General features: G+C 41.3%; 1 protein-coding gene across 2 annotated transcripts; it reads right to left on the reverse strand.

Moving 5' to 3' along the window:
- Positions 1–41,698: 41,698 nt before the first annotated feature.
- On the reverse strand, positions 41,699–103,318 carry LOC120518941. 2 transcript variants are annotated; one of them, XR_005631338.1, is made up of 5 exons: positions 103,248–103,318; positions 76,211–76,531; positions 45,466–45,729; positions 44,598–44,773; positions 41,699–41,718 (listed from the first exon to the last, which is right to left on the reverse strand). XR_005631338.1 is itself a non-coding variant. In XM_039741974.1 (4 exons), exons 1-4 carry the CDS (start codon positions 103,288–103,290, stop codon positions 44,718–44,720), a joined length of 684 nt encoding a protein of 227 aa, XP_039597908.1. In that variant the 5' UTR covers positions 103,291–103,318; the 3' UTR covers positions 43,839–44,717. The 2 variants fall into 2 exon arrangements, 1 of the variants encoding a protein (XP_039597908.1); XM_039741974.1 differs by lacking the exon at positions 41,699–41,718 and having other exon boundaries at positions 43,839–44,773.
- Between the last annotated feature and the right edge of the window lie 15,846 nt (positions 103,319–119,164).

The raw sequence follows: 119,164 nt of genomic DNA on the forward strand, positions 1-119,164 counted from the left end.
CCTATGGGGACCAACTCGGTTTACGACCAGAGTTTTGGAACAAATTATGGTTGTGAACCAAGGTTCCATTGTATTAGTCGTATATACACCTCTTAGAGGGCCTGAAATGTAATTTGACTATGACCTTGCCAAACTGAAATGGAACCACTTTGTTCTGATCTGTTTTTATTTCAATGGTCAAAGTATCAAACTGAGTCTTGCTGAGTGGAGCGTAGTGCGGCTTGTTGTAGGTGATTGTGGTAATCTTATTCATCTCATCCTCAATATGTACGCATCTCAAGAGAGGGACGTAGCTGTCTCCGACTCTTTGGTGAGAAACAATGTAGACATACAAGGCATGAAACCCCGCTCTGATATCTGCAGGGTAATGAGTTTCATTCACCAGGCCTAGGGTCATGTCCGAATGAGCTCCTAGAATCCTCCCCACCTGGCTCCTGACATGCGGAGTTTCATCCTTCACAGTGCTTATGATGTAGAATCTTCACTCCAGAGCGCTGTAGCGGAATCTCATGGTGTTTTCCGGTATCAGAGCGCCTGATGAACCGACCTCGACAGCTTTGGGTTCTTTCGCCACCACTTCATTCATCTTGGAGGTCACTTTATCGAGGCTAGAATAATAGCCTGTAGGAATAGTATAAAATCTGGTTATTCACGGGGACACCACGATAAAGTCATTATCTGGTTTGTCTAGGGTGTTGCTGGTGTGCAGATACTGAATTTTAGCCAATCCAACTTCCCAGGGGCCCTGTAGTTTGATTGGGGCAGCTAATTTGACAATAAATTCGGCGATGGTATTATTAGGGAAAACATCCCGGGAAGAATTGCTGGGTAGAACAACGTAAAAACTTTTTCTCTCCATTGTGAACAAACCGTAAATGAAATACTATTTTTGATTCTCAGTATTTAACATCTTGCGCGTAGCTTTCAGGGATCCAACAAACTTTTCGGGCCATCCAAGCCATTTCACCAAAATATGCTTTTTTCTATGATATTTTTTTGGCAAAATCTTTTCAATCCTGAAGACTTTCGTACCTCGTATCTTCTGTAACTCTGCGTCGTAAAAGGAACCTATAATGTCTTCGCCGTCATAATCTTTGAGCTTGTAGACAGGCGGATCCCTTGGTACTAGTTCAGAAACGGTAAATTCCTTGTCTGAAAATGTTTATTTGTATCCCTTAGTAAAAGGAATTGGGATTTCAACACTTTCACCGTATTAGCAACTTTGAATTTATATTTTAGGCTTTTTTGGGTTTAGTTAGGCTGTATAAGGTTTTAAAGAATTTCCAAGAATTGGAACTATTCACCTCGGCAGGGGCCATTTTTTTGCCTCAGTGATAGCTCAGATTATAAGATTTCACCAAGTCCTGTAGCCCTTGCAGATAGGACCGAGTATTCCGGGAGCTGAAATAACGCCACATTTTGGTCTTCAGAGTTCGGTTGAATCTCTTCACCACTGAATCCTTTAATTCACTAGCGGTGGTAAAATGTTTCATCCTGTGCTTATTGAGCAGGCTTTGAAATTCCTGATTGAGAAACTCTTTATCGCTATCCATCTGGAGTTTGACAGAAACTCTACCTTCCTCCAAAATTTCTCGAAAAGCCCTCGTTACTTCTTTACCCATTTTGTTTTTCAGAACCCTGACCCAGGCATATTTAGAAAGAATATCTATACAAGTCAGTACATACTTGTAACTTTGGTTATACTCGGCCAGGTTTGTCTTATCCGCCAGATCAATCTGCCATTGCCTGTCTATATTGGAAACATACACCTTATTCCTTTTAAAATGGATTCTGGCCGGTTTATGTATTGTGTAGGTGTATTGCCCCGATAATCACTCGGACACCTCTTGGTCCCCAATATGGTGACACGCTTGCAAAAGAGCTCTTTTCAAGGATTCTTTACCCCCCAAGGACCCCGCGTTCTCAGAGTTATAATATGTTTTTTCCAAGACCTGCTTCATCGACAGTGATAAAACAGACACTGACACAACTTATCAACTTAGAAAACATTTATTTAGGAGTCTGAATTGTTCAGACTGTTGCGGTTTCAGGCTTAGAAACACCCACAAGTTCTATCATATCATCAAATTCCAGGTCATATTTAGTCCAAGGGTTCATATGACCCTCATGATTAAGATTACGCTTACAAAACTCATTTGCCAAACAGCGGCTTACAGAGTAGGAGTATTCATCCATTTCATAAAATTACTGCATTACAGTATCATAAATAGAGTTTTCAAATTCATCCACAGTCTTTTTAACCACTACGTATATTTTGGGAATCGGAAGTAGAATATTATAATACCCCAGAACATTCACTGCCAGTCTTTTCAGCCAATATTTACAGAAAATCTTCAGAATCTTCTGAAAGCGCCCTTGACGGTAGGTGATTTCAGGTTCCAAGAGGCAGGTATGTCTTGTCTGGCTGGGATGATCTATATCACAGCCTTGACATTCTTTTTTCTGGTCGTAGTAGACAATAATGTCCAGCAAAGACATCATCAGTCCTTTAACAAGCTGCAGGGCCATTTTCCAGGTTTTAGGCAGCACACCATCAGGGCAATCCATATCTGTCTCAGAAAGTCCGATCGACATAGGTTCCTGCGGAACGGCTGTCCTGGGGTTAGGTGAGAGGTTTCCATCTGATCACCATTAGACGGGTGAAGACATTGCCGACCCTGGAGACTGAACTCCACTGTCTGTCTCAAGGTCTCTTGACCAGAGAGTGTAATCAGGTCGTACAGTAAAATACTGCGGGTCAGATTCTTGGTGTTCCTGAATGCAATCCATCCAGATCGAGTTATAGAATTGGTAAGATTCAGGCCTTGAAGCCTCAGGCTTTGGAGCCTCAGGCGGGAACCCTGAGGATGTTACGCTGACTTCCGTCATTTTAGAGTCTGTAGCTGCCGATATGCGGGGAGCTTTAAAATCTTCAATGAATTCTGAAAAGGTCTGGTCCTCCATCTGGATCCGGTGACTAACAGGCTGAGTATTTATGGAAAAAGGGAAGAGGCGTGGCGTAGAATAAAGGTGGGTTTTCCCTTTCATCATCTCTTGATTCGAGCTATGTTTCAGACCACTTAGTCCGTTACTTGGCCGTTGCTTCAGCTTGCAGAATTCAGGCCTTGGCGGACAGTTTTCCTTATCGTCATCGCCTGATTCTACCCTTGTTTTGCACAACTTAGTCCGATCCTCGTCCGCTGCTTCAGCTTCAAGAAACTTGGGCATCAAACATCTTTTAACCCTTTTCAAATGATCCTTCAAACAGACATTGCGGAACCGACACTTCACTGGGGCATTGGTCATAGATTCCATTCCTTCTTCACAGAGTCTTTAGAACTGAATGAACTACTTTTTTATACGCCACTTTTAGAAGGGCCCAGGAAGTGGAGGGGCCAACCAACAGGTGCTGCCTGACTGGGGACTGAGGCAGAGGCCTTCATGCCCTGGACATGTCGAGGGGGCAGGCTGGAACGTGTCTGAACATTTTCTTGGGAAAAGGGGGGCCAACTAACAGGTGCTGCCTGACTTAGGGCAGAGGCAGACCCTTCATGCCCCAGGCATGTTGCTTGGGCCAGATGGAACATGTCTGAACATATCCTTGGGAGATAGGGCCAGGAAGTGGGGGGCCGCCCCACAAAACAGATGCTGACAGACCGGGGGCCAAGCAGGTGGATGGGGGCGGGACCGACATCCGTCAAAATGCCTTTGACACTTTCCTCGGGCAAACAGGTGGGTGGGGGTGGGATTAAGGAGGGGGGCAGACATCCATCAAAATGCCCTTGACACTTTCCTTGGGCAAACAGGTGGGTGGGTGGTTGTCAGGGGCGGGGTCATCCTTCCAATCCACCAATCAGAGAAAATGGGGCGGGGCTTAATGCCATCAATCAAACTTGATTGACAGTTTGACAGAAGCCACCTGACATAATACTATTCATGTTTCTGGTATATGCCATTTAGTATGGGATTTGTAAGAGCAATTTTAATGTTTGTGGTGTGCCATGTGTTGGAATGAAAGACACAGCAACCAAATGGATATGCAGATACATACACACAGAGAAAAACTTATCTTTTTTTAAGGTTGACTTATAAATACATACATTTGAGTTAGTGTAAGCAAGCATCTAAAAATGAAAACAAGTTAGGAAATGCATGCATCACATAATGTTCAGGTGCATTTGAGGGCTATGCAGGTGCTGCAAATCTCAGCAAAAAACAGCTCCACCGCCATTTGGAGCCAGTCAACAATAAACTTCAGACCCTTCTCAATCCATTTAAGTGCTGTGAGGGTCAGAGTTTACCCCACTGAGACTAGGCAAAAGGCTGAAAATAAACCTGGACAGGAGTCTAGTACATCACAGGGACCAGGACCACTCTCACACACACACATCATATTCATACAAAATGACAACTTACAATTTGCATTTAACCTAAATTAATTTAAAAAAAATGTACATGATCTCTTTTTTGCTTAATCATGACATTGATTTTCATGAAATGGGACTTGCAAAGCTATTGTTACAATGAATGTTAAGGATTAACAGAAGTGACCATTATGGGTTTTAAGTGAATGTGGCACTCTGATGATATATTATAGGGTGATGAGATTCTCAAAGTCCCAAAATGGGACAGTTGTGTAGCATGTGTGTCCATGCATAAAGCCCATAGTCATTTGTATAATTACCTGGGAGGGATCAGGGCACAGGAAGAAAATACTTTCACAAATAAACCCATATGATTGCACACAGTGCATGAATTGTAAATAATAAATGACAGTACTCTCTGTTTGTGTGTGCTTTTTATTCCCTGAATAACCATAACCATGGACACATGGAATGACTTGCCAAGTATTGTGGTGGACAGTAGGACTTTAGGGACTTTCAAAAATTGACGATGTTATTTTGGAAGAATTAAATGGATAAGACAGGAGAGCTTTGTTGGGCTGAATTTCACCTTGGAGTTTTTTACATGCTGTTGAAAATATATTTTGATGGTACTTCTTTTGGTGAAGCAAGGTTTGCAGCACTGAAAAACTTTTTTAGAAGGGTAATCTTCTAAAACCAGGACATTTTTATATTCTTCAGTTATCTATTGAGCTGCATAGCCTGAGTTTGGGTCTGTCCCTGTCACCTGGACATCTGGCCATCCTAGTAAATTACTGTATATTGGCAGTAAATCTTTACAAATTACATATAATGAAGCTGTGAGGTTTGTTTAGAGTCAGGTTAATACTGAGTAAAAGTTTACTTTGTGTTAATTTTGTGTTTACATGTCACAGGGTACTTCATTATTACTCTTATATACTGTAATTTATTTTTTAACACTAGAATTCCTGGAGCCTACGAAAAAACTTGTAGTCCTGGCCAGCCTTAAATTCCTTTACCCCTCTCCATAAGCGTCTTTTGTTTTGTAAATGTGTTGATCAGCACAAGCAGCAAGCAGCCTGCTGTCCCTTCCCCCAACTTAAAGGAGTTCAGCTCATGGGCAAAATGTTCTCCCAGCTCAAGCCAAGGCTCCTTATCTGTGTGTGATGTGTCTGCAGATGTATAGGGTAAATAATATAGTATATCGTTATTTGGGATAACTTGACAAGAAATTTGTGTATGCTTTTATCACATCCTGCATTGATTATTGCAACTCCTTACTGGCAGGTGCCACTTCTAATCTTACATTACAGCTCCTGTTGATTCAACAGTCTGCTGCAAGAGTCCTTACACTAACCAGAAAAAGTGAGCACATAACGCCCATCATGCTTCACCTTCAATGACTCCCTGTGTCTTACAGGATTGAATATCAAATTCTGTTAATAACCTACAAAGCTTTAAATGACCCTGCACAGGACTACACCAGTGACCTTTTCTATCACTATGCTCTTGTTAGTCCACTAAGGTTCTCTGATTATGGCAATCCTGTTGTGCCCCACACTAAGCTGCATTCTATGAATGACAGGGCCTTTAGCTGTATAGCACCCAGAATTTGGAATGACCGCCCAAACTTGATGAAATCAGTTGACTCAATTCATTCTTTTCAAAAGCAGCTTTAAACTCTGTTCAGGAAGTCTTTTAACTTAACCTGACATTCTACCCCTTCTTTCAGTTTACTTCTCTGCCCAGAAACTCAGTTTAATTTGTGTTATGTTATTTGTTCAGGCTTTTCTTCTAGTATTGAATTTAGTGTTTTACTCTAGTTTATTTTCCTTTATTCCTTGTGATGTTTTGTATATCCTATATTTATCTGTTTTAGTGTTCTATGCATAAAACATTAGTATCCAATGTTGCATATACCCTGTTCTTCTTTCTGAGACTCTGTGAAGGACCTTGATCATGGGGAAGGTCAGTCAGTCATTCTCCAACCTGCTATATACTAACACAGGGTTACGGGGGTCTGCTGGAGCCAATACCAGCCAGCACAGGGTAGGAACAAACTCTGGGCAGGGTGCCAACCAAGACACATACACACCAAGCACAATTTAGGATCACCAATGCACCTAACCTGCATGTCTTTTTTTTTTTTATGGTGGAAGGAAACCAGAGCACCGAGAGGAAACCCACGCAGACACAGGGAGAACATGCAAACTCCACGCAGGGAGGACCCGGGAAGCGAACCCGGGTCTCCTTACTGCAAGGCAACAGCGTTACAACTGTGCCACCGTGCCACACCATGGGGAAGGTGCTATAAATAAAATCTGTTATTGTTATTATTATTGAACATTTTTGAGGAGGATGTTTTTGAGTTATTTAATCTAAAAAACCACTGATAAGACAAAAACAACTAAGAAGTCAATTTTTCTGTATGTTTGTATAAAGCTCCAATGCAGTTGCTTCAAGTGTCAGAATAAAAGTATCTTTGCTCAGTTCTCGCCTGGGTGTCTTTTTATGCAACTCAGAAGCCCAATTGTGACAATATACATTTACTTTAAGTGGGGACTATATACAACTGATAAAAAAACACAAAATAAATATTGTACTTGAGTGAATGGGATAAACAAATGAAACTCATAAAGATCTAATCTATACTAATAAAAGGCAAAGCCCTCACTCACTCACTCACTCACTCACTCACTGACTCATCACTAATTCTGTTAAGCAGGTTTCATTTCGAAATTCTACACGTAACGGTCATAACGATTAGATACGGTCAACAACGTCCGCCATGTTGAACTCTCTTATTTATGGCCCCATCTTCACAAAATTTGGTAGGCGGCTTCCCTGCGCTAACCGAAACCGATGTACATACTTATTTCAATGGTATTACGCCACTGTCGGCTGCCATATTGAACTTTCCAACATCACTAATTCTCCAACTTTCCATGTAGGTAGAAGGCTGACCTCATCTTCACGAAATCTGGTAGGTGGCTTCCCTGCGCTAACCAAAGCCGATGTATGTTCTTATTTCGGTGGTATGACGCTACTGTCCGCCAACATATTGAACTTTCCAACGTCACTAATTCTCCAACTTCCCGTGTAGGTAGAAGGCTGAAATTTGGCAGGCTCATTCCTTACAGCTTACTTACAAAAGTTAAGCAGGTTTCATTTCGAAATTCTACGCGTAACGGTAATAACAGTTGACAACGTTTGCCATGTTGAACTTTTTTATTTATAGCCCCATCTTCACGAAATCTGATAGGTGGCTTCCCTGCGCTAACCAAAACCGATGTACGTACTTATTTCAGTGGTATGATGCCACTGTCTTTGTTACTTATGGGCCCAGCTTCAAGAAATTTGGCACACGGGTTCCCAACGCTAACTGAATCCTACTTACATACATATACGTTCATAGCTTGCAGATCGGTCGCCGTGTGAGGTGGCATTGGGTCCCCCATCCCAACGCCTCCAACATTGTTGGCTGCCTGCCTATATAAGGCCGTCCATCGCTCCAGTCTCTACATTCCCTTCCTTGCTTCGCCACGGGATTCACGTCTCCCTGCTGATAACTACAGCCTTTTTATTTAATCCATGGCTTCTCCGCTGTTTTATTGTTCGTTTATTACGATTATAGTTATTGTTGTAGGTATTTTAGACTTACTTTACATTGTTCAGGTACCCATTTCTTTTATCATTCCAACCGTACCCCCATTAACATGTCTATCGAGGTGATCACCATCAATCAAAGAACTGTCACTTACCGAGTGGTTTCCATGCCCGGAGATGGCACCTATGTTTTCCATTCTCTTTGTTACATATTGCACGGTCATATCAGGCTCACTCTTGATATCTGGAGGAACATTGTGTCTTATGTATTGAATGACTGGGGCAGGTTCAAGGTGTGGACTGATGACGGTACAGGAGATAATTATTCTACACAGAAGCACTATAAGAGTGAAATGCTTAAGCCCTTCACCTATGCATCTGCATGTGAGTTAATGGCTGCCGGTGAATTGTTCGGTTGTCGCTTTCAAGTGTACCGAAAAGGCCAAATATTTTACCCCTTTTAACAACCGCCAATGCCTCTTAAACATCTTAGATTGACAGGTGACGATTTCAGTAGTGGAGACTTTGATGTTTATGAATGTTTAAACTCTCAAAAGATGGATGTGAAGTTATCGATGAAACCGGTTGTATACTTACAACGCTTGACAGATGCTGAATGTCTCTTCAACACAAGTCCTACAAATACTGTTGTAATTGAGACAAACCATGAAACTCAAACCGATTATGACAGCAGCAATCCAAGCTGTGAGATTTGAAACAAGATTACTGTTCACATGGCCAACTGTACTTTGCATGCTCAAGAGTAAGCTCAACGCACAGCTTATTCATATTACAACCGGAGGGCCGAACTCACAATGTGGTATACAAAGAGATCCTTAACAAATAATTATTGGTATATTTTCCCTCAGTTTCAAAAGGTTTAATTTTCTTTTTAATAAAAATTTTAAGGAAGTACTTTGCCGCTGCAAAGCGCGGGTATTTTGCTAGTAATTTAATAATATAGACTCAATCTTTGGTGGCATGGTGGCACACTGGTAGTGCTGCTGCCTCGCAGTAAGGAGACCTGGGTTCGCTTCCCTGCATAGAGTTTTATGTTCTCCCTGTGTCTGTTTGGGTTTCCTCCCACAGTCCAAGGACATGCAGGTTAGGTGCATTGGCGATTCTAAATTGTGCTTGGTGTATGTGTGTGTCCTCTGGTGGGTTGGTGCGCTGCCCAGGTGTTTGGGCGACCTTTGCTAGCTTGGATTTTCTCCAGCAGACCCCTGTGTTAGGATATTTTTAATATTTGACTCATACCTTTATCCAAGGCAACTTACAACATTTCAGATACATTTCTCAACACTGGGAACATTTCTTTTGTTTTACAAACTGAAGCGCAGGTCATACAGTGTCAGTAGTAGGATTCTAACCCACAACCTCAACCGTATGAAGTCCAAAGATTTAAACACTACATCACACTGCCTGCTGCTGATAATGGTAGCCCATGGTTAAAAAAATGTGTACAGAAAAGTGGTTAGTTAAATAGTACTTCTGATTGTTGCATACTGTCAGCACTATAACTGATGCCCATTGTCTTGACAGCATGGTCTTTTCTCTTACGTGCAACTGGAGATGAGGGCACATGAGTAGGGATCGTGAGTGCTGTCAAATGGCACAGCTGGAATGTTGAATGATGTACTGTCATGCAGTGCAGCAGAGGTGTTCAAAGCTGGTCAGTTGTAAGCAAGCAGGTGAACCATCTTGGGTGGAGATCCAGAAGTCTTTTGGCTGTCTTCCTTCACTAAACTGGCACTCCAAACCATTTTCCAGTCTGAATCTCAGTTTTGAGACTCTCCCTTCACTGCCGCTTCACAACACCTCTATGATCTGCCTTGTCCTTTGTCTGTGCATTTTTACCACCAGCTCTGCTTCTCACAGCTCACTTGGAGTCTGTGGCAGCTTGATCTGCCACACCTTTTCCCAGCTCTATGAACCTGATGAACTGTCGGAGTCCGCACACCCAGGCTAATGGACCTTAGTAGATGGAGAAGCAGTGGTGGAGCTCCAAAGAGGACAGTCTCTCAGCTGTGTTCCATACAGTACTGTTGCTGCAAACAACACTGCAGAGTATAGACCTGAGCCTCAATACTCTTCAGTAACTCCTCCTAAAAGATCTGTAGGTCCATTTTAGGTCTCCAAGGCACCCATCATCTGCTAGGTTGTGCTATAGATTTTCTCATCCCACTTCAGACACCAATATAGCATTGACACAGAGTGCACAATGGATGGATTCTTTGTTCTTTACATCACTCTTTGAGGTGGCTGGCTACCTAAAAGAACTGCTTGCCTTTTGCTGCACTAGTTGGAAAAGCATATGTCTCCCAGCACAGTATCAAGGGCATGGAGGAGATTCCAGGAGACAGGCAGTTACTTTAGGAGAGCTGGACAGGGCCATAGAAGGTCCTTAACTCATCAGCACGACTAGTATCTGCTCCTATGGGCAAGGAGGAACAGGATTAGCACTGCCAAAGCCTTACAAAATGGCCACTGGTGTGAATGTCTCTGACTAAACAATCAGAAACAGACTTCATGAGGGCCTGACGACCTCTAGTGGGTCCAGTGCTCACTGCCAGCCTGGCACCGTGGAGCTCGGTTGGCATTTGCCGTAGAATACCAGAATTGGCAGGTCCACCACTGGTACCCTGTGCTTTTCGCAGATGAGAGTAGGTTCAACCTGAGCACATGCGATAGACATGAAAGGGTCTGGAGAAGCCATGGAGAATGTTATGCTGCCTCTAATATCATTCAGCATGACTGGTTTGGTGGTGGGTCAGTGATGGTCTGGGGAGGCATATCCATGCTGTAATTAAATTTCAGCAAAATCAACTAGCCTGCCACATCACTTTTTCACTTTGGTTTTCAAGGTGTCTTTGAACTCAGGCCTCTGTAGGCTGATAATTTTCATGTCCATCAAACAATGTGTCATCCTTTCATTCTTACACACATTACCCAGTCCATATCAGTATAGATATCAAGTATTTTTCCCATTGAGATCTGATGTGTTTTCAAAGTGTTCCTTTAATTTTTTGAGAAGTTTATATATATAAACTATATATACTGTATATATATTGTCACACACGCATAATTAGGGGACAGTCAAATGGTGCATGGAACACCTAGAGAGGGGGAAGCGTCCGTCTGGAGGATGAAAGGCAAAGAAAAGTTAGGTGACGTCAAAATAGGTGCGGATGTAAGGGCCTGCTTCAAGTCACTAAATGCAGCGCCTGTCTTCTCACTCCATACCACAATGTTCGGGCACCTCTTCTTTGTCAAATCAGTCAAGGGTGTTGCTCTCCCTGAGAACCAGGGCACAAACCGGCAGTAGTACCCCGCTAACCCGAGAAAGGCTTGGACCTGCCGCTTGGTTTGCGGACGGGGCCATTTCAAAATGGCATCTACTTTGGAGCACTGTGGCCTCACGGTACCCCGACCCACCAGGTAACCTAAATATCTGGCTTCGCTCAATCCAAAGAAGCTTTTCTTGGGATTAATCCAGAGCCCGGCTTCCCCCAGTGTCTGCAATACTGCTTGGACCTGATGTAGGTGTTCCCTCCATGTGCCGGAATAGATGACCACGTCATCCAGGTAGGCAGCACTGTATGAGTTATGAGGCCAGGGTACTTTGTCCACCAGACACTGGAAGGTTACTGGAGCCCCATATAACCCAAATGGAAGGACACGATATTGCCAGTGTCCGCTAGGGGTGCTAAACACGGTTTTAGCCTTCGCGGAGTCCGCTAAAGGAACCTGCCAGTACCCCTTTGTCATGTCCAATGTGGTCAAATATTGAGCCTGCCCAGGCCTTTCAAGGAGGTCGTCCACTCGTGGCATTGGGCAGGCATCAAATTGGGAGAATTGATTAAGCCGACAGAAGTGATTGCAAAACTTCCAACTCCCGTCAGGCTTAGCGGCCAACACAATGGGGCTGGACCAGGGACTATGACTTTCCTCGATCACACATAGTTCCAGCATGTGTTTGATCTCAAGCTCCACTTCAGCCCTTTTTGCCTCGGGAAGACGATACGGGTGTTTTCAGACAATAACCCCGGGCTCTGTCACAATGTTGTACTCAACCAGTGAGGTCCTTCCGGGGCTTTCACTCACTACTGCCCAGACAGACTAGATAACTGTTTCCAGTTCCCGCCGTTGTCTGGGACTTAAATCCGCACCGAAGTTAAGGCTAGCTGTGTGAGCAAAGAGTGAGTGGGGCTGGCCGGAGGGGGGATCGGGATCCCTGCCCTTCCACGGTTTCAGCAGGTTCACATGATAAACCTGCTCCCTCAGCCGACGATTGGGTTGACTCACCAAATAGTTGACGAGTCCTTTCCTTTCCTTAACTTCGTAGGGGCCTTGCCAATGTGCAAGCAATTTAGAGTGGGAGGTAGGCACTAGGACCATGACACGATCTCCCAGGCGGAACCCCTGGAGAGACGTGCCGCAGTCATAATATCGGGTCTGTGCTACTTGGGCCTCTTCCATGTGACTTTTAAGGAGGGGTCGAATTTTTCCAAATCTATTGCGTAACTGCGCAATATATTCCAGTATGTTCATAGAGGGAAGAGCCTCTTCTTCCCATCCTTCTTTTAGGATGTCTAATATGCCCCGGGGCTGTCGCCCATACAATAATTTAAAAGGGGAGAACCCCGTGGAGGCTTGTGGGACTTCCCGATAGGCAAAAAGGACGAAGGGGAGGAGCTGATCCCAGTTCCTTCCATCCTCACTGACCACCTTACGCAGCATTTGTTTGAGAGTTTGATTAAACCTCTCTATTAAACCGTCAGTTTGAGGATGATACACCGCGGTTTTGAAATGCTTTATTTTCAGTAACTTGGCAGTCTCCTTGAACGTCTCAAAGGTCTTTCAAGACTTCCTTGGGGATACCCATGTGCGCAAAGACCCCTAGTAATTCCTGTGCGATGGCTTTAGAAGTGGCTGAGCGCAATGGAACAGCTTCCAGGTATTTGGTAGCATAATCCACGAGGACTAAAATGTACTTGTGTCCGCGGGCTGAGGGCTCTAGAGGTCCGACTATATCAACCCCAATTCTGTGGAAGAGAATATCAATTAGGGGTATAGGAATGAGAGGAACACAGTCCCTCCTAGGAATTTGGCGCAATTAACACTCCGGGCAGGAAGTGCAAAACTAACGAACCTCCTCATTGATTCCCGGCCAGTAGAAAGGGAGCTTGATCCGCTCTAGGGTTTTCTTGATGCCCAAATGGCCACCTAGGAGGTGGGCGTGTGCTAACTCGCAGACCTGCCGCCGGAAGGTCCACGGAATTAGCAATAGCCTTCTCTCCTGCCCATCATGCATTGCTACACGGTAAAGAAGGTCATTGTCTAACACAAAGTGAGGGCCCTGTGGTATCGACTGGTTAGTGTGCTGGCCATTGACAAGGACCACTGCATTTTTAGCAAACTTCAGGGAGTCGTCATCCCATTGCTCCTTTCTATTATAGCAATAGGATTCCTATTCCTTCTAACCTCTCTCTCTCTCTCTCTCATTTCTCCTAGGGCACGAAGCAGAAAATGGCCGACAGTGGGGTAACTCGCGTTGAAATCGTAGTTGAGGAACTCCAAGCACTTGATGAACAGATTCAGAAACTCCTGTCCCGACGGAAATACCTGAGAAATCTGAAGGCCCGGCTGTTGGATAAACCGTCCTTGCCATCTGGAACCGCGAAACATTAACCCCGCGTTGTGCCGACCTCACCCCCGCGTCTCGTAGGAGCGACGCCGCTGCTGCTGACCTCGGTGGATTTCAGCTATGCAGGCGGGGGTTCAAGGCCAGAGCACCTCCATCGGCACAGGCGAGCATTTTATCTCAGAACCGGTTTGACCCTCTCCGCATCCCCATTTCGCCTTCAGCACCTGGTGATGTATTAGTGGTAGGTGATTCTATCGTTAGAAACCTTAATATCGCATGCCCTAATGCAAAATCGTTTGTTTCTTGTTTTCCCGGTGCTCGTGTCCGAGATGTAATGAAACGTGCGCCACCAGTCTAGAAACACAAGGAGAGGGCAGTTGGATCAATTGTCTTGCATGCCGGCGTAAACGATATAAGGCACCGACAATCAGAAATCCTGAAAGCTGACTTCGCAGCTTTGATTAAAGACAAAGAAGAAAGAGTGTCTGATTTAAAGAGAACATGCCGTAGAGCTGAGCGTCAATGGAGGAAGAGTAAACTTACTATCCACCACGAAATATTAAAAGTCAAAATAACAGAATACAATAACACTGTCCGTCTTGAGAGACGCTGCTATTTCTCCAAGATTATAAATAACAATGCTAGTAATCCCAGAGTCTTATTTTCAACAATTGATCGCCTACTAAACCCAGGTAGCTCAAAGGAATGCCTCCTAAGTGCTTCCAGTGAAACCTGTGAGGCTGTCGCTGTATTTTTCAATCAAAAAATTAATGATATTAGAAATAACATAGTATATCTCCCCAACACTAAGGATCCTCCTAAACCCCAGCATCCTGTTATAAACAAATTAAACTCTTTCACTAGGATAGATTTACCTGATTTAAAGAAAATAATCTCTCAATTAAAACCCTCCACCTACGTCCTTGACCCGATACCAACAAGGTTTTTCAAAGAAGTATCAGGCGTGCTAATTGATAATGTTCTTGACATAGTAAATTCGTCACTAGATACTGGGGTCTTCCCAGACTGTCTTAAGACTGCTGTAGTTAAACCCCTACTTAAGAAACATAATCTCGACCCTCAGCTCTTGAAAATTTTAGACCCATCTCTAACCTGCCTTTCTTAAGTAAAGTTCTGGAGAAGGCAGTCATTATGCAGTTAAATGACCACCTAAATAAACATGCTATTCTTGATAAATTTCAGTCGGGTTTTAGAACAAATCACAGCACAGAAACTGCACTCGTTAAAGTAGTAAATGACTTGCGGGTAAATGCAGACAGAGGCCATTTATCTGTTCTCATCCTCTTAGATCTGAGTGCTGCATTTGACACCATTGATCACAACATTCTTAGAAATCGCCTTAGTCAATGGGTGGGCCTCTCTGGCAGTGTCTTAAATTGGTTTGAATCCTACCTGACAGGGAGAAAATTTTTGTTAGTTGTGGGAATTACAACTCAAGACACATGATATCCAATATGGTGTTCCACAAGGCTCTATCCTGGGTCCGCTGTTATTCTCAATCTACATGCTTCCGTTAGGTCAGATTATCTCAGGGCACAACGTGAGCTACCACAGCTATGCTGATGACACACAGCTGTACTTATCAATAGCACCTGATGACCCTGATTCTATTGATTCACTAACAGAATGTCTGACTAGTATCTCAGAATGGATGAATAGTAATTTTCTCAAGTTAAATAAAGAGAAAACTGAAATTTTAGTGATCAGCAATAATGGATACAATGAGGCTATTAGAAATAAACTGGATACATTAGGATTAAAAGTCAAGACGGAGGTAAAAAGCTTAGGGGTGATTGTTGACTGTAATCTGAATTTTAAATCACATATTAATCAGATCATTAGGACAGCATTTTTCACTTAAGAAACATAAGTAAAGTTAGACCTCTTATATCACTGAAAGATGCTGAGAAATTAGTTTGCGCGTTTTGTTTTCAGTCGACTAGATTACTGTAACGCACTCCTCTCAGGACTACCCAAAAAAGATATAAATCGTTTGCAACTAGTGCAGAATGCAGCTGCTAGAATCCTAACTAGGAAAAGAAAATCAGAACACATTTCTCCAGTTTTAATGTCACTACACTGGTTACCTGTGTCATTCAGGATTGACTTTAAAATTCTGCTTATGGTTTATAAAGCCTTAAATAATCTCCCCCATCTTATATATCGGAATGTCTGACACCTTATATTCCAAATCGTAACCTCAGATCCTCAAATGAGTGTCTCCTTAGAATTCCAAGAACAAAACTTAAAAGAAGTGGTGAGGCGGCCTTCTGCTGCTATGCACCTAAAATCTGGAATAGCCTGCCAATAGGAATTCGCCAGGCTGATACAGTAGAGCACTTTAAAACACTGCTGAAAACACATTACTTTAACATGGCCTTTTTATAACTTCATTTTAATCGTAATTTAACTTAATCCTGATACTCTATATGTTCAATCTCCTCAAAATAACTATTTATGGTGGCTCTAAAATCGGTACTGACCCCTACTCTCTTTTCTGTTTCTTTTTCCGGTTTCTTTGTGGTGGTGGCCTACGCCACCACCACCTACTCAAAGCTTCATGATGCTCCAACAATGATGGACGGATTAAAAGGCAGAAGTCTACGTGACCATCATCATCATCAAGCCCTTCCGTGAGAATCCTAAATCCAAAGAGGACTGTTTCATTTATGTTAGGTAGAATGCCCAGAGGGGACTGGGCGGTCTCATGGTCTGGAATCCCTACAGATTTTATTTTTCTCCAGCCGCCTGGAGTTTTTTGTTTTTCTGTCCCCTGGCCATTGAACCTTACTCTTATTCGATGTTAATGTTGATTTATTTTGTTTTATAATTGTGTCTTTCATTTTTCTATTCTTTAATATGTAAAGCACTTTGAGCTACTGTTTGTATGAAAATGTGCTATATAAATAAATGTTGTTGTTGTTGTTGTTGTTCTAAAAGACGCCGGCATCTCTTTAAATTGAAACCGCAAAAGGGAGAGAGGGTCTGCATTGACCTCAAGGGGTGTGGTTTCCTCCTGTTCCATCTCGGCGCTGGTGGATGACATATCAGCACGCGACGGGAGGACCGCTACGGTTAATTTCTGAACTGATCCTCCGTAACTGATGACACAAGTGGCGGACCTGTACCAGCAGGTTTCTCCGTGTACACAGGTTATACTGGTCTTAAATTTCAGCCACTGCTGCGGTAGCACAAATCGGCAGGCAACAATGGAAATGTTGCTGCCGGAATCGAATGAGGCAGAAGTTTTTTATCCGTTTGCGATCACCAGGCCTGTGTGTGGGACCACCAAGCCAGTTAGTCAGAGCACACCAAAACACATGCATCCCTCCTCATTCCCAAGCATCCCGCGGCTTCGGGGACGTCGGCACAAGCTCTGGGTTGTACGGGGGAGGGGGGAGGACGAGGTTTTGGGACATACTCTGGTTGAGTTCGGCCACGAGACGGTTTAGCTACCCCAGATTGTGAGGCAGTCCTTTGTTTTTCTACAAGCTCTATGAGCTCTGCCATATTTCGAAACTGTTTACCCCAGACCAGCTGGGTGAAGCCACAGGGTAGTGTTGTCAGGAACAGGTAGCAGGCCACCTGCTCTATTAATTGTGAGGGCTTGTTTTCCTGTGGCCTTAGCCACTGCCCTACCTTTGCCCATAAGGACCATGCTTGATGAGGGGTCGGCCGCTCTGGGTCGAACCTCCATATTTTCAGTGTATTCACCTGCCAGTCTGGGGCACCCCTAGGAGGAATTCACAGGGAGGTGGGCACTTTCCTCTGAGAGAGCATAAACAGCCCTCTTTGCCTCCCCCTTCCAGAGCAGCCCAACTCTGTGAGCCCTTCTCGCACACTCCCTGGCCTGCCTAGGTTGCCTAGTGAAGCATGCTGGGCACAGAGCTCGCACCGGGTCACTCCGAAACATGGGACACCCTACCCGCCCGAAAACTCGGCCCCGGTACGCTTCCACCTGGGTGTATTGCAGGTCCTGTCCCCTTCTCTTCTGGGACTTCTCCATCCTGCCGACTACGCCACTGTCACAAATCTCACACAGAGTCATAGAAAGGTTTGTGGCAGTCACCCGTATAATTTGGTTTCCTGGCTGCAAAAGTTGTTTAAATGAATACTGCACTGATGTGCACACAACTGAGTCCAAGACAGAACTGAGGGACTAGGGAAAAGTTGTAGGTTGTTAAAGGGGAAGACAGGAAGTGAGATCATAGGGATCAGGCTCATGGTCTTCAGCCATTGGTTCGAGTCTGGACATGACATCACAGGGGCTGGCAAAGTCTTCTTCCATTGGTTTGGTCCTGGAAGTGATGTCAAGAAAGCCAGGTGGGATCTCCCGTGAATGGTCTACCGGATAGGGAGAAAAAGAGTCAGTGCACTCTGCCACATCCCGGCATGCTTCGGAAACCGCCCTTACACAAGCTCTTTAGCTGCCTTCCATGTGCATGTGTGTTACAATATATACTGCGGTGGGCTGGCGCACTGCCCGGGGTTTGTTTCCTGGCTTGTGCCCTGTGTTGGCTGGGATTGGCTCCAGCAGACCCCCGTGATCCTGTAGTTAGGATATAGCGTGTTGGATAATGGATGGATGGATGGATGGATATATATATATATATACAGTATAAATATATATATATATATATATACTAGAAAAATACCAGCCAGAGCCAGAAGTAGTGTGTTAAAGAAGCAATGAAAAGAAAAGGAAACATTTTGAAAATAACGTAACATGATTGTCAATGTAATTGTTTTGTCACTGTTGTGAGTGATGAGTGTTGTCATATATATATATATATATATATATATATATATACACACACACACACAAACATATATATATATACATATCTATACATATACACATATATACATACACATATATATACACATATATACACATACATATATACATACATACATACACACACATATATACACACAAATACATATATATACATATACATACATATCTACATATATACACACACAGCTATTTCAGATCAGTGCAATACGCTGCTTGTTAAAACGGATAACTCCCTCTTACGCAAGTCTGCGTGGATATTATGAACTATCGTATTTGTTCAAGTTCTATTTAAAATTTTAAATAGAAGGAATTTTTATTTAGTCGACAGAAATATCTTTGGTAGGAATGGTAAAAACAGACAGGAATATTATTCCTGAATAAATCAACTCAAACCTTAAACAACTTATAATATTTTGCTCTCCATAAAAATATATCCTGTCTAAATTATACAAGTTAGAAATAAAGTAAACGTTAAAAGAACAAACATTCAAATTTCTTTACTCTTATGTAATTTTATATAAAAATAAACTTAGATTTTAAATATCCCAAAAGATTTTGCTCTCCATAAAAATATATCCTGTCAAAATTATACAAATTCAAATATGAACATGCTGCATAACAAAACCTGGAAATATAAATAAAATGTGTTCTTTCAGCAATAACAAATCAAATCATTCAGTTGTCTTTGCTCATATGTCATTTTAGAGCTGGATGCCTGGCATCTTTTTTGGCAACAGGTTCGTTTCTGTTTGGTGTGAGGTTCTGTGTTGTGGAGATTCTCAGGATGGATTGCAGGTGCTCATCAGTGAGGCGACTCCTGTGTGCTGTTTTGTTAGTCTTTATCACTGAGAAGAGCTTCTCACACAGATATGTGCTACCAAACATGCACAAGGTTCGAGCCGCATGTAGACGGACTTTTTGTTCTTCAAAGTCACCAAAGCGCCGCGCAAACTCAGTGCGCCAGTTTATCAGCAAAGTGCGATTTGGGAACACCGTAGTGACGACTTGGTTTAACATTACTTGGCAACAGGGTTGCACTGGTGCATTTGTGTCTCCCATAAAAGCAGCTTCACTTGAAATCACTTTGTGATTGTGCACGGGTAAAACGTCCGCTGAAGTGTCAGATTCTTATTTAATTCTTCTGCTTTCTGTATCTTCTGCATTGCATTCAGGTTACCCTGATGTTTTGTCTCATAGTGCCGCCTTAGATTAAATTCTGTAATTACAGCCACATTAGCTCCACAAATGAGACACACGGGTTCAGTAAACATATACTCAGCCTCCCATCGGTTTTTAAAGGCTCTATTTTCAGAATCAACTTTTCTCTTCAGCATCGTGTGAGCTAGCTTCGCAATAACTTGCAGCATCATAAGCTAGACTTGATTAACGCGTAAGTGTTCGCAAGGCAGCTGAAGCGCTGCATTATGGGATCTGTAGTTTATTGTGTTACCAGCGCTTCATATACCCGGCCATTAATAACAATAATACAGTATATAAAATGATCTCGCGGGCGGATATAATTACACCGGCCGGATGTGGCCCGCCCCTTGAGTTTGACACATATGGACTAAATAGAACTTGAAAAGATATATTTTTTCAAATGTGATCGCGCTAATTCAGATAGAGTTGACGCACTACAGCCTGCATGCCTCAATAAGTCATCCTCCCTCGCTCTTACTTTTTACCGCTCATCTAATGAATACACTGAGTATGGCTTTACCAAAACAATCATTGATGGCTAATAAAGTATCCATTATTCGAGTATGTAGATCGGGATATATATATACATATATATATACCCGCGATCGCAGCGAGAAGTAGTGTGTTAAAAAGCTAGAAAAGAAAAGGGAACATTTTAAAAATAACGTAACATGACTGTCAATATACAGTATTTGTTTTGTGAGTGTTACTGAGTGTTGCTGTCATCAAGGATTTGATTATCATTATTTCTTTCAATCAGGTTCGTATTTGTAGGATGTGTTGTGTTCAAGTTACATTCCGTGTTTGTCAATCGCTGTAAAGATGACAGGTTTCATTCATCGATTCGCTTCTTACTGCATCAATAAACAGCTCGTCTTCTTCTTTATCTGAGACCTGACACACTGCATGCACGGGTTTTTTACACTGTCTTCCTTTAGCGGACATTGACTTTTTCCACCGTGTGCTTTGTTTCCGCAGTAGCTGGATTTATGAATATGCTTGTATCAGACGCTTCATATTTTTTGCTGCCTTTTCAATTGTGTAATTCGGTTTTGTTCAGCTTTTGGAACTGTTGCTTTTATCTGTGCACTGCGCCAGTTCACGGAGCCGCCGTGTACATGCATCGGGTTCCCAGCTGTGCTGGTGCCATCTCGCTATGTCCATGGCTGTATTTAATGTTACCTTAGTCCTTTAAAACTCTCGCAGTTTCGCTGAGTTTGTGTCAAACACCACCCTGACCATCTCATCTTCCTCTCCATAAGCACAGTCCTTCACCCGTGAATATTTAGTGGGAGTTTGCTATTGGATTGCCGCTGACGGACGGCCTTATATGGGCAGGCACTAAATTACAAACGCCAGCGCAGCCTGTCTATGAACTTAATTTAAAGTGTAGGTTTACATCGTGCTTTGTTTCCGAAGTAGCAGAACTCATGAATATGGTTGTATATGTCACTCGCTCGCTTCTTATTGTTTCGCTGCCTTCTCAATTATATAATGCATGTCTTCCTGGTTTTCTATGTACTGCGTGATTACGGGAGGCGTGATGATGTCACACGAAACTCTGCCCCACGGCGTTCAAGCTCATCTCCATTACAGTAAATGGAGAAAAACAGCTTCCAGTTATGACCATTACGCGTAGAATTTCGATATAAAACCTGCCCAACTTTTGTAAGGAAGCTGTAAGGAATGAACCTGCCAAATTTCAGCCTTCTACCCACACGGGAAGTTGGAGAATTAGTGATGAGTCAGTGAGTGAGTGAGTGAGTGAGTGAGGGCTTTGCCTTTTATTAGTATAGATATATATATATATATATAAACTGCGGTGGGCTGGTGCCCTGCCTGGGGTTTGTTTCTTGCCTTGCGCCTTGTGTTGGTTGGGATTGGCTCCAGCAGACCCCCGTGACACTGTAATTAGGATATAGCAGGTTGGATAATGGATGGATGGATGGATATATATATATATATATATATATATATATATATATATATATATATATATATATATATATATATATATATTGTGGCATATGGCCGGTCGTTTATCCCGGCCAATACCCCCAGGCCGCTAGATGGAGCCCTCCCTGCAGCATGGAAGTGCCCCGAAAACCAGCAGGGAATCTTGGACAGTGGAGTTTTTATCCATAGCCCTGCTGGATACCATTGGAGCCGCTAGAGGATGCTGCAGGGAGGAACAAAGACTATTTGCCCTACGCCCCAGAAGTACGTCCAAGTCACATGGGCAAGAGGAATGATGTGCTTCCGGGGTGAAGAAAAGGACTTTTTATCTGACCCGGAAGTGATAAGGAATCATGGACTGAAGGATGGGAAACACTTCAAGGTCAGGGACTATAAAGGATTGTGAGAAATCCCCAGAAAGGGAGCTGAGCTGGATGGAAGGGTGGCAACGCGTCTGGGAGTGGTGGAGTGATTATTATTGTGTATTGTGTTAATTTAATGAGTATTGTGGAGAAGAGGGTGTTTGTGCACTGTATTTGTCCGAATAAAGAAGATTATTGGACTTTTGCCTGGTGTCTGACGCCTTGGAAAAGGGTTCAAGGGAGCGATAGTGCCCTTATCTGTCACAATATATATATATATATATATATATACTGCGGTGGGCTGGCGCTCTGCCTGGGGTTTGTTTCCTGCCTTGTGCCTTGTGTTGGCTGGGATTGGCACCAGCAGACCTCCGTGATCCTGTAGTTAGGATATAGCGGGTTGGATAATGGATGGATGTATGGATAATGGATGGATGGATGGATATATATATTGTGAGATATGGCCGGCCGTTCATGTCAGCCAATACCCCCACGCCAGTAGATGGAGCCCTACCCGGCAGCATGGAGGTGCCCTGAATTCCAGCAGGGCGTCATGGGTATTGGAGTTTTCCTTCACAGCCCTGCTGGATACCATGGGGGCCGCAAGGAGACACTGCAGGGAGGCTCAGAGACTTTTATGTGCCCTATAACCTAGAAGTACGTCCTGGCCACAGGGACAGAGGAAATGACGTACTTCCGGGATGAAAAAAGAAGAATTTTGATCGGACCCGGGATCAGAAACACTTCTTGGTTATGGACTATAAAGGACTATGGGAAATCCCAGACAGACGAGATTGAGTCAGGAGGAAAGGTGGCAGCGCGTCTGGGAGTAGGAGGAATTGTAATATTGTGGATTTATTGTATAATTTAAGAGAATTGTGGAGTGGAGGGTGCTTTGCGCACATTATTATTGTAACATAAATAATTATTCGACTTTTATCTGGTGTCTGACGTCTGGTCTGAGGGTTCTAGGGGACGACAGTGCCCCTATCTGTCACAATATACAGTAAGGGATGGGGGAAAGGCAGCTTCTTTAGGGCACTACCTTCGCCAGAATACTAGATGGCAGTTTCCCTGGGTTATAGCGGTGTCCCAGATTCCCACAGGGCCCCATTGGACTTGGATTTCTTTAACTGTTGGGTGCCAGGGTGCTACTAGCGGGGTGCTGCAAGGACTGAGGACCCCTGTGACATGGGATTTCTGCCTCACTTGGAAGTGTTGACAGACCACATTGGTGGATATTTGGAAGCACTTCCAGGGTGGCTAAAAGAAAAGGGACTCTCTCCTTCACATTGAAGAGCCAGAGTTGGGTTGCAGGTGGATGAAGCTTGCAAGGAGGGGTGGAAGAGACAGTGACCAAGAGAAAAGGAAGAAAAGACTGCTTTATTGTGCTGAGACTTGTGCTAAGTGCATACTTGTACGTTGGCCGTGGTGGGAAACGCTTTAGGAAGAGTTACCCGCAAATAAAAGACACTTTTCCTTTTTAAAATGTGTCTGTGTCTGCATGTGCTGGGTGTTTAGGGAGCTGTTTGTGTGTGTACTACATGTATCTTTTTTGAAACTGTTTATATGATATTTGGATTTCTGTCTTCACACATTATACACTCCATGTCAAAATTTTGTTGTTAGTACTAGAACAAGAAAAAGGTTTCTATTTTAGGTATTTGTTCAACATTTCTTGCATTTCTCACATTTCCTGTCATCCTACACTTACCCAGATCATTGTAGATACAGAATACACATGAAATTTATGCATTTCAAATAACGATATAGTATTTACTCTATGCAATTCAAGGACCTCACACACAAATAAAGAAGACTTGCGAGAACTTGCGAGACTTCTCGAGAATTTTTGCTCGAGATGAGCTCCAGCAGAGGCTGCTTGCTGCTTATGCTGATCGACACATTTACAAAACAAAAGATGCTGATGGAGAGGTGCGAAGGGATTTACGTTGGGCCAGGATTATGAGTTTTTTTGTAGGCTTCAGGGATTCTAGTATTAAAAATATACAAAGTCAAAAACATACATACAAAATTTTCAAATTAAAAAATTACAATCAATTTCAGTGGCTTGTCGGCAGTAAAAAAAAACTGAAAAACCAAAACCAAACTAACCAATCACACCAAAGCCAAACTGACTAATCAGATTGTTCATAGGGACTGGACACACACACACACACACATACACAAACACATACACGCACACAAACACCTTACAGCTTTATTATATAGCAGATAAACTAATAGGAGTGCCTGACAGAGTTAAATATGGAATAAACTTCTCTTAAGTCTTTCAGACTGAAGGTGAATGGGGTATTGCCCAAATGAGAAATCAAACTGTTAGGTCATTTACTTTTGTTATATTTTTGATTACTGATTCCATAGAAACTTTGTTAAACCTGGTTTTGAGCATTTTGCTCTGTAGTTGTCACATACCTGCACCCATGATGCCACCAACATTTTTGTTCATTAAGGGGATTTCTGAAAACTTGGTCATCGCTGTCTTGTCATAGTTCTGCCAATTTGTTAATGTTTTTGCTTTTGGCCTTATCTCACCAGAAAATTTAATGGAGGAATGTTTGTTGTTCCGGTGAGTGTTAGAGGAGTGTTGCAGTTCTGCCACAATTGGGTTTAGCAAGTCATCAAGAAATAACTTTTATTTGTAACCATATTTTGCAGTATTTATAGTGACTTCATACTGATCACATATATACAAGAATATGTTAAGAACTACACAATTTGTACTTGTGCTAAGTCATCTATTGCCAGGGTGGAAATCTACTTTTACATTTAGTTGCTTAGCAGACAGTTTAATCCACAGTGATTTACTTAAGATGTCAACATAATTGAGTAACATCAGTCTTGGGACCGTTTGGAGACAAATGTAATAGTACTTCTACATCCTTCTTAATATCTTCCTGCCCTCTGCATCTTGCTCCTTTACACCCACCACCTGCATCTCCTCTCTCACCCCATCCATAAACCTTTTCTTAGGCCATCCTCTTTTCTTCTTGCTTGGCAGTTCTGTCCTTAGCAGGTGGAGTGGTGGCTCTGAGGCTAGGCATCTGCACTAGCAATTGGAAGGTTGCTGGTTCAAATCCCGTAAATGCCAAAAGAGACTCTGCTCTGTTGGGCCCTTGAGCAAAGCCCTTAACCTGCAATTGCTGAGCACTTTCAGTAGTGAGAAAAGTGCTATATAAATGCAAAGAATTATTAGCATCCTTCTCCCAATATACCCAGCATCTCTCCTCTGTACATGTCCAAACCAACGCAATCTCACCTCTCTGACTTTGTGTCCAACCTGTGCAGACTATTGTACTCATTTATAATCCTGTCCATTCTAGTCACACTCAATGCAAATCTTAACATCTTTAACTCTGACACCTCCAGCATTATCTCTTGTTTTTTTGTCAGTGGCACTGTCCCCAACCCATATAATATAGCTGGTCTCCTGTAGACCTTTCCTTTCACTCATGCCAATACAAGTTTGTCACTAATTACTACTGACACTCTTCTCCACCCACTCCACCCTGCCTTCATTCTCTTCTTCACTTCTCTTCCACAATCCCCGTTACTATGTACTGTTGATCCTAGGTATTTAAACTCATCCACCTTCGCCAGCTCTACTTCCTGCATCCTTACCATTCCACTGACATCCCTCTCATTTATGCACATGTATTCTGTTTTGTTCCTACTGACCTTCACTCCTCTCCTCTCCAGAGCATATCTCCACCTCTCCAGGGTCTCCTCAACCTGCTCCCTAATCTCACTACAGATCACAATGTCATCACCAAATATCCTAACCAACAGGGACTCCTGTTTAATCTCATCTGTCACCCTCACAGGTGGTACAGTGGTAGTGCTGCTGCCTTGCAGTAAGGAGATTGTGGGTTCGCTTCCACAGATCTTCCCTGTATGGAGATTGCTTTGAGTAGTGTGAAAAGCACTATATAAATGTAAAGAATTATTATTATTAACCTGTCCATCACAATTGCAAATAAGAAAGGACTTTGAGACAATGTCTGATGTAATCCCACCTCCACGTTAAATGCATCCATCACTTCTACTGCAGACCTCACCACAGTCACACTTCACTTGTACATATCCTGTATAACTCTTACATACTTCTCTGCCACTCCTGGCTTCCTCAAACTATACCACAACTCATCTCAGGGCACCCTGTCATATGCTTTCTCCAGGTTCACAAAGACTCAATGCAACTCCTTCTGGCCTTCTTTATACTTCTTCATCAACACCCTCAGAGCAAACATTGCATCTGTGGTGCTCTTTCCTGGCATGAAACCATACTGCTGCTCACTAATTATCACCTTCTTTCTTAACTGAGCTTCCACTACTCATTCCCATAACTTCATAGTATGGCTCATCAATTTTATCCCTGTGTAGTTACTACTGCTCTGCACATCCCCTTTAATCTTATACAACTCATCATATGAATTTTCTTAAGCCTTTACCACCTCAGTAGTTATAGGCAGGGACCTTCTGGCAAACTGTCGATCAAAATGATTAATGACCTTTAAGCACCGCCCCTGATTACGTCACGCCGGAAGTCCCGCCCCGTAAGCCCCGCCACCACCACGTGACCGGCCCTCGCCCCTCCACGTGACCTAACCCCCCGCTCCTTTATGACACAAGACCGGAAGTCCCGCCCCTTTAGCTCCACACCCCCGGCGGTAGATTGGTGAGGGGCACCCTGTCCCTGCCCAGACTCCGCCTTGAACCCACCCCTGGCACCTGATTGGTTAAGAAAACTGTCAAGGGCATTTTTATGGATGTCTGCCCCCTCCTTGAGCTCTCCTTCCACGGCCTCAGGTTTAATAGGGGCTTGCACCCAGGCTAATGAACCACGTCCTGTACATGTGAAGATGCCAGCCCATGCCTGCCGTCCCTTACACTATATAACATGTTTGGTTACTCATTTTGTAAGGATAATATAATGAAGTTATTTTTAAAAGTAACACCACACTGCTCAAGAGAGACAGATTCCACATGTGTTTTTGCATTTGCTGTGGTCAGTGATTTTGAATTTTTTGCTTAGCTCATTTCTATTAACTATGAGCCTTTTGACAAAGGAAAACTCTGTAAATACACTTGTGGATTTAAACGGAGATTTATAAGAAAGCCCAGGAGGCTATAGTGAAGTGTGCTGGTATAACTAGAGGCCTTTAAAACACCCTTTGGCAAGAGACGAATACATCGGTCATTTTTTCAACTGTTTCCAAAGCACATAGTTCCCCAGTGTCTTAGAAAAATTATTTCTTTTATCTTTGTATAGGATTAAATGAAATATAACTATTCTTCATGCAGACTATTCATGATTATTATAGGTGCCAAATGAGCATGTTTTTAAAAAAAGGATGGCTGAATCCTTAATATTAATATTTCCAAGTTGATTCCCAAGTGCGTGCGTGAGCGCACTCGTGTGTAGTCGCATGAGCATGCTCGTACGTGCGTATGTGACGATGCGCGTTCTACTCCATGCTCCCATCCGCTGTTTGGGAGCGCTTGAACCCAACATCGTCGATAGATATAACCGAGGTGAGCTAGACAGTGAGGCACCAACAAAGCAAGGGGATGGTACAAAGGTGCAAAAGTGCTTTTATTAACATCACTATCAAAACAAAAACAGTTTTTAGTGTTGTGCAGTGCTTCCCAAAACGTCTTCATTAAATAAATAATCCATTAAAACAAAACTAATTACAAAAAAAAACAATCCTTTAAAACCCGAGGTTAAAACCGTTGCTGGAAGCATTCTCAAATCAATAAGCCCAGTGCTCTTCTACGCTAGCGTCTCACCTGCTTCTCTCGATTGGGCTTTGCAACAGGCGAGACACTCTCTCTGCAGCTGCCCTTTCTCTCACACACACAGGTCTGGAGTCCTCCTGATCCTGGCTTCGGTCTGGCACTCATCCCAGGCCTGAGACTTGGACTCCTTGGTTTCCAGGACGCCTACGACAAGGACTTCACCTCCAAGCCTCCCGACTCCCACCGCCACACTGGCCTTACGCGGACAGTCTCTCCTTCTTTGGTCACTCCCGCTCCATGATTGCTCAGTGGGAGCGACTTCTACTTCAACTCCCAGGTGTCGGCCTAACACCCAGGCTTCCATGCAGCTCGTTCCATCTCGTTCGCTCGCTCGCCCACACGCACTCTCTCTCCTGCTTTCTCCAGCCACCTCCGTCTTTCTCTCTTTTCCTTGTTCCGTTTTTTTTCTTTCCCCTTTGTAACCGACTTGCGCTTTTATATATTGAGGGGAGGCCATAGCAGCTGCAGCACATTAGCCACAGGAACAATCACGGATGTGGGCAGTCCCTCACCTATGCACTAGGTGAGAAACGCCCACAACGCAGATCGCCCTGTGGCTTGCTACGGCCACCTCGCCCCCTCACTAAGCCGCCGCAAGTGCGGTGATTATTTATTTAAATTAAAATGGCCTTTGCCGAGCGAGCTGTGGACCCATAACACCACAGCGTATAATATAAGATGCATCATTTTTTTTCTATCTATGTGTACGACGATTAATGTACAAATTCATCAGACTGAAGCAAACAATAGTAGTTTTTCATACTGAAACGGGTCATTTCAAGTAGTTTTTGTCTCAGCGTCTGAAGATTCAAACAGGGACCTCTCCTCTGAGAATATTAAAGAGTGGCTTTAAAGCACAGGTCGGTGGTGCATTAACTCTGACATAATAAAGGTATTCTGAACTAGTTGCAGAAGGGACCCGCTTGTGAAATGCCTACTCTTTCGAAAGGGCCTTTCTCTGTACGGAGCCGCCAGTTTTTAAAAGGTTGAAATAATGAAACATTTTTGCTTTATAAACTCTGTTTATTATCTCTCTAATTAATTTCGCTAAATGTAATTATTTTAATACAGAATAGTAACCCATAATCAGGGTGATTTTAGATGTGTGAGTAATATAATGAAGCTATTTTTAAAAGTAACCCCACACCGCACAAGAGAGACAGAGTCCACCTGTGTTTTAGGATTTGCTGGGATAAATGATTTTAAATTTTTTGCTTAGCTTATTTCTATCACCTAGGAGCCTTTTGACAAAGGAAAACTCTGTAAATACACTTGTGCATTTAAACGGAGATTTATAAGAAAGCACAGGAAGCTATAGTGAGGTGTGCTGGTTTAACTAGAGGCAAGGGATGTAAGAAGTGCTTTTCTGCAACTCCGAAGTTCATTGAACTAAAATCATGTTTTTAAAATCAGCAGCTCTAGCTCATGCTAGTGACCTCATAAATTGGAGCCAACAGCTCAGCACACTTGTATAGCTCACAAAATAGCAGCGTTAATTACTCTTTCTGCTTAAACTAATGATCAAATATTCAGATAATTTGTAATTAAACAATAAAGCATTAGTAAACAAAATACATGTTCAGTTGGCAAGTAAAATGACCGGTTGCTTTAACATGAAAATAAAGCATCTTTAGAAAATAAAGCATCTAAAAGCATCTTTGTAAAGGTCCAATTTTAAAACATTAAAAGAAAAATTGTTTCCAAAAGAGTTCTGCCCATTTTTCCAACAGTTTTCTTGACTGATCTTTGAAATCATCAGTGCCTTTCTGATCACATCCACCCCAAACATAGCATATAACATAATTTCTGTACTCATTTTAAATGATAATAGCCAGTATGAAGTCCCTAAAAGAACTGGAGACATCAGATATCTTCTATCATATATCTTTTCTTGCTGGCCCAAGTCATTCAGGTTCTGCTTACAACGCAAATGTATGATTATTTTTTCTCAAATGGCCAAATCTTTGGCCTGCTAATCATGAAAAAATAAATATATAAATAAATCAGATTTTATTCTCATGACACTTTATTTGCATATTTTATTATACCTACTTAACTTTTATTGACATTTATCTATCTCTATATTTATTTTTCTGTATCAGAATGTAGTTTAAGTTCATTTGTTTTGGGTTCAATAGATGTATTTTTCATATTTTCGATTCTTGTTTTCTTTTTTTCACATCTTCGCGCCCCTAGCGGGGTCAGCCCACAGTTTGAGAGCCACTGTTGTAGGGTTTTATTTGTAAAACTCTGCGGCATTTCAAGCTAAGTTAGATTCCCTTGTTTATTCGGCCGTCCATTTGTGTTCCATTTTTGTTATAAATTGTATTTAGTCTCTCTTTATTTACTAAACATTTTATATAATGATTAGAAAACAGTTATCTTGTTCAGGCTTTAATTTAAAACAGCATTTTCATCAACAGGTTATAACCACTTTGGTACTCAGGGGCGCTTTGTATAATACAAAGTTTTAGAAATTCTGTTAATTCTTGGTAATAGCCTTTTATTTTACATCAGTTATAAGACCCTGAAAATAAGACCGGTTATAGTAGGTTATAGGAGCCTATACACTGCAGGGCTGATGATTAGGCTTTTGACACGTTAGGCCAATCAGGATGGAAAATGTTTTTAGTGAATAGTTACATCATATCTATTATATGCTTTAGCACAAGGATTATAATTTTACTAAAACAGTGAGGGTTATTCTTTCTTTTTGTTAGTCCAGGTGACATAGGACAGCTGTCATTGAAAACTGCTTTTCCCCTGTTTGTGAAAAAGCATCCTTTGTTTTAATAGCATTCAGGGTGAAGGGGATGTAAATTTAAATTGTGATTCCAAGAGTCTGCAATCTTCTTGAATACGAGTCAAAGGACCAGGGTTTGTGCAGTGATCACGGTCAAGGGCAAAGTTAAGCTAGACATTATTATTCCAAAATTAAACATTGATTCACCCCTGTCACAAAGATAAGACAGTAAAAAACAAAAATTTACAAATACTAAGTCACAGAGGAGATTAAAAAACATCTTAAGACCGGATCAACAAGGGATCACCCCCAGCTGTCATCTATGTAGGCAGTTCCACAGGATTGCAAAGAGTTGGGGAAAACATTATTTAACATCTGCTAGTATGAGGCTAATTAACATTAGCCAGTTATTGTTAGAATCTTATCTGGCACTAAAAGTGAGGCTTGTGTGCCTCCTGATTCAGGAAGAACATTAAATATTGGAGTTTAGAATATAAACTAGACTGGTAGTCTTGATGGCAAGGACATTTGTGCCAAAATAAATAAATAAAGTTAATTATGAAGTAAATAACCACATGAAAAAGTGGAGTGATTACAATTTGAAAAACTGCTGTGGTGTATAAAAACATTTGAAATAAATAATAAGCTTTTTTGACATGCGCAGTCTGGAATAGTTTGAATGTGTCTTAAAGAGTTCATTTTTAAATAAAACTTAAAAAGGAAAAATATTAAACCTGAATAAAACACAGAAGTATCATTTAATAATATCAATTAGAGTTAAGTATTATCAAGCACTGGGATCTATTTACAAGTTTTATTTAATTTAGTTATAAACAAAATGATTGGTGGCATTTTACTTTGAAATTAACAATAGTTTGATAGAGCTTTAAGAATTAGAATGCAAGACAAACCTCTCCGACATGCTAACTAAATAGATATAATCTAAGATATTTTAGAATATAGCCCTGGGCGCTACCCCCATGATTCTGACAAACTAAAGGGTCTGAACTTAATTGTCCAACTTTCCTGCGGGTGCTATGGATCTTGTAATGGAGACTGCAAAAGATTCTATAATCTTTACTTTGTAATTGTCCATATGACAGAGATCTAGCGCCTGTGTCCACAGCGTTAACCAGCCATAGGACATGATATTCAAAATTCACCTAGGGTTTTTCAAAAGAGATAGGACGAGTGCGGCGTGTGTTCTGTATTTTCTTTTCTGTATTAACTATTCACAGTGACCATACCCCCGAGACCTTAGGTTTTTTATGCCGAAGTACCTTTCACTGACCTGAATAAGAGACATCATTCAAAATGCTCTTGACACAAAGGAGGCCCAATCAGGCCGATGGACAGCTGAATAAACAAGGGAATCTAACTTAGCTTGAAATGCCGCAGAGTGTTTTACAAATAAAACAGTGGTTCTCAAACTATGGGCTAACCCCGCTAGGGGGCGCGAAGTAACAAAAGGGGACTCGAAGATGTGAAAATATAGAGATAGATAAATGTCAATAAAAGTTAAGTAGGTATAATAAAATATGCAAATAAAGTGTCATGAGAATAAAATCTGATTTATGTATTTATTTTTTCATGATTAGCAGGCCAAATATTTGGCCATTTGAGAAAAAATAATCGTACATTTGTGTTGTAAGCAGAATCTGAATGACTTGGCCCAGCAAGAAAAGATATATGATAGAAGATATCAGATATCTCCAGTTCCTTTAGGGACTTTATACTGGCTATTATCATTTAAAATTGTTTTATCTTGGTAGAGTAATATATATTGCTCTACTTTCCCCTATTGTATTATTAATATGTAGCCTTAGAATGCCTAATCTCACAGACTTACCACTGTATATAACTTATCCCCACTTTCCCTTCTATATCTATAACCTCAGGCAATTAGATGTAGTAAAAAGACAAGCAGGAGTTAAGTTACACATAAAATAATGTATTACTGATAATATTCATAAATAATAACAAAATGCAAAGTACATTTGAATATTGGCAACCATACAACCTGATAAAATGGTGGTGTGTAATTCAGGTGGCACACAGACTTGCAGTTACTTAAAATGTCTCTAGTTAAGGCATCGTTGGTGCTCAGCTTTCAGCCACATGTCTGTTCAAAATGGCTGCTGAGCTGTGCTCTTCATTGTGTTGTTTTCATCATCACAGGTTAGCAAGAGAGATGCTTCTTCATCATATGTGGGTCAGAGAGAGAGATGCTTCTTTATCATATGTGGGTCAGAGAGAGAGAATGTGGTTGAGCAAGTACATTTATAGATGTTCTCTCCAATTCCTAGAACCAATAGGACATCATGGTACTTAAAGGCCTCTGAGACAAGCCAATTCCAAACAGCCATATCTCAGACCAATGGGAGAAATAGTACATTTTAACACCTCAACCCCCCAAGACCATATGTTAAGCTAACCTGGCTTTGTGTGGGGGAAAACTGGTTTAAGACATCCCCCCAAATCCTGTCATAAAATTACAAAGAGACAGTCTAAAAAGGGGGTGGGGGTGGGTTGGCAAACATGAATACCTCTAAATTACATTGGTTTGCCTAAATTATAAATAAAGGCATACAAAACATTTATCAAGTTATATGCAAAATCCCACATCACAACAAAAATGAGTACAGAAATTAAGTTATATGCTATGTTTGGGGAGGATGTGATCAGAAAGGCACTAATGATTTCAAAGATCAGTCAAGAAAACTGTTGGAAAAATGGGCAGAACTCTTTTGGAAACAAGGATTTTTCTTATAATGTTTTAAAATCAGACCTTTACAAAGATGCTTTTAGATGCTTTATCTTCTAAAGATGCTTTATTTTCAAGTTAAAGCAACTGGTTGTTTTACTTGGCTACTGAAAATGTATTTTTGTTCACTAATGCTTTAGTGTTTAATTAAGAATATTACCTGAATATTTGATCATTAGTTTAAGCAGAAAGAGTAATTAGCTCTGCTATTTTGTAAGCTATATAAGCATGCTGAGCTGTTGGCTCCCATTTTTGAGGTCATTAGCATGAGCTAAAGCTGCTGATTTTAAAAATATGATTTTAGTTCGATGAACTTCAGAGGTGCAGAAAAGTGCTTCTTACATCCCTTGCCTCTAGTTAAACCAGCACACCTTACTGTAGCCTCCTGTGCTTTCTTATAAATCTCTGTTTAAATGCACAAGTGTATTTACAGAGTTTTCCTTTGTCAAAAGGCTCCTAGGTGATAGAAATGAGCTAAGCAAAAAATTAGAAATCACTGACCACAGTAAATCCAAAAACACATGTGGAATCTGTCTCTCTTGTGCGGTGTGGGGTTACTTTTAAAAATAACTTCATTACATTACTCACACCTCTAAAATCAAAACTATTCTGTATTAAAATAATTGCATTTAGGGAAATTAATGAAAACACCGTTACAGTAAGCTCTTGGAATCTGTCTCTAACCGATTGTTCAAATGAGAGTTCATAAAGCAAAAATGTTTCAATATCTCAACCTTTTAAAAACAGGTGGCTCCATACAGAGAGAGGCTGTTTCGAAAGAGTAGGCATTTCACAAGTGGGTCCCTTCTGCAAGTAGTTCAGAATACTTTTACTATGTCAGAGTTAATGCACCACCGGCCTGCGCTTTAAAGCCACTCCTGAATATTCTCAGAGGAGAGGCCCCTAGTTAAAGGCGGGACACTTCACTATAGCCTCCTGTGCTTTCAGTGTAAATGCGCAAGTGTATTTACAGAGTTTTCCTTTGTCAAAAGGCTTCTAGTTGATAAATCACTGACCACAGCAAATCCAAAAACACACATGGAATCTGTCTCTCTTGAGCAGTGTGGTGTTACTTTTAAAAATAACTTCATTATATTATCCTTACAAAATGAGTAACCAAACATGTTATATAGTGTAAGGGACGGCAAGCATGGGCTGGCATCTTGACATGTACAGGACGTGGTTCATTAGCCTGGGTGCAAGCCCCTATTAAACCTGAGGCCGTGGAAGGAATAGAGAGCATGAAAACAGAGCTTTTACAGGCAGGAGTGTTAAAAAAATAGACACAATGCGTTTGTAACACAAGACAGCTCCATGTCTTTAAAGGTGATAAATCAAAGTGTAGGTTTGTACATGACCTAACCCCCAAAACATTCCTGAGACTACCAGCCGGCGAGCTTGCCAGGCCTCACCCAACGAGGGGATTAATGCTCGAAATGGGGCGGGCTCAGTTCTTTGCAAGCAAACTCACAGGGGCTGTCAGTTTCCTGGCCTGTGGCCTGCACTGGTGACTCTAGCAGCACTCAGGGGCTCATACAGTTTGTAGACACGTGCCTGCTCCTACGCACAAAGTGGCTGTTAGATCCTGTCCAGCTTGCGGGGCGCTTGCAGAGCCTGACGTTACTTTCTGTGTGTAGAGAGAGAGAGCAGGGGCTGCTGAAAGCTGACTGGGTCTGCCACCTAGTCTTTCTCTCTGGGAAATCTCCTTCATTGCTAAAACTGTTTTTTACTGCAGAGTCTGTCACTGGGAAACCTGATTCAATGTTGCTTGAGGATTTTCTGTGAGACAGAAAAGAATGGACCTGTAAGTGATAAAGCAAAAATTAGATAGATATTTTAATTTCGTGTTCATATTAAAATCATAGATAGAACTGAAGAAGATGCTTCACTTTTTTATACAGCACTTTCAGAAGGACTTTCAGAAGGGAGCACACATCCTCCGGAAAGAGGACTGGGAAGTGTGGTAAGGCCGGCCGTCAGGTGCTTTCAGAAGGGAGCACACATCCTCTGGAGAGAGGACTGGGAAGTGTGGGAAGGCCGGCCATCAGGTGCTGCCTGAAACGGGGTGCGATCGCACTGGCTGGTTCAGACTGTGTCTGAGCTCTGACAGTTTGTCATCTGTCTGTGAGATGGAAAAAGCCTGGAGCTGCAAGTCATAAAGCAAAGATTACATAGACATTTTAATTTCATGTTCATATTAAAATCATAGATAGAACTGAAGAAGATGCTTCACTTTTTTATACAGCACTTTCAGAAGGACTTTCAGAAGGGAGCACACATCCTCCGGAAAGAGGACTGGGAAGTGTGGTAAGGCCGGCCGTCAGGTGCTTTCAGAAGGGAGCACACGTCCTCTGGAGAGAGGACTGGGAAGTGTGGGAAGGCCGGCCATCAGGTGCTGCCTGAAACGGGGTGCGATCGCACTGGCTGGTTCAGACTGTGTCTGAGCTCTGACAGTTTGTCATCTGTCTGTGAGATGGAAAAAGCCTGGAGCTGCAAGTCATAAAGCAAAGATTACATAGACATTTTAATTTCGTGTTCATATTAAAATCATAGATAGAACCAAAGAAGATGCTTTGCTTTTTATATAGCACTATCAGAACTGGCAGGCAAGTGTGGGGGACTGGGAAGTGTGGGGAGGCCAGCCGTCAGGTGCTGCCTGACCCCAGGTGTGGGGCCGAGACAGACCCTTCAGGCCGACAGGGTACGGGTGGGAACGTGCTCGGACTTGTCCAGGGCCAAGGTAGCAACCTGGGATTGTCTGTGCTTGTCGAGGTAAAGGCTGTAACATGCCTGGGCTTGTTTTTCGGGAAAGTGGGACTGGGAAGTGGGTGGGGGTGGTGGTAGGTTCAAGGAAGGTGCAGACATCCATCAAACTGCCCTTGACAGTTTGTTTAATTAAGCATGTGGGTTCAAGGAGGGGGCAGACATCCATCAAACGGCCCTTGACAGTTTCCTTAACCAAGCAGGTGCCGGGGGCAGGTTCAAGGTGGAGTCTGGGCAGGGACAGGGTGCCCTTCACCAATCCACCGCCAGGGGGCAGTCACGTGATGGGGGCGGGACTTACGGTATGATGTCGTCAGAGGGGGGGCTTAAAAATCATTAATCATTTTGATTGACAGTTTGACAGAAGCTCCCTGCCTATAACAACTCACCTCTTTCTTCACCTTATGTCTTATTTCCTTGTACTGTTGTTTACTTTCTGCATTTCTCTGACTATCCCACTTCTTCCTGCCACCCTCTTCCTCTGTATACTCTGCTGTATTTCTCCATTCCACCACCAAGTTTCCTTTTCCTCTCTCTTCTGTCCAGATGTCACGTCAAGCGCCCTTCTTGCTGTTACCTTTACTACTTCGGCTGCTAAAGATTACTAGAGGCATTGTTTTTCAATATTCAATAAAATTATATGTTGACATTATATTCTATTAACTCTGCAATTTTTTTACTTGAAATTAACTTTATATCACCTACCTCATAATATTTTTTTCTTTTGCTCAGTTGTGATCACTATTAACATGAGTGCATTTTTTTCCTTGTAAGGGTACCAAGGGTGTGTTACCTTTATACTTTCTATATATTGTATATTTGAGGGGTCCTTTGCAGGGCTTATTTGTACAGCCAATCAGAAAAAAATATGCTGTGTCAAATCCAGTAGCATTAACCTATAAATAAAGGATGAGTTTAGTTTTAATATAGGTCTTTGCTATTAATATTTCAAAACAGTGTGATCTGGTGGTATAGGGGCTAGTGTTATTGTCTTGAATCTTTGTTGGATTAGTTTGGGGATGGATTTTCTTGACTTCACAGCATATTAATGACTAAACATATTTTCTTTTTTAGGAATAATTACTGATATATTTACAACTTCAATGTTAAAAAAATAATCAAAAGCAGCTGATGGGCGGCACGGTGGCGCAGTTGGTAGTGCTGCTGCCTCGCAGACAGGAGACCCGGGTTCACTTCCTGGGTTCTTCCCGTGTCTGCGTGGGTTTTCTCTAGGTGCTCTGGTTTCCTCTCACAGTCCAAAGACATGCAGGTTAAATGCATTGACGATCCAAAATTATCCCTAGTGTGCGTGCGCCCTGCGGTAGACTGGTGCCCTGCCCAGGGTTTGTTTCCTGCCTTACGCCATGTGTTGGCTGGGATTGGCTCCAGCAGACCTCAATGACCCTGTAGTTAGGATATAGTGGGTTGGATAATGGATGGATGGATAAGCAGCTGTTGCCAATCAATCCACAAATGCAAATGTAAAATGTGCAGTTCCCATGCAGACCATGTGGGGCAGGAATTTTCTACATTACTACTCTGCTCTGTCTAAATTAAAACATCTGTATTATACTTTCTGATAATACTTTAGTTTAGGTACTGCAAAAATGTATAATTTACTCATATATTTTTATGTATGTGATAAGACCTTATAAAACACTTCTTTTGGTCTTCGTAACACTTACAAACCATTAGTAGATGGGTTCTTCATCTCTGTACAGTGTAGCATATTGACATGATGGTAAAAATACTTAATATGAAGGATTCATAGATATTATATTAAATATGTTATACCAAGAGGAATGTTCTCAGTTAAGTCACCTCAGACCAGTCCAAAGTGACATTTGTGTTAGTAACTCACATTGCAGAGATGAATAAGCACTTTATTGATGCTTTATAATGTTATGAAAGCCCAATGAAGTGTATGTTAAGATCTTGTTATATAACAGTAAATCATTAATAGATGCATTTTTGCAGTACCTAAAGTGTTACCATCTTTCTAAACCTTTACCGACCTAAAACTAAAAATATAACTATAATTTTGTATAGTTCTGGTCACTTGATTGCCAAGTACGTGTGCTCAATTTCTCCGTCAATGGCTGTCACAAGACAACATGAAAACAAGTGCATGCAACAGGCAATATCTTTGCAAAATAATACAATAATTGTTGCAAAATAATGTAATACAGTAATCCCTCCTCGATCACAGGGGTTGCGTTCCAGAACCCCCTGCGATAGATGAAAATCCGCGAAGTAGAAACCACGTTCTAAGTCGGTGGGGGGATGGAATAGCCAGCTGCTTGCAGCTTGAGTTTATCAGCATATTTAAATGACAAAAGACGCTGGTGGAGAGCTGTAAACAGTTTTAAGAAGCGATTTAAGGTGGGACAGATCTACATGTTTTTTGTAGGCTTTGGTAATTCTAGTGTTAATCATTCGCTTGGCATGCTTGATTTGCCTTTATTTTTATGCTAAAGTTAGTTTCTAATATATTATTCTATATTTATTGCTAATTGCCTGAATATACTAGTGTTTCTTTCATGCATTACATCAGTGTGACCTTGCTTACAACAAAAGCCTTTTGTTGCCTTTCGCTGATTCATCAATCCAGCTGGTTTCTTTACGTGCCTACCATAGCCATTTTCTATCTGTGGAATTGTTCCTTTAGCTTCTCAGCCTTGAACACAGGTGTTCTCAATCTCCTTATCCTATTCTAAGCTGGTTTCTACATGTCATTTTTGTTCTTTTCCCATACTAGCAATCCTGCTTCAAGCTTGAAAAATAATGCAAAATGACTGATTTTTTAGTTAACTATTTACTTGACCTATCTTATTTGTTTAACATTCTAATTTATGCTTAATCTAATGTTTTAGAAGCTTTTAATTACTTTTTATGGCTTTTTATGTTAATTTTGCTATTTTACGCTAATATAAAAATTTTCCGTTCTACAGCTCAAAAGACACAATACAACTCCTTTTGGCCTTCTCTATACTTCTCCATCAACATCTTCAGAGCAAACGTCGCATCTGTGGTGCTCTTTATTGGCATGAAACCATACTGCTGCTCAATAATCAACACCTCACTTCTTAACCTAACTTCCACTACTCTTTCCCATAATTTCATATTGTGGCTCATCAATTTTATCCCCCTGTAGTTACTACTGCTCTGCACATATCCATTATTCTTAACAATCGATACCAGTACACTTCTCCACTTATCAGGCATCCTCTCACTTTCCAAGATTCTATTAAAAAATTTGGTTAAAAACTCCACTGCCATTTCTCTTAAACACCTCCATGCTTCCACAGGTATGTCATCAGGACCAACGGCCTTTCCATTTTTCATCCAGTTCATAGCTGCAATTGCTGAACGCTTTGAGTAGTGAGAAAAGCACTATATAAATGCAAAGAATTATTTCCTTTTTCTCCTTCCTCTGTCCAGATGTCACACCAAACACCCTTCTTGCTGTCACCCTTACTACATCTGCTGTAGTTTCCCAACTGTCTGGTAACTCTTCACTGCCACCCAGTGCCTGTCTCACCTCCTCCCTAAACTCAACCTTGCAGTCTTCCTTTTTCATCTTCCACCATTTGATCCTTGGCTCTGCCCATACTCTCTTTCTCTTCTTGATCTTGTCGTAAGCGGCTGGGGGCCAGACCCAGCCGGGATGCCTGTACGGCCCGTGAGGTGGCATGTATGTCCTCCGGGCCACGAGGGGGCAACCGCCCTGGATCGAGAGAGGACAACGGGAGAGAAGCAAGGAGGCTCAAGCCCATTGGTGCTCATGGCCACCGCCAGGGGGCGCCCTGAGTCTCAGAGGGCCTGGGAAACATCTACTTCTGCCACACCCGGAAACATGGAGGATGATCCTTCCAGGGATGCCCGGAGTGCTTCCGAGTGCTCTCCTGACACTTCCGCCACACCAGGAAGTGTCGTCAGACGGAGCACATCTGGGTGGGAATAAAAGGGGCCGCCTTCCTACAGTCTGGGAGCTAGAGTCGGGAGTGGGAGCAGGTTGACGCTCCCGTGGAGAGAGGAAAGGCGGCCCACGGACATTTAAAGAGAGGCCCGGATTATGGGTGATTTGTACATTTTGGTGATTAATAAACATGTGTGCTTTATAAAGATGTGGCCTCAGTCTGATGGTGTCCAGGCATGTCTCACAATCTCCAACGTCATCCTACAGACCACCATCCCATAGTGCTTAACTACACCTTCCCCTACCACCACTTTGCAGTCTTCAATCTCCTTCAGATTAACACTTCTGCATAGGATGTAATCCTCCTGTGTGCATCATCCTCCACTCTTGTACGTCATCCTATGTTCCTCCCTTTTCTTAAAATATGTATTCACCACAGCCATGTCCATCCTTTTGGCAAAATCCACTATCCTCTGACCTTCTTCATTCCTCTCCTTGACACCATACCTACCCATCACCTCCTCATTTCCTCTGTTCCCTTCACCAACATGTCCATTGAAATCCGCTCCAATCACCACTTTCTGTTCCTTGGGTACATTGCTCATCACTTCATCCAACTTACTCCAAAAATCTTCCTTCTCCTCCATCGCACACCCAACTTGTGGGGCATATGCACTAACAACATTCATCATCACATCTCCAATTTCCAGCTTCATAATCATTACTCTGTCTGACACTCTTTTCACCTCCAAAACACTCTTCACATACTGTTCTTTTAGAATAACCCCTACCCCATTTCTCCTGCCATCCACACCATGATGGAATAATTTGAATCCACCTCCAATCCACCTGGCCTTACTCCCCTTCCATTTAGTTTCTTGCACACACAATATATCAACCTTCCATCTCTCCATCAAATCTGCTAACTCTCTCCCCTTACCAGTCATACTGACAGCATTCAAAGTTCCTACCCTCAGTTCCACTTTTTTGACCTTCCTCCTCTCCTCCTGCCTCTGGACAAGTCTCCCCCCTCTTCTTCTCCTTCTTTGACCAACAGAAATATGCACTTACATGCATTCAGAGTGGGAAAGCATGATAAAAAATATGAAAGAAGAGAAATAAATACATGATTTCAAAAGATGTAATCAATTTAATAAAATATCAATTAAAAATAGAATGGTCATTCACTTCTGTAAATAAATAAAACAATATTCTATCTCCTTGTAGTCATTCTATCAGTGGTATACATTTTCTCAAATTTTCGGAAGTTACTAAACAGACTACCAAGATGTATTGTATAATCTCTTTTTGAGAAGACTTCATTATTTTAACTTCCTGAGTGAAACAAATATGCTGTAAAGAAAAAAAAATTATACATGCTTTCCAGAAGCTGTTGTCACGCACGTGCACCTTGAGAACAACTTAAAGGTCCTGGTGTTGGTAATTCCTTGCCGATCCACAGGGTGGCATTGTATACTAACTCCTCTTCTCTTCCTCCCTCTGCAGACCAGGGGCCTCATGCATAACGCAGTGTGTAGAATTTGCACTATAACACGACGTAAGCACAAAAGCCGAAATGTGCATACCCACAGAAAAATCCAGATGCAACTTCCACGTTCTTCCGCTCCATAAATCCTGGTCAGCAGGAAAAGTAACGCATGTGCACGCGCATGCTGTCCCGCCTCAATTCCTCCCAGAATTACTCTTTGAATTTGCAAATCAATATAAATAGCTCTTAAGCTCAGCGTTCTGTGAAAAGACAATTGGAAAAGCATGGGGCAAAATATAAGAATTTCAGCAAATACCAAGTGGAGGCAAAGGAAAAACATACTATTTGTTGATTTAAACAGTGGTTTAATCAACAAAAGAAAGTTGATCGAGTGACATAGTGTGTCGGAGAAACTCGAAAGCTCAAGTTCACAAAGTCGCACAGTGCCAAAATAAAAAAGAAGTCATATATCAAAGTCGCCGTGAACAGGTGAGTTGTAGCCCACCATCTGAGCCAGTGGTTCTCAACCTGTGGGACGGGCCCCTAGGGGGGGGGGGCGAAGATGTGAAAAAAAGAAAACAAGAATCAAAAATATGAAAAAAAATCTGTTGAAATCAAAACAAATTAACTTAAACTACATTCTGATACTAGAACAATAAATATAGAGTTAGATAAATGTCGATAAAAGTTAAGTAGGTATAATAAAATGTGCATCTACATTTCAAAAAAATGTTAGGGAGGGCACAATTAAAACTGTTATGAAAACTTGGGTCACAAATACTTAAAGGTTGAGAAACGCCGGTCTGAGCTTATTAGGGTACAGACAAAAAAAATAGGCACACAGTGGGGAAAAAAGCACAAAATATCAACTTTAATCACGTAGTTTATTTTGTCATTAAAGTAGAACATCGTAAACTTCATCTTAAAATCATTTAATTTACTAGTTTCTCAAATCCTATCGTAACTAAAGTAGCACGTTAAATGCTTTGTTTTGTATTTGATCTTCAATGTGCTCTATGTGTGTGAATCACTACATGCTTCCGTTCTGACTCTTTCTCCGACAGGACACAGAATCCATTACATTTGTGATATTACAGCTCTCTGAATAATTAAAATACTGAGATGTATACATGATATGATTTTCATGATGATTGGAATGAAAGCATGTTATTAAACATGGGAACACGATGGCACAGTGATTGTTCATGTCTCACACAAGATGCTGCTGCGCCATGCACGACCTTTGATGAAATAATTTATTGTAGCAGTACTGTCTCTTTCAAACGTACTAACCTCCAATTCCTGTCCTTACTTTTCTTTCCCCAAATACCCAATCGCCACACAATCATCTCTGTAATAGACATTCATAAAGCCATCTGTAAGCTTACAATGACGATTCTTCAAAACTTTTAAGGAACATTGAAATATCTTCATAGTACGTGTTTAATTATTCTATCCGTCTATCCTTCCAGTGTCGCACCAGCCTCAGCAAATATACAGCGCAAGGCAGGAACAATACGTGAACTTGCTAGCGCTGCGGTACCGTGTCCTCACATGTTTAATTGTTAACAATACAGATTATTTAAATGAAGTTAAAGTTTTATCTGTATAATATAATCAACATATTTTGCTGCATTTCATCTTAAAAATGATAACGTCATCATATGTAATTATGCGCATTATAAAGTAGCGCAGGTTGTGCAATATTATAACTGTAGTGCAAGTTTACAATGGGGTAATTGTACTTATAAGTACAAACAGTTGTACAAGGAGCAATTAATTGAGTGCGTTTATAATTCTTGGGATGACGCTGTTTCTGAACCGTGAGGTCCGTACAGGAAAGGCTTTGAAACGTTTTGCTGTGGCTGAGGCAGCATATGCTTGATGCTGTATACCGATAATTCTCTTTCCGATCAGCTGCTGCTGTGATTCTCCACTCAGATACAATGATATAAATACTCCGAGTGGTACGGTGAGAGTAATATGGAAAAAGATGATTCACTGTGGCAACCCTTAAAGGGAGCAGCTAAAAGAAAAAGAAGAAGAAGAAGATGGTGCAGTGACAGTAACAACGCTAAAGCAGTTATGGTATTTGGAATACTATGGCTATTCCCTGGGCCATTATATTGTTACAGGTTAATTACAATCAGATGCATTATACAAATTAACAATATGCGGTTAGTTTCAGTGTATTTATAAAGCAGCGTCGGGAATGTGGTTCTAAGAAATAATGGGTAACCACACAGGAACAGTAGCACTGCTTTGATGCTGGGTGCTGCCAGTCTGCACAACCGAGTGGAGAACTTGCGTACGACAGGGTATGAGGTACTGTGGAAAAGTGCGTGGCTTTATGACAAGTGTAGGTTTTATACATCGGAATTTGAATGTGGAAATGTTCTTATGCAACATTTCTGTGCGTACGCACCGTTTATGTATGAGGCCCCAGATGATTGGCATCCTCACCACCTCTTACGTGACTTCTGGTATCCATCCACTTGGTTTTATTTAACTGGATTTGTTGCTATCTTCGACAGTCTAATCTCAGACTTGCTTCTACAGAGATGTTCTTTTGCTGAAAAGTATTATTTATTTTGTATTTTTACACTATACAAGGTTGCAGTGTCACCCCAAATCTTTAACTTGTTGTTGTCCTCATTTAAATAAAGTTCCATGGTAAGAAATACAGCTTATCCTGGCAGCAGTGGGACAAAGCAAGAAATGCTGCTAAACTGGATGTTAGTCCATGATAGTCTGTGCCCATTCTCACAAGAGCTTTCATACTGAGATAGGCCTGTTTGGAGCAGCCCAAAGCCTTAACGTGTGTATCTTTTAAGATGTGGGAGGAAGTGCAAACACTTTGGAGAATGTGAAAAATACAATGGCATCCTGGCACATGAATACCATGCTGTTGTCATTATTCATGGAAATACAGATTTTATAATGTACAATACAGTCACAATACATTCTGTCTGTCAAAGGATATCCTTTCATTTAATTCCTGTTATGAGGGTTTCTGTCTGTTCAATTTATTATACAGTACTCTCAAGCATTTATAACAATGGATAAGTGGTAACACTTATGTATTTATAATTTGCATATATAAAAATTAGGCAGGTCAAATAAACAAAAAAAAATCTACCTGTATTTTAAATGCACCGAGATACTATTAAATATGAAGGTAACAAGAATATTTCTCATTGGTAACTTTGCAGAGTAACACCTTGATACGCCTTATTTTGACTTTAGGTAGTATTATTAATTAAAGATTGTACAACAGGATAGGCATGACTGTCATCAACATATAAAGAATGGACCCTAGAAGGAAAAAAAGAAAATCTGTTGGTCCTGATGTTAAATAGAAAACACTCATGTTGCAATTTAAAAGCAATAATTATTTTTGGGTGTCATTTGTTTTATATATAATATACTGTATATATACATTTGTCACTGAAGAGTGCTATACTACAATAAACAGGATTGAACTTAATTGATAAAGACACTTAAAATGTGTAGGTACAAATCATGCAAACTTTGATAGATAGATAGATAGATAGATAGATAGATAGATAGATAGATAGATAGATAGATAGATAGATACTTTATTAATCCCAAGGGGAAATTCACAAATATAGGAACAGGCAGTACTGAACAAACTTCAGAAAGGTTTGTGGAGATCAAATCAAAACCAAACCCTACCTATCTTGACTGGAAAAAAGTTATGAAGGATTTTTCTTTTATTTAAACAATCAATTTTTAATAAAATGTTATGTTTAACATATGTTTGAAAAAGTAGGATTTTTTTCTGAAGTCAAAGTAAATGCCTAAAAATATTTTAATCAAATGAGTATTTTGTAGGAGACGTTAATAAATGTGATATACATAATGTTGATAAATTGTAAATTTGTCTTAACAATTAAAATATTTCAAATTGTAATAAAAATATATTTCTTAAAAGGCATAATTATTAATCAAAACAACTGAAATAATGAATTCAATGAAAAACAAACCTTGAAGATTTTCTTGATTGCATTTTAGACTGATATTTCTGGTAATGTTGTTGACTTTATTTACTGCAGTACAAACAGCAGAAGATTTGTTGCCAGGGCTGAGAGAGTGTAAATATTTCAAATATGTTCCAGTAGATGTGGACATAATCTTCCCATTTATTTGTAACTTTAGAGTGTAATCAGTGCCAGAATGAACTGAGCAATTCAGCATGAAGTTGCATCTGAAGTGTTCATCAAAGACTAGAGTAAGATTTCTGACAGGATCTGTACATAGCAGAAAAAAAAAGCGAAGCAAGTTTAACAAATGATATGACTATATTTCTGAGGTTTGGTATTGGCAAAGTGATGGGCTAATTTTTCTATAATCTAGATGCAAACTACCTATGTTTTAGACCAGAGATCTCAAACTCCAGTCCTGGAGGGCCCCGGTAGCAGCAGGTTGTCATTATAACCCTTTTCTTAATTAGTGACCTGTTTTTGCTACTAATTAACTTCTTTTGAATTCATTTTAATTGAATTATTCTTGAAGACTCAGACCCAATAATTGCTTCTTTTTACTTAATTAGCAGCCAAACAATAATGAGATACAAAATGAACCAAAACATGACCAGCAAACTGTGACCATCATACAATATCTGAAAATAAAAAGGGTAAAGGTCTCAAGGATGTTGATTTGCTCAGGTCCCGAAAACATTTTAACAGAGCTCTTAGAAAAGTAAAGTAAAAATCAACACTTTTGAAAATGTCTGCTATTGCACAATGGGAGCAGTAATAAGCCATGGAATTAAAGTATGGTTTAATTAACAAACAAGACTTGGCGTCTAATTAAGCAACTGGTTGAAGTGAAATTGGTTGGAGTTTGAGGCCCTGACTTAGTTGGTCTTCTGCCGGCTCACTCACGTCATATTTCATTTCTGTTTAAGGAAAGAAATGAAGTAATTCAGATGAATGATGAAGACTTTCCGGGTAACTAATCTTAAAAATCAAGTCAATTAAAATTAATTAAAAAAAAAGTTAATTGGTACCAAAAAAAGTCACTAATTAAGAAAGGAGCTAGAATGAAAACCTGCAGCCACTGAGTTTGAGATCCCTGTTTTAAACCAATGTACAATCCTAGACATACACTGCAATGTGTGACTAATATATTATACATTCATTATAATAGAGTTGCAGTAGAAACAATTGAAGAACAAGGGTTGGGTTTGGTTAAAGTGGCACAGTTCATATAAAGAATTGTCAACATCTGAAAAAGTTGCCTGAAAAAAAAATGCCTGAATAATTCCAAGTTTTTTTTTAGTTAAATTTTATAAATACAAAAAGTTAGACAATTTTTTTTTGTCTTTGAAAATGCACAGGGTTACTGCTTTATCATTTCTGTCATAAAGCATTTCAGACCAGCTTTCAAATAATGCATTACTAATATCATCACATATTTCATTTTACAATTAATCTAGTCTTTAATAGCTGGGTTTTAAATTATGCTAGGTGTTGCACTGAACTGAAATGGAACAATTAAGAATTTCAGAGGCCATTATGTGCTCTAGCAAACTTCAAAGACAACTAAAAGGTTAGAAAGAGCATTACAATATACAAAATTTGAATGTAAATTCTACCAGACCCACCTGGTAAATGTACAGATAACGTCCACAGATGAAATTAATTATCCATCCATCCATCCATCCATCCGTCCTCTTCCACTTATCCGGTGTCAGGTCGTGGGAGCAGCAGCTTCAGTAGAGAGGCCCAGACTTCCCTCTCCCCGGCCACTTCTTCCAGCTCTTCCGGGAGAATCCCAAGGCGTTCCCAGGCCAGCCGGGAGACATAGTCCCTCCAGCGTGTCCTGGGTCTTCCCTGGGGCCTCCTCCCGGTTGGACGTGCCTGGAACACCTCACCAGAGAGGCGTCCAGGAGGAATCCTGATCAGATGCCCGAGCCACCTCATCTGACTCCTCTCGATGCGGAGGAGTAGCGGCTCTACTCTGAGCCCCTCCCAAATGACTGAGCTTCTCACCCTATCTTTATAGGAAAGCCCAGACATCCTGCGGTGGAAACTCATTTCAGCCGCTTGTATTCGCGATCTTGTTCTTTCGGTCACTACCCATAGCTCATGACCATAGGTGAGGGTAGGAACGTAGATCGACTGGTAAATTGAGAGCTTTGCCTTATGGCTAAGCTCTTTTTTCACCACGACAGGCCGATACAGAGCCCGCATCACTGCGGATGCCGCACTGATCCGCCTGTCGATCTCACGGTCCATTCTTCCCTCACTCGTGAACAAGACCCCAAGTTACTTGAACTCCTCCACTTGGGGCAGGATCTCTCCCCCAACCCTGAGAGGGCACTCCAACCTTTTCCGGCTGAGGACCATGGTCTCAGATTGGGAGGTGCTGGTTCTCATCACAGATAGATGCTCACACTCGGCTGCGAACCGATCCAGAGAGAGCTGAAGATCACGGCCTGATGAAGCAAACAAGACAACATCATTTGCAAAAAGCAGTGACCCAAACCTGAGCCCACCAAACCGGACCCCTTCAACACCCTGGCTGCGCCTAGAAATTCTGTCCATAAAAGTTATGAACAGAATCGGTGACAAAGGGCAACCCTGGAGGAGTCCAACTCTCACTGGGAACTGGCTTGACTTACTCCCGGCAATGCGAACCAAGCTCTGACACCGGTTCTACAGGGACCGAACAGCTCTTATCCTATACTCCCGGAGCACCCCCCACAGGATTCCCCGAGGGACACGGTCGAATGCCTTTTCCAAGTCCACAAAACACATGTAGACTGGTTGGGCAAACTCCCATGCACCCTCGAGGACTCTGCTAAGGGTGTAGAGCTGGTCCACTGTTCCGCGACCAGGACGAAAACCACACTGTTCCTCCACACTGTTCCTCCTGAATCCGAGGTTCTCCAGAACCCCCGAATAGACTTTTCCAGGGAGGCTGAGGAACGTGATCCCTCTGTAGTTGGAACACATCCTCTTTTTAAACATCCAGAGCCTTTACAACATCCAGAGCCTTGAGGAACTCCGGGCGTATCTCATCCACCCCCGGATGCCCTGCCACCAAGTAGTTTTTTGACCACCTCAGTGATCTCAGTCCCAGAGATGGGAGAACCCACCTCAGAATCCCCAGGCTCTGCATCCTCATTGGAAGGCATGTTAGTGGGATTAAGGAGGTCTTCGAAGTACTCCTCCCACCGACCCACAATGTCCCAAGTCGAGGTCAGCAGCGCACCATCCCCACCATATATGGTGTTGACACTGCACTGCTTCCCCCTCCTGAGACGCCGGACGGTGGACCAGAATCTCTTCAAAGCCGTCCGAAAGTCGTTCTCCATGGCCTCCCCAAACTCCTCCCATGCCCGAGTTTTTGCCACAGCAACCACCGAAGCCGCATTCCGCTTGGCCTGCCGGTACCAGAGACCCACAGGACAAAAAGGTCCTATAGGACTTCTTCTTCAGCTTGACGGCATCCCTCACCGCCGGTGTCCACCAACGGGTTTCGGGGATTGCCGCCACGACAGGCACCGACCACCTTACGGCCACAGCTCTGGTCAGCTGCCTCAACAATAGAGGCACATAACATGGCCCATTCGGACTCAATGTCCCCCACCTCCCTCGGGATGTGGTCGAAGTTCTACCGAAGGTGGGAGTTGAAGCTACTTCTGACAGGGGACTCTGCCAGCCGTTCCCAGCAGACCCTCACAACACGTTTGGGTCTACCAGGCCTGACCGGCATCCTCCCCCACCATCGAAGCCAACTCACCACTAGGTGGTGATCAGTTGACAGCTCCGCCCCTCTCTTCACTCGAGTGTCCAAGACATATGGCCGCAAGTCCGATGACACAACCACAATGTCGATCATTGAACTAAGGCCTAGGGTGTCCTGGTGCCAAGTGCACATATGAACACCCCTATGCTTGAACATGGTGTTCGTTATGGACAATCCGTGACGAGCACAGAAGTCCAATAACAAAACACCGCTCGGTTTCAGATCGGGGGGGCCATTCCTCCCAATCACGCCCTTCCAGGTCTCACTGTCATTGCCCACGTGAGCATTGAAGTCTCCCAGCAGAACGAGGGAGTCCCCAGAAGGTATGCCCTCTAGCACCCCCTCCAGAGACTCCAAAAAGGGTGGATTCTCCAAACTGCTGTTCGGCGCATACGCACAAACAACACCCAGGACCCTTCCCCCCACCCGAAGGCAGAGGGAGGCCACCCTCTCGTCCACCGGGGTAAACCCCAATGCACAGGCTGCAAGTTGGGGGGAAATAAGTATGCCCACACCTGCTTGGCACCTCTCACCGGGGGCAACTCCAGAGTGGTAGAGAGTCCAGCCCCTCTCAAGGAGATTGGTTCCAGAGTCCAAGCTGTGCGTCAAGGTGAGTCCGACTATATCTAGCCGGAACCTCTCGACCTCACGCACTAGCTCAGGCTCCTTCCCCTTCAGAGAGGTGACATTCCACGTCCCAAGAGCCAGTTTCTGTAGCCGAGGATAAGACTGCCAAAGTCCACGCCTTCGGCCACCACCCAACTCACACTGCACCCAACCTCCTTGGCCCCTCCCATAGGTGTTGAGCCCATGGGAAGGAGGACCAACGTTACCTCTTCGGGCTGAGCCCCATGGGTGCAGGCCCGGCCACCAGGCACTCGCCATCGAGCCCCACCTCCAGGCCTTGCTCCAGAGGGGGGCCCCGGTGACCCACATCCGGGCAAGGGAAAATGTCCAAGGTTTTTGCTCATCATTGGAGGTTTGTTGATCCGCTGTTTGTCTCATCCCTCACCTAGGACCAGTTTGCCTTGGGTGGCCCTACCAGGGGCATAAAGCCCCGGACAACATAGCTCATTGGGACACGCAAACCCCTCCACCACGATAAGGTTCTGACGGTTCAAGGAGGGGTGAAATTAATTAATAATTCTTTACCCAGAACTGAATGGAAACCACTCAGGCAGAGTTGGGTAGTGCAGCCAAAAATTATACTCAAGTAAGAGTAGCGTTACTTCAAAATAACATTACTCAAGTAGAAGTAAAAAGTAGTCATCCAAAAAATTACTCAAGTAAGAGTAAAAAAGTACTTGGTGAAAAGACTACTCAAGTACTGAGTAACTGTTTGATCATAATAAATTATTTATTTTTTAGAAATGTTATAATAAGTCAGACAAAAATATAAAATAATGTGCAAATTCTATTTCCAAATAATAAAATAAAAAATGAGTTAAAATAAATAACATCTTTACAAAATAAATATGCACAAATAACACAAAGTTCCAAATCTCAGTTTTTCACAACAAAGCTTTTGAAGCCAATACCTACAGTAGGTAACATGTATGTTTGAACAGTGCAAACTACTTACAGTGACAAGATATACTGCATACCAGGGTATATCGGAAAGGTAGTGCAGGTAGATTACATTTCATTATAAAAAATTTTTTTTTAAATGTTAGTCTATCAAATATCCTCCCTATGGCATTTGCCACTTGATTGACATACAGGGCGGCCAGTCTGAAATCTCTTTTCTTCTAACACACTGGTCATCCCACACGCATGATCAAACGCGCAAGCTACTGCAAAACTATGGCTATCTAAGTGATCTAGTTAGCCTTCCAATTTATATCGACTAAAGAAGGGATTTAAAAAAGAAATTGTTGGTTATGGGCTGAATGTGGAATTGGAATAGGATATTTTTCTCTCACAATGTCACAATCGAAGTGCATTTGTCTGATCTGTCAATCTGTCACTGCTATTCTAAAGAAAGAAAATGTGGAAAGGGACTATCGAACTGTTCATAAAAACTACAAAACTGACTTCCTTCCAAAAAGCGATCTGAGAAAGAGAAAGGAGAAGGAACTAAAATCGCAGTTAATAGGACAGCTGTCATTTTTCACTATGCTGAATTTGAAAGCAAAGGCAGATACAACGAAGCATCGTTCCAGGTGAGTGATTCGATCATTAAGCATAAGAAGTCCTTCCAAGATGGAGAGATGATAAAAGATGCCTTCGTTGAGGCAGATGGCTAGGGAGAAATTCCTGCTTAGATTTTAAGTCCCCTGGCCAGAGAAAAAGGAGTTTCTCCTTGTCATTAAACATGTAGAATACAAACAACTTAACGATCAATGGCCGCTAGACTTGGCATTTTTTTTCCGATCTGACAAACATGTTGAATGAGCTTAATTTACAGCTGCAAGGAAAAGAGAAACCCATGGTCAATATGATAAGCTCAGTTAATGCTTTCAAACGAAAAATGCAACATCTGTCCTCAAAGCTGCAGCGCCTTGATTTGGGGAACATCCAAAACTTCGCGTCAGTGCTGGAGACGCAATGGAAGGCGTGTGCACAACTTGACAGCATTCCCCACACAGAGCAGATTGAAAATTGTCTGTCAAACTTTATCTAATGGAAAAAAGTAACGATTCGAGTAATGCCCAATGTAGTGGAGTAAGAGTAGCGTTTCTTCTTTACAAATGTACTCAAGTAAATGTAAAAAGTATGGTGCAGTAAAACTACTCTTAGAAGTACATTTTGTTTTAAAAGTTACTCAAGCATATGTAACGGAGTAAATGTAACTCATTACTACCCACCTCTGCACTCAGGTACAATACAATACAATTTATTTTTGTATAGTCCAAAATCACACAAGGAGTGTCGCAATGGGCTTTAACAGGCCCTGCCTGTCCTGGAGACCTCAGCCATCAAGCTGCCTCCCTCTATTGGCCATTCCACAGCTGAGTCAGTGCTGGGCCAGCCAATCCAATGAAAGAACCCCTCTACCTGATGGTTCCTGTGATCCTCCATCAGGGATGACTTTACCTTAGGCAGGCAAAACAACTTGGCTGGTGGGCAGTGGCATCAAGTGCCACATTTGAGTACCGAGAAGAGAAACAGAATAGGTGAGGGTTAGTAACAAATTATAACTATCATGTTACTTATACAGTATTTTAGTGCTAATGACTAACAACAGAGATGCAGTATGTACAGTTAATCAGCAGCTGTACTCAGGATATTCTAAACTGAAGTAGTGATCCTTCAGCTGGGATTTAAAAGCTGAGACTGAAGGGGCACCTCTTATAGTAGCAGGCAGACCATTCCACAGTTTAGGGGGCCCAGTAACTAAAAGCTCGACCTTCCACTGTTATTTTATTAATCCTTGGAATCCTAAGCAGACTGGCATCTTGAGATCTTAATGTGCGCTCTGGTTTGTAAGTCATTTTCTTGTTCTTGTAATAATTCTTGCAGCAGCATTTTGGATTAACTGGAGGCTGTATAAAGAACAGTTTGAACATCCAGTGAACACCGCATTGCATTAGTCAATCCTACTAGAAATAAATGCATGAATTAATTTCACAGAATCCTGTTTATTTAGAAAGCACCTTAATTTCCTAACATTTTTAAGATGGAAGAAATATGATTTGGACAACTTTGTAATATGTGCTTTAAATGACATGATATAGTCAAAGAGAACTCCGAGATTTTGGGCTGATTCAGTGAAATTAATGGGGATTCCAACTGAGTTAAATGATGACAAAATATTGTTGTGATCAATGTCATTCCATCCAACAATTAACATCTCTGTTTTATCTGTGTTTAAAGGCAAGTAGTTCTCATCCATCCACTCCTTTAATTTACTAACACAACTAATTAAAGACAACATCGGAGAAACTTCATTTGATCTAAATGAAAGGTATAACTGGGTGTCATCTGCATACGAGTGAAAATTAACATTATGTTTTCTAATGATAGATCCCAGTGGAAGCATGTAAAGTGAAAATAGTAAAGGTACCAGTACTGAGCCCTGCGGGACACCATATTGAACTTCTGTGTATAATGATGGAGTACTGTCAGCACATTTCTGTGCATATTGGAATGAATTTGATAAATAAGAACTAAACCAAGCGAACACAGTGCCTGTAAGCCCAACATCATTTTCTAGCCTGTGCAGTAAAATAGAATAACCAATGGTATCAAATGCTGCACTAAAGTCTAACAACATAATGTAATGTTCTTCAGCTGTCATAAAGGAGCTGTCAGGAATGTAGTTAAAGATTTTGGGTGGGAAAAGTGGAAAGGAGCAAAATTATCCTCATAAGACTAGGAGTTTCACAATTACTAAGAAGAAACAGTATGTGAAAATATCTTCATGGACACCAGCATCTCCAAGGTCATAACACCGGGTGCCCAGGGTCCATAAGTGGGAGGCTAGATGTGTGGCTAGTAGGATAAAATGTAAATCTAAAGTTCTGTAAGAGGGCCTTGAACCATCACTCTTGTTGGCATGTCAGTCATTCCTCAATTTAATGAATTGATACAACATTTTTGTCTTATTCATGTATCCCTTTATTCATTCTTTTTACCAGAATTTTTCATTACATGTCTTACGATGAAAAGATAACAACTCTGACAACACAAATTTTTGTAACAGAGAATCATTATGTTATATGTACAAATTGGTAAACTCTTAAATTTCATATGTAATCAAACCTGTTCATGTGCTTTAAACAACCTTTCTTTTAGAAGGATGTTCACTAAGGATTTCATTTCATTCATTGCGGTTGTAACTGTACATACTGCATCTCTCTTGTTAGTCATTAACAATTAAACATAAATAATTTGATAGTTATAATTTGTTACTAACCCTTACCTTTTCTGTTTCTGTTCTCAGTACTAAAATGTGGCACTTGGTGCCACTGCCCACCAGCCAAGTTGTTTTACCTGCCTAAGGTAAAGTCATTCCTGATGGAGGATCACAGGAACCATCAGGTAGAGGGGTCCTTTCATTGGATTGGCTGGCCCAGCACTGACTCAGCTGTGGAATGGCCAATACAGGGAGGCAGCTTGATGGCTGAGGTCTCCAGGACTGAACAAATCCAAATAATATCTCTCTATTATAAAAAAAAAAACTTGGAAGAAGAGAAGACGTGAATTTCTCAGACAGACTATATCATGTTCCACAAGACGAGTCTTTGTGCCAAGAGTTATAACCACGGCAGGGGCCAGAAATAAAAGACAAAGAGTAGATGACAAAGTAGAACATCGTAAAGAATTCAAAAACGTTGGAGTTGTGCACATCAACAACAACAACAACATTTATTTATTTAGCACATTTTCATACAAAAAAAATGTAGCTCAAAGTGCTTTACATAATGAAGAATAGAAAAATAAAAGACACAGTAAGAAAATAAAATAAGTCAACATTAATTAACATAGAATAAGAGTAAGATCCGATGGCCAGGGTGGACAGAAAAAACAAAGAAAAACTCCAGACGACTGGAGAAAAAAAAATAAAATAAAATCATGCAGAGCAGGTTAGAGATAATGGAAGTACGAAAATTTTAAAGTCTCAAAAAAGGGATAATAAAGATCGCATTAGCACAAACAAACGGAAATTATTACTCGTGAAATAACGGAACAGCGAAATGAGATCAAATATATTGTTCGGATTTAAACTTTTAAGTCGGAGATGAACTGCCGTATCTGTGAGAATTAAAAGATTTGTTTTTTGGTGAAAGTGATATCCTGCGAGAGAAAATTTCAAGCCCAGCGATACAAGACTTTATGCAAAAAGATTTGGAAAAATCATTACAACCACACACACAGTTAAATCATTTCTCATTTGTGTGAATGCTATTGTCAGACACAGTTCATGTAAAAAGAAAGAAACAATATTCACTCACTGGCAGTTATACGTTACATTGTCACCATGTAATTCAAAATTCAATATGAAATGAAATATCAAAATTCGCTATTGACGAAAATGTAAAAGTGAAAACCGATTGAATATATGGACATAGGTGATATGACAGAAGTATATATAGTTTGGCTTAAAACTTTAAGTCGGAGACTTGTAGATCATCTAATTCATGGTGCCATCAGTACTGCTTCTTCCCAATCAAGAGGTGTATCTATGAGAATTAAAAGATTTGTTGTTTGTTGAAAGTGAAATCCACATACCTAAGCTTAAGAGATGCAGACCGGGGGTTGGCGTACGAAGAGAGCAGGGGCAAAGCCCCCTAGTTATGTAATATTATCAACTGTTGAATTCTGCCCTGTACTAGTAATATTTCTATTGCACTATTATATTTTATTGAGAATTACTTGTGTTTTGTACTGTGTATTGTATTGCTTTTACCCTCTTTTTCTGACACCTACTGCATGACCAACCTACTTGGAAAAGGGTCTCTCTTTGAACTGCCTTTCCCAAGGTTTCTTCCATTTTTTCTGTACAAGGGCTTTTTTGGGAGTTTTTCTTTGTCTTCTTAGAGAGTCAAGGCTGGGGGGCTGTCAAAATGCAGGGCTTGTTAAAGCTCATTGTGGCACTTCTTGTGTGATTTTGGGCTATACAGTATATAAATAAATTGTATTGTATTGTATTGTATTGTTCTGGTACTGAATCATAGTTTGGACTGTATTCATGAGTGTTTACAGTTTATTGCCATTATATACAGGTCAAACTCCGTTACAACAAAGTGCCAGGGACCTAAAAATATTTCCTTGTAAGGAAAGTTTCATAATAATAAGATTCTGTATTTGTCGCTATAATGCGTTCTTTAACTTGTGTCCAGGCATTTGCAATTATTTCATTGGATTCTTTAATGTTAATTTTCATCTCCTCCTGTCTACAAGTTATGCTGATGAGATTTTTTATCAGCATTTCCTTTGCGATAATACACTTTCAGGGTGTGAATGATGCCCAAATCCAATGGCTGAAGCACTGCTGGCAATTGGGTGGGAGGAACCCAACTCGAACATTATCTAAATATAGAAGCATGCTGTGAGCAGCACAGTTATAAATCAGAAACAGAATCTTCCTTTTCTTCTTCTTCATATTGTGAGGTTTCTAAATTCTTTTGGGAAACCCCACCCCCCAATGGGACGAGTCGCCGAAGTGCATCCCGAAGCGTGATTCGATATCTGTGGAAGATATCTTGTCACAGTGCTGTGGTCGAGCGCTTGTCGTCGATGGGTGATGCAAGGAACATTATAATGCAGGGAACAGTATTACTTGGCCACTAACCTGGTCATGACCCTGCCTGACTGCTATGTCTGTGTATAGGAGAGTGGCAGATCCCACTACAATAAATAACTGTGCTGTTCCTGTTTCAAGCTCAATAAAGCTGGTTTTACTAAAGGATTTAAGACTCAGCTTCATGTTTTGTAGTGCAAGACAGTGACTCAAACATCACAATATTACTTTCAAGTTGTCGCAGCCAGTTTCCCAAAATGTCTTGAGTCATCCAAGCTTGCTGGTTTGCTTTATACTCGAAAGGAACGAATGTAACGCACTTTAAACACCAAGGACTAGTCAACTTGCCAATGATGAGAGGAATAACTGCTTTTTCAACATCTCTAAATGCACAAGTTTGCACACATTTGCACTGAGGCCTAAAGTTTGCAATCCAAGATTTTTCTTGTATATTTTTCGGTCTTTCAAGAAAGTTGACAATGACGAATTCACTGGCAATGTTTTTTTCTTTTTGCCGGAATCGAGAGCTGCAATCATCTATTTCATAGTAATGAAATTTTTATAGACTCTGTGTTATGGGGAAACTATCGGGACTCACCATGTTAACAGTGAGAATCTGAGTGCCTTCTGGCTGTTACACACTTCCTTTAAAATACCTATTATATACATATGCCTAATATATATTCATTTGTGTCTGGAAAATACTGCTATTGCGAAATGTTTAAAAAAAATGCATTAATAGTTTTTCCTCACTTTTAATGTATAACTACAAGGGTAACTACAATAGTTATAATAAAAGTAATGAGAATATTAAATTTGTGATTTGGTAAGAATTCATAGTTGCTTTCCATATGCACATTAAAGCCATGGGTGAATGTCAGGAGCTAGTATTTTTGGTCAGATATTCTTTTGCATTGTGACATGTGACATCATGTTTCATTCAGATTTAAGAAGACAGATGGAAATACAAATTACCATGCTTCAGATTTTGGGGAAACATTTTAGGGTACTGCAAAAAGGCATTTATTACTCATTTTCTCTTATGTAACAAGACCTTAATAATGGTTCCTTTAGGTCTTCATAACAGTCAGCATTAATATATAGGTTATTCATCCCTGTGCAATGTGGTATATGGACACAATGGCAACGTTACAGTCGAGCCACCTCAGAACACTCCAGAGTGATATTTTTTAGTAGGTCAAATTGCAGAGATGAATTAGCAGTTTACTGATGCTATGAAGACCCAAAGAAGTGTACAGTGGGATGCAAAAGTTTGGGCAATGTTGTTAATAGTCATTATTTTCCTGTATAAACCGTTGGTTGTTACGATAAAAAATGTCAGTTAAATATATCATATAGGAGACACACACAGTGATATTTGAGAAGTGAAATGAAGTTTATTGGATTTATAGAAAGTGTGCAATAATTGTTCAAACAAAATCAGGCAGGTGCATAAATTTGGGCACCACAAAAAAGAAATGAAATCAATATTTAGTAGATCCGCCTTTTGCAGAAATTACAGCCTCTAAATGCTTCCTGTAGGTTCCAATGAAAGTCTGGATTGTGGTTGAAGGTATTTTAGACCATTCCTCTTTACAAAACATCTCTAGTTCATTCAGGTTTGATGGCCTCCGAGCTTGGACAGCTCTCTTTAACTCACACCACAGTTTTTCAATTATATTCAGGTCTGGGGACTGAGATGGCCATTCCAGAACGTTGTACTTGTTCCTCTGCATGAATGCCTTAGTGGATTTTGAGCAGTGTTTCGGATCGTTGTCTTGTTCAAAGATCCAGCCCCGGCGCAGCTTCAGCTTTGTCACTGATTCCTGGACATTGGTCTCCAGAATCTGCTGATACTGAGTGGAATCCATGCGTCCCTCAACTTTGACAAGATTCCCAGTCCCTGCACTGGCCACACAGACCCACAGCATGATGGAACCACCACCATATTTTACTGTAGGTAGCAGGTGTTTTTCTTGGAATGCTGTGTTCTTTTTCCTCCATGCATAACGCCCCTTGTTATGCCCAAATAACTCAATTTTAGTTTCATTAGTCAATAGCACCTTATTCCAAAATGAAGCTGGCTTGTCCAAATGTGCTTGAGCATACCTCAAGCAGCTCTGTTTGTGCTGTGGGCGGAGAAAAGGCTTCCTCTGCATCACTCTCGCATACAGCATTTCCTTGTGTAAAGTGTCAATGGTTGAACGATGCACAGTGACTCCATCTGCTGCAAGATGATGTTGTAGGTCTTTGGTGCTGGTCTGTGGGTTGACTCTGACTGTTCTCACCATTCATCGCTTCTGTCTATCCGAAATCTTTCTTGGTCTGCCACTTCGAGCCTTAACTTGAACTGAGCCTGTGGTCTTCCATTTCCTCAATATGTTCCTAACTGTGGAAACAGACAGCTTAAATCTCTGGGACAGCTTTCTGTATCCTTCCCCTAAACCATGATGGTGAACAATCTTTGTCTTCAGGTCATTTGAGAGTTGTTTTGTGACCCCCATGTTGCTACTCTTCAGAGTAAAATTAAAGGAGGAGGGAAACTTACAATTGACCCCCTTAAACACTCTTTCTCATTATAGGATTCACCTGTGTATGTAGGTCAGGGGTCACTGAGCTTACCAAGCCAATAATTAGTTCTAAAAGTTTTGAAATCAATAAAATGACAACGGTGCCCAAATTTATGCACCTGCCTGATTTTGTTTGAACAATTATTGCACACTTTCTGTAAATCCAATAAACTTCATTTCACTTCTCAAATATCACTGTGTGTGTCTCCTATGTGATATATTTAACTGACATTTTTTTTCGTAGCAACCAACGATTTATACAGAAAAATAATGACTATTAACAACGTTGCCCAAACTTTTGCATCCCACTGTATGTTACGGTCTTGTTACATAATAGCAAATGAGTAATAGATGCATTTTGCAGTGCCTAAACTAAAGTCCATCCATCCATCCTCTTGCGCTTATCCGAGGTCGGGTCGCGGGGGCAGCAGCTTAAGCAGAGAGGCCCAGACTTCCCTCTCCCCGGCCACTTCTTCCAGCTCTTCCGGGAGAATCCTAAGGCGTTCCCAGGCCAGCCGGGAGACATAGTCCCTCCAGCGTGTCCTGGGTCTTCCCCGGGGCCTCCTCCCGGTTGGGCGTGCCCGGAACACCTCACCAGGGAGGCGTCCAGGAGGCATCCTGATCAGATGCCCGAGCCACCTCATCTGACTCCTCTCGATGCGGAGGAGCAGCGGCTCTACTCTGAGCCCTTCCCGGATGACTGAGCTTCTCACCCTATCTTTAAGGGAAAGCCCAGACACCCTGCGGAGGAAACTCATTTCAGCCACTTGTATTCGCGATCTCGTTCTTTCGGTCACTACCCATAGCTCATGACCATAGGTGAGGGTAGGAGCGTAGATCGACTGGTAAATTGAGAGCTTTGCCTTACGGCTCAGCTCCTTTTTCACCACGACAGACCGATGCAGAGCCCGCATCACTGCGGATGCTGCCCCGATCCGCCTGTCGATCTCACGCTCCATTCTTCCCTCACTCGTGAACAAGACCCCGAGATACTTGAACTCCTCCACTTGGGGCAGGATCTCTCCCCAACCCTGAGAGGGCACTCCACCCTTTTCCGGCTGAGGACCATGCTCTCGGATTTGGAGGTGCTGATTCTCATCCCAGCCGCTTCACACTCAGCTGCGAACCGATCCAGAGAGCTGAAGATCACGGCCTGATGAAGCAAACAGGACAACATCATCTGCAAAAAGCAGTGACCCAATCCTGAGTCCACCAAACCGGACCCCTTCAACACCCTGGCTGCGCTTAGAAATTCTGTCCATAAAGTTATGAACAGAATGGTGACAAAGGGCAGCCCTGGCGGAGTCCAACTCTCACTGGAAGCGGGCTCGACTTACTGCGGCAATGCGGACCAAGCTCTGACACGGTTGTACAGAGACCGAACAGCTCTTATCAGGGGTCCGGTACCCCATACTCCCGAGCACCCCCACAGGATTCCCGAGGGACACGGTCGAATGCCTTTTCCAAGTCCACAAAACACATGTAGACCGGTCGGGCAAACTCCCATGCACCCTCCAGGACTCTGCTAAGGGTGAAGAGCTGGTCCACTGTTCAGCGACCAGGGCGAAAACCACACTGTTCCTCCTGAATCCGAGGTTCGACTATCCGACGGACCCTCCTCTCCAGAACCCCCGAATAGACTTTTCCAGGGAGGCTGAGGAGTGTGATCCCTCTATAGTTGGAACACACCCTCCGGTCCCCCTTTTTAAAGAGGGGGACCACCACCCCGTCTGCCAATCCAGAGGCACTGTCCCGATGTCCATGCGATGTTGCAGAGGCGTGTCAACCAAGACAGTCCTACAACATCCAGAGCCTTAAGGAACTCGGGCGATCTCATCCACCCGGGGCCCTGCCACCAAGGAGTTTTTTGACCACCTCGGTGACTTCAGTCCCAGAGATGGGAGAGCCCACCTCAGAGTCCCCAGGCTCTGCTTCCTCATTGAAGGCATGTTAGTGGGATTGAGGAGGTCTTGAAGTACTCCTCCCACCGACCCACAACGTCCCGAAGGTCAGCAGCGCACCATCCCCACCATATACGGTGTTGACACTGCACTGCTTCCCCCTCCTGAGACGCGGGACGGTGGACCAGAATCTCCTCGAAGCCGTCCGAAAGTCGTTCTCCATGGCCTCTCCAAACTCCTCCCATGCCCGAGTTTTGCCTCAGCAACAACCGAAGCAGCGTTCCGCTTGGCCTGCTGGTACCTATCAGCTGCCTCCAGAGACCCACAGGACAAAAAGTCCTATAGGACTCCTTCTTCAGCTTGACGGCATCCCTCACCGCCGGTGTCCACCAACGGGTTCGGGGATTGCCGCCACGACAGGCACCGACCACCTTGCGGCCACAGCTCCGGTCAGCCGCCTCAACAATAGAGGCACGGAACATGGCCCATTCGACTCAATGTCCCCACCTCCCTCGGGGCGTGGTTGAAGTTCTGCGGAGGTGGGAGTTGAAGCTACTTCTGACAGGGGACTCTGCCAGCCGTTCCCAGCAGACCCTCACAACACGTTTGGGCCTACCAGGTCTGACCGCATCTTCCCCACCATCGGCCAACTCACCACCAGGTGGTGATCAGTTGACAGCTCCGCCCCTCTCTTCACCCGAGTGTCCAAGACATATGGCGCAAGTCCGACACACGACCACAAAGTCGATCATCGACCTGAGGCCTAGGGTGTCCTGGTGCCAAGTGCACATATGAACACCCTTATGCTTGAACATGGTGTTCGTTATGGACAATCCGTGATGAGCACAGAAGTCCAATAACAAAACACCGCTCGGGTTCAGATCGGGGGGGCCATTCCTCCCAATCACGCCCTTCCAGGTCTCACTGTCATTGCCCACGTGAGCATTGAAGTCTCCCAGCAAAACGAGGGAATCCCAGAAGGTATGCCCTCTAGCAACCCTCCAGAGACTCCAAAAGGGTGGATACTCCAAACTGCTGTTCGGCATATGCACAAACAACAGTCAGGACCCTTCCCCCCACCCGAAGCGGAGGGAGGCCACCCTCTCGTCCACCGGGGTAAACCCCAATGCACAGGCTCCGAGTCGGGGGCAATAAGTATGCCCACACCTGCTCGGCGCCTCTCACCGGGGCAACTCCAGAGTGGTAGAGAGTCCAGCCCCTCTCAAGGAGATTGGTTCCAGAGTCCAAGCTGTGCGTCGAGGTGAGTCCGACTATATCTAGCGGAACCTCTCGACCTCGCGCACTAGCTCAGGGCTCCTTCCCCTTCAGAGAGGTGACATTCCACGTCCCAAGAGCCAGTTTCTGTAGCTGAGGATCAGACCGCCAAGGTCCCGCCGCCACCACCCAACTCACACTGCACCCAACCTCCTTGGCCCCTCCCATAGGTGGTGAGCCCATGGGGAGGAGGACCCACGTTACCTCTTCGGGCTGTGCCCGGCCGAGCCCCATGGGTGCAGGCCCGGCCACCAGGCACTCGCCATCGAGCCCCACCTCCAGGCCTGGCTCCAGAGGGGGCCCCGGTGACCCGCGTCGGGCAAGGGAAAACGTCGTCCAAGTTTTATTTTCATTGGAGGTTTGAACCGCTCTTTGTCTCATCCCTCACCTAGGACCAGTTTGCCTTGGGTGGCCCTACCAGGGGCATAAAGCCCCGGACAACATAGCTCCTAGGATCATTGGGACACGCAAACCCCTCCACCACGATAAGGTGACGGTTCAAGGAGGAGGCCTAAACTAAAGTGCTATCCAAATTTCAATATTAATATGACTTTTTTGGTAAATCCAATATGCTCAATACTTTGATTTGTTCCTCAGAAGCCCTTGTTATCTTGCTTGCAGCAAGATTTGTGTTTTATCTTTTACAAAATCGGAATAACCCTGGATTTTACGTACCTGCAAAATATTATTTTGTGAACATGTGAGAATAAAGCTGGGGTCAAGGATCCCAAGAAATTTAATCCAGCAATTTAGCAGGTTAATACATAGTTTAATCAATTGCCATTCATACAATATCCCATTCAAGCATGCAAGACACACAGATGCTGATGAGGATAAACCAATTATATGAATTTTAGGCAATAGCAAATACAAGTATAAGATTAGATCATTAATCATTTTACCAGAGGTTAAGAGGTGGCCATCCGCATTTCCAGTGCCAGATCTACTCTGGAGGGACATGTCCCTTTTCTCTCAGCATTGCAACAACCTTCTGTTTGGATGATTCTTTCTTAACTTCCTTCAGTATTTGAATATAAAGGTTATAAAGCTTGAACAGGGAGAATGGTTTGGGGGTGGATTCTGAAAGTCCATTGTGTTGTACAACTGTGACATCTAGTGATGAAGAATTCGTGTGCACTCAGTACTTCCAGATTACTTCATTTCTTTCCTTTCTCTTGTTTCCTTAGTGGATGTTCCAAAACCATTCTTTCTCCAACTCCACCTGCTTCATTAATGCTGTGCATCACTGCTGAAAAGTAAGTTGTTTCTTAAAAATACTGATTAAAGCAGTTTAGAATGTTTTCTAATTGAAATAACTTGTTTATATAGCATACTTATTTTATTAAAGTGTTGACTTAGGACCAAGGTTTTAAGTATGGTGCGTCCCTAGGAGTCGATAACCCCTTGGACCACTTGAAAGTCTGAAAATTAAAATTGAAAGGGCTCCCTAAAATGACGTCTTTTCACAAGCTTAGTGAGAAGGTTTCTGTGCTTGCTACACAGGCTGGACAAAGCTAGATGCTTTAGTGGTCACAGCTGTTAAGGCAAGAAAGCCATTAGACACACACAGGGGTTTTATTAAAGAGGATGATTATATTATATATTATATTATTATATATTATATACTAGCAAAATACCCGTGCTTCGCAGCGGAGAAGTAGTGTGTTAAAGAAGTAATGAAAAAGAAAAGGAAACATTTTGAAAATAACGTAACATGATTGTCAATGTAATTGTTTTGTCACTGTTGTGAGTGATGAGTGTTGCTGTCATATATATACTGCTCAAAAGAATTAAAGGAACACTTTTTAATTAGAGTATAGCATAAAGTCAATGAAATGTATGGGATATTAATCTGGTCAGTTAAGTAGCAGAGGGGGTTGTTAATCAGTTTCAGCTGCTGTGGTGTTAATGAAATTAACAACAGATGCACTAGAGGGGCAACAATGAGATGACCCCCAAAACAGGAATGGTTTAACAGGTGGAGGCCACTGACATTTTTCCCTCCTCATCTTTTGTTTCTTCACTAGTTTTGCGTTTGGCTACAGTCAGTGTCACTACTGGTAGCATGAGGCGATACCTGGACCCTACAGAGGTTGCACAGGTAGTCCAACTTCTCCAGGATGGCACATCAATACGTGTCATTGCCAGAAGGTTTGCTGTGTCTCCCTGCACAGTCTCAAGGGCATGGAGGAGATTCTAGGAGACAAGCAGTTACTCTAGGAGAGCTGGAGAGGGCCATAGAAGGTCCATAACCCATCAGCAGGACCAGTATCTGCTCCTTTGGGCAAGGAGGAACAGGATGAGCACTGCCAGAGCCCTACAAAATGACCTCCAGCAGGCCACTGGTGTGAATGTCTCTGACCAAACAATCAGAAACAGACTTCATGAGGGTTGCCTGAGGGCCCAAATGTCCTCTACTGTGCCCTGTGCTCACTGCACAGCACCGGGGAGCTCAATTGGCATTTGCCATAGAATACCAGAATTGGCAGGTCCACCACTGGTGTCCTGTGCTTTTCACAGATGAGAGCAGGTTCACCCTGAGTATATGTGAAAGACGTGAGAGGGTCAGGAAAAGCCGTGGAGAATATTATGCTGCCTGTAACATTGTTTAGCATGACTGGTTTGGTGGTGGGTCAGTGATGATCTTGGAGGCATATCCATGGAGCGACTCACAGACCTCTACAGGCTAGACAACGGCATCTTGACTGCCATTAGGTATCAGGATGAAATCCTTGGACCCATTGTCAGACCCTACACTGGTGCAGTAGGTCCTGGTTTCCTCCTAATGCACGACAATGCCCGGCCTCATGTGGCAAGAGTATGCAGGCAGTACCTGGAGGATGAAGGAATTGAAACAATTGAATGGCCTTCACGATCCCCTGACTTAAACCCAATAGAACATCTGTGAGACATTATGTTTTGGTCCATTAGGCGCCGCCAGGTTGCTCCTCAGACTGTACAACAGCTCAGGGATGCCCTCATACAGATCTGGGAGGAAATGCCACAAGACACCATCCATCGTCTCATTAGGAGCATGCCCCGACGTTGTCAAGCATGCATACAAGCTCGTGGGGGCCACACAAGATACTGAAAAGCATTTTGAGTAGCAGAAATTAAGTTTTTGAAAAAATGGAATAGCCTGCCACATCTTCATTTCACTCTGATTTTAGGGTGTCTACACAATTGAGCCCTCTGTAGGCAAAAAACTTTTATTTCCATTAAAAGACTTGGCATCCTTTTGTTCCTAAGACATTGCCCTGTCGTTATTTGTATAGATATCCAACTTCATATTGAGATCTGATGTATCTAATGTGTTTCTTTAAAGTGTTCCTTTAATTTTTGTGAGCAGTGTATATACACATACATCCACATATATATACATATCTACATATACACACATACATATACATGCACACACATATATACACACAAATACATATATATATATATATACATACACACATATATATATAAACTAATATATACATACATATCTACATATATACATATACACACACACATATAAAAATATATATACATACATATCTACATATACAGTGGTGTGAAAAACTATTTGCCCCCTCCCTGATTTCTTATTCTTTTGCATGTTTGTCACACAGAAATGTTTCTGATCATCAAACACATTTAACCATTAGTCAAATATAACACAAGTAAACACAAAATGCAGTTTTTAAATGATGGTTTTTATTATTTAGGGAGAAAAACAATCCAAACCTACATGGCCCTGTGTGAAAAAGTAATTGCCCCTTGTTAAAAATAACCTAACTGTGGTGTATCACACCTGAGTTCAATTTCCGTAGCCACCCCCAGGCCTGATTACTGCCACACCAGTTTCAATCAAGAAATCACTTAAATAGGAGCTGCCTGACACAGAAAAGTAGACCAAAAGCACCTCAAAGGCTAGACATCATGCCAAGATCGAAAGAAATTCAGGAACAAATGAGAACAGAAGTAATTGAGATCTATCAGTCTGGTAAAGGTTATAAAGCCATTTCTAAAGCTTTGGGACTCCAGCGAAGCACAGTGAGAGCCATTATCCACAAATGGCAAAAACATGGAACAGTGGTGAACCTTCCCAGGAGTGGCCGGCTGACCAAAATTACCCCAAGAGCGCAGAGATGACTCATCCGAGAGGTCACAAAAGACCCCAGGACAACGTCTAAAGAACTGCAGGCCTCACTTGCCTCAATTAAGGTCAGTGTTCACGACTCCACCATAACAAAGAGACTGGGCAAAAACGGCCTGCATGGCAGATTTCCAAGACGCAAACCACTGTTAAGCAAAAAGAACATTAGGGCTCGTCTCAATTTTGCTAAGAAACATCTCAATGATTGCCAAGACTTTTGGGAAAATACCTTGTAGACTGATGAGACAAAAGTTGAACATTTTGGAAGGCAAATGTCCCGTTACATCTGGCGTAAAAGGAACACAGCATTTCAGAAAAAGAACATCATACCATCCATCCATCCATCCATCCTCTTCCGCTTATCCGAGGTCGGGTCGCGGGGGCAGCAGCTTAAGCAGAGAGGCCCAGACTTCCCTCTCCCCGGCCACTTCTTCCAGCTCTTCCTGCTTCAGGACCTGGAAGGTTTGCTGTGATAGATGGAACCATGAATTTTACTGTCTACCAAAAAATCCTGAAGGAGAATGTCCGGCCATCTGTTCGTCAACTCAAGCTGAAGCGATCTTGGGTGCTGCAACAGGACAATGACCCAAAACACACCAGCAAATCCACCTCTGAATGGCTGAAGAAAAACAAAATGAAGACTTTGGAGTGGCCTAGTCAAAGTCCTGACCTGATTCCAATTGAGATGCTATGGCATGACCTTAAAAAGGCGGTTCATGCTAGAAAACCCTCAAATAAAGCTGAATTACAACAATTCTGCGAAGATGAGTGGGCCAAAATTCCTCCAGAGCGCTGTAAAAGACTCACTGCAAGTTATTGCAAGCGCTGATTGCAGTTATTGCTGCTAAGGGTGGCCCAACCAGTTATTAGGTTCAGGGGCAATTACTTTTTCACACAGGGCCATGTAAGTTTGGATTTTTTTTTCTCCCTAAATAATAAAAACCTTCATTTAAAAACTGCATTTTGTGTTTACTTGTGTTATATTTGAAAAATGGTTAAATGTGTTTGATGATCAGAAACATTTTGTGTGACAAACATGCAAAAGAATAAGAAATCAGGAAGGGGGCAAATAGTTTTTCACACCACTGTATACATACACACACACATATATATATATATATATACAGTGGAACCTCGGTTTACGAGTAACTTGGTTTACGAGTGTTTTGCAAGACGAGCAAAAATATTTAATAAATTTTGACTTGATAAACGAGCAATGTCTTGCAAGCAGTATGGATGCACTTTGTCTGCTGAGCGTCATGTGATCACAACTGAGCTGATGGTTCTTCTCTCTCTCTCCTTATCTTGCTCGCTTGCCCAGCACCTCTCTTTCTCCTTATCTTGCTTGCTTGCTCGCCCAGCGCGTCTCTCTGTTTACAGCGCGTCTCTCTCTCTCTCCTTATCTCGCTTGCTCGCCCAGCGCGTCTCTCTCTCTCTCCTTATCTCGCTTTTACAGCGTGTCTCTCTCTCTCCTTATCTCGCTCGCCCAGCGCGTCTCTCTGTTTACTACAGCATTGTGACTGTGTGTGTGCGCGCTGTGAAGTGCGAGTCCCCATCTTGCTCCCCAAAACACGAAGCTGAGTCTCAGTACTTTAACACTAGTTTTATTCAACTTGAAACAGTAACAGCACTGTTATTCATTGCAGCGGGATCTTTATAATGTTCCTTGTATGACCCATTGATGACAGGCGCTTATAGAATGTCTGCGATCTTTTTGGATGCGCTTATACGGCGAACTGCTACAGCGCTGGGAGAATGCGATTGCTTTGGGACACTCTTCCGCGTGTCTTCCTGTTGGGTGGAATCCCACATGAGTTTAGAAACTCACACCAGCCATGATTCTTTTTAAAGGTAAAGTGCAGGTTAATTTGTATTATGTATTTTACTTTATATTTTGTCTTAATCATTTTTATATGAATAGTTTTGGGTTGTGGAACGAATCATCTGAGTTTCCATTATTTCTTATGGGGAAATTTGCTTTGATATATGAGTGTTTTGGATTGCAGCATGTTTCGAACAATTATGCTCGAAACCGAGGTTCCACTGTATATATATATATATATATATATATATATATATATATATATATATATATATATATATATATATATATATATACACACACACATATATATACACATATATGCAGTCTTTGGGGTGCGAGCAACTGTTGCTGGGGGTGCCAGAATCCATGAAGGAAGAAAAATGAAAACATTATTTGTACAAAATCTTAATTTATTTATCCATTCCTAAATAATTAAATGGGCAGGCTATTTCATAACAGTGCAATACGCTGCTTGTTAAAACGGATGACTCACGCTCTTACGTGCAAGTCTGCGTGGATATTATGAACTATCGTTTCTGTTCAAGTTCTATTTAAATTTTAAATAGAAGGAATTTTTATTTAGTCGACAGAATATTATTCCGGAATAAATCAACTCAAACCTTAAATAACTTATAATATTTTGCTCTCCATAAAAATATATCCTGTCTAAATTATACAAGTTAGAAATAAAGTAAACGTTAAAAGAACAAACATTCAAATTTCTTTACTCTTATGTAATTTTATATAAAAAATAAACTTAAATTTTAAATATCCCAAAAGATTTTGCTCTCCATAAAAATATATCCTGTCAAAATTATACAAATTCAAATATGAACATGGTGCATAACAAAACCTGGAAATATAAATAAAATTTGTTCTTTTCAGCAATAACAAATCAAATCATTCAGTTGTCTTTGCTCTTATGTCATTTTATCAGATTTGGATGCCTGGCATCTTTTTTTGGCAACAAGTTCGTTTATGTTTGGTGTGAGGTTCTGTGTTGTGGAGATTCTCAGGATGGACTGCAGGTGCTCATCAGTGAGGTGACTCCTGTGTGCTGTTTTGTTAGTCTTCATGACTGAGAAGAGCTTCTCACACAGATATGTGGTACCAAACATGCACAAGGTTCGAGCCGCATGTAGACGCAGCTGGAGCATTTCTGGGAATGGAGTGAATAAACTGTGTGAGCCGTGCAGTATCGTACTTTGCCTTCAGTGTGCCATTACACTGCAGCTCAATCACCTCCATCTGAATCTGCACAGGTGCAGTTTCCACATCGATGGCAAATGGGTTGCGAAACAACTCAAAATTATTTTTTTTGTTCTTCAAAGTCACCAAAGCGCTGTGCAAACTCAGTGCACAGTGCGCTCAGTTTATCAGCAAAGTGCGTATTTGGGAACACCGTTGTGCCGACTTGGTTCAACATTACTTGGCAACAGGGAAAGTGGGGCAAGTTGCACTGGTGCATTTGTGTCTCCCATAAAAGTAGCTTCACTTGAAATCACTTTGTGATTTTGCACGGTAAAAACGTCTGCTGAAGTGTCAGATTCTTCTTTAACTCTTCTGCTTTCTGTATCTTGTGCATTGCATTCAGGTCTTTCAGGTTATCTTGATGTTTTGTCTCATAGTGCCGTCTTAGATTAAATTCTGTAATTACAGCCACATTAGCTCCACAAATGAGACACACAGGTTTACCGGCAATGTCAGTAAACATATACTCAGCCTCCCATCGGTTTTTAAAGGCTCTATGTTCAGAATCACCTTTTCTCTTCGGTATCGTGTGGGCTAGCTTCACAATAACTTGCAGCATCATAAGCTAGACTTGATTAACGCGGTAAGTGTTCGGCAAGGCAGCTGAAGCTCTGCATTATGGGATCTGTAGTTTATTGTGTTACCAGCGCTTCATATCCCCGGGCCATTAATAACAATAATACAGTATATAAAATGATCTCGGGCGGATATAATTACACGCCGGGCCGGATGTGGCCCGTGGGCCTTGAGTTTGACACATATGGACTAAATAGAACTTGAAAAGAAATATTTTTTCGAATGTGATCGCGCAATTCAGATCGAGTTGACGCACACTATAGTACATCGAGCCCGCGTGCTATTGTGGTTTTGCCTGTGTGCCTCAATAAGTTACCCTCCCTCGCTCTTACTTTTTTACCGTTCATCTAATGAATACACTGAGTATGGCTTTACCAAAACAATCATTGATCGCGAATAAAGTATCCATTATTCATAAAGCTTCAATTGGTGATCTGTCTTTCTGTGTTAACCGCATATTTTTTCATACGTCTCAAACCAAGGGGATGCGAGGCTAAAATGAATCGAGAAGCGCGCGTACATACTTAGTGCATCCCCTCTCGGGAATCGAACCTCGGCGCTAGAGGCGAATCCTTTACTATTGTGCCACACCGTGTGGTTTGTCTATTTGAGCGTAGCAGTGTAATTCGGTTTTTGTTCAGCACTCTTTGGAACTGTTGCTTTTTCTCTGCGCACTACGTCAGTTCACGTGAGCCGCTGAATATGGTTTTATATGTCACTCGCTCGCTTCTAATTGTTTCGCTGCCTTCTTAATTATATAGTGCATGTTTTCTTCAGTGCTTTTTGTAGCTCTTCCTGGTTTTCTACGTAATGCGTGATTACGTGAGAGGCGTGATGATGTCACACGAAACTCCGCCCCCCACGGCTTTCGAGCTCAACTCCATTACAGTAAATGGAGAAGAATAGCTTCTAGTAATGACCATTATGCATAGAATTTTTTTGTAAGGAAGCTGTAAGGAATGAGCCTGCCAAATTTCAGCCTTCTACCTATACGGGAAGTTGGAGAATTAGTGATGAGTCAGTGAGTCAGTCAGTGAGTCAGTGAGTCAGTCAGTGAGGGCTTTGCCTTTTATTAGTATAGATTACATATTATTATATTATATTATTATATTGTGAAATAGAACCACCAGGACACTTCCTAGAGTTGGTCATCCAGCCAAACTGAGTAACCGGTGGCAGCCTCCTTGGCAGACGGTGATTCCCCAACCACCCGCAGGGCTCCATGGGAGATGGAGTCCTCCACAGCTTGGTTGGGGCCCGGGGTGGCTGCTAGGGGGGTGCTGTCTGCTTCCAACAGCCTGGCTGGACGAGTCTTCAGGCCCACCCGGAAGTGTAATTGGTACCAGGTGGTTAATCACCTGGAATGCTTCCGGGTGGGCTATAAAAGGTCCAGCCACCACCACTCGAAGAGCCAGAGTCGGGAGGAGGAGGACTGAGCTTTAGGAGGAGTGGTGGTAGAGGAGAGAAGAAAAGTGTGTTGTGGTTCAGTGTGTGGTATTTGGGAATATGTATTGTCTGTGGGTCACGGGGAAGATGTGCGCCCACGGGTGAAGAAAAATAAAGTCTTTGTATTTTTATACGTGCCTCCGTGTCCATCTGTGTCGGGTCAGGCGCCTATATAGCACCTTTGTTACATGTACTATACAACCTATCATCTTGTGAGCTTTCTTGAACATTTCTGCATACTGTCTGGATGTAGTGATGAGTTCACTGTGACTCCTAGGTTCTTCTCATAACTGGTATTTTCATATTTCAGATCTCTAATCATGTATAACCATCCAACATTTTTCCTTCCTTCATGTAAAACTTTACATTTTTATTTACATTACAACTTTACATTTACATTTATATACTTAACCAATTTAATTTGTTAATATTTATTTAAAGTAAATAAAACCTATCCCAGCAACACTGGATATAAGTCAGAGACCAATCCTAGGCAGGACCCCCATCCATCACAGAGCAAAATCAAACAGTCCTTACACAGGGGCCAGCCACCAGTTAACCTCACATGCACATTTTTAGGAGTTTGAAAATCTTGGTATTCAAAGAAAAACCTATACTCAATTGGGGAGAACATCCATCCATTTTCTAACCTGCTGAATCCGAATACAGGGTCACGGGGGTCTGCTGGAGCCAAACCCAGCCAACACAGGGCACAAGGCAGGAACCAATCCTGGGCAGGGTGCCAACCCACCGCAGGACACACACACACACTAGGGCCAATGTAGAATCGCCAATCCACCTAACCTGCATGTCTTTGGATTGTGGGAGGAAACCGGAGCGCCCGGAGGAAACTCACGCAGACACGGGAGAACATGCAAACTCCACGCAGGGAGGACCCGGGAAGCGAACCCGGGTCTCCTAACTGCGAGGCAGCAGCGCTACCACTGCGCCACCGTGCCGCCCTGGGGAGAACATGCAAACTCCAAATGCAGAGTGCAGAATAAGTTGGTCAAGACTGAAAGCCAATCACCATTATGAAGGACTAGTGCTAACCACTGTCCACCATGCAATCTATACATAAAGCTGGTGAGGAGTAACTCTGATTTTATTTTAGAAATCCTGCCACCAATAAATTTAAGTTTTAGGAGTATTTAGTAAATTACATAGTAAATAATAATAGATAGTATTAATAAATAATAATGGATTTCTTTTTCAAATATAATTTTCTTTTTACTTATATATAAAACATCATGGCACCGGTAAGAGGCGATGTGTTTTGTGTTGCTCCTCACAAACTTTTCATTTTTGTGTCTGTAGTTTTGTTATTGTTGCTGTTTGTACTGCCTATTCGCTGTTTTATTAAGTACAACTGTACAACATTGGTAAACATCTGAGCAATAAAAGCACAAGTTGCTACTTTTGAAGTTATCGACCAGGGGCTGCTCGCCACAATAACTCGAGACCAAGGTGGCGGATGAGACCCACCCGACTACACTTGGAGGACGCTCAGGAAAAAACATGGCTGGTGTGCTAGGATTCAAGCGAGGGGGTAATGCTGAGAACTGCGTCTTCCACTGCCATAGCATTTTTCTGGCCATTGCCCAGTCTCTGGAGAACAAACTAGATGATCTCCATGGTAGACTTCATTTTCAGCGAGATCTACGTGACTGTTGTGTTTGCCTCACGGAAACATGGCTCACCGCCTGTATGCCGGATTCGGCTGTCCAGCTAGATGGCTTCTCTATTCACCGCACTGATTGGTCGGTCTCCTCTGGGAAAAAGAGAGGTGGCGGGGTATGCTTCCTCATCAACAATACATGGTGTATGCATGTGGAAGTCATTTCACAGTGTTCATCAGACCTGGAGTGTCTGCTCATCAAGGGCCAGCCGCCTTACCAGCCTCGGGAGTTTACAGCTGTTCACATGGTGGCTGTTAACATCCCCCCGCAAGCAAACACCAGTGCCGCACTTAAGGAACTGTATAGCCTCATTACAGACTGTGAAAACACACACCCCGAGGGTCTGGTTATCATTGCCAGGGATTTCAACAAAGCAAGCCTCAGGTCTGTTTACCCCAAGGGGTGCTAACACGTTGGACCACTGCTACACCGCACACAAAAATGCCTACCACTCGCTCCAGCGGCCAAACCTTGGGCAGGCAGACAACCGCTCTGTGCTTCTCCTCTCTGTTTACAAGCAGCAGTTGAAGCGCACAGTACTGGTCTTGCGAGAAGTGCACTGTTGGATCTCATAGACGGAGGAGAAACAGAGGGACTGCTTTGAATCTTTGGATTGGGATGTTTTCAAAGAGTTCTCTGAGAATCTGGATGAGTATGCCACAGTTGTCACAGGCTTCATCGGGAAATGTATGGATGACCGCATACCCACAAAGTTTGTATGCGTATTTCCCAACCAGAAACCCTGAATGTGTGCTGAAGTATGCTGATGGATCCGTGAGCGCAGCAGTGCATTTCATTCCGGAGATACACAGGCATACAAAAAGAGCAGGTATGATCTCTGAAAAGCCATTAAGTACGCAAAGCTCCAATACGCCCACAAACTGGACTCTCAGTTTAACAGCACAGCAGACACTCATCGGATGTGGCAGGGTATCCAGTTGATTACGGACTACAAATCCCGCACACACACGCGGCCACAGCTACTGCTGCTTCACTCCTGGACGAGTTGAACATGTTTTTTGCTCGCTTCAAGCTTGCTAACATGGACGGGCCTTTTCCTGACTCAGCATCCGCAAAGCATCCAGTCCAGACAGAGTCTCAGGTCGTATTTTAAAAACAGCTAGCTGCTGTCTTTACGGATATTTTTAACACATCTCTGAGAGATTCATCTGTCCCTACCTGCTTCAAGCACACAGCTATCATCTCTGTCCCAAAGAAAAATAGAGTAGACTGCCCTAATGATTATGGCCCAGTAGCACTTACTCCCATAGCCATGAAGCTCTTTGAGAGGCTGGTGCTAGAACACATCAAGGACATCATCCCTGACAGTCTGGACCCTCTCCAGTTTGCCTACCATTGCAACAGGTCCATTGAGGATGCCATCTCCATAACACTTCACATCACCCTGTCTCATCTGGAGAACAAGAACTGTTATGCCAGGCTGCTGTTTGTGAATTACAGCTCTGCATTTAACATCGTCATTCCATCCCAGCTCATCGCTAAACTCCTGGATCTGGGGCTTAGCTCTTCACTGTGCAACTGGCTACTGGACTTCCTCACCGGCTGAGCTCAGCAAGTGCGTATTGGAAGAAAATCCTCCTCCATCATCACCATCAACACTGACACCCCGCAGGGCAGCGTGCTGAGCCCCCTGCTTTACTCTCTCTACACACATGACTGCGTAGCTAAGCACAGCTCTAACACCATCCTCAAGTTTGCTGACGATACCACTATAATAGGTCTGATCAGCGAGAACAATGAGACGGCCTACAGGGAGGAGGTCAGGCTCCTGGCAGAATGGTGTCAGGACAACAACCTCACCCTCAACATTAGCAAAACTAAGGAGATGATTGTTGTTTTTTACAAACAGGCAACAGAGCACAGCCCCATCTACATTGGTGGTGAGGTTGTGGAGCAGGTCAGCAGCTTTAGGTTCCTTGGAGTCACCCTCACTGATGACCTGAAATGGTAAAGTCACACTGCGGCAGTAGTCAAGAAAGCCCAACAGTGCCTGTACTTCCTCAGGAGACTGAGCAAGGCCCATGTGTCCTGCACAACCCTGTGCAGATTCTACAGGTGTACTGTGGAATCCATCCTGACAGGATGCATCTCATCCTGGTACAGCAAATGCTCAGTTCAGGACTGTAGAGCTCTGCAGTGGGTGGTGAATACAGCACAGCAGATCATGGGCACACAGCTCCCTGCAATCCATGACATCCACACTACACGCTGTCTCAGGAAAGTGAACCGTATCAGGCGGGACCCCAGCCACCCTGCGCTGTCATTTTTCACCCTTCTCTTATCTTGGAAGCGGCTAAAGTCCATTGAGGCGCACATCTCCAAGTTCAGGAACAGTTTCTACCCAACTACAATCAGACTCATGAACAATCAATAACCTTGTGTTACCTTTACTGTTACCTGCACATATACTTCTGCACTATCTCTATTTATTCCTAGGATTCTGGTTTTATTTATTTACTTATTTATATTAATTTATTTGTTGTGTTTTTGTTTTTGTTTTTTTTGTCTATGTTCACTGTCTGCGGGGGCACATGCAAGTAAGCATTTCATTGAACATGGTATTTGTACACATGACAATAAAGAATTGAATTGAATTGAACTGAACCAGGGTCCATTTAGTCAAATTTCTTTGCAAGTTCACAGCCAAACTTTATTTTGAACAATTAACTCAGTTAACATGCTTACATTTTAGTAAAATATAATATATAAGTGTTTTGCATTATCTTAACTTAATGCAGTGCTTCTCAATTATTTTCTGTCATGCCCCCCCTAGGAAGAAGAAAACATCTCGTGCCCCCCACGCGACTATAAATAGTATCATTTGTCTATAAAATTGTTATAAGTACACCTCTGCATAACACTGTATCCTTATTAACGTATAAGAGAATAAAAAGAAAGAAATATGGACCAATTTACAACAAAGAATAGCTTTATTAAATGTAACAGAAAAGATTTAAAGTGCATTCTAAATTCAAAAAAAATTTAAAAGAAAAATAAAAAAGCATGTTGCCCGAGGTCAAACGCGCCCCCCTTGACGGAGCCACCATCAGAATGTAGGTTAGGTAAAGATTAATGTAACATACTTTAAAAGCTTACCTTGAACAACAAGTTGATAAACAATTCTTTGAACCATTATAGAGTGGTTCCTGTATATTGCAGTATAGTTTCCACTGTCTTCTTTGCTTAAGTTTGTCAACTGCAAAGAATAAGTGGAACACTTGAAGTTAATTTTCATAGCAAATGTAGAGGACACATCTTCTGTACAGCTTTTAGTGACTTCATGAATTCTTTTTTCTTTTTTCATATTTTTGTAATACCAGGAAAATTCATCATGTGTTATTTCTTTGGGGCTGTTTGGATGGAGTATTATATTACTCTGCCTGGATGCATATATAGTTGAAAGCAGATCACAGTGCACTAGAAAAAAAATGAAATATTTGTTAGTCTTAGTTAGAATACTAGATTTAGAGGTAAATTGTGATTCTTCAGATTAATGCAATTAATGTTGATAGTTTACTGAGCTGTGGAAACTACACTATGAAACTGGAAGTGAAAAGTCAAAGAAATCTCTACACATTGAGTTATTGATAAAGTTTTACTAAATTGCAGACAGTTAGCTTACAGTTCTCTAACTCAAGAGTAGAAACGCAATGCAATTCTCATGCATTTTACTTATAAAGACAGCAACATTGAAACTGGCATTTACTTAATTTATTCTTAAAAATTGCTCTTTATTTATAAATTCATTTAGCGTTACACGGTTATGTTTATTAAAGTTAAAACTAAACACCAAATGATATGGAATAGAAACACAAATTGCATGCTGAAAACAAAAGCATCATGCAAATCTGTATACAAAAATACACATGTAGTGACAGTGAGAGCCTTTGTGGGTCACCCTAAATGCCATAGTCCAAACCTTATCCATAGAGATTGAAAGTTAATTTTTAAAATTGTAGAGGGGACTCCTGCTTTTAATGTAGCTCTGATGTTGGCTGATGTTGGACCTGGAGACCAGGGGCCTCATTTATAAACAGTGTGTACACACAAAAATGTTGCGTACACCCGTTTCCACACTCACTTCTAGATGTATAAAAAGCTAAACTTGGCGTAAAGACACACACATTTTCACGACAGGGTCCCCCTTGCATACGCATGTTCATGCTCGGTTTTACAAACTGCTGGCACCCAGCGTCAAAGCAGTGCTACGGTTTCTGTGGTCTAATTATCTTTTTTATATCTATGATACAGGTTTTATCAAATACACCAAAATTAATTGCATATCGTTTGCAAATTTAATTCACTTGATTGTAATAATTCTGTAACAATATTATGTTGCACGGAATGGATAAACTATTCCAGCTGCCATGGTTGCTTTAGCATTGTTAGAAGACAACGCAAATGGAAGAACTAGAAGAGAGCACATATGTACAGATGATGAGGACTTCTAAGTCGATTTTAATTACCAAGAGCTATCCTCTTGGAACTGTGTGTTGAACTGGTGCCAGCTTTACAAAGGCAGACTTTGAGGAATTGTGCTTTACCTGCTCCTTTACAAGTTCTGCCCACTCCTGGGTTTTTAGCCACAGGAGCTTTTCAACGTGAACTTGCTGATGTTTGGGTATTTAGAAATAGAAAATTTTTCCTTGTCTCCAGTTCACTTTGGCTGAAATTCTTTTTTTTAAGCAAACACTGAACAGAAGGTGATATTTATATTGATTTGCATATTAAAATATGCAAAATTCTGGGAGGAGTTTGGGTAGGGCTGTAGGTGCGTGCAAATGTGTTAAATTTCACGTTTGTTGGGGTTTGTAAAGGGGAAATGCCTGGAACATGGCATATGCACAGATTTATGCATCTGGATTTTTTTGTGTGTATGCCAGCATTTCTCAACCTTTAAGTATTTGCGACCCGAATTTTCATAACAGTTTTAATCGCGCCCCCCCATCATTTTTTGAAATGTTGATGCATATTTTATTATACCTACTTAACTTTTATCGACATTTATCTAACTCTATATTTATTGTTCCAGTATCAGAATGTAGTTTAAGTTAATTTGTTTTGGTTTTAACAGATGTTTTTTTCATATTTTTGATTCTTGTTTTCTTTTTTTCACATCTTTATGCCCTCCTTTATGTTACTTCGCGCCCCCCTTGGGGGGCCCCACAGGTTGAGAACCACTGGTGTATGCACATTTCCACTTTTGTCCGTACACCATGTTTTAGTGTGAATTCTACATATGGTGTTATACATGATGCCCCAGGTATGTTGCTGTGGAGTTTGGTGATTAAATGGACCATTAATAATAACTTTTAACACCATTAATGATGGAGCTAAAGTATTTTAGTAGCTATCCATCCATCCATCTTCCAACCCACTATACCCTAACACAGGGTCACAGGTGTCTGCTGGAGCCAATCTCAGCCAACACAAGAACCAATCCAAGGATGGACAACAACCCACCACAGGACACACACACTCACACACCAAGCACATGCTAGGGACAATTTATTATCGGCAATGCACCTAACCTGCATGTCTTTGGACTGTGGGAAGAAACCCACACAAACACTGCGAGAACATGCAAACTTCGAAACAAATCCAGGTCCCCTTACTGCGAGATAAGTATCATAAATATTCCTATGTAACAGTGAAGTATTTATTTTGTTGCAATTGATAAATCAGAGCTCCAATGACTAATCACCTTCCAATAAATGATTGAATCTACTGAAGTTTTATTTGTCATTTTCCAGTTTGTTTTCATTTTAGTAGGTCATTGAGCAGCACAGTGGATTCAGTATCTTTGGTTGTAAGCCCATATCTGGTCATTGTCTGTGAAGAATTTGCACATTTTTCTCCAGGTCTGCATGGGTTTTTCTTCATGCACCCTGATTGGCCTCCCACATACACAAAGACATGCTGTTCGGTTAATTGTTGATTTAAATTTGGTCCTTGTAAAGTTGTGTGTGATGGTGCCCTGAAATAGATCTGCTTAATTTCATTGAATATTTCCTGCCTTTTGCCCAGTGTTACTGAGACAGACTCCAGCTCCCCTGACCCTGAACTGGATTAAGCAGGTTTGAGTATGGCATTGCAACTCATGAACCTGATAGACAGAATGTTCTCCTTATATATGTCAAACTGCTAATGTTCTTAACCTTGCTCTCTCCTCCTAATGACTCTTTTTCTAAACAAGATCAATTATTGTGTTTGTCATTATATCTCCTGTTATGAACAGACAGTGATGGGCTGCATTTGAACCAAGGGAGTAGGTCATTCAAGAATTATTTAAACTAAGGAATGGTAGGGCTGGATTTTCAGGACAGGCATGGTGTGTACCTTGAGGAAGAGAAAACATTTTTATTATTTAACTCACAAATATCAAGCATTAAGGGACTAACTTGCATCATTTATAAGAAACTGCTGACCTTTTGATAATTACAGAACAACCTGTGATATTACAAAATCAGCTGTGACCAGTTTCAGAACTCTTGCTTAAACTGGTTTGAGCATATTGATAAAGACTTGGGTGTGTAGCTAAATTCCTCCTGGCTATTGCGCAAAAACACTGCATGCCTAAACAAGATAAGATATTGATCACTAAATCTTGCTATGGTAAGTGCTGCTTTGAACATGTAACAGATCTACTTTAAAAGAGAGAAACTCCTTGGAACGTAAGGCTGTCTGATCTGACCAGGCTGACTGAGCTGGGAATCTGCAGTCTCTTTAAAACTCACCAAGAATAAAGAAATAGTTTTTTCATTTTTTATTGGTGTTTGCCTGCTGTTGTCTCGACATTCGTCCATAGTTTTTGGTGCCCTCTGTGAGGACAGAGACGGCCAAGCGACTCCTTGAGCAGGATCGTCCAGAGGACCAGCAAAAGGACCGATTCCGGCCGGATCAGGAGGACCAGCTCCGGAAAAAGTTAGGACTGGCCTGCCTCGGGCGACTCCTGCATGGGGAATCCTTGACCTCCTCTGATTCCTCCTGAAAGTCGAGTAAACTGGGAACATCCAGGCAGGAGGAAAAATTCTTGGTGAGTAGACCAAGGGAGTCCGACCGGGGAAAAGAAACCAGGCAGTGAGTGGACTGGAATGTATAGATAAGATCTTGGAAATAAAACAGTGTAAAGATTATGAATGTTAAGGACGTGAGTTAGTACACTCCCTAGGAAATGAAGAAGAAGTCTCTTAGAGGCTTAAAAGTAAAATAAAGGAAGGGAGTGGGAAGAATAGATAAATAACTGAACATTTTGTGATTGGGAAAGAGCACTGTCACGGGTGAGCGAGACTCTTTGCTCTAACGGTCTGATTATATCCTGTACTCAACTGGTCACTCAGGGAACTGATCAACTAGACAGCGGTAACCAGCGGCCTTCAGGTGAAGTTGTCAGTCTGCTAATCAGGTTGATTTTCCCAGTGGACCGGGGTACAGGAGGGATTGGGAGTGAAGCGACAATTGGGGCTGGTTTAGCAAAAAGAGTGTGGAAAACTTACTTACCATGGGGTAAACTAATAGCAAACCGGTTAAAACTCCTTTGGGAAACAAAAAGCATGAATGCACGTACTTATCTGTGACTGAGTAAAGACTAATTGATTGAACTATTCCTGTCTTCCTCGGGTGTTACTTCCACTGTTTATTTGGCACCCGAATAGTTCCCCTTGTGTTGGAGATCCCAAGTGAAAGTGCGAATTGCAGACATGAATAAGATTGGTGACCGCTGAGTACAACTGCTTTACCGTCCGGGAGAGGTACTTGGGACATAACGATAAAAGCACCTCTTGATATGAGACGGAGTCTTAAATAGACTCATAATTAGAAGGGAGAGGTGGAAGTTTAATAAAAAGGGAAAGTACGTTCCGGTCAGGGATTCGCTAAAGAAAGAAATTGAAAAAACAGGCTGTGAATGAGGAGCCTCTGTTCAGAGGATTGTTTCAGAAAACACACCAAGAAAAAAAAATGGCTCTCCAAGACAGTACATAGAACAGAAAACAGGGTTAGATTTAAAAAAAAAAATTATAATTAAAGTTATTATTAAAATTGTAATGAACAGAGCAGGGGCATGTGGCCAGTAGAAGGCTCTGGTGATATGAGTGAACTACAGGAAGTTAGGAAGATTGTATATAGAAATGCACTAGGGTGCTGTAGTCGAGAAAATGGAAATGTTGAATAGATGGGAATTGATAATTAAAGATAGAGCCTTGAATGCTATGCAGAAGTGCAATGAGGGACTGCAAAGCCAAAATAAAACTTATTGCAGAAAGAGAAAAGTTGTTCTTGATAATGCAAGAACCGTCCCAAAAGTCCGGATAAAAGAAGGAAGAATAAATAAATAAAAATATATGAAATAGAATAAGAACAGATTATACCTTGATTTAGCGACAGCATACGTTTAAACTCCCTTTGAGGAGAATAGTCTATAACCACCCCTTGGGGCAGCTGGAGGAATTAATGAGAGAGAGGAAGAAGATGGTCCCGATGATTTCTAAAACAAACAGTTTCAGCCAGAGAGGGATAAAGAAGAGGGAGAGGGTAGAGATCACCGTCGGCCTCAGTTACAATCGGTGCAAGCAAGTACTGCGGCACAAAGACACAGCTTGGGCAAAATGATGCCTAATAAGACCCGATTCTGACCCCTCAGGGTCAAACATGAATATGAAAGAATGGAATTTCAAGCACCATTAATACAAGTGCCCTTTCCGCAATATAATGTACAGCAGCCTGACTCAGATTAAAACTGTCCCACCTTCATGGTGCAAAGAAACTGGGACCTGCAAGAATTAAAAGAGGTGGTGCAGGAATTGCTGAACCAGTTAATGACAGCGGAGAAACAATTAGATGACATGTATAAATCAAATGCTGCAAAATGGATTCAGGTCCTTAGAAGGAAAGTCCTGGCTGGAATGATGCGATAGGGCAATGGACAGAGACTCTGGGACAACAGGGGGTTGATAGTGGCCAGTTCAGTGTTCAGTGGACAGTTACAAGCACAAATAAAAGCAAAATATATCAGCACTCTAATGCCCAGTGAACTTGTTTGGACAAGACTTGATGGCCCGCCTGTGCCTTTGCATCTCAGTTATGAAAAAGGGAGTGAAGGTCACATCAGAACAACACGCCGCCGTTGCACTGACCACCACCATTACATGCTCTTATGCTGCCTTGATTGTTCATGTTTTTCTCAAAATAATAAAAATATCTGCTGTTCTGGGTTCCTCTTGGATTACAGTGTTCAAAATCATTTTACTGTATTGCATGATTTTTTGGACTGTATTATGATGAAGTCTGGCTCTTGGACTTTTTAGCTGCTGCTGTCTGAAAAAGAGACTATTTGCATAACGAACTGTTATATCCCAGCAGAATTGGCTGGAGCAGTATTACTCTTTTGTTACAACAATCGCTTTTCTTCTGGAGTAGTTCTACCACATACCCCCATTGCTAAATCTTCTCGTTTTCAGTGGCATAATGTAAGACAATGGGTATTAGCATGTCCAGAAGGGGAGGATTGGGAGTATGTGGGACCTAATATTTAGTTCACCCAGATAGATCTGTTAAGAAAATTGCAGTAAAACTAGTTGTACCTGTAACCCAATCCGTTCTGTCATTTATCTTTCACCTCTCCACCTACACCTATGCTGTTTACCCTTCAAATCTTTTAGTTAGATTCGCTCCACTCACCTCTCTGGGTACAAGGGAAATAATATTGTGTCTGAATAGCTCATGTTGAACTCTTGGTCATTTTCCCAAAGTCATCCTTCCGTTTACATTGTGCACAATATCTTGTTTCGTTTGAGACTGAGACCGGTATTACAATTGTTTATGCTGATTTAGTTAAGCGGGGTGCTATTATTCTGATCCAATACTTTCCTGTTCTTCCAGTTAGAAAGCAGATGATTCATGACAGTTCATTCAGGACCTCAGTTGAGTCAATGCTGCTATACACCCTAGGACTCCTATAGTCAACAACAACATTAATTTATATAGCACATTTTCATAAAAAAAATGTAGCTCAAAGTGCTTTACATAATGAAGAATAGAAAAATATAAGACACAGTAAGAAAATAAAAGAACTCCCGAAAAAGTCCCGAAACCTTCCACTATTCTCTCTACTGTCCCGGCCACTGCTATGTGTTTTTCTGTTACTGATCTTGCGAATGTTTTCGTTTCAATTCCTGTACACCCTGACTCTCAGTTCTGATTCTCATTCACTTTAAAAAGAAAGCGTTGGACCTGAACTGTGACGCCGCAGGGATATACAGAGGCTCTGTGTGAGTGCGTGCATGTGTGTGTGCGCATGTTCGTGTTCGTGTGTGTTTGGACAAGAATTAGAAAAGATAAAAAAAAAAAAATTAAAAGGTTATTGGCCAAAGGGGCATGGTGTCCTGGTGTAATATGTAGATAAGTTGCTTTTATGTTCTGAGGCTCAGGAATAATGCGAAGAAGACACAAAGGCTTTGTTAGTTTTACTAGTGGAAATCGGGCACAAATTGTTCCGGAAAAAGTTGCAACTGGTTGAAAGAAAAATGAAATACCTGAATCATGATTTGACTTCAGGGGAATGTGCACAGTCTGCAAGACGGAGAGTTATGTCTGTTCTTGGAATTTTATGATATTGCCGGCAATGGGTTAAAAAAGATTTTTTTTTTTTTTGTTGTTGAAAAGCCCAGCCACTCCAAGATTTAGCGACCTATTCTAATTTGGTTTTGACTGATAAAATTTCATGGGCGGAGCAGGCAGAGAAGGCTTTAACCGATATAAACTAAATTTTGATGTCTGCGCCTGCATTAAGAGTTCCGGACTATGGTAGTCTTGTCCTTTCACTCTGTTTGTGAACGAGAAAGGGGGGTGTATGACTAAAGTATTAACTCAACAACAAGGAAATAGACAATGACCGGTCACATACTATTCTAAAAAAAATTTTAATAAATAAAACTGGATCCAGTGGCCACTACAATCCCAGCCTGTTTAAAAAGCAGCTGATGCAATAACCATATTAGCATGCTCAGATGTTCTCATGAGTTTATTAACTGTTAAGGTACCACATGCTGTACATTCCATCTTAGTACAGACAAAAACATCTCATTTGACAGGTGCGCTTGCGGTAGTGAAGTGTGAAGCTCACAAGGGGAAAATGAATCCAGTGAGTAAGGGAAATGCGCAAGCACACATGTGGGCAAAGAAAACCGCCCGGGATCCTATTTCACACTAACCTCTTTATTTCTATAACAAAAGGAGTTTTATCTCTACAAATTATAGCAACGGGAAAGGAGATAAAGATCCGAAAGAAATTTCGATCCATCCATTAACTAAACATCCTTTTTTCCCCAAAAGCTTCTTTCTAGGTATTGCAAAGGCTGCACATGGTTTGGCCCACCCTTCCAGCAGATGCAATGATGGCACAGGTGCAACAATCCTGTCACGCCCGAGGTTTTTCTAACTTTGCTGATTAGTTATGTAAGAAGTTTACACTATGGCAAAGATTTAATGTAGGAAAAGGCTTGCAGGTCTGGGTAGTGCCTTACATATAGAGTGCATGAACAAGTGAGGAAACGTGGTGAACTACCTCACTACTGCAAGGGCAATACACTATCAAAATGTACTATGTACCCTGTCAAATGTCACTACTGAAAGATGCTCAACTCTGAATCTGGCCACCTTACTCCCAACTGAGGGAGGGGGGAACCACACGACTGCCATGATGAGATAACCCCTAGGAAACTCCACTAGAAACAGGAGAAGTACTTTATGTGGACAGCTGTTCCTTGCGAATAGACGACAGAACACTCTCCACCAGTTATGCAATGGTCAAAGGAGACCACTTACTTGAATCAAATCGAATCTCTTCTAGTTTAAGCGCACAAGCAGCTGAGTTAATAGCTCTCACTTGAGCTTGCCAGTTGTCTGAAAGGAAAGTCATAACCATTTACTCAGATTCCAGATCTGCCTTTGGAGTCTTCCATGATCATGGGGCATTATGGAAATTAAGGGGATTTAAAACCAGTACTGGCAAGCCCATACAACATCCAAAATTAGTGGAATCCCTTCTCAAAGTTATAACAAAACCATTGAAACTGGCAATAGTTAAATGCCAAGCCCATACTGGGAAACAAGATCCAGTTAGCCTAGTAAACAAACTAGCTGACCATTTTGCTAAACAGGCCGCCTGTAATAACACACCAGTCTCTTTATTCCAACAGAAGGATGACAAAGACCCTGATAATCAAATTATTTCTTTACAGAGCTCTGCCACTGACCGAGAAAGGATAAAGTGGTCCCAAGAAGGATCCCTCTCTGCTGGGGTCTGGACCCATAAGCAAACTAACAAACCTTTCCTCCCAAAGGCTTCTTTTCCAGGAATGGCAACATCGCACACGGCCTGGATCACGCAGAGAAAGACGCTATGACTCAGGAAGTCGAGTGACATTGGGAAACCACAGGTTTCTCTGCATATGCTGAACAATTCTGTAGACGATGCGCACTATGCCAAAGGTTTAATGTAGGTAAAGGTACTCAGATAAGCCCCGACGTCACTCCTAACCCAATGGGTCCCTTTGAACACCACCAAAAGGACTTCATTGAGTTAACACCATCTAAAGGCTACCATTATTGCTTGGTAATTGTCGATGTGTTCTCAAAAAACTGTGGCTAAAGCTCTGATAAAAGAAATTATTTCAAGATGGGGAATACCACAGAAACTGCAGGCCGATAACGGTACCCATTTTGTGAAGTCTGTAATAAATGAGCTGACTACTTGGCTCCAGATAGATGTGCATCATTACTGCAAATACCATCCCCAAAGTGGAGGTATTGTAGAAAGGTGCAATGGTACCCTAAAATCAAAATTGACAAAAATCTGTGAGCAGACAAGCTTAGCCTGGCCAGATGCTCTACCCCTGGCCTTGATGGGGTTGAGAGGAAGGACACATCGGCAGTTGGGACTGTCGCCATTTGAAATTGTAACTGGACGCCCCATGCCCGTTGGCATGGTTATCAGAAATGTCACTCTGCATACTGTGGACAATGATCTTCTCTCCAGTCTTACCGGTCTCCAAGCCTCCCTGAAGGAAGTCCACAGACAGGTTAACTAGGCTTGGCGGACCAGTCCCCCACTGACAGAGTTCCAGATTCCCTTTGGAACCTGGATACTGGTCAGAGACACCCAAAGGAAACATTGGCATCAACCTAGCTGGAGGGGAACCATTCCCGGTGCTGCTATCTGCACTCCACATGCCGTGATGGTTGAAGGACTCTTTTCTTGAATGCACATCTCTCACTGTAAAAAGTGGACTGAATCATTAAGCTGTTGCTATTTTTTGGTTTCTATGTTGGGACTCTGTCAAGGGATTATTCCCTTTGTTTTAGGGGGTTATCTGTGATATAAGTGGTTGAAGGTTACTGCTACATAATTAAGAACAGATTCTTGTTATGCATGCACGACTGCTAAACCCAATCTCCTAGTTGTATCCCTTCCCAATAATCTTTTTTACACATAACTTTCCTGGTTGCCCTTTTAAGTGTATCTTAATGTCAGGAAGTACATGCTAGAAAGACTCCTAACTGAAAAATGAGGATTGTGTGTGTTGTGTTCAGCAACAGTTTGCTGTAACCTTATTCCTAACAACACTGCCCTGACAGTTTCATTACCTGTGCTTTAGCTAGCCTCACCTCCCTATCTATCTAATTAGCAGAAAACTGTGAAACACCTGCCTCTTTTTTTGAACTCTTCCAAAGATTGGTTCGGTTCTTGGGCTGGTTGGATTAAAATTATTCTCATAACTGTCCTTATTTTTCTGGCAGTTTTCATGCTCTTGAGTTGCTGTCTTATCCCGTGCATCTGAGCCCTTCTACAAAGGTTTAACGCTTCCATTACTAAGGCTCCCAGTACTAACCTTTTCTTCCATCCCCAACCCTTTCCCGAACTCTGATGATGCAGATGTCTTATTATTTAATGTGCACATTTTATGTGCAAAGGGGGGAATTAAGGAAGAGAAAACATTATTATTATTTAACTCACAAATATCAAGGACTGTATTTTGAATTAATCATGCTGCAGAGAGCTATATGATTTGTTCCTCATTTATGCAGAAAAAGAATTAAGCTGTGTGCACAGCATTAAGGGACTAACTTGCATCATTTATAAGAAACTGCTGACCTCTTAATAATTACAGAACAACCTGTAATATTACCAAATCAGCTGCGACCAGTTTCTGAACTCTTGCTTAAACTGGTTTGAGCATATTGCTAAAGACTTTGTTATGTAGCTAAATTTCTCCTGGCTATTGCGCAAAAACATTGTATGCCTAAACAAGATAAGATATTGATCACTAAAGCTTGTTATGGTAAGTGCTGCTTTGAACATGTAACAGATCTACTATAAAAGATAGAAACTCCTTGGAATGTAAGGCTGTCTGATCTGACCAGGCTGACTGAGCTGGGGGTCTGCAGTCTTTTTAAAACTCACCAAGAATAAAGAAATAATTTTTTTATTTTTTATTAGTGTTTGCCTGCTGTTATCTTTACTTTCGTCCACAACCGTCACATAAAAGAATGAATAGTGTAACCCTCTGAGTTCCTTCCAGGTATGTAGCACCACACTGGAGCGAGAGGGGGCACTGCCAATAACTTTGTTGTCCTCCACAGTTGTTATCCTTTGTTGTCCTTCTTCCTCCACAGCACAAAGACACTACCCAATGAGAGCACTAACTTCACTCCTTCCGGTCTTTGGACCATAAAGGTGCAACTGCCTAGAAGGACACGTCATTTCTCGCCAGGAAGAACAGAGCCAAGGAGCTCCTGTTAATTCAAATAACAACCAATGCAGTCATGTTTTCAAGAGCCAAGCTGTCAGAGTGGCAGATTTTTTTGTTTTAGTTAATTACACAATTTAGCACTGTTTTTGTTAAATTATTTAAGTAATCAGGGGTGACTGGGTTGGCACCCCAAAATTTCTTAACGTCTTCAGCTGTCTTAGTGATTCTTAGTGAGTCTGTCATAGCATAGCATATAATATATTGAGAGGTACATAAATATTTAATAAATCTTTCAAAAGTGCAAAATAGTAAACTGGATCTAAAGCTCAGTTTAGAATAGTACGGTTCTGTGGGGAGGCAAAATATTTCCTTGTATTCATAATTGGACATATTGTTGCCATAAAATGATAGCATAACACATTTTGGCTATTGCTAACAAGCCACAGAAGCACTTTTACTCACAATTTTACTTATGTATTAACAGTAAGCTTACCAAACAGCCAGTCATAATAACAAATGCTGTATATGTTTTTGTATTTATGCATTTTATACTGTCACATACCTGAGCTTTGGTGTTACTTTAAAGGCTCTGCTCGTGGTAATTCCTCATCAGTCCACAAGGTGGATTAATGTCACAAATAAGTGTAAATCCATCCATCGTCTAACCCGCTGAATCCGAATAGGGTCACGGGGGTCTGCTGGAGCCAATCCCAGCCAACACAGGGCACAAGGCAGGAACCAATCCATGGGCAGGGTGCCAACCCACCGCAGGACACACACAAACACACCAAGCACACACTAGGGCCAATTTAGAATCGCCAATCCACCTAACCTGCATGTCTTTGGATTGTGGGAAGAAACCGGAGCACCCGGAGGAAACCCATGCAGACATGGGGAGAACATGCAAACTCCACGCAGGGAGGACCCGGGAAGTGAACCCGGGTCCCCTAACTGCGAGGCAGCAGCGCTACCACTGCGCCACCGTGCCGCCTAAGTGTAAATCATTTATTTAAAAAATAACTTTGACTTGAAAAATAACAAAACGTTTCCTTTAACATTGACCAAAATTACAAAAATTACTGCTGCAAGGTGTCACAACCAAACTACCAACACATTTTAATTCAGCAATGGTTGCAGTACGTGTGCGGTACACTTGACTTTTAAGATATCCCCACAGAAAAAAAATTACAAACAGTGAGATCTGGTGATCTTTGTTACCATGGAACGTCACCGTTGTGTGAAATGATGTGCCTTCCAAACAAATGTTGTAAAGCTGCCATTGATTGTCGGGCAGTATGAGAAGTGGCTCCACCTGGGGACTTCTTTCTTAAGGCTGAACCCATTTCTTCAAAATTATGCACCCATGTTGTAATCGCATGAGCAGACTGGACACGATCATGACATCCTAACTGATAATGACTCCAAAATTCTCTTTGTGCAGCAGTCACACTATCACCATTCTTATAAAAGGCTTTCACAATGAACCTTCATTGCGCACCACTCCACTGCTCCATTATAACCAATGGCAAGGGGTTCTAAACGAGACTTCATTGGTCCCAAATAACTGCCAATACCCCTGGGTTGCCAACATCCCTGGATCGCCAACACCTAGTTCCAAAATTTCCCCGTTTCCCTGAGTCACTCTGTATATAGAGGAAACTAGAGGAAAAAACAGAGTTCTAAACACCAGACACAACTAAACCAAAGACAATCCCAAATTCAATGTAACTGTGGAATGGAAAGCAACATGGCAGTCCTGTGGAACCACAATTCCCATGCTGCCTCATTTCTTCTGGCTTCCCAACCAGGAAAAGAACTGCTAACTATTCCAGTCGGGATTCTTCTGTATTCTTGTTGTCCATCTACTATGCTGGCCTTTCAGCTAATAAAGGAATTCCTCTCCACCACTGCTGAAATATCAATCCTGGTGTACCATCTGCCATTGTGACTCACTATGTCAGGACAGGGAATCTCACACCTACATTTCAGAAAATTATACTTACCTCCTGGCTAGGTAAGGGAAAGGGGGTCCACCTAACTGGAACACTTGGTCAGTCCATTACAACAAATAAAAAGAAATTCCTATTTTATGCAATAAGGATGATTACTGTATAGCAGTATTAGCAGCAAAAGTTCACATGTAGAAGAAAAACAAGCCAACAAATATATGTAAGACAACACAAAGCCAATAATCATATAAAGTACTTATCACAATACTTACATTTGTAGTCAAGAATAAATCAAAGATCCTGAAAATAAGGGGAGAAAGCTAATGGTGCACCTGTTACATTTTAAATATCTAAAATGTTCATGTAAAGCTTCATGAAGTTAATTGTAGCACTGCCACATAAATTTATTTCCTGGTTTATCTTTCGTGTCTCTATTACATTATAACCAATGTGAATCCTGTCTCCATCTGAGCACATATAGAATATACAGTAGTGTAAGGCTTAAGATGGGCAGATTGGATATATGTCAATAGGGAGGATTTTTATGAGGTATGGGTCAGTTGTCATTATTTCCGGGAGGGTGCCATGGAAACAGACGTGAATATGCTGTTAAAAAAGAGTGCAGAAAGGCAGGAAGGGAAGAAGAAAAACAAAGCCCGAGTTTTATGGAGGAAGGAACAGAGGTGAACTATCTGATGCCAGGAAAGAGATTGTTTCATGTGGAATGCCGAAGTCCTATACAGTTTGGTGGTGGCCACATCAAAGAAATCCAAATATACTGTACTGAATGAAGTGGACTGGACAGTTGAAAGGATTGAGATCTGAGTGAGCAAATAATAATCTTTTATTCTAGTACTAAACATTGGAAGAATGGGAAATATTGTGGGATATTTTATTTTATAAAGAAACAAAACTGAGTGGACATTGTGTGATATTTTGGGTCCATGATTTTTATGTTATTTGTATACTGTATATATATGTATGTACTGTATATTTGTATGTGTTGGAAAAGGGGGTTGATGGTTTCAGAATCGGCACATGTCTGGGGAATTTGTGTGATTTGTATATAGGTCATTAATTACATTTTGATTCTCTGCACCGTTTCTCTGGGTCATTTTTGTATAAATCAATTTTGTTAGTTGATGTCTCTTTTAGCACCATAGGAAGGAGTCTGAAGGCAGTTTGGGGTTCATGTGCAATCTGGAATTAACACATTGCTATAATGACGTGAATCATAGTAGTTGCAACATCTATAGATCAGGACCCTCTCTGAGGAACAGTAGTCATAGCCTATTTCTCTCTTAACCTTGTTTCTGGGTGAAGAAATGCTAGCAGTCAGCCACCACATTATGGTCAGAGCACCTTTAGCATGGCGGGAGCAGCACAGCCTGTTGAGATATATGCACCTTGATGACTCTCAAGGACAGGATAGTTGCTTTCAACTATCAGGCTCAGTGTTTGAAGTGGCGCTGTTTGCTGAACATATGCAATCCTTCTGACAGGGATGGTGACTACTGTGGACTGGCTGGTAAAGGTAGGCACGCTTGTGGAGCCGGACTGGGCTTCCTCCAAGAATTACTGGAACAAAGTACTGTATATTCTAGCAAAAGAGAAACTCCATCTTCCAGATCCACTAAAATAAGGTGCAGCCAGGCAGATACTGGAATCACCATTTTTTCCTCCTTAACACCCCTCTTGGTGGTCCTTGTACAAGTAAGGGGTTGGATACTGAATGCTGTGGTGGACAATTGGATGCCAATACACCTTGAAAGAGAAGAACTGGTGGAATAAATTGACCCAGCCACATGAAAAGCCACCACCAGCCTTGGGTGTCAATTTCATTTTGGTGGATGGAACAAAACACAGGGCCTTAGGCACAGTGTAGTGGGAGCTCCAGCTACATTCATCAACCTGGAGGACATGGAAGATGTGTACCTGACCATCTCAATCCTCTTGGGGCTGGATTCAGCCATGGCCATCAATATGGTTATATATTTTCAACCTTGTTTGTTATGTTATGTTTGAGGATGGGGAGTATTTCTTTTTGTCAAAGGCCCACAAAGAGCTTCAAGGGGCTTACCTGGGCTTCTATGTAGTGGAGATTAAGGACCCAAAAGGCACTGAGTCAGTAAGCATTCTGGGGCAACATGAGGTGGTATGATCTTTGCTGTGTTGATGGCCAGAGGTGTGGACAGAAAGCCATAATGTTTCACAATATCAACACCATAGATGAAGTGTCTGTCAGGCACTGCACATGCTATGTTTCTCCTCAGAAGAGGCAAACAACACAACAACAACAACACAACAAGAAACTTGCTGAAGGAATTATTGAGCCTTCAGTGTTTCCTTGAGCTGCCCCCGTGGTTTTAGTGAAAAACACGGATGGATCTTTCCAGTTTTGTATGGACTTCAGAAGGCTGAATGTGAAAACCCACTTATCCCATGCTTCAGGTGCATGATATAATGGAATCCTTGCAAGGTGCTTCCATTTTCAGCACTTTTGAAATGCTTAGTGGATATTGGCAGATTCAAATGGGAGAAGACAGCAAGCACAAGACTGCAGGTACAACCCCTGAGGGCTTATTCCATTTCTGGGTCATGCCTCTTGACCTGAAAAATGCTGCGGCCATTTTCCAGCGCCTTATGGAACAAGTTCTGAGGGGGTTGATAGGAGAACTCTGTTTATGTATATCAGTGATATAATTGTTTAATTCCCACTCTGGAATTGCACCAACAGGCTCAAACAGGCTCAGCTTACACTAAATGTAGATAAATGTCACCTCGCTCAACCTCATATCCATTTCTTGGACCACATAGTGTCAGCAAAGGGAGTGGAAGTAGACCCAGAAAAGACCAGTTCTATACAAAACTACCTCATGCCTTTGGACCTCAAGAGTCTGCAGTGGTTTCTTAAATTAGTGGGGTGGTATCACAAGTTCATTCCACACCTTGCTGACCTAGCTGCCCCACTTAATCATCTAAAGAAAAAAGATGTACCCTGAAAATGTTCAACTGAATGCCAGGATGTGGCTGACCAACTTAAAGCAGCTTTTCAATTTCCGCCCATCCTGGCTCAACCAGACCCCATGCTGCCCTTACAAGTCCAGACTGATGCCAGCAACCACGGCCTTGATGCATTTCTATCTCTCATCACTATAATGTGGTGGATCATCACGGTTGCGACCGCTGCATAATGGTGAAGCTGTTTGTTCAGTTAGCAGATTATTTAAGAAGAAAAAAAAAAATCACAAAAACCACTAACAACACTCAAAAGCAAAAGTCAAGGGAGAAAAACCTGAATCCTAAGCTCCCGATGAAACACAGTTCACCATAGTGGTCAGCCAATAATGATTTGCTTTCCATCAGATTCATCTTTGTTTTATGAGAAACTTATATAATAAAATCATATGACAATATCACAGAAAGGCTTTAGGTTAACCTTGCCTTCAAATATAAACCCCTTTTTAAAATGCACAGAAGCATACAATTGACAAGAAGGCATAACATTCATCACAACATTTATTACTGGCAGCATTCTACAGATGGTATATAAATATTTTCTTCCTTTATATTAGTGGAACTTTCCCATTTTGTTGAAGCTTTTGCTTAAACAAGATTTGTGTTAAAGACTGGCAATGTGTTGTATGTTGCTCCAGCATTTGAGTTAGAATTTCACTATACTGTACTCTACACATGTAAAGAAATTACTGCTAACGTAACTAATAATAAATACACATACACTAAGAACTGGCAATAATGCAGTGAGCAGAAGGTCAAAAGAGGTTGAATATGCAATATATGTAGCATTATAGCATTGAAGTTTAGCAATGTAAGAAGTGATACTATTAATATGTGGAACATAGAAGTTGTAAAGCTTATGCTGCACAGGTCGTTACGTTTTTAATTGTGAGTTGTGTTACAAATGCAGTGCTCAGCCAAAAAAATGTTGTTGTGTGAAGGTCGTTTCTCTTTGGCAGCACTCTCAGGACAGAGGACCAAACAAATTTGCATCCTGTTGATAACTGAAAGTAACTTGTAGCTAGGGTGCAATGCTTATGAGTCTATCTGTCACACACACACACACACACACACACTGAGATTCTAGTTTTATTTGCCCTCTGTATGAAGTTTACATGTCACCTTCATGTTAGCATTTTGCTCACTTGGGTTTTTTTCACTTGCTTATTCAAACCATCCTTGGTGACTATAATTTGGCAAAGGTACATGAGCATGGTTGAAATCATTTTTTTCTCTTGCATCAGCTTCTTCGCAGAAAACTGATAAAACACATAAACTGCATATGCCCTTGTATGTCTCACTGTGAGTTCTCTTTTATTATTAACCAAGGCAGGAGGGATTTTATTTTCGTACTTCTGATGTGTGTTTATTTCTAGATATCTTGTCCTTCTATAAAAGCTAAATTTCCACTTTAGACAAATAAACTTCTATCTATCTATCTATCTATCTATCTATCTATCTATCTATCTATCTATCTATCTATCTATCTATCTATCTATCTATCTATCTATCTATCTATCTATCTATCTATCTGTGTGTGATTCTTTCTAACAACCATTTTGAATTTAAAGCTGTCTATACAGATAGGATTGCTGCTACCCCTCATATACAGAATGAGAGGCCATAGTCAGTCTGGTGTTTTAATGTTTTGTTACTTTTTCTGTTAATCACAAGCCTGACAGTTGGGAAAAATCAGCAGATACAAATGCAGCACAGCAATATAAAGTGACCTAATATGCCAGAAGAGCTAACAGAGGTGACAGCTCCTGAGCAAATGCAGCTTCAATATCTGTCCTAGTGAGTTGCTATAATATTGTATTGGCACAGGAAAGAGTCACTCATAGTATGAGCTGGCATTCCAGTCACAAACAGAATTCCATCTAGTGCAGCAATGGTGAGAAGTCCTTCTAAGGAAAGCGAGCCACCTAAAAGAACCATGTACAAGAGCAAAAGAGTCCATATTGCTACAATATTTGACCTCTTGATTGTGTTCTCCACTCAGTACTGTTTTTAAGTATGTCCTTCTTAATTTTTTATTCCATTTTGATGAATTTTATTTATAGGTGAATTTAGCTCAATAACATATATTATTTGTGTTTCATCTTATGTAAGGATATGTAGTAGTTTGTGAAGAAATTATAATAAATATTTAAGTATCCATCCATTATCCAACCCACTATATCCTAACTACTGTACAGGGTCACGGGGATCTGCTGGAGCCAATCCCAGGGCGTAAGGCAGGAAACAAACCCCGGGCAGGGTGCCAGCCCACTGCAGGGCGTGCACACACACACACACCAAGTATACACTAGGGACAATTTAGGATCGCCAATGCACCTAACCTGCATGTCTTTGGACTATGGGAGGAAACCGGAGTACACCCACGCAGACACAGGGAGAACATGCAAACTCCATGCAGGGAGGACCCAGGAAGGGAACCTGGGTCTCCTAACTGTGAGGCAGCAGTGCTACCCACTGCGCCACCGTGCCGCCCGTATTTAAGTATTTTATTGAAAACTCAGAAAATCAATCTTAAATTATTTTAAGTGGAATGTTGCAATATAGATTTTATAAACATGTAAAACCTTATATTGTTAGTCTTCTCCACTGTATTTTGGGCAACACACAAAAATTTATTTTCTTCAGTTTGGTTAAAATGGATATCTACAAATCTGCACTAAAGTGTTCAACTATCGTGCTTCTTGACTTTACATGTTGTCAAAGATAATGACACTCCCCGTCATTCTGAGAATTATGACAAGTAATGAGGCTCTGTCCTGACATGGTTTGCTTCCTGCTTTTTCATTCATTTCATTATACCGTATGCACGTTTAGTGATGACATTTCTTGGTTATTGTCTATTGCTATTTGTAAACATAAGGGTCTACAGGGTTTAGTTTATAACAGCCCCTGGTGCATACTCACAGGTGGTTAAACTAAGAAATATATTTATAATGTACTAGCCGTCCCCCATGACTCCGCCCAAGTAGTAGTGAAACAGGACAAACTGTAAAAATCAATAAACAAAAAATGAATCACTTGCTAAGCAGAGGAAAGGTACACTCCAAAACACAGAGGCAGAATGATTCCCCAATCCTGATGTCACGCTTTCTCCTCCCCATGGCCCGCAGCCGCTATCTCAGATTAGAGCGAATATATTGCTCCTATAAGTGAACTATGATTCTCAGTGTGACGAGAGAAGTCGCAAAATCAACCGGAATGTTCAAGCAAATTCTAAAAAAAACCTAACTAAATCCATTAAGTAGTTCTCTCGTTTGCTAGCTTAGTGAATGTAAGATGCGCCCCGAGGCTGGCACGTGAGTGAGGAGGGCCCCGACCCCTCCCCATGGCCCACTGCGTCTCTCTCAGATTTTTTATTTCTCGTGAAAAACAGACAGACAGACAGACAGACACTGGATTTTATATATAGAGAGATTGATGTAGTTAATGCCTGGAAGTATTTAATGGCATCTCTCTTATTACTGACTCAGGTGGGGCAGCAGTCCTTGTTCTTCTAGAACTTTCTGCAGTTTTTGACACTATTAATCATGAGATCTTACTGTTGTGGTTTGAGTGTCTGGTCTGGGCTTAAAGTGTCTGCTCTTAATTGATTCATGGCATATCTTACTGACAGACACTTTTCAGTAACTTTAAATTCATCTACTTTTCATCTACTGCTACTGTTAAATGGGGTGTTTCTTGGGAATCCATTCTGGGACCTATTTTATTTTCTGTATAACTTCATCTTATTGGAGATATTTTTAGGATGTTTAATGTTTCTTTTCATTGTTATGCTGATGACATGCAAGTCTATATTCCCATGTGTAACTCTTCAATGAATCGGCTGCACAATGGTTTAAAAATGACAGATCTCCAAGAGTTCAGCTAAACTTTGTAATTAGACAGAGTGGTCCAGTTTCCTCATGTCTGTTTCTTGTTGCTGCTGTACTTCTCACTGCATTTGTCACTAATACTAATTACAGACCAATACTGATGATGAACAGATTCCATCTTTAAAGGTTTAGGCTAAAGTTTTACAGCCGGATACTCTTCCTGACACTAACCCCCTCTATTTATCTGGGATTGGGATCAGTACCAGTTGGACTAGTTTGCCCCATTGGTAGCTTGGTTTTGAAGGAAAAGGATCACACTGGGGAGGAGGTGCTGGACTAAAATGGCAGAAATTGATCATCAGGTACACAGACCCCATTTAAAAGTGAGAAGAGATGAAGATTGTAGATGGGCAGGTAGTCATAAGCTATTGGCCATTGACACCTTATTTTTTTCTGAAATGGCTAGCAAGTTATAGTATTAAACTTCATAGAACATTACCCCAGACTATCCTGTATGCAAAAGAATATAAATTAATTATGAACTACAAGGTATTATCCATTAAAGACTGAGTTATTTCATCTGTATTAATAAAGTTCCCCAATGAATATACATACATACACAGTCAAATGTGCTCAGTTCACTTCAGGGTCACAAAAGCCAGAGCCTGTCCTTTTAGCATTGGGCTTAAGACAAGAAGCAACCCTGGACAAAGGATCAGTCCATCAGAGGGCCCACTCCGTCACACACCAATACTCACTCAGGGCTCAGTGTGGAATAGCTGATATACTTCACATGCATATTTTCAGAGAATGTGAGAACAAGACCAAACTTCAACACACATCATCACCGAGGGAACATGCAAACATTACACAGATAACAACCATGTAATCAAACCCAGATCACTGTGTCTGTGAAATGGCATATTATCTGCCAGTCATATTACATTTAAAAATGCAGAAAATACTCAAGATGGATTAACTTGTGGCTCTTAACTGATTTGACATTAGGAAGCTGAATTGTTCTTACCAAAGTAAAGGGCGTTTCAAGACATGCTATATAGCCCCCTACCAATGTATGTTGATAATTTGTTTGGGTGATTTTAATATCCATGTCTGCTGTCCCGTTAATCCTCTAGCAAAAGACTTTCTGGACATTATTGACTCCTTTGGTCTCTCTCAACTAGTGAATGGACCAACACATGGACAGGTTCAGACGCTGGACCTGGTTCTTTCTCGCGGTCCCAAAATCAGTGACTTGGACATTCTGCCTCCCAGCTTTTCTGATCACTCGCCTGTTCTGTTTAATCTGGATTTGGTCTCTGTTGAGCATGGTAAATCCACCACCACCCGTCCCTCCCGTGTCATTCCCCCCTCTGCTGCTGAAGATTTTGCAGCTGCTTTTTCACCAATCTCCACATCATATGAATCCATGGATGCTGATGTTTTATTGCAAACTTTCCACACTTCCTGCTGTTCTGTGATGGATGTCGTAGCCCCACTCAAACGGAGACAATCCAAAGTCAAGCATGACCCATGGCTAAACGAACAAACTCGCTCCATCAGGCAAAACAGTAGGCGTAAATGGAGGAAAGATGGTCTCACTGTTACCTTTTACTGCATGAGAGACGCGTGGTCCCAATACCAGAGAGCAGTCAGAGGTGCAAGGAACCGTTTTTTCGCTGACATCATCTAAAAAAACTCTGGCAATCAACGTGTCTTATACAAAACACTAAATGCTGTCCTCTCTCCAGCCGTAACTGTTTTCTCTTCTGCCTCCACTGCTCTTTGTAATCAGATCCTCATGTTTTTTCTGGATAAGGTCACGAACATTAGATCCCAGATCTCCATTTCTTCTTCTGGCTCTGTTGATTTAGCCGCTCCTGCGCACGGTTCCCTCACCAGCTTTGAACCCATTTCGCTCCCCCATCTGGAAAAAATCGTCGCCTCAATGAAGCCTTCGGGCTCTCCGGACGATGTGGTGCCGTCCAGACTGCTGAAAGATGTGTTTCCTGTGATTCGATATGATGTCCTAAAGATCATAACTAGTAGTCTATCCTCGGCTATAGTTCCTCGTGCTTTCAAACACACAGTTGTACATCCAATTGTGAAAAAACCTGATCTTGACCCTGCCGTTCTTTCCAATCTTCGTCTAATCTCCAAACTACCTTTCTTGTCAAAAATACTAGAAAAGTAGTTTATGAGCAATTAACTCATCACCTACAGGACCATCAGGTAATGGATCTTTTTCAGTCAGGCTTTAGGCCCCAACACAGCACAGAAACCGCGCATTTACATGTCCTAAATGACGTCCTTTTGGCATTGGACTCAGGACTCCACGTGGTTATGGTTCTTCTCGACTTATCTGCTGCTTTCGACACAATCGACCACGACATCATGATCTCCGACTCAATCCTGGGCTGGTGTATCTGGCTTAGCCCTCGACTGGTTCAGGTCATATTTCTGCAACAGGACTCTCAGAGTCATGCTAGACGATTTTTCATCTGAATCAGTCCCACTCCCATGTGGGTCCCCAGGGTTCCATTTTAGGGCCACTACTTTTTTCAATCTACATCCTGCCTTTAGGTGCAATTTTTAGAAAACATGCAATTTCATATCACCTATATGCTGACGACTGCCAAATTTATTTCTCCCTCATGCCAACTGACTCCACCAAACCTCTCCTCGACTGCCTATCTGACATTAAGGACTGGCTGGCTGTAAACTTCCTTCACCTGAACGATTCAAAACCGAGGTCATTGTTTTTAGTCCCGACTGCAAACAGGCTCCACCCCTTGGCCTTGTTTCTCTTCCCATTCCAGTAACTTCGTCTGTCTCCAATCTTGGAATCAAAATGGATACGTTCCTGAAAATGGATGCTCAAGTCAACAGCACAGTAAAATCCTGCTTTTTCCATCTAAGGCGAATCGCCAAACTCAAGCCTATTCTGTCTAACCACCTCCTGGAATCAGTAATCCATGCATTCATTACGTCCCGGCTTGACTACTCTAATTCCTGCCTTTTTGGTATCAGTAAAGCCACTCTTTCTAGACTCCAACTGGCTCAAAATGCAGCTGCAAGGCTTCTAACTGGAAGTAGCAGAATCCAACACATTTCACCGATTTTAAAAACCCTACACTGGCTGCCGGTTAGATTCAGAATCGATTTTAAGATTCTCCTCCTAACCTATAAGGCATTAAACGGTCTAGCCCCTGCCTATTTGAGGGTCTTGCTCCATTGTCACAGTCCCCCTCGTGTTCTTAGATCCGCAGATCAGCTGCTCCTAACCGTTCCCAAGGCACGTTTTAAAGCTCGTGGTGAAAGGGCTTTCTCTGTCTGTGCACCCAGGCTCTGGAACTCCCTGCCCTTAGTGGTTAGGCAAGCCGCTTCAGTCGCCACATTCAAATCTCGCCTAAAAACGCACTTCTTCACATTGGCTTTTAATTCTTAACCTGTTTCATTTTCCACTTGCCTTTTGCTATTTTCTCTATTTTATTTGGTCCCCTGACCTGTTTTTAGTATCTCTGTTTTAATTCTCTCTTAATGTTTGTTTTTAATATTTTGCTTTTAGTCCTGCTTGTTGTAACTGTACAGCGCTTCGGTCAGTTGTAATGCTGTGTTTTTAAGTGCTCAACAAATAAATATGGTATGGTATGGTATGGTATAATTTAGATATGAAAAATGTCAAAATGCGGTGGCACAGCGGCGCAGTGGTAGTGCTGCTGCCTCGCAGTTAGGAGACCTGGGTTTGCTTCCCAGGTCCTCCCTGCGTGCAGTTTGCATGTTCTCCTCGTGTCTGCATGGGTTTCGTCTGGGTGCTCCAGTTTCCTCCTACAGTCCAATGACATGCAGTTTAGGTGCATTGGTAATTCTAAATTGTCCCTGGTGTGTGTGTGTGCCCTGTGTTGTGCTGGCACCCTGCCCGGGGTTTGCTTCCTGCCTCACGCCCTATGTTGGCTGGGACTGGCTCCAGCAGACCCCCGTGACCCTATAATTAGGATATAGCGGGTTGGATAATGGATGGATGGATGGATGGATGGATGGATAATGGATGGAAAATGTCAAAATGCTATAACATTTTAAACAAAATAACTGTAGTACTGGGTGTACCGCGTTAGCCATTATGAATGTAGTGAGAAGTCAAGCAAAATGACACCTTTTATTGGCTAACCGAAAAGATTACAATATGCAAGCTACCGAGGCAACTCAGGCATCTTGCCTGAAGAAGGGGCCTGAGTTGCCTCAAAAGCTTGCATATTGTGATCTTTTTAGTTAGCCAATAAAAGGTGTCATTTTGCTTGACTTCTCACTAAAAACGAAATAACAAAATTCATTACATCAGAAAATCTGTCTGAATTAATTCAAGTGAGTGTGGTGGTCTTATTTTTGAATTTCCCAAATTGAACAAAACTTTTAAAATTAATTGGATTAGGGAATTTCTGTCTAGTCCAATTTCTCAGTAGAATTTTATCCACGATCTTATCTCTAAAATTGATACACTTAGATTTTTATTACTTGGCACTGTCACACACATTCGTATGGGAGACAGCTACCTGTAGAAGGAGCAAAAGAAGGTAAATCCGTGCCAGGCCAGGGGGTGGCAGGTTGCAATAACCCTTTCTCTTTTATCCTTATAGACCAAACACGGGAAATTCTGCCAGGGACCGCTAACATCAATTCTGGTTTCCGGGCTCGCTGACATCTCTTCCCCTGATCTGCCTTAAAACCCAGCCAACTTACTCCTGTGAATCAGTTCTGTTTTGAACTCAATCTGTTCACTAATGTGCATCCAATTTTGACTTTTGCAGCATTTATTCAAGTTTACGGGTGGCTGCCTCAAACGTGTCAAGGTGTATTATTTTTACAGCACGTATAATAACAAAAATCTTCAGTTTATATATATGTGCTTACCTCTTGACCACTAATGTTTAAATAAGATTTTTCTTTCAATTGTTTCTCATCTCCATACCCCATATATTGCTTCCCATGTTTTACTCTGAGTTTTCAATCATACTATTAATGAAATAATTAAAAAAATAATGGCATAGTGGAACTTAGTTTTTTTCCGGATATTAACCTAATAATGAAGTAGAGAGGAGATTATTTTATTATTGTAGGGCAGCACGTTGGCACAGTGGTAGCGCTGCTGCCTCGCAGCAAGGAGACCTGGGTTTGCTTCCCAGGTCCTCCTTGCGTGGAGTTTGCATGTTCTCCTTGTGTCTGTGTGGGTTTCCGCCCAAAGGCATGCAGGTTAGGTGGATTGGTGATTCTAAATTGGCTCTAGTGTGTGCTTGGTGTGTATGTCCTGCAGTGGGTTGGAGCCCCACCCAGGTTTGGTTCATGCCTTGTGCTCTGGGATTGGCTCCAGTAAACCCCCTTAACCCTGTGTTAGGATTAAGTGGGTTGGAAAATGGATGGATATTATTATTTCATGGGGGGACATTAACTGCACTAAATCTTTTATTTTGACCATATATTTTCCCCTTGTGAAGTCAACTATTTTTACCAAAGATATTTGCATTCTAATCAGCAGAGCACACATTCTATTGTTTACGAAGAGCAAGTATCCCCTAAATAATGTGACAGCTGCACTCCACTGTCTAAACATGTGACATATAAACTAACATATAAAATAGTAATAATAGAGGTTAATGATACATATTAATCTTTGGAATACAACAAAATTAGAATCAGGTAACTGCCACACAGTCCACCGAGGCTCACATAATCATTTTTGTTTTGTTCATGTTGGGTTAATATTTTTAACATTAATCATCACAAATTGCTCAGCTCAGCATTCATTTTCTCAGTTGAAGTATATTAAAAATCCCAAGAGAACAGCTATGCAACAAGACGGGCTGGATGCTTTATCTCTACTAAGTAGAGAAGCAAATGAGTTATGTAAGATTAGTTTTGAGGATCTGATAAAAGATTCTGCAATTACAAAATATAAGAGAAAACTTTTCACATATAAATAAAGTTCAAGTATATAACAATAAACATTATTTTCCATCTTACTATAAGTTTTGGTTCATTTCAAAAAATACAATTTTATTTTAGGGTTTATTATAGTTTATATTTTGAATTAGATATATATGTGGGCACCAAAACCTTTTAAATGCTTTAACATATATATAATAAATTAAATTAAACAAATGTATATTGTGTCCTTTAAAATGTATATAAAACATTATCCTGCAAACCTACAAATACTCTGTAAAATTACATTTACACTTAAAGAAGAAAATGGCTGTGGAAGTTACCACTGCACAAACACTTCCTAGTTGTTCTAGTCATGTCACAACATCCTATGAAAAAAATATCATTTAATAATACAAAATACAACAAATTATGCTACAAAATGTAAATAGGCATATAATGTGCTGTACAATATTTAAATAATTCTACCCATTAAAAACTAAAGCACAATCTTTCTGCTACAATATCTCAAAAATTTTCTTGTTAAGAAACCCACTTCTTTAACTTTAAAAAGAAATAAAAACTCACCACCCCCGTTCACTATACATGCCACGTGCTGTGCCTGTGTTAAGAATTTTTTAAAGATGTTCTTTGAGATTGTACTAACCTTGAACGATGATAGTTAATGTACCAAGAAAGAGAAACAACATTTTTAATGCAAGATTGTAGACTGTTACGATACCACGTAAAACGTGAAAGAGCAGGAAATTGAGGTAATGGAGAGAAAGAGACGAGAGAGAGAGCAGAAGAAGAAGGGAGGTATTGTAGCATAAATGAATGTTGTTCTATTTAATTTTTTTTAACATATACTTTTTTTTAATATAGTAATCATTTTTCTTTCATGCTTGTATTTTCATTCATTACTGTTTTTTAAGATATTCTTTATTTGGATGAGATCCTGAAGCTTCTTTCAATAGCTCTTCAGCATCTGCATTTAGACCACCTCTGTCAGTGATGTGTGAAACTATTCAGCTAAATGTCGCTTAGATTGTTATTCTTTTGGGCAAACCGTTCTGTAGTTATTGTTGCAGCTGGAGATTGGCATTTATATTTACACCAGGAATTATGTACTACATGCAGGCTCTGAACCACTAGTTGTGTTTTTGATCACCTGGGGCCTCATGTATAACGCCGTGCGTAGAACTCGTACTATAACATGGCGTAAGCACAAAAGCCGAAATGTGCTTACTCACAGAAAAATCCAGATGCAAGAATCTGTGCGTACTCCAACTCCCACGTTCTTCCGCTACATAAATCCCGATCAGCGTGAAAACTAACGCTCGTGCACGCTTTATGTAATGCCCCAACTCCTCCCAGAATTACGCCTCTTTGAATATGCAAAATAATATAAATCGCCCTTAAGCGCAGCCTTCTGTGAAAAGACAATGGGAAAAGCACGGGGGAAAATATAAGAATTTCAGCGAATACTAAGTGGAGGCAAAGGAAAAACATACTATTTGTTCAAATAAACCGTGGTATAATCAACAAGAGGAAGTTGATCGAGTGACATAGCGTGTTGGAGAAACTTGAAAGCTCACATCCACAAAATCACACAGTGCTGTAAATAAAAAAGAAGTCACATATCAAAGTCACCGTGAAAAGCCGAGCTGTAAGCCCACTGTCTGAGTGTCATATGAAAGCTTATTAGGGTACAGAGAAAAAAGGCACATGGTGGGGAAAAAGCACGAAATGTCAACTTCAATCTCGACATTTCAACTTTAATCACATAGTTTATTTTCTCATTAAAGTAGAACATCATAAACTTCATCTTAAAATCTTTTAATTAACCAGATTCTCAAATCACATCGTAATTAAAGTAGCACGTTAAATGCTTTGTTTTGTATTTGATTTTCTATGTGCTCTATGTGTGTGAATCACTACTTGCTTCTTAAACCGGCTCTCTTCCTCCAACTGGACACAGAGTCCATTACATTTGTGATATTACAGCTCTCTGAATAACTAAAATACTGAGATGTATACGTGATGTCATTTTCGTGATGATAGAAGTTAAAGCACATTATTAAACACGTGTTTCACTTCGATGAAATAATTTATTGCAGCAGTACTCAGGGGCGGCTCTAGGCTTGTGGTGGCACTGGGCAGAGGAAGAATCGGTGGCTCCTTCAGCCGCCAATGTCAGTAAGGTAGCTTATGCACGGTGGATGGCCACGTCCGTTGCAGACACTGCATAGCCGCCTCGTGCTCATGACACAAGCATTTAACTTTTGCCGAAATTTGTCGCTGCGTTTTTTGCTGTGTTGTTATTTTCTCTTTCTGTTTTATATTCAACTAGCAGAATACCCGCGCTTCGCAGCGGAGAAGTAGTGTGTTAAAGAAGGTACGAAAAAGAAAAGGAAAAATTTGAAAAACAACGTAACTTGATTGTTAATGTAATTGTTTTGTCATTGATATGAGTGTTGTTCTCATATCTATCTATATATATATATATATATATATATATATATGTTGTTCTCATATCTATCTATCTATCTATATATATATATATATATATATATATATATATATATATATATATATATATATATATATATATATATATATATATATATATATATATATATATATATATATATATATATATATATATATACCCGCAGCTTGGCAGCGAGAAGTAGTGTGTTAAAGAAGGAAAGAGAAAGAAAAGGAAACATTTTGAAAATAACGTAACATGATTGTCAATGTAATTGTTTTGTCACTGTTATGAGTGTCGCTGTGATATATATATATATAGCAAAATACCAAGCTTCAAGCGATGTCATGTGTTAAAGAAGTTATGAAAAGAAAAGGAAACATTTTAAAAATAATGTAACATGATTGTCAAAGTAATTGTTTTGTGTATTTGGCGCAGCGTCACAAAATTTTTTTTCGATCTAGCTGCATCAGAAAATGTACCACAACGTCCTGACACGCCTCCTTTTAGTGTTTTCTCACAGCTTGGATTGCTGCTGTCATATATATAAACACACACACACACAAACACACACACACACACACACACACACACACACACACACATACATATATATACACATACATATCTTCATATCTACATATCTATATACATATCTACATATACACATATATATATACATACCTATCTACATCATATATACACATACATACATACATACACACACAAATTATATATATGTGTGTATGTATGTATGTGTGTGTGTGTATGTATATATATATATATATATATATATATATATATATATATATATATATATATATGTAGATAGGGGTGTGTGTGTGTTTATATATATATATATATGTATATATATACACATACATACATATATATACACATACATATACTTGTGTGTATGTTTGTATGTGTCTATATGTGTGTGTATAGCTTTGTCACTGAGTGCAAGGGAAAAATAATAAAATATAGTCTATAAGTTATTAAACAGTAAAACATTAACGTTTAAGAAGTACAGGTACATTGAGCACTACTGGAGTGGTTTCAGGTAAACTACATTTTAAAGACTGTGTAACACAACAGGTAAGTAACTAACAGCAGCTAAAATGTATATGGATCATCTCTCGGTAGTAGATCCCTTTTGAAAGGTGCTACACGACGGCTGTGGTATCGAAATTACATTTTCTATGTGAGCGTTCAAATTTGTGCCTCTGGTAATGTGCCTTACCGGCATTTAAAGAAAATTAGTTTTGTGTCCTCTGCAGTGTTAAGAGAGAAAGGCTTTGGTTTGGGATAAAAGGAAAAAGGTGTAAAGAAAGGAAAGTTGCCTGTTTCTTTTATATAGTATAGAGAGATGTGTTCGCTGACGTTATGATCGCCTTTTGGGGACAGTCGCGGTGGGTCTTGTGTAGACTGGTGAGACGTCCCTGCCATTAATCAGCTGTGATGGCACTGTCAATCCTCCACTCGTGTGCGTGTCTTCATAATCCGAGGTGATGACCTTATAATCGTATACGTGCAAAAGAAAGTGTGAATCGCCTTAATATTATTTTTCCGTGGTGTAGAAAAGGGGTCCCGTGTTTGCACTTGTCTGGGCTATAGCGCAGGGGGAGGAAGAAAAAATTAAAAGTGCTCACTTTGACTTAAGGCAGTAGCGCAGTCAGCGTCTCAAAGGCCGGCACAGCTATGCACGCGCGCTGGCTGCTCGACTTTTGCTGGGCAGGAGACCACAGTTTTTGCAGACACGTTCATGATATCAAAAGTCTCAGCGCTCTTTGGAGGTCATTCATCTATACTAATAAAAGGCAAAGCCCTCACTCACTCACTCACTGACTCACTCACTGACTCATCACTAATTCTCCAACTTCCCGTGTAGGTAGAAGGCTGAAATTTGGCAGGCTTATTCCTTACAGCTTACTTACAAAAGTTGGGCAGGTTTCATTTCGAAATTCTACGCATAAGGGTCATAACTGGAAGCTATTTTTTCCCATATAATGTAATGGAGTCTTGAGTTGGAGATGGCCGCGGGGGGCGGAGTTTCGTGACATCATCACGCCTCCTACGTAAGTACGTACAGAACAAGGAAGAACTCCAGCGATGAGCACAAAACGCCATTTCACAATTGAGAAGGCAGAAAAACATTATGAAGCAAATGATGCATATGCGGAAACAAAGCACGGCGTGAACCGTAAGTTTATATTAAATTAAGTTCATAGACAGGCTGCCACTAGCGTTTGTAATTTAGTGCCTGCCCATATAAGGCCGTCCATCAGCGGCAATCCAATACAAACACTGCCGCTAAATATTCACGTGTGAAGGACTGTGCTTATGCAGAGGAAGATGAGATGGTCAGGGTGGTGTTTGGCACAAACTCATTGAAACTGCGAGAGAAAGTTTTAAGTGCGGGTCTTAGCTGACATTACACGAGATGGCACCAGTACAGCTGGGAACCTTCGATGCAAGAACACCAAGCGGCTCACGTGAACTGACGCAGTGCACAGACAAAAAGCAACAGTTCCAAAGAGTGCTGAACAAAAACCGAATTACACAATTGAGAAGGCAGCAAAAAAATATGAAGCGTCTTATACATAGAATCATATTCATAAGTGCAGCTACTGCGGAAACAAAGCACACGGTGGAAAAAGTGAATGTCCTGCTAAAGGAAGACAGTGTAAAAAAACCCCGTGCATGCAGTTTGTCACATCACAGATAAAAAGGAAGACGAGCTGTTTATTGATGCAGTAAGGAACTAATCGATGAATGAAACCTCTTATCTTTACAACGATTGACAAACACGGAATGTAACTTGAACACATCCTACAAATACGAGCCTGATTGAAAGAAATAATGATAATCAAATCCTTGATGACAGCAACATTCAATAACACTCACAAAACAATTACTGTATATTGACAATCATGTTACGTTATTTTTAAAATGTTCCCTTTTCTTTTCATAACTTCTACTTCTCCACTGATATACGGGTATATATATATAAATGTATATATATAGCCCGATCTACAATACATACTTTAGCATAGACAAGCCACACGCTGTGGCTAATTGTAGAGTCTTAAGCCTCTAACGCCGACATTCGAGGTTCGATTCGAGAGGGGTGTACTGAGTATGTATGCGCTACCGATTCATTTTACCTTCACATCTCCTTGGTTTGGGACGTATGAAAAATATTAGGTTAACGCAGAATCATGTTACGCTATTTTTAAAATTTTCCCTTTCTTAGCACAAGCACAGCTGAGAAGCTTCGATGCATGTACTCCATAACGCTAAAAATAACGATTTAATCACACTTTCAATTCCAAGCAAACGGGAACTTTTGTCAATGCATGATTTCCTGGTACATCCATTACACTGATGCACACATCACAGCTACAAAAATGTTAGAGTCGGAATAAAGCGCGTTCCTACGACTGATCATTTCAACTACCCGAGAAGCCTTGATAAAAGCATGGTTTTGTGCACACTGAAAAGCAAGCAAAATTAGATGCATTACAGAAAGCGGACTTTGTGGCTCTTACTGGGGATCATTGGACTTCCGTGACCGTTAGTAATTCTAAATACATCTAATTACAAAATGTTCAATGATCACACTGTTTTAGCCTAATGTACAAAATAATTTTGGCTAATGTTACTCAGAGTTTAAAGAGTAAGCTGGTCAAATTACCTTTTATGTTTCTGACTTATTTTTTAAGAAGAAAAACTGCACTTTATGGTGAAATTTTGGTTATTATTATTTAAAGACAATACTATTCTGAAAATGTACTTAAAGTACTTAAACTACCACTTTATTTTTAAGTCTGCCCAATTTTAACCAGGGATGATATTTTTGTTTCTGTTTTGAATTCAAATGCAGTTTAAAAGCTTTTTTTTCAGAAATTAAAACAGCTTCAGTTTACAATATTCATGTCCATGTCTATTATTTGATTCTGTCGCCCACTAAAACCGTTTTAAATAAAAAAAAAAACATTTGCGATTTGGGGCAAATTTAAGTGTGATTACATATGATTAATCAAGATTAATTCTTACACAGCCTCTAATTAATTGGATTAATTTTTTAATCGAGTCCCACCTAATATATATATATGTAGATATATATATGTAGATTTGTATATATATGTGTATATACAGTATATATGTAGATATGTATATGTTGTATATACAGTATGTATATATGTGTGTATATATATATATATATTTATATATATGTTTATATGTATATATATGTTTATATATGTGTCTGTGTGTGTGTATATATATATATATATATATATATATATATATATATATATATATATATATGCCAGCAACACTCATGACAATGACAAAACAATTACATTAACAATCATCTTACGTTATATTTAAAATGTTTGCTTTTCTTTTTCATAACTTCTTTAACACACTACTTCTCCGCCAAGCCTTGGTATTCTGTTATATATATATATATATGACAGCAACACTCATCACTCACAACAGTGACAAAACAATTACATTGATTAATCATGTTACGTTATTTTCAAAATGTTTCCTTTTCTTTTTCATTGCTTCTTCACACATACTTCTGGCGGCGCGGTATTTTGCTAGTATATTATATAGCAAAATCCCCGCGCCTCGCAGCGGAGAAGTAGTGTGTTAAAGAAGTAATGAAAAAGAAAAGGAAACATTTTAATAATAACGTAACATGATTGACATTGTCATGAGTGTTGCTGTCATATATATGCCTGCCTAAATAAGTCACCCTCGCTTTGCTCTTACTTTATTTACCGCTCATTTAATCATGGCTATTGGCGGAAAAATTATAAAATGGAAGGAGGATGGCTTTACCAAAACAATTATTGATGGCGAATCGATTATTCATAAAGCTTGAATTGGTGATGGTTTTCTGTGTTAACCTCATATTTTTTCAGACTTCTTCTCAAACTAAAGTGGTGCGAGGGTAAAATGAATCGGGATGCACTGATCAATGTAATCGGTGTACAGTACCAGGAAATCATGCATTGACAAAGCTCCCTTTGCTTGTAATGCAAAGTGTGATTAAATGTATTATTTTTAACGTTATGGAGCACATGCATCGAAGCTTCTCAGCTGTGCTTGTGCTAAGAAAAGGAAAGATTTTAAAATAACGTAACACGATTGTCAATGTGACCTTTTGTAAGTAGTGCCTGGAGGATTCAGTGTGGAAAAACTCGAGAGATAGCGTGTGTATTAACTTGTGGATTTTTCTGTGAGTATTTGGTGGTAGTCTGACGAAGTTGCTTCGAAAGACGGCATTAGCCGCGGAGCTCAGCTCAGACGGAAATTAGATGAATGGGAGGGGAGATGATGACGTGACTCCCCCACCCGCCTTAACTGTCAATCCCCCACAAACACAGTCTCTAATTTGCATAAGCACACCCTTCACCTACAATTTTAACTTAGTTACAAAGTGATCAAAACTCGTTTATATCCCGCGCCCTCTCATTAAACTTGTATCCCGCATTACCTGTGGGCATGTGAAACGCCAGCGTAGCCTGTCTATGAACTTAATTTAAAGTTTAGGTTTACACCTTGCTTTCTTTCCGAGGCAGCAACACTCATGAATATGGCAGTATATGTCACTCGCTCGCTTCTTATTGTTTTTCGCTGCCTTCTCAATTATATAATGCATGTTTTCTTAAGCGCTTTTTGGAGGTCTTCCTGGTTTTCTACGCGACCGCGCTGACAGTCAGTTCACGTGATTATGTAGGAGGCGTGATGATGTCACACGAAACTCCGCCCCCCAACGTCATTCCAGCTCAACTCCATTACAGTTAATGGAGAAAAATACCTTCCAGTTATGACCATTAGGCGTAGAATTTCGAAATGAAACCTGCCCAACTTTTGTAAGTAAGCTGTAAGGAATGAGCCTGCCAAATTTCAGCCTTCTACCTACATGGGAAGTTGGAGAATTAGTGATGAGTGAGTGAGTGAGTGAGTGAGTGAGGGCTTTGCCTTTTATTAGTATAGATATATATAGGCGTAACCGTCACTGCAGTCAGTGCTTTTCTTTCCCCAAGTAACCGATCGCCATACAATCAGCTCTGTAATAGACGTTAAGCCATCTGTAAGCTTAGCGCCGATTCTTCAAAACGTTTAAAGAGCATTGAAATATCTTTGTAGTACATGTTTATTATTCTATCCTTAACGACACTCCCAGTGAAGAATATAGATTATTTAAATGAAGTTAAAGTTTTATCTGTATAATTTAACAAACATATTTTGCTGCAATTCACCTTAAAAATGATATTGTCATCATATGTAAATACGCTCTTTATAAAGTGGCTCAGGTTGGGCGATATTATAACTGTAGTGCAAGTTTACAGTGGGGTGATTGTACTTATAAGTACAAACAGTTCTACAAGGAGCAATTGATTGAGTGCATTTAAAGTTCTTGGGATTAAACTGTTTCTGAACCACGAGGTCTGTACAGGAAAGGCTTTAAAACGTTTTGCAGTTGCTGAGACAGCGTGTCCTTGAAGCTGTATACTGATAATTCTCTTTCCGATCAGCTGCTGCTGTGATTCACACTTAGATACAGTGATATAAATACTCCGAGTGGTGCAGTGAGAGTAATATGGAAAAAGATGATCCGCTGTGGCAACTCCTAACGGGAGGAGCTGAAAGAAGAAGAAGAAAAATAAGAAGAAGAGGAAGGTGCAGTGAGAGTAACAACGCTAAAGCAGTTATGGTATTTGGAATACTATGGCTGTTGCCTGGACCATTATATTGTTACGAGTTAATTACAATCAGATGCATTACACTAATAAACAATATGCGGTTAGTTTGGGTATATTTATAAAGCCGCGTCATGAAAATAATGAGTAATCACACAGGAACAGTACCATTGCTTTGCCAGTCTGCAAAACCGAGCGGAGAACTTGCGTACGACAAGGCATGAGGTACCTTGGAAAAGTGCGTGGCTTTATGCCAAGTGTAGGTTTTATACATCGCGATTTGAACGTGGAAAAGTTCTTACGCAACATTTCTGTGTGTACTCACCGTTTATACATGAGGCCCCCGGCAGTGGCTTTTTGTGAACAGCCTCTCAAAAACATTTTATTTCCTGAATATCCCAAACTCACACAAGGAATGCCTCAATGGGCTTTATCAAGCCCTGTTTTTTGACTCTCCAAGAAGACAAGAAAAAACTCCACAAAAAAAAAAACTCGTGGAGATAAAATTAAAGACAGAGAGACCCCCTTCCAGGAAAATCGGGCATGCAATGGGTATCAACAAATGGGATAAATGCAATACACAAAACAGAATACAAGTAATCCTCTTCAAAGGGTTAGAGCACTGTAACAATTCTCAAGGTAAAATGCTGGAGTAGATTATACCACTCACTAAATACAGAACTATTACATATAACAATACAGATTTGTTCAAATACATTTAAAACAAAGTTGGAAACTATTAACATAAATGAAAAACAACAATATCTGTTCATCAGCCACTTGTAAAACCACAGCCAGATTAAAGAAAAGGGGTCAGACAAGTCTGTAGCAGTGAAAGACATGCAGACCTCAGCCATCTAGCAACCTCCCCTTTACTGGCCATTGTACAGATGAATTAGTGCTGGGTCAGCCAATCTTATGAAAGGTCCCTCAAGCCTGATGATTTCAATGCTTCTTCATCAGGGATGACTTTTCCATAGGCAGGCAAACAACTTGGCAGTAGAGCAGTGTCACCAAGTGACACATGAGTATACCGAGAGGAGAAGCAGAATAGGGGAGGGCTAGTTTGTAAAAAGTTTGTAAATATCATATTACTTATAATTTAGCACTAATAACTAACCACAGAGAAGCACTATGCACAGCTACACATAATATGCTAAACTGCAGTAGTGAGTCTTCAGTTCGGGATTTGAAAGCTGAGATGGAAGGGGCACCTCTTACAGTAGCAGAAAGACCATTCTGCAGCATTGAGGACCTGCAGCAAACTCCATTTGCTTGTAGTGACACAGTAGTTGGGTGCACTAATGAACTTAATAGTTACCCTGAGTGACACTCTGTTCTTCAAAAGCGGGAACAGAGTGAAATGTAATTGGTACTCTTTACTACCAACCAAGGTATAGCGCACCATTAGATTCCCAATAAGATCATTTACTTTCCAAAGAGGAGGGGGAGAAGAGGAAAAAAAGAAAAAAGAGAGAATGATGGCATGGAGACAGAGAGAGATTGTCTAGAGTATGAAGTGAGGGCATAGTAAAAAGAAAAGTTTTTTTCTGTTCATGTTAATGTTAAGAGTGAGGAGGCATTGAGTGGGTTGGCTCACTGGAATGCAGAAGAAAATAAGCTGTCTCGTAAAAAGTGTTGAATTGCTGAAACAGTGGATGGCTGTCTTGTTGGAATTTTTTAGCTAAAGGAAATGACAAGAAGGGGACAATAAATTTATCATGTATCAAGATTGTAGCAGTTCCATGGTGGACCTTTGAGATTCTAGTGTTTTATCATGGATGTTAAAGTGGAGCACAACAAAAGTTCCAGAAGAATGCTGTCAGCAACCTATGTGCACTGCATTTGAGCTCCAACTAATTATGCCAGTGATTTTCATTTCATTTACTTTTATCATTGATTTATACACTATGTGTTTGTCCCAATGAACCTTGAGTATGAAGTAACTCAGACAAAGTGATTGAATTGTGTTAATATTTAACGCTATCTCCTAAGTGGAGTGTTTAATATACTGTATATTCTTTTAACATATCTCTCATTGTGTGGAGTATTTACATTCTGGGTACAGAGATATATACAAATAATTGAATAAGTATATATGTATATATGTGCATAAGAGGGAATGGGTATATTGCATAATTAACTTAAGGGTGATTTTTCACAAACCATTACCATGAAGTATTATAACAGCAGGTATAAATATAATTGGTTCTTTGGACTCGCTGGTTATTTAATTTAACTGGAGTATGTTAAATGTAACCCAGTCACAGGAGATGCACAAACCGGTGTGTTTCTTTGTGTCGATCCCAAACCCGGAAAAATCGGAAGAGTTACGTCAGGAATGGCATCTGGTATAATCTTTTGCCAGATCAATATGCGGACAACAACACAGATTTCAATGCCAGACCCGTTGAGGCCCGGTTATACAAGAGCTGCCATCAGTACTGTTAGCCAACAGGGTGCTGGCAGAAATTGGGCTACTGTTGGCTGTAGAAAGGAAAAGAAGAGTAGGGAGATGTGTCCGGAGGCAGGAGGAGAGGAGGAAGGTAAAGAGAGTGGAACTGAGGGTTGGAACTTTGAATGTTGGCAGTATCACTGGTAAGGGAAGAGAGTTAGCTAATGTGATGGAGAGAAGGAAGGTTGATATATAGTGTGTGCAAGACACTAAATGGAAGGGGACTAAGGCCAGGTAGATTGGTGGTGAATTCAAATTGTTCTATCATGGTGTGGATAGGGGAGAAATGGGGTAAGTGTCATTCTGGAGGAACAGTATGTGAAGTGTGTTTTGTAAATGAAAAGAGTGTCACACAGAGTGATGATTATGAAACTGGAAATTGAAGGTGTGATGATGAATGTTGTTAGTGCATATGCCTTGCAACTTTGGTGTGACATAGATGAGAAAAAAAGATTTCTGGAATGAGTTGGATGAAGTGATGGACAGCATACCCAAGGGACAGAGAGTGCTGATCATAAAGGATTTCAATGATGGGTAGGTAGTGAGAGAGGAATGAAGAAGGTCAGATCATAGTGGATTTTGTGAAAAGGATGGACATGGCTGTGGTAAACACATATTTTAAGAAGAGGGAGGAACACAAGGTGACGTACAAGAGTGGAGGAAGATGCACATTATCTCCTATACTGAAGGGTCAATCTGAAGGAGATTAAAGACTGCAAAGTGGTGGCAGGGAAAAGTGTAGTTAGACAGCATAGGATGATGGTCTGTAAGATGACATTGGAGATCAAGAAGAGGAGGAGAGTGAGAGCAGAGCCAAAGATCAAATGGTGGAAGTTGAAAAAGGAAGACTGTAAGGTTGAGTTTAGAGAAGAAGAAAGACAAGCACTGGGTGGCAGTGAAGAGCTGCCAGACAGCTGGGCAACTACAGCAGAAGTAATAAGGGTGACAGCAAGAAGGGTGCTTGGCGTGACATCTGGACAGAGGCAGGAGGAAAAGGAAACCTGGTGGTGGAGTTGGGGAGTACTGGGGAGTATACAGAGGAAGAGGTTGCCAAAGAAGAAGTGAGATAATGAGGGAGATGCAGACAGTAGACAAGTGAACAAAGGAAATAAAGCATAAGGTGAAAAATGAGATGGCAAAGGCTAAAGAAAAAGCATATGATGAGTTGTATGAGAGGTTGGACTCTAAGGAGGGAGAAAAGAACTTGTATCGATTGGCTATACAGAGGGACCAAGCTGAGAAAGATGTGCAGCAGGTTAGGGTGATAAAGGATGAAGATGGAAACATACTCACTGTTAAGCAGATGTAACAAGTACTTTGAGAAACTGATGAATGAAGAGAATGAGAGAGATAAGCTTGGATGATGTGTCAATAGTAAATCAGGAAGTGCAATGGATTAGCAAGGAGGAAGTAAGGGCAGCTATGAAGAGGATGAAAAATGGAAAGGACATTGCCTTATGACTTATGACATACCTGTGGAAGCATGGAGGTGTTTAGGATAGATGGCAGTAGAGTTTTTAACCAGATTGTTTAATGGAATATTGGAAAGTGAGAGGATGCCTGATGAGTGGTGAAGAAGCGTACTGGTATCAGTTTTTAAGAATAAGGCATATGCAGAGCAGTAGTAACTACAGGGGAATAAAATTGATGTGCCACAGCATGAAGTTATAGGAAAGAGTAGTGGAAGCTAGGTTAAGAAGGGATGTGATGATTAGTGAGCAGCAATATGGTTTCATGCCAAGAAAGAGCACCACAGGTGTTTGCTCCGAGTGAGCTGATGGAAAATTATAGAGAAGGCCAGGAGGAGTTGCATTCCATTTTTGTGGACCTGGAGAAAGCATATGACAGGGTGCCTCAAGAGGAGTTGTGGTATTGTAAGAAGAAGTCAGGCGTGGCAGAGAAGTATGTAAGAGTTGTACAGGATATGTACGAGGGAAGTATGACAGCGGTGAGGTCTGCAGTAGGAGTGATGGACGCATTCAATGTGGAAGTGGGTTTACATCAGGGATCGGCTCTGAGTCCTTTCTTATTTGCAGTGGTGATGGACAGTTTGACAGATGAGATCAGACAGGAGTCCTCATGGACTATGATGATTGCTGATGATATTGTGATCTGTAGCGAGAGCAGGGAGCAGGTTGAGAAGATCCTGAAGAGGTGGAGATATGCTCTAGAGAGGAGAGGAATGAAGGTCAGTAGGAACAAGACAGAATACACGTGTGTAAATAAGAGTGAAGTCAGAGGAGTGCAGGGAGTAGAGTTGGCAAAGGCGGATGAGTTTAAATACTTGGGATCAACAGTACAGAGTAACGGAGATTATGGAAGAGAGGTGACAAAGAGATTGCAGGCTGGGTGGAATGGGTGGAAAAGAGTGTCAGTAGTAATTTACAATAAATGGGTATTAGCAAGAGTGAAATGGAAAGTCCTCAGTACAGTAATGAGAACGATTATGTTATGTGGGTTGGAGATGGTGACACCGACCAAAAAACAGGAGTCAGAGTTAAAGATGTTAAGTTTTGCATCGAGTGTGACAAAGATGGACAGGATTAGAAATGAGTACATTATATTGTCATCTCAGATTGGACGGATTGGAGATAATGTTAGAAAGGCGAGATTTCATTGGTTTGGACATGTGCAGAGGAGAGATGCTGGGTACATTTGGAAAAGGCTGCTAAGGACAGAGCTACCAGGCAAGAGGAAAAGAGGAAAGCCTAAGAAAAGGTTTTGGATGTGAGATAGGACATGCAGGTAACAGGTGTAACAGAGCAAGATGCAGAGGACAGGAATATATAGAAAAAGATTATCCACTGTGGCAACCCATAATGGCAGTAGCCAAAAGAAGAAGAAGAAGAGGAGTGTGTTAAATATGCATCCCACCAGTGAATTTCACCCTATGTCCTAAACAATAAGCCAGTTTAACGGGGGGAGGGCTTCATATCATTTTGTTAATCCTTGGAATCATCTGTGACATCTTAATGTGTATCTCCTGTAAAGATGTCAGGTAGATCCTTCATAGTATAGTGGTTTTGTATGTGGTTTTTCCATTGTATTGGACATGACATAAGATTCCAGTAGTACATGGGCAACTAATAAAGCAGTCTAGAAGTACCTGCACATCAGCTATATTAACACTAGAATCCCTCAAGCCTACGAAAAAACTTGTAATCCCGGCCCACCTTAAATCCCTTCGCACCTCTCCATTAGCATCTTTTATTTTGTAAATGTGTCGATCAGCACAAGCAGCAAGCAGCCTACTATCCTATCCCTGGCCTTGACAGAGGTCAGCTCATGGGCAAAATGTTCTCCTAGCTCAAGGCAAGGCTCCTTATCTGCATGTGAGGTTCCTGGAGTTGTATAGGGTAAATAATGCAGTATATCGTGTAAGAGATCAGCCTTGGCACAGACAGACACGGACTGCAAGTCCTCAAAAACATGCATCCTTTATTTGTGCAACTCACAATACCACACACAGTGCCCAAATTACCACACTAAACTCAGTCCTTTCCTCTCTTCAGCCGCCTCCAACTCCTCACTCGCAAGCTCCGTCCTCTTCCATCCGACTCCGGGTCCCCGAATGGAGTGAAGCAGCCTCTTTTATAACACACCCAGATGTGCTCCAGGTGCTCTCTATGATGTTCTGGCAGCACTTCCTGGTGTGGCAGAAGTGCTGTTCTCTAGGGCTCCGGGACAGTCCAGGGTTGAGCTTCCCAGTTCCATTTCCATGGCCCTGATGGAATCCAGGGGGGCTGCCCTCTTATGCCAGGGAAAGATAGTGCCGCTCTCCCGGTCCGTCCTTCTTCCAGGCGTCCCACTGCCACAATCATTATTTGGAATATATACATTTCATTTGTGTTCTGTGTCTACAAAGATCTGGGTAAGTGTAGGAGGAAAGGAAATGTGAGGCAAGAAATGCTGAACACATATACATAAAGCAGAACCTTTTTCCATTTAATACGAATAATGATGAGAAGTGTACAGTATAATGTGTGAAGAATTTAGTACAAATTGGACATTGCAACGAGTGATCACTTCCATGCATCAAACCTGTTCAAAAATTGACAAGGTAGAAAAAGAATATGTTCCGAGCTGGGCTCCATAGCTAACGCAGTCTTGCTGAAGCAACTTCATCATTCTGCCACCAAATACTCACAAAAAAATCCACAAGTTAATACACGCGCTGTCTCTAGAATTTCTCCACACTCAATGTATTCCTCGCATCCCTGTTATACCCTCTGATCTCCCATTTCAATTCAAATGCCTCCAATTTCCAGTAAGGCTCTGCTTCGCGATGACAAGTATTAAGTCTCAGGGACTGACCCTACAAAATGTTGCCATTGATTTGAGGCAAAATTTGCTTTTCTCCTGGGCAACTATACGTTGCATTCTCAAGAGTGAGCTCGCGCAGCTTCGTCATATTACAACTGGAGTGCTGAACTGACAACGTGCTATATAAAGAGTACTATAACAATCGTAATGAATGAACAATAAAACAGCGGAGAACCCGTGGATTAAATAAAAAGGGAGCTTCCTTGTCAAAGCAAGGAAAAAAGATGGCCTTCTTTAATATGTAAAGCACTTTGAGCTACTGTTTGTATGAAAATGTGCTATATAAATAAATGTTGTTGTTGTTGTTATATGTCATTCGTTTATAAAAAAGCATAGAAGCTGTGTAAAGGCTGCTTCACAAAAAACCAGCGGAACGCCTTATATGAGCAGGTAGTCAGCTAAAGAAGGGAATCAATAAATATGTATAATCGTAATAAACAAACAGAAATAGCGTACAAGCCGCAGATTAAATAAAGGAAATGGGTACCTGAACAGTAAAGTAAGTCTCAAATAGCTACACAATAACTATAACAATCTTATAAACAAACAATAAAACAGTGCAGAACCGCGAAGCAAGGAGAAACAAAGGCCTT

Source organism: Polypterus senegalus, chromosome 18, assembly GCF_016835505.1.
Source record: "Polypterus senegalus isolate Bchr_013 chromosome 18, ASM1683550v1, whole genome shotgun sequence".
Lineage (NCBI taxonomy): Eukaryota > Metazoa > Chordata > Cladistia > Polypteriformes > Polypteridae > Polypterus > Polypterus senegalus.

Bases quoted from the DNA above. Each gene is read 5' to 3' on its own strand.
- LOC120518941 (XM_039741974.1), bottom strand. From the start codon at position 103,290: ATGTTGTTTCTCTTTCTTGGTACATTAACTATCATCGTTCAAG. The intron at 45,730-76,210 runs GTAAGCTTTTAA...TGCTATGTACAG, and splicing joins TTATCAACTTGTTGTTCAAG to ATCCTGTCAGAAATCTTACT. The intron at 44,774-45,465 runs GTTTGTTTTTCA...TTTTCCTTCTAG, and splicing joins CAATCAAGAAAATCTTCAAG to GGTCCATTCTTTATATGTTG.